Source organism: Pholcus phalangioides, unplaced genomic scaffold, assembly GCF_987345545.1.
Source record: "Pholcus phalangioides strain wild (caught in Gottingen) unplaced genomic scaffold, Ppha-v1.0 ptg000017l_1, whole genome shotgun sequence".
Classification (NCBI taxonomy): Eukaryota; Metazoa; Arthropoda; class Arachnida; order Araneae; family Pholcidae; genus Pholcus; species Pholcus phalangioides.
The window spans coordinates 20,247,436-20,391,614 of NW_028301610.1; the positions used below are offsets into that span (position 1 = coordinate 20,247,436).

The following is a 144,179-nucleotide window of genomic DNA, read 5'->3' on the forward strand; positions in this document are numbered from 1 at the left end:
AAGGCCTGGGACGAAATTCCAAGTTATATGCGGAAGAAACCCGAAGTGGAATCCCCAGATGCCGAAATGCCCACAGTACAGAAATCCCAGGATATAGACACGACTGCTACAGGAAAAACTGACCTCCCGAAAGCTACGTCCGTGGTGATCCCGGAAGAGCCCAACTTGTTCGAAGCCCCGGAAGAGCGGCCCGAGAAGGGAACGGATGACCCACCGGTGGAGCGGACGGAGGACCACGAAACAGGATCCCCATCACAAACGCCTCTGGTCCAGGAGGAAAATCCGGAAATACTGGAAAAGAATCTCCCAAGCCAGGGTGAAAAGTACCAAGATGGCGAAGCCACCGAAACTGCCGCACCAGGAAGCCCTGCCCCCCTGAACGAGTCGGCACCCAGGAGCGAATCGCGCGTGAGTAGCGATGACCCGGCCACGCCCTCGCCAGACCAAGCCGACGGCACTCCAATAGGGGAACATCCGGCAGTGGTGATCCCAGCGGCGGAAACATCGGTGAGGATGACACTCAAGATGGCTACGCCCCCTCTGACGTTAAATGTTTTCGGGGTGGAATTGACAGGGCCATGGCTGAAGCGAGCCTTCTCGGAGCCCCGGTGTATAATTTTTCATGTGGGCGCGGGGGAAGGGGGGGGGGCTCCCTTAAGGATTATGCTAATTTATTTCCCGTTTGAAGCGGTTCTCGCTTACAACGTTTTCCATGACACTTTTTTGGTAAACGTTATAAGCGGGATCCATTGTGTTATTTAATATATTTATGCATTCATATAATAGGTTTTCTATTAAAAAAATCTGAGTTTTGAGCATAATGAATCGAAATGATAGATACCAAGTGATCTTCATGTGTGCTTAATGGATTCAGAATTGAAATTCTACAAGTGTGTTTATGAAGGATGGGACGAATAGTGATTTGAGCGAATAACCGAATACTCGACGGCCGAATATGTATTTTCTTAAAATTCAACACAACCATAAATTGGTGTTTTTAATTGAAAATAAAATTATTTGTAATATCAAATGATTGACATTGAATTTTAATTATGCAATTTATCAAAAAAAATATTGAAAAACTGGTTATTGAAAGATTTTTTATTGCCAAGATACTTACAATCAAATTTAACGACTTATTATATTTCAATATTTCTTATGGAATCAATTTTCTTTTCAACACTTGTTACCAATTTTAAGTGTAATCAAGAAAATGACTCAGCCATTATTTACTCCCAACTACAGTATATAGTAATGCATCAAGAAATTTATTTCAAAGGCGTTATGCTCCAGAGGAGTATGGACCGGAGATTGGACAAGTGAGATGCCGAATTTCTCCTTTGCTTATATTCAATCGTTGGAGAAAAATTACTGGGGTACCATAATGCACGCTTGCCTGTTGTCACACAGTATACTCTTGTTTCTGGTATTATAGTCCCAGACCCTGCCTGTCCGTTCCTCATCTTCGTCGTTAAGACATGGCTCAAAAGCGTCATGTCTTGTGTGGGAATTTTACTTTTGAAAAATTTGGTGTCTAACTACAGCCCCTTATCACTTGCCGCCAGGGTGTACCACACCACTTGCACCGTCGCTTAAGCTGCCCTGTTTGAGGGTTAACATTACACTATAGGCATTTCCTAACAACACTTGAAAAGCGTCGTTGTAGCGGGTTTCACGGTATATTCAACATCAAACAAAAAATTTAAAATAATTATGCGAGTTACGCAGTTGTTATAAGAAATATAAAAAAAAAAACATTGTGGTCGCAAAAGGGAATAGAATAAGCAATTCATGTTAATTTGTTTGTGCAAATATGTCTGAAAACCGTTTGGACTTGACATAGCTTCGTATCACATTGTACAAACGGCCCTCCATTGGCAGAACCAGCTCCTGTAGCAGTGCCGGTACTAGTGAATGAACCACGAACCTTATATTACCACCTTTAAGCCATTCACTGTGGAGCATTGCATCTCAAGGGATTCAGACGCTATGATGACCAATCAATTAGAGTCATGTCTTTCTTCTGCGTCTTTTTTTTTTCAAAACTTTTATCCGAGAGGAGTAAAGATGTACCTAAAAATGTGATTGAACTTTTCAGGACACCCTGTATATTATGAAAATATTTCAAATCTGTTTGATTTCGTTGAAGTGCCTCATACAGGAATGAGTCTAGGGCTGTGAGACTATTGTGGCCTCATGAGGCACCGCTATCAAGGAGTCGATAAATAAGGAATATTTCATCAGTAAAATTCGAACTATCAATATACTGTATTTGATCGAGTAATTTCCATAGAAAACCATAATTTTTTATGCTAACGCATGGCATATCTTCCAGTTTTCTGGGTTATTTCAGTTATGCGGCTTATATGTCAAAAGGTGTCTGCGTAAAAGGATGTTCCGCATACGTAAGATATCGGTTTCACGCCACCCCTGGCCACATAGTGTTTTGCGGAACAGCCTCATAACCATTAAGGGTTCCGTGAGAGCTTTTATATTGGACACCTCTGCAGCAGAGTCGAAAATTCGGGGTGAATGGCACCGAGACTACAAATTTACCGAGGACTAAGATCAGGAGCTTCGGAAGTGTTTCGAACCCGTGGGCACTCATCTTTGTTTTAAACAAATTTGCTTTCTGAATCGATTCTGCAGGTGTCGGATGCATGATAAAAATTACAATGGGTGCTCAGCGCCCACAGCAACACTGGTTCCTACGCTACTGACTCGGATTATTCGAAAAACGATAGAAAACGACTCTCGGGGGGGGGGGGCTATATTGATTTTATGGTAGATATAATAAAAAAATATTAAGAAAATACTAGGTTCATCCTGGGCCACCAAGCTGGAGCCCCATCGGCGTCCTACTTGTGTAGCGGCATTTGAGACATGCGCAGTCTAAATGAAGTTAACGGCCATAAGGAACTTACTTCCATTTGATGACATACTGTATAATAATTACATTAAAACTATTGTTCTAGTTTCTTTTCTTTTGGACCTGCCAATTCAGACCCAATCTCCCCTGCTTTGTTATTAATTCAATAACTTAATTCGTTACAGATTAGGACTGCGAAGACCCATCCCATGACATCTTTATAAGGGAGACTGAAATGAGTTCCGGATCTATGAATGCTATGTTTGATTGCACAATAAATTAACTATAAAGATGCTTGTGAAAAATTTTAGCTAATCATTATAGGTACACGGAAGACCCCAGTTCAGGAGAAGACTCCTTCTGTCCCAGTCCAGTTCAAACGGGAACTGTAAGTACATTGTGTGTGCAGCGAATTCCATTCAGTAGTGTGCGGAAGATTTTCTCCTGAGAGCGGGGGTTAAACATTTTCTTCGCCGAAGGAGAATGGTACGATACGATGGGAATTTCTGGCAGTACCTGTCGTCTTCGACATTAGCTGCCCTCATAACAGGTCCGCTTAGGACCGATGTGAAGGAAAGGCAAGGGAGCAGTGTATGTGAAAATGCGTGTAAGTTAGTCAGAAGGTGGGAGCACTGTCTAAGTGGGGGACCCACTGTTAATTAATGAAGATTAATTAACCAGGAATTTAAAATTAAACATGTCTGGACGAGCTTGTTAGTTATATTACTTGTTAATATTTCGGAGGAAAAGTGATCAACTCCTTTGACGTCGTCATCTCTGCGCCATGGTCGCACCTCATTCGTCGGTTGCGTTCCTGTATTTGATTGGAAGAAAAAGGTCACATGACAAACAATTTGTTAAGTAAAAAAAAAAATATATTAGTTTTAAGGTGAAGAAAAAAGAGGAATAGTATTAGTCTTTTTAAAAAGAAACGAAAAATAGCGAGAGGATATTTTTATATATTTTTCAGAGTAATTTCTGAATAAATTCAGGAATGCCTCAATTTTTTGTTTTTTATATGATTTTTTGGAGAACATATTTTGGAAAGGTGGGTAAAGGAAAACGAAGAAAAAGATAGATAATTTCCGGAATTTAAATATTCCAGATAATTACGAGCTTTTAAACGCTCTTTAGTCGCTCGCTACTACTTCGCGAGCTGCTCTGGTTGTTTCTTAATGAGCAAGATGTTGCCCGGCTTCCTTCGAAAATTTTTGCATTAATGCTCGTTTTTCTTTCCGCGAGCTTGTTTTAATTATGTTGGTCATAAATATTTTTGCAAGTTCGAAGATTTCTATCGCTGGGTTGTCACTATCGCTAGAAGTTTCGGAGTCCGGAATTGACGCTACTTCGTCAATTTCACGTGGTCCGGGTGTTCTGGTGACTTCCACCGAGGTTTGGGCGATCATGTTGCCGGCTTTACTCATGGTGGCTTGCGGGCTTGACTTCTGCCTAGGCTTGTCGTTACTCTGTCGGGGCTGCTTCCTAGCCTCGTCGCAACTCCTGACTCGAACTTGACGCTTTTCGTCTAAGTTTTGCAGGAAGTCCGTAGAGTGGGACTTTATTATTTATAACTTCTCTTAAAAATTCATTTTTATTCGAAAATTCTTTAGAAATAAGCCAGAAAAAAAACAAACCAAGAACAATACGTAGATTAATTTTGAGAATTATGTTATGAAGCAAAGTGTTATGAAGCAAAGAAAGCTATGTTCAAGATAATAAAATATGAACCCGATGATATTTATAGGCTGGGGGAGAAAAATTCTATCCAATGTTTTTCACTACACAAGAAATAAAACTTGCCAGCTGAATTGAAAAACAATCTTTAATTGAACATTTGCATTAAACATGAATTCAACATCATTTTTCAGTTTCTCAGTCATAATGTAATTATATAGAACGAAACTAACAACTACAGGAATTTGACACGACAAACACCCTTTAACCACATTTCGTATGATTATGAAACTTCCATCGTTTAAACACATTTATTTTTCAATAGTTAGATACTACTTCCACTTTGAGCATTTAAGTTTTTTCATCAAAGCATGTGAGCAAAATATATATTCAGAACTTGATGCCGATTTTCTGTGAAAGACTAAAATCATAACCACCATCATTTATGTACAACTTTTTAAGAAGGGGGGTGTAAATATACCAGTAATGAGACACTTATTTCAAAGATTTAAAGATAAAAAGGGAATTTAAGGGAAATTTGAAATTTTGAGCTGATAATAATGATGGATAAATGTTTGACTGATATTGAAAAGTAATTGAGTAAATATTAAGCTAACTAATCAAATGTTTTAAGTGACCCATTACTTATACATTTACCGAACTTGATCAAAACACTCAAGTTTCCTCTTTGCACATTTTTCATTCCGAATTTCCCCTTTTTTCTTTGTCACCAAATCATTTTTACTCATACACAGATTTTTAAGTAAAATATTAGATGAAATCCATAAAATTTGTTGAGGAATATCAGCTTCCCTGTGACCATTACAACATTCATATACATTTCCTAAAATTTGAAACTCTTCCAAGGTGGTAAAAGCTGTGTTTACAAGAACTTCTCTATGCTTACTCTGATTATTATTACTATTATTGATATTATTGATATTGATATTATTGATATTGATATTATTGATATTGATATTATTGATATTGATATTATTGATATTGATATTATTGATATTGATATTATTGATATTGATATTATTGATATTGATATTATTGATATTGATATTATTGATATTGATATTATTGATATTGATATTATTGATATTGATATTATTGATATTGATATTACTATATGATTATTACTCCGATTATGATTATCTGATTACTTTGATAAATTCAGCAGTATCAATAAAATGAGGGATATTTCTATCTGGACCCAATATATTTAAAGCCTCGCAAACAATCTTATTGAAGACTGAGTACAAGTTTGACGTTTTGTCTCTCTAAATTAGAAGGTCTGAGAGATTTCCATGTTAGCCCTCATATGAGACACCCTGCATATGAGACAACATTTGCAGAGTCTATGTCATACAGTTGTCTCAATGACGCAAAAGATGCTGTACAAAAATTGTCAACTGAAACATCAACGTACGGGTAAAAATAGCACTTGAGATCATTTCTTTGATGCAACCAATTATTTCTGATATTTTTTTAACAAATGCACCCTATTTATAACAAAAAATAGTGGTATGGATGGACACTGAGGATGGGGATACACATAAATTCTTATGTGGCTTTGTGAACAAGCTCATTGCTTTTTCTATTGATAACATTGTTATCAGTGACAACACCAATAAATGTGAAACCAATATTTTCTAAACCTTAAAATAACTTAGGATAACATTATGTAGCAATACATGATTTATCTTAAACACAGGTAAAATATGCACAACTTCTTTCAAAGGGGACATTAGGCTGGAAACCGTAAACACAAAAGCACTCTTCGCAGCTTCTTCTGTGTTGAAGGCCATGCCAATAACAGAACCTCCCTTATAATCAAAATAAGGTTTTATGTAAATTTCGTCAACAAGAATAACAACTTTTTTATCTGCATCAAATATATTTTGCTCTGGCTTTTACGTACATCAAGAAATTTTGACTCATCTCGGTTCGGTAGTCAGTGACTAATTTTCCTCAAAGTTGATGGATGAGGCAGTATCATTTTATGGCTAGATCTTATAAATTTGTACGCATGTGGCGAAATTGAATGTAACAGAGTAGCAAATACTATGATGTCATTAGAGTATTTCAAGTTGTTTTTTGCACAAAGACCAATCTTAATTAGTTCCTCTACAAAATTTATCAGTAATTCATTTTCATCAGTATTCAAAGACAGAACATCATTGAAGAAGTCTATTTTAGAGGAATTTTCCTCACACATAGGATTCATACTTTTAAGTGTGTCTAATATATCAATTAAATCATTGAAATTTGTCAACTTATATGGGAGGGTAAATTTTGAAATTTTTTCCAATGCGATACTACTTATATAAACAGAAACATCAAGATTACTTACAACCACTGAATGTGAAATCTGTGGGTATGGTTGTATATCCAAATGATAAACAAAATTTGTCACTGATTCGACACTTCATAAAAATTGTCAATACCAAATTTTCCGCCCTGTGCTGCGAAGTACTGTGGGTGCTCGAGCACCTACAGCACTTCCGACGCCACTGCATGGAACTGTGCCGTGGTCATACCAGCAAATAATCTACTATGTGGTATTTTGCGCAAAATTCGCTGTGGAAAGACTATTGCAAGTTTGTAGAGCGCCATCTTTCGAAGCGTATAGTATAGTAACCAAACGGGATTAAAAAGACCGATTTTTCAAATTTCAATTAAAAAAACCGAAAAAAAATTGTAATTTACCATCAAATTAACAATTACTCGAAACTGAAATTAGTTTAATACAACGTCACTTTAGTAAGAAGAAGTTTTATGTTATGAATTAGTATGTTATGTAAATTAGTCAACTTTTCCAACACCGGATTACGTGCACGAGTCTAAGCCTTAGAATTTAATGGCTTGGATCAAATTTCCGAGTAAATTCGTAGTTTCTAACATTTGTTTGACCGTGAACAAGTGATACAGAGCGCCAGATCAAATAATATTTAAATTTTAGATCTACATCTCCTTCATCGTGGGTTTTCACTACTAACGTGAAAAATTTTAATAAGACCTCATGTTATATTCTGATTTAATTTTACCCATCTAACCCCACCCTTTCTTTTTTTTCCCCCCTAGATAATTGCAGCCCTTACATTTTCAATCTCCTTCCAGCGAGCCCTTCAGCCATTACGCAGGATCGGTCAATCATTATTGCAGCATCAATCATAAACAATCGTGGTTGTTTTTTTTTTCTTCCTCTAGACAGACAATGTTTTCAATCAAAATCTGCCCTTATTTTCTTATCAAAATCTATGATAACATATGTATTTTTTGATTTGATAATTTTTCTATATGTGAAAATAAAATATACTTAGATAATATAGTAATTAACTTTCTTACCACTAAAGAAAAGAATACATGTTCTCTATATATGAAAAATAAGACACAACATTCCATAGTAATTAATCTCATACTTCTGAATGATTACCTCCGGATTCCTTTGTGTCTTCATGACCCAGGACCGTGGCAAGAAGTTACTTTCAAAGATGACGTACAAAGCAGACATAATAGTAAACTTAATCGTGTGATACCATACGACCCACGGCTGGACAAACCTATACAATAGATCACATGATGATCTGTAAATATGCCAACGGTTCTCTGGGTGATACGGAACGGTGCCAAGACCGTAAAACCCGTCATACGAATGACCTGTAAATACGACGCGGGTCCCCTGGGTGATATGGAACTGTTCACGACATCCAATAGGTCATACGAGTGATCTGTAAATGCGCCGCGGGTCTTCTGGGCAAATATAGAACTATGCCGCGACCGTGAAACCCGTGATACGAATGACCAGGAGATGGATATGGAATTGTTTTCAACGTACATTAGGTCATACGAATGATCTGTAAATACGCCGCGTGTAACTTGGGGGATATGGAACTGCTCATGACGTGCAATAGGTCATACGAGTGATCTGTAAGAGTACAAACTGAGGTTTTTTTGAGGTGGGGGGGGGGGATATCTACCTCGAACAACCGGACCAAGTGCATTGGTTTCCTAGTATATTTTTTAAGAGAAAAATATTATAAAATGAGGTTGCGATTATCGGGCCTTTCAGACCCTTGATTTTTCAAATCATGTGTGATCACGGTTTCCCACAAGGGAAGACGCAGTGGCGTAGCCGGGGAGCAGAGGGATCGATTGCTTCCCCCAACCGAATGTTTCTTTTTAATTGACAAAACAGAAGACGTTACAAAATACAAAAGAAAGATCAGATAAGACAAAAATACATAAAAAATAAACAAAAATGGACATGCATATACACCCACTCTGTGACCCTCAAGGGACTACTTGTCCTTCCACAGAAGGTCGAATAATTTGTAATAATATATTTCTATTTTTAAAGCAATCTACATTATTATTCTATTATCATAAACAGTAATAAGCTCGTTTGCACGCACAATGATTGATTTTTTTTATAATGTCACAAGAACATGTCGAAAAAAATTTCAAATTAAAACAATAATTATATCTTGTTCATAGTATTATCTCTTCGAATTTTGATTAGTGTTCATGCAAATTGTTGAAAGTATTGATATTTATTATAGATAACTATGCACAAATATTAAACACATGTATTGTAAAAGTTAGAAAAAAATATTTTTCAATGTAAATATTTCTATTGTATTAGTGTTTCAAATACAATGCTCTTCGCAAAATCAAAAATATTGTAATTCAATCTTTTATTAGTATGATTAGCATATTTTTGGAGCAGTGTAACTAAAACTTTTTTTGAATAGAGTTTTATTTGTTTTTGGCACTTGATATTCCATACATAATCTATTTGAAGATCTTTTTCGATTCTTTATTAACCATTCATTTGCTATAACAAATTTCATTATTCTGTATATATAGTTTTGTCTTATGGATAATGCATGGCACTCAGTTTTGTTTTGGTTAGTGGAATTAGTTTTTATTGTGAATCTGATTTTATTATATATATTATCTAATTTATTTATGTTAGTATAATATGCACCTCCCCAGGCACAGATTCCATACGTTACAATTGAATATATCCATGCATAAAATATATCTTTAAAAAATTTTTCATCTATTGCATTTTTAAGTCTATATAATACCGCTGCAAAAGTTCGAATTCTTTTAGTTATTTTTCCACAATGCAAATTCCATTTTAGGTCGTCCTGTATTATTATGCCCAGATAATTGTAGTCGAAAACTCTGTTTATTTCTTGGCAGTTACAGTATGATATACTATGACTAGGGGAATGGTTATGAATTTTTATATGTATATTATTAAAATTATTTATGTTTTTTGTCTTTAAGCAAAAATATTTAGTTTTTTGAATATTTATCTGCAGTTTGTTTTTACTTAGCCAACTATTTATTTTGAAAAGGTCTTCTCTACTTTTTTAAATAATTTTACCTACATTGGCGCCTATTTTTCTAAATGAATTTTGATCTTTAAAGAAACTTGAAAAATATTGACTTTTTCATTTTTTTTTACCTTCGTTGACTAAAATGATGAGTAAGGGGGAAAAAAAATCTACATTCATATTTGCGCCTCTTGCAGTTTCACAGTAATTGGGTTTGTTCCAACAGGGCCGTCTTAAGAGTATCATGTGCCCCCGGGCTAAGTGATTTTTCGGAGGCTCTACCTGGTAAATCCTAGAAAATTTCTACCGGAACTCATTTTTGTGAGGCCCCTCTTCTCTTGAGGTGCCCGGATGGATTGCTCTCAAGCTCTTCACCTGGAAGCGTGTTCAGATCTCAGCCCCTGTTCCACCTTTATTAAAGGGCAGAATCTCTCTTGCCCGCTTCTAGCTGTAACTTTTTCTCTTGCGTCGTTCTCGGTAGAGCTGCTCGAAATACCTTTCATAGGTATATGAGGCAGTGATGGTAACCCCGTCACGCCAGGTCATTTTATAAGGAATTTTCACTGATGGGGCACTTGTGAAAAAAGGCACTCAAAGAGGAATCAACTATAGGTCAGAGACGTATTGGAGGGGGGGGGGGCATAGGGTACCGTCCCCCCTCCCCAAACCAAGACGATCAAAAATTAAAATATTCTTGAATGTTTAAATTGATTGAAAAAAAAAATATATCAAATGAAAATATTTTTATGCTACCTTAACTAATTTTTGTTAATTTAATGCTGCTTTTTAGAAACTCAAATTATTTAAACGAGATTCTGTGTGGCCCCCCTCTCTTCCGGATGCCCCCCTCCAAAAGATGAATCCTGCGTACACCCTAACTCCAAAATGTAAGTAAAAATGTGAATATCGGGCTGAAATGTCAACTTTTACGAATATAACTCATTTTTTCAGCACTTACGTATTTAAGTAAATGCTATCGCTGTGCGATACCAATGTCCAAAAAAAAACAATTTACATTATTTGTTGAATCTCTGTACCCCCCGAAGCTAGAAGATACCCATCAGCATGGCCAGAGCCACAACTGGGGAGGGGGAAGGCGAGATTGGTGCCTCTCGCGCTTGACCGGGGGGTTGCAAATTTCACCCTTTAACCTCACCTTCAACATTACAAGGGGACGACAAAATGCAAGGCTCCAAGCCAGACTATTCACAGGTCCTTGTATAGTGAATTTATAGCATGGAAAAACGAAAAGTGATGGTAATTGTCTCGGGCTAGAGCCTAATCAGCCCCACCCTTGTGGGGGCCATGCCAAACTCCTGCTGACTAAGCATGTAGTTGCGGCCTTAGCATGGGTCAAAAAACAGTTTCAAATCAGTCACTCTTTTATTTTTTATTTTATTTTATTGAACAAACAGCACAATTGACAAAACAGACAAAAAAAAAAAAATTAAACAAACACTTTTCGACCCAAAGGGATATAAGAAACCTTCCATGGGTCGTATTGATACATTACATAAAGAATTTCTGGCAACATACATAGATATATTTTACTACAATTGCTGCATTCAAGTCACACCAACTATATTACCTTAAAAGTTAAACTATAGTCTGATATGTCGAAATACAGATATATTTTCTTACACAACAAAAATATAAACAAATTTTATTCCTTATATCATTTGCAATTGCATTAACTATCGAACGAAACGAACCGCTCCATATCTGCTATTTCCAGTATACGATCCTTTATAGTCTTTTTAAACATATAAAATGATTGCTGTTGTCTAATAATATCATCAAATTCTCTACATATTCTTGGAGCAAGAAAACATATTGATTTTTTGAAAATTGTTTTTTTAGGTAATGGTATTTGATATAAATATTGTGATCTCATAGTTCTTTGTATATTCACTCTGGGATACCAATCAGGATTCTTATAGATGTATACTAAAACTTTATACAGATAAAGTTGCCGTATATTAAATTGGATCAATGATACTTTATTTTGTGCAGAACTGTTAGTTTGTATAATGTCACGTCGCAAACAGTCATAAAGATTATCAATAGTATGGATTGAATTTTTATATGTTCCCCCCCAAACTTGTAGTCCATATAAAATATGTGGGAACACCCATGCAAAAAATACTTCTTTCAAACTTTGGTGTGAGATGATAGCCTTTAATTTATACGTCATTGCTGTGATTGCTCGTAATTTATTAACAACTTGATCAGTATGATCTTTCCATTTTAGGTTAGATGAAATAATGATTCCAAGATATTTATAATGCTGTACTCTTTCAATGTATGAACAGTTACATATAGTATTTGAAAGAAAGTCGTTACATTCATGAAATTTCATTAAATCTGTCTGTGTGCTTAAGTTAGTTAAATTAAAAAGAACCCATTTAGTTTTGCTAGCATTTAGCCTAAGTCGAAGGTTTCGAATTCTTTTATTTATTGCATGAATGTCTTTTTCCAAATTTTTTATCAGTTCTTCAGTTGTTTCAGCGGAGGAAACTAGAACTGTATCATCTGCGAATGAAACAAGTTGACCGGAAATATTGATATTATGAATTTCATTAATGTAAATAGAAAAAAGTATTGGGCCAAGAACCGATCCCTGAGGTACGCCTGTATCTATTGCCTTTACCTGACTTATCGCATTGCCTACTTTAACTGTCTGTTTCCTATTTGTTATAAAAGATCTGAACCAATCGAGTGGGAGCCCTCTTACTCCAATATTTTTTAGTTTTTCCAATAAGATATCCCAGTTTACTGTATCAAACGCTTTACTGATATCTATAAATACAGCTGCTACTTTTTTGTTATTATTAATTTTATTTTGTATATAATCCATTAATCTAATCATAGCCATTTCAGTATTCCTTTTTTCCCTGAAACCAAATTGATGATGTGAGTAGTAGGCAATGGCGTGTAAATAACTATTAAGTTGTCGTTTTACCCATTTCTCTAATAATTTTGACATAATAGGTAAAATCGAAATTGGTCTGTAATTGTTCATGTCATCTTTATTACCTTTCTTGTATATGGGCGTAACAATCGACTTTTTTAGTTCATTATAAAATATTCCAGTATCTAGAGATTTATTAATCAGATGGGTTATTAGTGATGGGTGGTGACGATAGATAATTTTAATCATTCTTGGTGTCAGACCATCACTTCCTGCTGGCTTATTAATATTAATTGAGTTAACCAAGCTTTCAGTTTGTGGCAAGTCAATTTCGTGAAGAACAATTGAATTGAGTTGAGAACTTTCGTTGTTTACAAAGTCATTTGTTTGATTGTTTACTTCAGTGTCCCTTACTCGATTTATAAAGTTATCATTAAAATCGTTAGCTAGTTTATTTTGATCATCACAATTGGGTAATTTCCTAATTTTTTTGTTGTTTACAAAATGGTTTATAAATTTCCACTGACTTCTTTTATTTGATCCCAAATTGATAAACTTTTCCCTAAAATAATTATCTTTCTGTTTTTTGATTGCTTTCTTTAAATTAGTATTATATTGTTTATATTTGATTTCATAATCATGTCTGAATGGATTTTTACGATGCTTCATATATAGTTTCTCCTTAATATTTATCATTTTAATTAGGTCATCCGTAATCCATTCATTAAGCTTTGCCCTATTTCTATCTTTAACATATTTTTTTTTTGTAAATAAGCTTGAATTCAATCTAAGGATGTCAATAAAACGTATATAAGCCTGATTTGTATCGATTTCATCAAACACCCGCGTGAAATCAACACCCCTAATAAATCGTTCAAATAATTCATAATTTATCCAAGTTTTTTCTATATAATTTGAATTGTTATCGCTATTATATGGTGAACATTTTCTTATGTAACCAATTAGTAGATGATGATCAGTGATTCCCGCATCATATACGCCCATTTTACACTGAAAATTATTTTTTAGCGAACGGTAAAACACATGGTCAACATCAGTTGAATCAGTAAATCCGATTCTTGTAACACATTTTTCAAATGAAGAAAAACCATTTAAACAGAATAAATTCAAATAGTCATTAATATTCATGTCATTATCATTGAATAGGTTCACATTCATGTCACCCATAATTACCATATCCGAGTTTTTAAATTTGTTCAAATATATTCTAAGTTCATTATTAAATTGTTCAATGGTATAATTATGAGATCTATAAAATAGTGAAAATATAATATTGAAATCACAAATTTTTAATGTTAAAATTTCTGCTGTCCGAAATTGACTAGAGAGCGAATTGACTTTTATACCTTCTCTAATGTATATGTAAACCCCTCCTGATTTATTATATTCACGACAATTATAAAAACTATAATAACCTGGGATTGTGTACATATTCACTTCACATTCCTTAATCCAGATTTCAGTTAGACATATCACATCAAAATCTTCATTAGTATATTTTAAAAATACCATAAAATTATCAAAGTTTTTCCTCATACTCCTCACATTACAGACAATATATTTCAGTGTCGTATTACAAGCTGTTTCATCGGTATTTAGAAACTCTTTTATAGAATTAGGCGAATTCAAGACAGGCACTCTATCGTTGTTCAATTCTATATAGTTTTCAGTTTCCAAGTCAAACATTGTTTACAAGTATTTTTTCCAATTCTTTGGTGTTTCTTATCCTTAATACCGTGGATGTCTCCGTCTGTCTTAAAAACACCTTCCCATTTTTAGTCCAGGCAAACTGGTAGTTTTGTTCATACTTGAATTTCCTTACAGCATAAAACAGTTGCTTGATGTGTCGAGTCAAATGTTCGTTGATGTAAATTCTCTGAGGAGTAAAATTCTTATTGATGATATCAGTATCTAAGGATGGGTGCTTTTTAACAGCATCAATCCAAGTCGTCTTTGATGATTCCTCCTTGAATCTGACAATAATTGGATTAGGTTTCCCCTTTGTGAATGATGGTACCCTATGTGTTTTCTCAATTTTGGTATCTTGGGTGATGTTGAGCACATCCTTTATGTTGTTCAACATTTCAATTATGTTTTCATTTTTCTCCTCAGGAATACCATTTATTTCGATGTTATTTGCTTTACTCCTATATTCTATATCTGAAAGTGATTCTTTTAGTTCAAATATGTCTCTATGCAGTTGAATATTTTCGTTCTTTAATTGCAAGTTTTCATCACGCAAATGGGTTATTTCATTGGATAAATTTTGCACCTTGTTGTCAACCTCTTTTAATAGTTCCATATGAAACTCTAAGCTTTTAGTAATGTCACCTATATCTTTTTTGTATTCCTTCATGGTATCCTGAATTGAAGCCAGGTTATTTTGGATCATTGCTTTCATCTCTTGCTTGAATTGATCCAAGACATGTTTAACATTTTGATGACTACCCTCAGACCCCTCACTGGGCTCAACACAATTTTTGCATACATAATTTTTTTTCGACTCTTTGTTCATTTTGCGGAAAGCAGCTTCAGTTTTCCCTATACAGGTTGGATGGAATAATTTTGAACAGCACTTGCATTTCAGCACCTCATTAATATCATATATCGTGGCAGAGCAAACGTTGCAGTTCATCTTGCAATAATTTTTTTTCAAGTGTTTATTTTTTTATAATATAGATGGCGACTTAATCGTTTGTCATTTAACTTTAGGGTTAAATCCAATTTTATTTATTTCATTTGCATCTTAATTAACGCAGCTAATTGCATAAACGATGTTAATTTTCAATTATTGGCATAGTTAAACATATTCTGCGTCACTCACCGTATTTAGAAATCGAAGAATCGAACAGAAAACAAAATTTTTTTTCAACAGCGTTACACGGGCGTGTTTGTAACGTGTGTTGTTCTTTAACGACATATTTTTTAGCACACACCTAAAAATTGATAGAATCATTAAGTTTGTGCCTAGTTGGGCAGTTGAAGGAAACATTAAATTTCCATAGATTGATTTGGTTGCCATACATTTAAAAACAATTGATGATAAAGAATAATATGGAACCGTTTCGAAACATTTGATTTAGAGCTCCATCTGACTCATCTGTCATTTTTGAGCTAAAGTGAGACGACAGTATTATCACTATTCTTTCCCTATAACACTTACAACAGCAAACCTGGTTTTTGCTCTAATTTGGATGACACGTTCATTATATGGGGTCTTAAGACGCCTTAATGTACTTGATATATCAAGGGGTTCTATGGGGGCATCAATTTGCTTTGGATATGGTGACGTAAAAACGAAATAGAATTAGTGTACATCGTAGTGATTCACATGTTGAAAATCGAATTGTTATGAACGTCGTCGGTACCCGTGTTTCCGATAGTGGGCAGTATCAAAGGCACTGATATGAAGAAAACATTGAGGGGAAGCTGAAAGTCGTTCCGTGTAAATGGGACTCGAGCACCTACGCAAGAAGGGGAGGGGGTGCATTCATTTTGTATTCATTCATTCATTATTGGGAGGGCAGCAAAGCAGTGGTTCTCAGTTTTGCTCTCTTGTTATAACGTTTATCCACGGCTTCCCAGAATAATTCAAAAACAATCAATTCAGGCTTACTGAACACGCACACATAAATGTAGCCAGCTCACTACGACACTCTTGTGACAAATATTACGAATTTAACTTTAATTGTTGGCAAAAATGTTTTTAGAAAGGATGGTTAGTAGAACCAATACGTTTCGAACACTGTAATCTAGTTTCGATTCTTTAGAGCAATGTTTCTCAATCACCGGGCCGTGAGTGATTCGTCTTTTAATTCTTCCTCATTTATTTCCCATAGTCGTGTTTATGACCGGGCCTTCCACTCGAAAAAAATACTTAACCGGGCCTCGGGCTTCCCAAGGTTGAGAACCACTGCTTTAGAGGCACTGGAATATTCTAAGGGGCCTGATGGGTAAAAACCAAGTAGAAGTTACGGCAAATGATCAAGGGGTCCTCAGAGACTTGTGAAAAAGCCCAAATGTGAGTTGGGCTTTTAAGTTGAAATATAAAGAGGGAAAGTATGACTAATTTTTTATAATTTCACGCAAGAGGGAAGTTGATGGACCCCTGGAGGTTCAGGGATCCACCCTTACATATAGAATTTTTGTACACTATGTGTTTATTCAAAAATCGAGTCAATGAGTAGGAAAGTTCCTTGCTCCTGGATATGGAGGGCAACAAACAATTAACCATGCTTCCCTGGAACGCCTCTGAAATTTCCCGATAAATAAAAAGAAAAGCCCTCTAATTAGCCTTTATTTACTATACCTTGATAAATAGATTTATCAAGATCTTCACGCAGAGCTTGCAGAAAAGCGAGACAAAATTTTGAGCCACGGCTGAATAGACATAAAAAGCATAATCAGACTGATGGCTATTGGTAATAACATGAAATTAATTTAGTCTCTGACCATTACTTGGTCTCCATAAGAGATGGGACAAATAATCTACTGCTAAATTATATATAACATACTACTATTACAGCTAGTTAAATACTAGTTCATAAATTACATGGTGCATTACTAGTTAGGAGTAAATAATGATTTACATTTCCTTGATTGGATACGAAATTGTAATTAATTAAAAACAAAAATCATTGAGTAGTATTAACGTACTATGCGTCATTGTCAAATTTTACTGTTAGTATCATGGCAATAAATATCTCTCAATTACCAGTTTTTCCATATCTATTGAAATAAAAAAATTCCATTCTCAAAATTCAATATCATTTAAAATTACCAATAATTTCATTTTTTAATTAAAAACACTAATTTCATTTACAATTGTGATGAATTTTAAGGAAATTAATATTCGGCCACGGAATATTTGATATCTGGCCAAAACATTAGCCGAATATTTGGTACTCGGTAACTCCGCCGAATCACTGTTTGTCCCATCTCTATTCTTAATACGTTACTCAATCGGACCGACCTGAAGAGAAGCCACGGAATGGTTTCCCTAATTTCAAAAACTAAAAGTTTCGTTAATTCGGTATATTTCTTTAAATAAGAATTTTCAGATTAAAATTAGACCGATGGGTCGCGAATGCATTTGATAATGTTTTTGATTTTGGGTCGCGGCTGAAAAAAAACGCCAAGAATCCTTGAAATTACACAGAAATGTAATTAAACAATGAGTCAATTGAGATGGATGTTTTTTTGTGATATATGCTATTATATTGGGTTATTTTAGTTATATTTGGCATCCATATTTTTTGTGGGCATAATTTTTTCAGCCACTCCGTCGGGCAATTTGCCTGTTGTGGCCTTTGTATTTGTACTTTTTTTTTCTTGGCCGACAGCACATCAAATCAAGAGACTTTCTCGATATTAAGCCAAGGTGAACTACGGAATGAAAAGTTGTTTGTCTCCGATGGGAATCGAGCTGTCACCTCCTTGAGGCCAATCGCTGAACTTAAGAGAGGTTGCGATGTCTCTACTCAAGCTACTTTGCGTGTTATAAGGAAAGGGGAGTCTGCGATAGAATGGTCTGTGTGCTAGAGCGGATGGAAAGAAGTTTGGCGTTCGATTCCCGGTCAAACAACTTTTCTTTCAGAAATTCACCTCGACACAATATCCAGAAAGTCTTTTGATTTTAATGAGTCGATTGTTTTCTCATTCAAGCTCAAGGACCTCTGAAATCTCTCCAGAGACCCCTAAGAGTCGCGTGAAACCCCTGTTGAATGACCTATTCTCTGCGGAGAGAAAACCAGTCCAATCAAGATCAAAATTCACGTTTGTTACTTCAAAGCCGATAATTTGCCGATTTGTTGCTACCAAATTAGAAAGACAGGTGGCAGCACTTTTCGAACACTATACATGTGTTTCAAAAATAATGATCATTAAATACACGTCACTTTTCGATGCCGCTGTGGTGGTCGAGTGGTCATAGTGGCAGACTCGCATCGCGAGGACCCGGGTTAGAACCCCGCCGTCGCCATAGTGGTGGTCGGCTAAAGTTATTTTCTGTGGTTCCCAACTTCGAGGCTCGCATGTGAGCCGATTTCCCCATAAAAAAAAAGTGTCGCTGCAGAGAGCAACAGGCCTAGAACAATATACTGTTCAATCATTACACTTCATGCATAGTTGAAAAAACTGATGGCAGATGGCAGCACTACGCATAACAAGCATTACACAGAAACAAACTTCACGGAAGGTTCACTACACTCACACACGCATTCCAACATGTACTAATTCGCTAGAAGTTCCGCAGAGGAATATGGAGGAGGTGCATATCTGGTTTAGTAGTAGTACTTTTCGATGAGCTCCAATCAGTTCGTTAGAAATTACTCGGAGAATGGTAATTGAATGAAGTAAAAATTAAGGTTCTTCCAAACCTTTCTTGGGTCGTGAGCACTTTTTATAGCGCTCATGAAAGGAAGAGCAGCTCCAGGGCAACTACGAAATACGCTAAAATTCAAATCGGAATAATTATTCTAATCTTTGAATGTGACTTGATTGGAGGTTATTGAGCAATTGTTTGGGAGTATAAAATCATGCCCCCCCCCCCCCATGAATCGAGAACACTTAAATGCTTCATATATGGTTTCAGGGGCGTTTTATCATATGGGCCTACCCGGTGTTTGTCTTTGCTCTCACTATTATTAGTACGTCGTGCCTAGTCTCAGTGATATCTGGACAGCTGAGATCATATCAGCTCCATTCCTGTCTCTACTGAAGATGTAACGTTCGAAAGCCCAGATTCTTCTGGACAACGGGCGTTAAGCTCAATATTTTACTTTGAGATGCCTAGTCTACTCTTCTAATGCAACCTATGCAGGATTTCTTCTTGCTCGAGTAGGGTCCGACTGCCTTTAATTTGTCCTTCCAAAGACATCCTCGTGACATTCCCGTGAACTCTCATCCTGTCGGTTTCAAGAACATTAATCTGACTGAGATCTGCTTCTCAATCTCTTTACGAACACGGACGAAATATTTTGTCCACAGGCCAGTGGGATAAATTTAATCTAGTTCTCTGCGTTTTTTCCCCTCTTCCCTCATCATCGCTAAGCTTTATTGTAACCCTATGCTCCGAAGGTTAGTGATTTCCCCCCCCCCCACATATAATGTATCTTTCTACTATATACATGTAGGAGAGAAAGAGAACACGTAGAGTGTGGGTGAAAAGAGAAATCTACCCTCTTAGCTATTTCTCTATATTATACTGTTTTTTCCTTTTCTATTTATTTTTAGCGTGTGGTTAGGAGTTAATTGTGAGCTTTGGATTAGGTCTGGTTGTCCAGCTCATTATCAAATGATCATACACGAGGCCGTGCCCTGACGGTCTCGTGCTGAAACATGGCCTACGTTGTAGGCTGTTGTAGGGCATTCTTTCTCTCTCTCAGACACCAATATTTTTGGAGGAAGATGTCCGGAGGAACGGAACGTTACACATAAGTTTCTATTAGCATGGAAGCCAAATGGCAAAGTCAGATCCCCGCCAACTTTTCTAGCTGTATGAATGTAATGCGGCTCAGTTTTTCATAGTAAATATTTTTTATCTTGATGTTTCTATTTGTACTCACATATATTTACCAAAGAATTACGGTCACCTGGTATCGATCATTTAGCTTCAGTGATGAGCGATCGAAAGCGATTAAACGATCATAATGAAGGAGAATTGACTAATTACCCTGTACTGCTATGTTAATTAGACCAATTAATGGCTTTCGTTTGTTTTCCTTCCTTGTAATTAAAACTGATGTGTCGGGGTTGATTTAATGCGGGGATAGGCATATACAGTCAGGGGAAAACAATGTCCTTCATACGAAGGACGTGTCTGTGATCTGGGGGAATTCAACATGAAGTAGTGGTTCTAAAATATTCCTGAGGAGTAACTTTTTATTATTATTCTGCTCTTTTTGGCTATTCGTTATTATTTTCGTATGATTAAATGGGCGGTTAATGCCTTCAGTGGAAGAAAATAAGATATCGCCGATATATATATTTTTTAATTTTTTTAATGGTGGATGCTGATAATGTTCATCAGTGCGGGTGAAAAATTCATCGCCAACAATTCACCACCACGCAATTCTCTCTCACCATGACAATTCACTGATAGGGAAACTTCACCGATAAGCAATTCATCGACAAAGTGACATAGGGAGTGAGTGGATAAGCAAATGAGTGAGCCAGTGATCAAGTGATTCAGGTAGTTAGTCAGTGAGCAGATGAACTAGTGAGTGAGTGTAGTGACTGAGGAAGTTAGGGAGCAAGTTAACAAATGCCCGAGTGAGTAAGCAGGTGAGGAAACGAGTAAGCGAATGAGCATATCGGAAAGTGAGTGAGTAAGTGAGCAGGAGATGAGCGAATGAGTCATTCACACTATGTCGCTAATACATTTGATCATTTTTGTTACACCACGGTCATTTTCTGCACACGAAGACTAATTAGCCCGGGACCTTCAATTTGTTGCCGAATCCGAACGGCAGGCTTGTTTTTTTAAGCTCATCGAGAGGTTGACACGCTGACCCCTCGATGGGGGGGGGACTCCCTGCGGTTGCAGTTTTTTCTGCGGTCGTCGCCGTTTCTGTTGTACCCTTATGTCAGAAAGTTTTCAGACAAGGACGAACCGGGTATTGAACTCGCGATACCTCTAAACATCCGTTGGTACTTTAGGCGAGTATCTTATCGACCTGGGCTACCGCGCCCCTTTCACTGATACAATCACTCACTCACTCACTAGTTTATTCGTTAGCTCATTCGCCAATTCATTCGGCAGCTCGTTCGCCAATTCATTCGGCAGCTCGTTCGCTCACACGTTTACTAATGTGCTCAATCACTCGGTCACTGGTGACGACCTTCCGTCGGGGAATTTTCGTAAATCACTCATCAGTAACCGTTTCACAATACCTGAAAGTGCAGCTGATAGTAACTTATTGTTTCTTTATTATGTGCTGTATATTATTCTCTGAAAGGGTCTGTACCTTCATCTTACTGGCAGGATAAGGGGTCACTGGCCTTCATTTTTATTGGCACAAAGGGTCAGTAAAATACAAAAAGTTAAGAGCCCCCTCCGATACTGTATGACACTTCCTTGATCTCGATATATTGCAAAGCAGCACAGCAATAATTGGCCGAAAAATTCGGGGGAATCTTATATAATCACCCAAAGGCCATATGTGGTCCTCGGAGCTTTTTATCCTGGCCCTTCGACCGTCTCTATAGAATACATAAAAACATTTAAAAGACGGTCAAATTAAAAAAAATAATAGTTTGATCGCAGACTTGAGAGTTATACTGCATTTCATTATTGAAAGAAATAATTTAAAGATTTATTGTAAGAAATAATGCCAAAAGACTTATTGGTAAGGTAATGAAGGAATAATTTCAGAATTACCGAAATAATTACGCAATCATTGGAAGTAATTTCAGAACAAAAGAAGTAATCAATCAAAGTTTTTCAGAATGGGTGGAAAAAAATTATTTCACTATAATAGAAATTTATAATTAATGAAAAAATAATTTTAGAATAAATAAGTCTTCAATTGTTTTGTTTCTGTCTAACTCGGGGCATGGGAGGGAAGGAGGGGCACCTCCCTTCCTTCCCCAGCGTCATAGGTGGAGTCGACTGATCTAATGCATGTGTGTATATATGAATTGACATCATCGTGCCCCTCCCCCAGCAATAATGGCCCTACTTCCCCCCAGACTTTCAAGTCTATATCCGCCTATGACACGGGGCCCCGTTGACCATCTGTTGAGGTGAATCAAATGAAAACGGAATGTCATAATTTGGTTTACTTTTGTATGAGTGTGGCAAAACTTTTTCTTTTTTTGTGTAGAGGTAGAGCGGGAGGTAAGGAGGGTAAACCCCCTACTGCGGAATGGACTTGTCATAGGTAATCGCGCAGAATCAGGTGATGTCGGACAGTACCGTCCGACGGGCAATCTGTTGTTTTTACATCTGCATCTGCGGAATGTTTGCGAGTACAGAAGCAACGTGGAGTTATTCGTTTTCTAATGGTGCACGCGAAGTGCATCGGCGAATGAAGGCAGTGTATGGTTAACATGCACTGTCATTATAAGCGGATACAGGCTCTTCGAACGAGGGGCCGGTTTGTATAGTGAACGGGAAGAGCGGATTTCCGACGTCTACCCCCTTCCGCCTATGCTAGTAATACAAATTTTTTGGGCAACGGAGGAGTGACCACACTATCCCTGTACCCGCCTACGACTATCATTGACAGTCGTATGCAGGACTGACACAAAAGTTTTTATTGTGCACTAACTTCCTGTTGTGAAGTTTCTCTGTAATGATGACATGAACGGAACGAAGGGCGCAGTAGCCCAGGTCGATAAGATACTCGTCTAAAGTACTTTTCCTAAGGATGATTAGAGTCGTCCTTGTCAGAAAACTTTCCTGTCACAGGGGTACAACAGAAACGGTGACATGACCGCAGAAAAAATTGCTACCGCAAGGAGTCCCTCATCGAGGGGTTAGCGCACCAACCTCTCGATGAGTATTAAAAGGTATAAGTCACCTCGTGATGACGAGGTGACTTATACCGGGTCGCGTATCATCATTCAGATTCCCGTCCCTCGTGTAAACGCTTATGCCAGTCCTGCATGCGAAATGAATGCATTTCGTTTCGTCGTTTTTTTTTTTAATTTTTCGCAAAGAATAAAATATACGAAATGAGCACTTGCACTAGTGCGATCATTAGGTACGAAGTCCTTTCTTTGGAGGGCATTCAACCCCTTCCTCTTCAGTTCTTTACACTTTGGAAATGAAAATACAGATACTTTTGGACCCGACACATAATTTCCTCTGCAATATGGTACGCAGCACTTGTCAGGCATATTGCAGGTAAAATATCTCTAAATGACCACGTGCGTTCGTTACGAACTGATGTTTCAATGCCGATTACTTGGGAGAAGTAGCGTCGGACGGGGGAGAATGCCGAGAAGAAAACCGTTTAGGCCGAGTGTGATGACGTCACAGCATCGAAAATATCGCGGGCGAAGGCTTTCTGCTCTAGACGGTATTGGTTGAAGTCAACTCCTTGTTTTTCCCTAGGAAAAAACCCCACGAATGTTGAGATAAGGCAGTTCCACAGTATTTTATGGTTTGTGTGGACTACATACGGTTGTGCATATACAGTACAACCTTCCGTTAGTTGAACATAATGTATTACAAGAAAAAACGGAAAAGTTCCAGTTCCTCGTGATTCCGCCCAGTTTCCTGACAGAGAAAGTAAGCAATATATTAAATATAGTTAGACATTTTTGATAAATTCATGCATTTTAAGCATTTTCTTCTATGATAATTTATTCAAAATCTTCAAAAAAACAATCTAGATACAGTATTTTGCAACCCTCTGATACTTATAGTGGATAAAGCGTAGTAAAAGAATTTTGTTTTCTGTTAGACATATCAATTAAATTAATAAAACTTACCACGTTTTATTTTTTTCAATCGTATTTAAAATTTATTTAAGAAAAATTTAAACTCCATTTCACTTGTGTACTTGAAAAAGTGACAATATTTAAATCGAGTTTTTTTTATTAGGAAATTTATGCAACTAAAAAAAGTATTTTTTTTTCTAATTTAAAACCTGATATGACTCAATATATGAGAGGAAAATTAATCTTAAATATGTGAAATGTAATTTGATTTTGCGAGAAATATACACTTTGTATGATAAAATATAAATAAACGCAAGGTTGGATAAATCAGAAAAAAATTTAGGCGCCAACTAAATTCCGTAGGAGCCAAGTATGGTTTCTTTTGCAAGAAAAATGTCTCAAGGTCGAAAAATTTCTGGGAATTGATGACCCCCTTCACAAGGCTGCAACTAGATACTTTGTCACCTGGGGCAAGCCGGAATTTTGGCTGCCCTTGCATGTAGAAGAAGCAGTTAGAGGGTGAATTTGACTCCCAATCTGGTCCAGCGTAAGGAGCACCAGACCCGCTTGCCATCCCTCGTTGCGGTCCAGCTCCTTCCTATGTTCGAAGACAATTATGAAATCAGAAAATTTTTGAGACATCCCTAAATTCTGATTTAGCAGTCACACATACTAAATTTTAGGCACTAATACATATACAAATTTTTTGGCGTCAATACTTTTCTAGTCGGAAAGTGACCTGACACTTGTCCAGCCATGGAATAAATAAAGATGTATATACTGTATATATTTTTACTTCATTTTCTTTTTCTCTCTCTCTCTCTCACCCCGCCCAGGGATTTCGGGATTCGTAAGATCTGGGGGACCCAGGGGATTCGGGGGGGATATACTCAGATTCACGGCACAACTCGATCTATAATATGTAAATTGCCTATGGCGATAGACCGGAGTTGTACTCGGTTTTAATGTGAGAGAGAAATAGGAAGGGAGAATGAATGTTTATTTTTACTTGAACTGTGATCAAACTAGAATGGGGCTCAAGGGCAGAGGCGTACGCCATCAACAATTAAATACATTTTTGTTAATTAAATGCTTTTGGAAAACTGGCACCAACTCAAAATTTCTCTGGAAAAATTCCGTGCTCCCCCATAGATTGGTCTTGGGTACGCTCCTGCTCAGGGGCAGTCCCATTCACTTTGGTAACAATACATGAAATGAGATTGTAATAATTAGAGCCCGAATTTTCCACTAAAAAATGACAAAATATGAACTAAAACTGAGAAAATACATGTTAAAGAACAAATAACCACGCAAATAACGTTTTGTAAATGTATCTTTTCTATTTGACTCGGTGCATATTCATTTGCAAAAAAATATTCTCATGCAAATGACTTCTACATTTATTTTATTTCGGAATTTCTAGTTACTAGTACTGTAGCTGCTCACTAATAGAAAGAAAAAGTTGTTCGACAAAGAACCAAACTACACGTGCACACAAGTAACAAAACATGAATAATGTCAAAAAATGGGCGGATTTTTCTCCTGGGAGATTTTACTTCTTACTTGAAAAAAAAGGGAAAAAAATGACAAACAAATAAAACACCCAGGCTTCAGGTATGGTCCATTGTAGCTAGAAGTTCCTTGGTGTTGAGCAGCCAAACATCAAACTATTTTAAAATGTCGAATTTCCGATTCCATGGAAAATGTTGACAGATCCATATGTCCATGGAAGTGAGCGTGAATGCAGTAGTTCAGACTTTTAATTGTTCAGTTGGTCGTCTAAACTGCTTTGATGATACGAAATTCTATGAAAAACGTTTTATACTCTTAGGCCGAACACATACTGGGGAGACGACAAAGAGAGCGATTTCAAAAGAGAAAATACATCGATGCTTATCTCGATGTCCCCTCACATACTGACGAGGCGGAGAGAGCGAAAATGACCGCAGGCGTTCCGAAGGGTAAAGGAGAGAAGCCTTTGAGCGGGAAAAGTGACATCTCGCCAACTAGTAACCCTACCAGCCTGTTCATGCCAAATCAATCAGTTTGACAATATTGGAGGATTCCAATAAACCAGCGGTTCTCAACCAGTGCTCCGTAGAGCCCTTATGGCCCCGTGTGAACTCCCAGGGGCTCCGTGGCCACTCGAGGAAAATAAATAAAAAAAAACAGTAAATTTGAAAAAAATAATTAATATTTTTGAATAATAAAAATAAGTCAGAAACTTTGATGAATAAATACAAAAAATAGGCGTTGGGGCTCCGCCATAGAAATTACATACCGGAAAAGGGCTCCGTGGGTCAAAAAAGGTTGAGAAGCGCTGCAATAAACCCATTAATCCTCAAAAGACTACAAGTCCTGTTTATATATGTTTTTAATGACTTCTTGTATCAAACCGTTGTTTCGAATATTATTATTGCATAATGTTATTATATTATAATATTATTGCATAACGATTTAAATAATTACACTTCAATCAAGATAGAGACAACAGAATTAGTTAGACACTGAATAAAAATACATGCCTATAATCCGCAGAAGATAATTTCGATACTTTCTAAACAAAATATCACCGTTAATGAGATGGAGTGAGAAGTTATCCATACACCCCTCGATGATGAAACCGTAATTTTTTTATGGCCACCGTATCATTATGAAAATGATTGTTATTAGCGATAAATGTATACCTGGTCGTTAAGCACAAATTATCAGAGTGGATCCATTATTTATGACATCCCAGAATTATAGATTCCTCCTATATGCAGGGCCGTCTTAAGAGCATTATGGGCCCAAGGGCCAAATGATTTTTCTGAGGCCCTACCAGGCAAATTCCCGAAAATCTCAACCACATCTCACTTTTGTGAAGCCCTTTTTATCTTTAGGTCCCACGGTCCTTGCCCTGGTGGGCTCATGCCTTACGACGGCACTGCTTATAACCGCCATGTTCTGTGCATAACCAATTTCAATGAACGCACGGATGCTGCAATCAACTGGTTTCGATTTTTTAAGAAATACAGAAATATGTATTGCGTGTGAGATGTTCATTATTTGCATCAGAAAAAATCTTGTGCCTCTTTCATAACACACGACATTCCAATTCAAATCCACGGAAATGACAGATATTCAGTACAATAAAATAAAAGAGAAAAAACAGAAACCGTGTTTCGACAATGCGATGAGCAATCATCACGGTGTTTATCCGTTTTCCTAAAAAACGGGTTCTCAATCTCAAACATTTTCCACCCGCGCCGCCCATTTCTCTTATGAAGAGCCATTGGCGTACGCAAAGGGGGGATTTGGGGTTCAAACACTCCCCCCCCCCCAAGCCAAGATTATAGTGTTATTTTGCCGGAAAAAACGTAAACCCCCAGAAGGAAAAAAAAATCTGAACCCCCACCCCCCAAGAAAATTCTGCGTACGTCTATGTGAAGAGCAGTTCTTTGAAAAACCTTTGTCCAGACCACTGCGAAACTGCACCCCTGACAAAGGTTGGCGCGCACAGTTTGAGAACCCCTGCTAATCCATCAACGTGTTGACAAATACAGGGCCGTCATTCGAGGGAGGGGGTGGGGCTTTTGAAAATACACTAAAAATGGTATATATACATACAAATATATATATATATACTAGGGGGCTCTGCCCTCCCTGTCACCTTTGGCAACCAACCCCCACCCCCCTTTTCTCATCACAACATATCTTGTTTATTTCGTCCCACTTCATCAGCGTACTATGGAAAGGGACATGTGAAAGCACCAGCTTACTGAAGAAGCGAATTTTATAATAAGAAAACAACAAAAAACAAATGTGATTCATCAAGTACCCCCAGAAAACTTGCCCATGGGGGTCCCCAGACTCCAATTCGCTGAATTTTAGTGGGGCCCAGACTGGATTTATCTCGAGCTACCGATGTGTTGCAAATTTTACATTGTTAAACAACAAAAATCAATGAGATTCATCAAGGGACACCCAAAATGAAACCTGTCAACATTTCCATGGGGCCCCGACCTGGAGACTTGTCGGATATCTCCCCGGTGAGGAGCTACGAAAATTTTAAATTTTTATCAATTTTACAACGAATGAAATCCGGGGCCCCCATTCAGCAGCAGGGATCCAATATCCGACATCCCCCCTGTGAGTGCCACGGCAAATGTTCATTTGTTCATCGTATTCATTTTACCAACGAATAAATTCCAGCCCCCCCCCCCCAATTACCCGTGACCGAATTCGCAAATTTTATGGGGTCCCCAGACTGGATATAGCTTGAGCTTCCGCTATCGCAAATTTTTCAATGTTAAAGCAGCAAGAAAACAACCAGATCCATCAAGGGCCCTGGAAATCAAACCTTTTAACTTCCCCATTAAGGTATATGTGCAATCCCCCCGGGTACCCCGACCCTGTGTGTTGGGAGCACTGGTGTTATATGTATATGATACATATACATACCTCTCAGCATGACCCCCCCCTTCCCCCACAAGGGCAGGGCTGACAGGGGCCGGAACGATTCTTATCACTTTTTGATTTTTCACACTATAAATTAACCACAGAGGGCCCCCGAAAAGCTGGTTTGGGGGCTCGCCATCTATTCCAGTCTAGGGGCCCGTCAGTACATGCACGTAACTTGGTCCCGATGGGTTAAATGGGTCCCGAATATGCTAGAGTTAAATGAATACTTGACCTAAAATCGTAACCGATTTCCATCACTCAAAAAACGTCACTCACTTCCGTAACATAAAATCGTCACTAATTTCGGTTGCTTAGAAACAGGCCCTTTTCGAGTTTGTGATTTTATATTATAGAGTAGATATACATAAATTGAGTTCATGTTCTTTGCCTGCCTCCTTCCCTGGAAAACGTTGAAATGACGTTCCTGGAAAAATCTCTACAAATTTTCGTTGAAATTCTAAGAACATGTTCAGTATTGAGTAGAAAATTAATGTCGACCAGCAATTCTCAACCTTTTTTCTGCGTCACGGAGCCCTTTTTAGAATATAATTTCTACGACGGAGCCCCGTACGCCACGTTTTTTTTTTTTCATTTGGTCATAAAATTTACTGATTCACTTTACTTTAATTGAGTGAACGTGGAGCACCCACACCCAGTGCACGTGGAGCACTGGTTGAGAACCGCTGGTGTAGACAGTACATAGATAAAGTTTTCTTTCTAAAAGATTTTTGATGTGTTTGTGGGGAGGACAGGTTTTTTCCGCCCCAGCGACTGCATAATGATGTATAGTGATATATAACTTATGATTTTATAGTGGTTTTCCAGTTTCCGACAGAAATTTGCCACCCTTTACATTTTGCAGCCCAGAGCAAAGGCGTGGGCATGAAAAAACATTGAGAGGGCTGAAAGTTTCCAGTCGTCCCGTGACGAGCCTCGAGCCCGTATGTAGAAGGATGCAGTGCCCCGCTTTATTTATTCATTAATTGGGGAAGGGGGTTCTCAGCCCCCCAACACAAAATTTATTGGGGGGGGGGGTTGAAATAGCCTCCCCCCCCCGCCATGTTTTGGTGCCTACGTCCCATGGCAGTACGGCAGTACGTTTCTTATTAAAAGCTATTCAGAGACAATTGAAAAGATGAAATTTGAAGGATGGAATTTGCGCCCCTCCTGATACTACGCCCAGGAAACCAGACCAACCCCACCCCCTAGTTGCAGCACTGTCCGTTCATCAGAGGGAAGTTAGTTCTCTTGCACATATTGTAGTTTTCCATGCAAAAAGCGCAATGGGATGGGCGGAAATTTGAGAAATATCTATCTCGTTAGTCCCAGTAAAATTTTGAAAAATATTCACGTCTAAATAAATGACGGGGGGGAATTGATCCGTAAAATGCTACCACAACAATCGTCAAACTTTTAAATTAGGATACAAAATTAAGGATCAAAATTAAGGATCAAAATTAAGGACAAAATTAATTAGGATTTAAATTAATCACAAAAAATGGGAATCGAAAAGAAGAGAGAGCGCCAAAAGTGAAAAAAAATCCGAAGCACTCCCCCCAAAACCAAATGGTGTGATGATGATGATCCCCCCTCAGAAGTTCTCTTTTTTTCCAAGAGAGTGAGGAAAAAAAAAGGCAGCTGCTCCAATGCAGATAAAGCAGCAATTTACAGTAATTTTATGTCCTTACAAACTAAAAAGTCAAAATTCGTTTATAATGAGAATTACGTTACAACGAAAATTTTTCTCGTGGTTGTGAGCTGAATGAATGAATGAACGCCAGGGTCTCTGCCACCGGACTTATCCCGTTGCCGAGATCTCTTCCAGCCCAGCTTCGCGGCAGAGTCTGTGAGTGCACGTAACAGTCTGAGTGTGTAGCTATTGTTGTGTATGATATTTCAGTGCTGCCATCTATACTTCAAATTGTGAATGAAGTGTAGTGATTGAATATTTGTAACGTTGTAGGCTTGTTGCTCTCTGTGGCGAGACTTTTTAATAGGGACATCGGCTCGCATTCGCGCCTTGAAGTAGGGAACCACAGCAAACCAACTTCAGCCGACCACCACAGCGGCCGTGGTTGTGAGCTGTCGTTATAAAGAACTTTTTATTGTGTTATGAGCAATATTAATTTTCTTAAGTCGGCCACCTCGTTGGGCAATTTGCCTGTTGTGGCGTTGTATTTGTATAATTGTATTGTATATAATTTGAAAGATTATAAAAATGTAATTAATCTTCCGCACAACTTGAAAATATGCACTTATTCTGAAAATTTTTCAATTACATACATTTATACACACATGAATTCTAAAAAGAGATTAAAATATGTAAATACAAAAAACAGGACTAATAACAAAATTTCTAAAGAGTGCAAAAAAAATCAAAAATAAAAAGGTCAATTTCCCGTCCCCCGCTGAGTGACCAAGAATGGCCACTAAAGCAGTGTTTTCCAAGGTGCGAAATATCACTCCCTGGGGGAAGGGGACGATGCAATAGTCCAGAGGGTCGGTAGAAGCTACGGGTTTAGTATAGGATCCTATGGGTGGGCTTGAGTTAGGAAAAAAGAAGGGCTATATGAAACATTGAGTTTGGGAAACTTTTCACTGAAGCAGCAGTTCTCAACCGGTGCTCCGTGTGTACTTCCCGGGAACTCCGCAGCCACTCGAAGAAAATAAATCGGTAAATTTTTGGTAAATAAGTAAAAGAGGAGCCTACGGTGCTCCGCCATAGAAATTTTACGCCAAATAGAGGCGACCACTGAAGCATATTTGTGTTTGAGTACAGGTGATCATCTGTGGAGATTTTACTGCAAAAACGTAATGGAATCCTTTCTATACGTCTCCCTATTACGTTTCTGACCTTACTCATTTGTACGACGTTTGGCTTCAGTTGCGATACATTCCTATACATTATCCCTGTATACAGGGCCTAATTTCTGCATGGGCAAATGAAGCCTTCATAACTTTGAGCCTCCGAAATTCAAACAACATACATTCACTGACCAATTAACTCCCAAGTCTTTGGAAAACACCATTTGTATCAATCGAATCACAATTTTTCAATGGTAAAAACGCGTCACTGAAATTTGGGTTTTTCCCGGTTTTCAAAAACACATCATGAAGAAACGTTGTTAGCGGAAAAACTAGCGGGATCGACTGTAGTTTGTCATGCATATTTTTTACTGAAAAAGCCATAAAATCTAAGATGATTGACTGGTTCAATGGCTTTTGACAGGTACTGAAATAATTATTGAACGGGCTATGGTATGCGCTGATAGCAAGGGCCGTAACTAGGATTTTTGCCGACCGGGGCAAACATGATTTTGCTCCGTGTGTACGTCCCAGGGGCTCCGCGGCCACTCGAAAATAATATAATAAATCAATAAATTTGATAAACAAACAAAAAAAGAGTCCTAAAGGGTCCCGCCATATAAAAAATACATTAAAAAGGGCTCCGTTGTAGAAATTATACACTGAAAAGGGCTCCCAAGTCAAAAGTTGAGAATTAATGATCCAAGCCATTCTCTTAGGCTCGAATTCGTTCACGTAATCTGATGACGAAAAAGTAGACCAAGTCTTAAACGTATTAGTTATTAACAAAAATTTCTATATTATAAAAGTGACGTTTTATCAAACTAATTTTAATTTTGAGTAATTGTTAATTTGATGGCAAATTACAATTTGTTTTTAGTTTTTTTCATTGAATTGTAAAAAATCGGTCTTTTTTAATCCCATTTGGTTACTATACTATACGCTCCGAAAGATGGCGCTCTGCAAACTTGAAACAGTCTTTCCACAGCGAATTTTGAGCAAAATACCACACAGTAGATTATTTGCGGGTATGACCACGGCACAGTTCCATGTCACACAGGGGACCCGCGGCACATTTACAGATCATCGGTATCACATGATTAAGTTTACTAATACATGTATGCTTGCCTCCCCCAACTCTCCGAAAGTAATTTCTGGCTACGGCCCTGGGTTATGGGGACAGATAGCTGGGGAAAAAGCATTCAAGTTAATATTGTGGGAAGAAGAGAATACTTTTATAATCCAGCCAGAACCATAGGCGTAAAGTTATTGAAAATGTTGGGGGGGGGGGGGGGGGGTGCTCAGGTCTCATACAAAAAACTTCATTTATACGACGCGTCATATAAACGAGGTTTCAATCACGCCGCCGAAACAGCGGGTCAACGCGTCGTATAAACGCAAAAATCGTATAACTGAAAACTTATTGAAAATGCCGGAGGGGCCCCCCCCCTTCCTCTTCCGTAAACTTTCCCTTGGGAAATCAAAAATTAAAAACTATTGTAATTTAAAATCGTATTTCATAAAATTAAAATCAAGAAAAAAATTTGATTACAAAGAAATTGCACCGAACACACAGATTGACATAACATTACTGTTTCTTAAATCTCAAACATTCTTATGATATTTTTGATCAGTTTTGAACATGTTTTGATAAAAATTTAAAATTTAAAAAATGCGTTATTTAAAAGCTCCAACAAAAAACCGTGTGTTTTGCGGTTTCTATATCCAAGCAAAACAGTCAATAAAGCATTGAACTCAGCTCTATTGAAAAAAAAATCAGTTTTTTCAGAAAGAACGTTAAATGCTGCTGAATAGTTTTTTCCGCATTTAACGCTGTTCCTTCCGAAGTTTCCTCCGTTTTTTGCATTCGAATATTTCTGTGAATATTGCGCTTAGAAAAAAATGGGATTTTTTGGCATCGGGAGAGACAGGGCAACAACTTTTTTACTGGAAGTTAGAAGATAAGGGGACCGTATAAAAATTTAGATTTTTTTATTTTGTATTTTAGCTCTCGAAACTAAATGATCGATATAGAAAGCAAAACAAACAAGTATAGGATGTTTTACATAAGGTTTAAATAACTTTTTTTTCCTGTTAAATCTTGAAATGAATACCGTAAAATATATTGCTTGAGACTTTAGCAACAGTAATGTTATGGTAGTATAATATTTCTTCTCAAGCATAAGATTTTGAATCAAAACTACAGATTTTTTTACAATTTTTTTTTTGGGAAACGTCTGTAGAAAAAGGGGGGGGGGGTAATTTTCGAAAAAAGTTCGTTATACGGTTTTCGCATTTATACGACGTGTCCTATAAACGAGGCTCCATTATTTGACCCAGGCGCCCCCCCCCCCCACATTTTCGATAAGTTTACGCCTGTGGCTTCTTTGTGCCTTGAATTGCATGATAGGTAATGACATGATTATCATAATGTAACATCATTTCATGTCATCAGATTTGTCTTTGGCATAGCTGACAGACGATACCAATGTTTTCTATTTGCGTTGCGAACTTCTCGAGATATAGCGTAAAACGATTTCGTTACGAACGCGGGCCGCGAGCCTGGTGTCCAGACTGGAAGAGGTACTAAAACCAGAGTAACATCGGATTTGTCTCAAAAATACCTATCCACCATTGGCTTTTATTTGCGTTGCGAACTTCCTGAGATACAGCATAAAACAATTTCGTTAGATGCCGGATTACTGGACGACCCCGGACTAGCACACGGCCGGATTATTGAGAGTCTAGTGCAGTGTTTCCCAAAGTGGGCGACGAAATGGTCCAAGGGGGTGATAGAACCTACTTATTCACCATAGGATCCTATGGGCTTACTTAAGTTGGGGGGCGATGAGAGGAAAAAATTTCTGAAGGGGGCGATGGTCTAGTGTATTAAAACAAAACTGGTACCATTCAATTTGTTCTAATGAGATCTACCCGTAGACATAAAAAAACACTGATAAATTCTGAATACTTCCTGAGATATGAGCACTTGAATGATTTTGTTACGAAACTATTTGCGAATGCACCCAGTATGGTTTCAAAGACGTATTCCCTCCCAGGTCAAAAAATATTCCCGTTTGAACAAACCCTGTTGCATAATCCGGCAGAGCTCATCCCAAAAAATTCAGAAACCGTTAAAAAGTTCATTTAAAAAAGTGGAAAAATGTTCTGTTTTGAAAAATAAGCTACTCAAATATAAAATTCGTAAATAATATTGTACCGCCCCCCCCCCGCCCGTTTCACTCGGACCCCTAAACCCAGCTGGACCCACCACTAGAATTATCGAGCGGTCATTCTGACCACTTTTTGAACTTTGATTACCCACTACATCTTTATTTTTTCAAAATTTACAATTTCGCTCCTAATTTGTCAAAAGGAATCTTTTGGCGTTAAAAGAACATTTCAGTCATTGCATTGATTTTACCGAGCGATCATTTTGACCGCAGTTGGGAATTTTGTTGTTTTTGACCAGATTTTAAACATGCACTATTTACGCATTTTTTAGAAAATGAAACCATTAATTTTCGCTTCTAAAAAAGAATCGTTCATGTTTCGTTACATTTCAGATGTAAGCAAATACACAGGGTGTTTCAAAAAAGTCTGGATAATTTTTCTAAAAGGTGGGAGAACGCATTGAAATCTATTTTTTTCGTACAAATACTTTGTCGAAATGTGTATAACCCTATATAAATTCTCCTAGAAAGTGTGGGACTCGCGTGACTATGAGTGACCAAAAGAACGGCGTACAGAATTTGCAAGCACGTGAGTGACCAAAAAAATGACAAAGCATGTGTAAACCGGTAAACGATCAAAAGAGTGACCTATGAAGAAAAGGAACCATGTCAGTGAGCAACGAAAAGAGTGACCTAACGCTTGTGTAAGCATGTGAATGATTAAAAGAGTAACTTAGAGACAGAGGTGCATTTTCAGGAGTGAGGAGAGACCAGTGGCGAGTCGAAGAAAGAGTAGTCAAGAAAATTAGACGAGAATAGAACCAAAATTCGTGTATCGTGCAGGTTGCAAGACCATATAAATGTGCCTCCTCAATATTTGAGATGTCCTAATATTTTCAATAATTTTACGCCCTTTTCTCAGAGGAATCGGAAAGGGGTCATTTTTTACTGAACAAAAGAAAGAAAGGAAACTTCTCACACAAACCTTGCACGGCCCAGGTTCTATCAACATTTGTCAGTTTTAGCCAGTGCCCAGGGGCAAGACCGTGCAAAAACACTGAAATTTCGGCTCAAGGAGGCCTCATCTTAAGCACGCCAGTTGATGTTTCAGACTCTGCTACGATGTCGGAGTGGAAGATGTCTCGGCATAGACTAAGGATAAACTTTAGAATATTTATTCTTTGTCTATGGGTATTACAGCTCCAGCGTTTGTTATGAGAGGCTTACGCAGAGACGTATTTACAGGGGGGCTAAGCGGGCTACTCTAATCTGTGATTAAGCCACGCATGCAGCTCGATCATATTCTTCTGCGGAACTTCTAACGAATTGGTGCATGTTGGAATGTGCGTGTACGTGTTGTGAACCTACGGTGAAGTTTGTTTCTGAGTGATGCTTGTTATGTATAGTTCTGCCACTGAAATCAAATTTTCTAGCTATGCATGACTGTAGTGTAATGATTGAATAATTGTACCGTTGAAGATCTGTTGGGGCTAAGTGGGCTATAGCCCAGGGAGGAAAATTCAAAGGGGCAGCAAATTTGAGGAATGGGTGGTTAAGAGAATTAGAATAGAATAAAAAAAAGGCGGAAAAACCATAAATCCGCTTCTAACGGGAGATCGAAGGACTGGTTAGTGAGTGACTACAAGAATGACCTGGAGAGTGCAAACATGTGAGTAACCCTATGCCGCGCACACTCCGGGCGCCTAAGGAGAAGAGGGCCTCACAAAAATGAGATATGGTTGATATTTCCGAAAGACTGTAAACTTGCCAGGTAAAGCCTCAGAAAAATCACTTTGCTCGGGACCGCATGATACTCTAAAAAGACCCTGGAATGACCACAAGATTCACCTAGAGAGTGTGCAAGTATGGGAGAGACAAAAAGAGTCACCCAGAGAGTGCAAGCATATGTGTGACCTAGAAAGTGTGCAAGCATATGTGTGACCTAGAAAGTGTGCAAGCATATGTGTGACCTAGAAAGTGTGCAAGCATGTAAGCGACCTAGAGACTATATGAACATGGGAGTGACCTATATAGAGAGAATGTGTGAGCATGGGAGTCACGTAGAGAGCAAGTAACCACATCAGTGAGCGACCAAAAGAGTGAACTGGAGAGTGAAAATATGTGAGCGACTACGAGAGTGACTTAGAGACAGTGCCATATTTACGGATGGTCAAGAAAATTAGAGTAGAATGAGTAAAGGGCGACAAAACCCTAAACCTGCCTCTGGGCATACGCGGAAGGGGTGTGGCGGGGCACAGAAGGCTCATGCCCCCCCCCCTCCTAAGACGATTGAAAATTAAAAACATCTTTAAATATTTTTATTAATTGAAAGAGAAAATACCCTTTTATATGCTATTTTAAACGGCGAGCACTCGCGCCCGACTTCAGAGATCAGGTCGCTTCGAAATATCGCCATGAAAAACAAGGAAAAATTGGATCCTCGGGTCACTCATAGTGCTAACCCGAGTATCCGTGTTTCATTTTAGTATATTTTGGGATTATTGCCTGTGCAGTCAAAATGGTCCATAATTTAACTTATAAACAAGAAATTAAACGTTTACAGAAATTACACTGAAAGAAGTATCCATTGATGAAGAACTGATTAATGAAGGTGGTGAAGAATTTTTCGTCATTAAACAGATTAGTGATAACGACTCGTCATCTGGTGTCGAAATGGAATTTGGTCACGGTAATCTGACTTGATCTGGAGTTTTTTTGGAAAAGATGGGTTGTCTATTTCCCCTCCCCCCGTATTTTTCTGAACATTAAAGCTTTGGTTGACGTTTTTGTAACCTACAATCACCAACCCTTCGAAATACAGGAGTTTCGATGATTCGAAGTGCACGAGACCGAAATCACCTCGGATTACTGAAAACTCGGATAATCCAAAAGTAATAGAATGCGACTTTTCAGAGGGGGGTGTTTTTACTCCCATGGGGTCGTAACTAGGACTTCTGTGAGGGTGGAAAACATGATTCTGCCGCCCCCATCCCACTGCAAAATTTAATGATATTATAATGTCATTTTTGTACCCTCTTAAAATTTGTTACTCCTAAAACTTTGCAGCGTGGGGAATTTTCCCTCCACCCGTTGGAACCTGCCAACCCCCTACTTGTTTTGCCCTTAATTCAATACGCAACCGGCAATGGGGACTGCATAAGGGATCATTCAAGTATTACGTCAGCGTCGATGGAGGGGAAAGGAATTTCCGATTCGCTGACTTTTGATGACAAGGGGGAAGGGGGGGGTCTGGATGATGCTTACGTCATCAACCACCCTTTATAAAATTATAAACTATTCTTATGGCATCTTACTCGGTGCGCCAGAGACGAGAAAAACTTTTAGCGTATTTTCGAGTGTGGGCACCTGAACTATCCTTCTCCCTATTAATAAGTTCCCTACAGAGCCATTTTAGTGATCTCTAAATGTTTCGCGAATCCCCAAGTGAAATGTTTCCGGGCCGCTTAAGTGCTCTGGAACTGTGTCACGCATTTTAAGGGATCCGTAATTATGTCGCGGATCACTTAAGTAATCTGGGAATGTGACGCGGGTAACTTGAGCGATGTAAAACCGCACTTGGGGCCACTTGAGTGCTCTAAAACTGTGCCACATGTCACTCAACGGGTTTCTAAATCTGCCAAGACCCGCTTAAGCGATCTGTAAATGTGCCGCTTAGTTCATTTTTACAAAATTAAGTTTGAGGAAGCAGACCACATTAGATAACGCCCAGGGCCACATTTGGCCGTGGGTCAAGGGTTTACCATATGTGGCTTATAGGGTGGGCCGCAATGAATTTCTTAAAAAAATATATATTTGAGTTTTTAGCCTTCAAATAGCATTGAAATTAAGAGAAATTGTAATTATAATAACAAATAAAGGTTTTTCTTCCGAAATTTTAATTTGTTTAAAAAATATTTTTTGCGTTAAAAAGAAATTCTTGATCGTCTGGGGGAAAGCTCGAGCCCTCTATGCCCCCCACACGTAAGTCTCTGAGCCCACCAATATGAGTTAGGAGGTAGGGTTCAGAGCGGACCAAATTTTGCTGACAAGGGGGAGGGGGGTCAGTTTTGCTGACTTGTGTTGGCAGGGGGAATCAAAAATGGCTAAAAATTTGCTGACGTAATACTTGAACGGCCCCTAAAACCCATGGATTGTGCATAAAGGTAGTTGACTGGGCCTCCAGGCTACGGCGCCCGGTATGAATGTTATTTCAGTTTTTATTTTCTACTCTACGATAACTCCAGGACAATTATGGCCTGGAGATCCAAGTCTAGGGATCAAGACCTTCTCCTAACTGGAATTACTCGCGTTCGTGGGAAAATGACACAAATTGAAACATAACAAAACTCGACCCCACCCCAATATTTTAAATAACTTTATGCAACCTCTCTAATTGCTTAATTTTTTTTCTTTATCATAATACTTTTATTTGTTAGTTTCCAATTCGACACTGAACTGGAAAACCGTGTACAAGATCAACACCATCTGTAGGGTAGATATAATTATTTATAGTGGGTGTTGCACAATCCCAGGCGTTACAGTGGAACCTTCCCTAACGGACACTTTTCTGATCCCCGGTCCCGTATTTTACTACCCGTTAGCGGACACCTCCAAAAGCGGACAGTAAAATCAGGCAAACTAATTGTTTTTCAAACTCTAATTTATTAATTTTTGCTCATAAATCGAGAATTTGTATTCAACTAAGATTATATGTTTAATCCCAAGCTCGTATTAGTAAACAGAGGCGTAACCAGAAATTTCGTTCGGGAGGGGGGGATCAATTTCATTTCGGCGGGACCAAAGTGATAGAACAATAGATTTGGCCATCTTTTTCCCTTTTTTCGGTCATTTCTCACATTTCGGGAGGGGGGGGGGATCAGACCCCTAAGTGCCCCCGCTAGGCCTTGTTAGTAAATATGATAAATCGTCAATTTTTTTAATTATTTAATTAACTAGACATAACTATGGTCCAGGATGGTGAATTCGAATAGTAATTTTGGTTTTGTTGATGTGTGTGAAGAAAGACAGCAATACAAGACTGATAGTTATTATTAATGTGTTTTCATCATCTTCACTTATTGTAATTAAATTTATTTTTTGTTGCAAAATATGTGTGGTGCATATATCATGTACGGGCGAAAATAACTAATTAGTTTAATGAAGATTTTACTTTCCGATTTTATTTGAGAATTATGCATAATCTCGCCGGGGGGGGGGGGGGTAAAAGTGGTAAAATGTAATGAAATTTAATCAAACTTTCTTTATTAAGACGATTGGTGATTTTGCATAACCACATATTAAAATGTATATGAACTAATTGCGACCGAAGCCAAACATCGTACAAATGTGAATGTCGTATAAACGAGGTTCCACATTTATTTGCCTCTCCATTAGCAGACATTCCCCGTAAGCGGACAAAAACTTGGTGTCCGTTATCAAGAAGTTCTGCTGTATTACTAACAGGTAATTTTGGCTATTGCTGTGCAGTTCGTCACTGTAACGCTGTCTGAGAAATATTTTTCAAGATATTCCGGGGTTTTTATCAAAGAATTTGCATTATGTCCCGGTTTTTATTGAGTTTTGTCCCGGGTTTTTGATTGCATTATCTGGTCAACAAACTTTTAATGGACTGCGCTGCCAGCTTTGTGTAAACATTCTATTTTTCGTGTGGCAACAGAACATCTCTTTTATGGTTATAGCCGTCCTGCTACAGTTTTTGTTGTCGCGTTATTTTTTGTGCTGTAGGGCAGTGGTTCTCAACCTTTGAAAGCCCGCGGCCCGGTTTCATTTATTTTTGTAAGTGGAAGGCCCGGTCAAACACGTGATTAACGGAACATGAATGGGGGAAAAGGAAACGGCAGATCAGTCGCGGCCCAATATGAATGATGTCACGGCCCGGCGGTTGAGAAACTGCTGTAGGGGGACCCCCCCCCCCCGGATAAATAATGTTACGAAGGGTAGAATTTGAAAAGGCTTGGTTAACGCATGCAAGGTTCGCGAGGCACGCGATTGTGATAATAGAAGAACGAGATTCAAGATGGACTCGAAAAGTAGAACGCGAAGGGAGAAGACGTTCGGAAGGCTGCTCTAGTTTAGCAGCTCATGTAAATAAAAGCGAGTATTTGTTCTCGAATCCTCGTTCGTGTGATTGTCTACCCATGTTCAATTCCTCGGCGAAGAACCCTGGCGAGATCCGCGCGACGGGACGGGTCTGGTGAGAAGAGGTTCGACGAGTGACCCAGCAGCGCGACGTAACAAAACTGGTGTCAGAAGTGGGATGCTGTAAGGACTTGAATGGTCAAGACAAGAGCATGGAGAAGAACGAGACGGGAGAACAGTTCAAGCAGCTGATGGTCCAGATGAAAGTTAGCATGGAGTCCAATATCGCCGCCGTCAACACATCCATCGCTGCTGTCAAGGAGGATATTGTCAGCGGTGTGAGGCAAACCATCGCCGCTGCTTGTGAAGGAAACGCCCTAAGTCGAGTGTACCATGGCTCACAGTGGCATGGTGGGGAGCGTAGACTGTGCAAGGAAATTGAGTTTCTGTGCCAGATGGACATCGACCCTGGAGTCAACGTCAGAATCGTTTGGAGAGACCTGGATCGAAGATTCCAGCGACGAATTCTGTACGTGGCACCGTCGTTGACCCTACAGACAGTCATGGGAGAGAAGGTGACTGTGCATGGAAATTTGGAAGTCTCAGCGAGGTTGGTGTCAGTCACCTATCGTCATGCCGTCTTCGCAGCCGACATCCAGGACACGGGCATTCTCGGACTGGACTTCCTGAAGAAGCATGAACTCTCTTTGGACATTCGGAGTGACCAGTTGTCTACAATGAAAAATTAAAACGTCGTCCTACTTGGAGGTTGTCACAACGAAGTCCTTCAGCGGAAAGTGATGGCTGTTCCAGAAGCAGGAATCCCAGATGGGAGCATGGACGATGGTGGAATCGGAGCCGTTCTCTTGAGAAGGCCGGGTAGCCGTAAGAGAAGGATCCAGTATCGTGAGGGAGCATCGCGGAGAGATGCAGTTGCCATATCGAGGAAACCATGCCTATGGAACTGCCTTCATTGTCTCAAGGTAGAAAGAAACTACAGGATTGCAGAACCTATTGTGAGGCAGCTACAGTCTTAGAACTTAAGTGACGATCCTTGGAGTAACGAGCACACTCGAAAGGCACAACTGGAAGATCCGGACGTACGAGTGGTCATACACTGGAAGGAATCCACTGAGAACAGACCAGGGTGGCAAGACGTCGTTTCTTCCAGTCCAACTACAAAGAGATATTGGGCTCTCTGGGACTCCTTGGTGATGAGGAACTGCATGCTCTACTGCCGTTGGGAGTCAGAGGTTGGAAACACTTTCAGATGGCAACTCATCATACCCGGAGGCCGTGTGGAAGAAGTTTTGAAAGAGTCTCACGGAAGTGCGAGTAATGGACATTTGGACATCATCAGGATGCTACGGAGGATTCGTGTGTGATTCTATTGGGACAAGCTCGGGACCGATGTAGAGAAGGGGTGTGAGAACTGTGACACATGTGCTGCCCGAAAAAGACCTCCGAAGTGGGCTTGTGGCCGACTTCAACGCTACAACGTTGGTGTGCCATTCAAGAGAGTTGTCTTAGACATCTTAGGACCGCTACCTGAAACCCACGATGGTAACAAGTCTATACTTGTGGTGATGGACTGTTTCACCAATTGGACGGAAGCATTTCCTGTTCCCGATGAGGAGGCAGAGACTCTAGCACAAGTGTTGGTGCGGAATTGGGTGTCTCGATTCGGAGTCCCCATGATGATCTATTCCGATCAGGAACGAAACTTTACGTCAGCGGTGTTCCTTGAGATGTGCAAACTTCTGGGAATGGAAAAGATGCGTTCTACACCGCTCCATCCGGAATCCGATGGGATGGTGGAGAGATTCAACAGGACCCTTCTGAATCACCTCTCGTTGTTCGTGTCGAAATACAAACAAGATTGGGACTCGAAGTTACTGCTGCTTTTGCTGACCTATAGGAGTGCCGTCAACGAGGGCAGTGGATTCTCACCGTCACAGATGATCATAGGATGAGATCTTTGGCTGTCGAGTGACCTGCTGTTTGGGCGACCGCAAGACTCTTCTTTTCGTATGGAAGAATACGTCGAAGAATTCCGGGAGCACCTTGAGGATGTGCATCGAATCGCCAGAGACAGGATCGACATCGGCCCCGAGAAGATGAGAGTTTGCTACGATGCGAAGGCCCCATCTCACGACTTCAAGGAGAGAGACCTTGTCTGGCTTTGGAATCCGAAACGCAGGAAAGAGGGACGTCCGAAACGATGGATAAAAAGGCGTCCGAAACGACAGGAAGGGTGGTGCCCGAAGCTCTGGAAAGGTGGGTGTCCAAAACGATGGAAAGGAGGATGTCAGAAACTCCACATTTCATGGAAAGGACGTCACCGTGTCAGGAAGAAACGGTGTCCGAAACTTTACTGGCATTCATAAGGTTATCTGTAATTACCCTTAGGAATTTTTCGACTCACTGTTTGTTTCTTTGCACTCGTATGGATTGCCCAACCATGTATTTACAACACATAAACCTATGAATTTCACAAAATATGGGTAAATCTATTTCATTTACATGACTTGCATCAAAATATCACCTGAAGTATTGCAGAGCTGTTTTGTCTTCACTGAAACAAAATTTTGTACAAGTTGGTCAGATTGGATGAAATGTCTTGCTTCACCCAATCAAATATTCTGGTGTTCTTCTGCTTTGCTTTTGTGCTGTTTGTCAGTGCATGTGTCTGTAAGGAAATAATTTCTGAGAGTTCATCGCTTTCTGAACTAAAAGTATTTATTAGCTTCCTTGATGAAAAAACTTTTTCACAGCCAGTTTTTTTTTTTTTAATAGCCTCATCCAAGTCTAGACTAATCTTTTTTCTCTCGTTTTACTCTTCATTCTTCTATGAGACTATCAGACTTGTCAAGGCAGAAACTTGGGAAACAAGATCTTTTATTTTCTTCCTCTTTTTCACAAATCCAAAACATACCCATACTCCCTATCTGGGCCGTCTTCGGGTGTTTTGGACTTTATATAGTTAAATTTGTCTGGCCCTGGTTTAGAAATACACATGAATATTTCTCCTACACATTTTATATTTCATTCTGAAATCTTAGTTTAACAGCAGTCCTCACTTGACATATCCAAAATTAGGAGATAGGTGTATTTTTGAGCCATCTACTATAGATTGTAGAAACTTTGGGTGCAATTCACAAGTGAAAATCAATCAAATCGCCAATGCCGAAAACTAGCTCAAAATATAAAATCTCTTTACTTCAAAAACATTAGAAAACTATGTTGCTTGAGAGCAACACGGCCACAAATAAAGGGTTAAAATCTTTTCAATCATCTTTGGGTTGACCCACATGATTTTCCTGAATTTTCATCCATCTGGGTCAGCCCTGTTTTTGTTGCATAAAATATTAGGTGGGAAACAAAGTTCTTGCTAGAAATTTGTTTGGGAAAAAGGATTGAGAAATAATCTTCATTATCCATAACATTCAACCATCTCTGTTTGATTTTTTGGAAAAGTCGTTCAAAAAAATGAGGAGTTTTCAAGTTCAGAAAAATAGAGATTTCCTTATTTTCTTTTTCAGAATTATTTGGTTTGCTCTTGTTCAAGTGATTCTGTATACACAAAAATACGGTCACAACCAGAGGGGAGCAGGTGGGTCTGGTGCCCCGGGCCAGATTGGGCACAGAATTAACCCTCTACTACTTCTACATTCAAGGGGCGTCAAAATTCTGGCTTCCTTCAGATGACAAAGTATTTAGTTGCTGCCCTGGGTGGAAGTTAGTGGGAGCAAGGTCTGGAGAATATGGAGGGTGGTCCAGAAGCCAGAAGTTGCCAACTCAAGTCCTGAATCGTTATCTTCGTGGCTTTCACGGTGTGCGGCCCATCGTTGTCTTGGAGTTAAAGAACGCCCTTGCAGTTCACACGAGCAATATGCTTTTCTGCTTCAAAATTTCATGAATATCGTCTGAATAGCCACAATGTATTCTGGTACTGATTGTTCCTCCACTGGAAGAAAAGTAATAGAAGATTATATCACTTTGAGATTCCACCAGACAAGACAATAGTACCTTCTTGTGTGTAATTGTGCATGTGGCCACTTTTTTTGCCCTTGCACCAGCTGGGTTGTTGAGGACAATGTCCATAGTGTTTGACTGTTGTGGGAAGACAGAATTTATTACGATTGCAGCCCTAAAACACAAAGTTTCAATTTCCAGTGTAACCAAATGATGTGACGAATTTTCGATTTTTCTACAAACAATTTACACATCCTGCATTACACCTGAAAGTTGCAAACAACTAACAAAATTTTGTGTACCACTAAAACACACTTTAATGTTTCTAAAACAGTCGTAATTATGTGAATTAGACTGTGTGTGAACACGACTATTGTAGCTCATCTGCTGCCACCTATCATTTCTGACAAGAACTTTGTTTCTCAGCTAATAGAAATTTACAAAACTCCACTTATTGCTGAGTATGTAAAGAGACATTAAATCTGAGAAATGTGGGAAAATTAGCTTCATTATCTCATTGCAGGGTATCATCGTGCATTAAGGTTTCACAGATTGTTAGAAAAATAACATTGTAACTTTTTCGTATATTGAAAAGTCCCACTTTAAAAATGAAATTTTGTCTTCAAAAGTAGCTGTGCAATGTTATGCTTCAAAGTAGTTCTCATATTAATTTGAATAACTTTGTTATGTAATGAAGAATGTGTTGCACAAAAGCAGAAATGTGTTGTCTTAAGGAATGTATCTGATTCTATGAGGCCCCAAAGCAGAATATGGCAAAAAAAAACTGACGTACATCGTCGAACAATCTAAATTAATTTTAAGAAAAGTGCAACACTATTGTGGGAATTTTTACCGCGGAACATTTCCAATCAGCTTTGCGCTCACCACACAATACAAATATTCTGTTTTGAAACTTTGAGTTCCAAGGCCAGAGGGAGTCCACACTTCCTACCATCAAGTCAGTGATTATACTTCCCAGTGGTGGACCTTGTTAACTCAGTGTTCAAGCTGGAGGCTGTGTGGAGCTTTCTCTTGGACAATGAAACAGATACATTCCTGTTCAATGTTTCACTAAATTCTGCTACCCTCCCGAACGACTGGAAAATCAATAAAATTATTCCTATCCACAAAACGGGTTCACTTTCCAATCCCCTTAACTTCAGGCCAATAGCAATCACTTCCTCCTGCTGTAAAATCTTCGATCATATTGTAGCAAAAGAAATCCGTATCCACTTAGACTCCATCAGCTTCTTTTTCCCCAACCAACACGGCTTTAGACAATCTCTCTCTACTACCTCTCAACTGGCCCTCTTCATCCACGACCTCTCTGAAGCCATTGATAAAAACCTACAAACTGATATCGTATTCCTAGATTTCTCTAAAGCCTTTGATAAAGTTCCCCACGATAAACTTCTTCTCAAACTCTCCCGCCTTGGCCTTAACGTTCAATTACTTAATTGGGTGGAGGCTTTCCTAAAACACCGTAAACAGTTTGTTCATTTTAATGATCATAACTCGTCATCCGCCTCCGTAAAGTCTGGGACCCCTCAAGGATCGGTCCTCTCCCCGTTACTTTTCCTAATTTATATCAATGACCTTCCCCAATCCCTCAACTGCACCACTAGACTTTTTGCTGATGACTGTGTAATTTACCGTATCATTCACCATCAATCTGATCAAGAACTTCTCCAACATAACCTGGCTTCCATCGCCGACTGGTGTTCCCTATGGCAAATGCCAATGAATATCTCAAAAACGGTTCACATGAAAGTTACCCGTAAACTTCTTCCTCTTGAATACTCCTACTCCATCAATCATTTACCGTTATCCCGGGTTTCACATATCAAATACCTTGGTGTCATTATTTCAGCCGACCTACGTTGGAACAAACACATCGACTACATTTACCAGAAGTGTCTTAACAAACTTTTCTTCCTCCGCCGCAATCTTAAACACTCTACTCGGGATATCAGACTTCTCTGTTACCAAACTTATATATCCCCCGTCCTCTCCTACGCCGCTGAAATCTGGGACCCTTACACCTCCAGTAATATAGACAAACTTGAATCTATTCAAAATAAATCCGCCCGATTTGTTCACGACTGCTGGTCATCTTTCATTTCTGTGTCCGAACTTAAAAATGAACTTCATCTCCTCCCTCTCTCTACTCTTCGTCTCATCTCTCGATTAACATTGCTTTATAAAATTTTCCATGGTCAGTTCAACATGGATACTTCTGGTATCTTAGCCAAACCATCCTACATCTCTAGAAGACTCGACCATTCCCTTAAAATATAACCTATTTTTGCTTCCACTGACTGCTTTAAATACAGCTTCTTTCCTCATACCATTGGTGAATGGAACAAACTCCCAAGCTCTATTGTTGAATCTCCCTCTATCACTAGTTTTTTATCCAACATCAAACAATATCTTTGTCATTCTCAATCGCATCCTCTTGTATAGGCCCAAGGGCCAACAATATTGTATAAATAAAATAAATAATGACTCAGGCACTCGAGGCTAAAGCACCGATTAACAAACGTGGGTTAAAATTTAATCCTCAGATCACGAGTAAGGTAGTGAGTAGGCTACATCAAACTGTCTTCACATACAGTCAAGCGACTGCCAACTGCATATCTTAATTTTTTTTAATCCATTATATTATTTCGTTATCTCCATTTTTTTAATACATTATATTTTCGTGTTTGGTATCATTCAAAAAGAGGAAAAATGTGGCTTTGTATTAAATATCATATGACTGTTATCTACTAATCTCTCATAACTATTATATTATTTTCAATTATCATATTTTATTGTAAATGTTTTAATGACACAAAATTTTTGAAACTTTTCTTTCACATTCTTTGAATGTTTGCTGCTTAACATTTGTTCCTGAGAAATGATCATATCCACCATTCTTTCCATGGAGGAAGTGTTGCTGTGCCAGAGCTTTTAGAGGACCACACTAGCTCATGAAATCTTTCAACAACTTCTGTTTCTCTTTTTCGTATCTTCTCTTCACCTTCCATGTGTGTTAAAGGAAGAAGGGGACCAGTTGCCACCCTCTCTCAATACCGGCTTGTTTTATCTCGGGCCTTAGTCTGGTTTTTATCTCTATCAACACTTCATTGTCATAATTATAAGAAGGATCTTTAGGTCTTCATTTCATTTATTTGTGTACAATATCTTTCATTATGAAGTTATATATGTGTTTGGAAGGTTGGTCATGACTGAGTTGGAGTTGATTGCTTAAGAGAAGTATTCTTTTCAATACTCAAAATTTTCTTTAAGTCTAAAAGAAACCTTTCTTGAGTGTGGTATCTCTCGCAGAAGTTTTTCTTTTCTGTGTCCACAATTTTGAATTTAAAATATCTGTAATTTTAAATCATGGTATCGACAAGCAGAAAGACTTTCAGTACTGGAAGAAGAAATTGAGGAGGAACTCTTACCGGAATATGATTTGGAAGAGCTTGGGAGATATGAAAGTGATAGTGACGAAGTGATTGGTGATCATTCTAAATTGGATACGATAAATAAAAATAGCGATGATTTGAAGGATATACCAGAAGAAAGCTTTTTTGGGAGGACGTGAAATTACGTGGGAGAAAGAGAAAAGTTTGTTGATAGGTTGATGGCTCTGGATAGGTCAAGGAAAAGCTTCATTGGTGAATGATATTTTAGATGCCTTTAAACTAGAATATCATTTTGAACTGTGAATATCAGCAGATTCCCAATCCTTTAGTATCCATCTAATAAATTTTTCATCTTTTCTATCTGGGGCAAAAACATGGATAGTTTCTTTTCCCTCTTATTCCAGAGGGTGCATACAGTCCATCCCAGAGTTTTTGTCTTGGAAGCTTTGATGCTTGAAAATGCCTCGTTTTTTTGCTCAATATGTTAAAAAAATAAAAATATATGTGCATTTAATGAAGATACATATTTTTTAATTATTTCTTAATTGATGTTGCCGTTTGAATATTGGCAAACCATTCAGTAGATATCTTCCTAAAAGCAAACATCCTTGGCCGAATTTTTTCTCAAAATGTAATTGAAATATAATGTAAAATATGAAATGTGTTGAAATGTAAAAGAAATGTCTTTTTTTTTAAAGCCTCCTTATAAGAAGGAAAGAAATCCCTTATACACCCCCAAAAAATTTTGCCTTTGGTGAAAATCCGTGTTTGGATCTTATGATTGCGCAATGGTAATTGGCTAAAAATGTGATTTTCTAAGTTTTTCCAACTTTTTAGTTGCTATTCCTTGGAAACTTCTGGTTGCCACTGTGATCACAAGGACCTATAACACATATGTATATATTAAACTTCAAATGCACGCATTGCTAGTTTTGAGGATAGATGCAGGGTTGCAACTGGGAGGGACAGGCAAGTCCTGGCCTGGACTAGAAGGGGGCACCAAATTCACCCTTTATGATTGCTTCTACATTACATGGGTGTGCCAAAATGTGTGCTTGCTCTGTTTGAGAAAGTATCTAGTTGTGGCGCTAGATAGCACCATCTACTGAACACAAAACATGCCAATTGCTGGGCGCACACACATAAAGCCCCCTGTTAAGTTTCTCCAGCACAAATCTGACAGCTCCTATATTCAGGTGTAAAAATATGTGCCACTTAAATGGCGACAGATCAGAGTGGTGGACCATCAGGGAGGGAAAAAAAAATCATTATTTATTTATTCAATATTGATTGGCCGAGGCCTATACAAGAGGATGCGGAATTTATATATGGTGAAAGTGACGATTGATGGTACGAGAGAGTTCTGAAATCGTGGTGCAATCTACAATATTTGATGGTAGGTTGTTCAAGTCGATAATAGTTCTTGGGGAAAAAGCTAAATTTGTGACAATCTGAAGAGGCAAAGATATGCTGTAATTTTTGGGAATGATTAGGTGTAACAGAGAAATGTGAAGGTTTGATTAGAATATTGGAAGTGTCAATATTAAAAAGCCCATGGAGGATTTGAAAGAAAACCAAAGTATGAATAGGGAATCGGAAGATAGTGTCTGAGAGAGGGAATATAATTTGCTTTAAATTTGATCAGAAGATATTGAAAGTGCTAAGATTTTTTTTAAAGAAATAAAAAATCAATCGGAAGGGAATTTATATATAGATTTATTAGTAAATATAAATAAATGTGTGCTTCCTGTTAATTAAAGTGGATCGTGCTTATAATGTTTTTTGAAAAACTGCCATAAAAAACGTAAACAGAAAAACACTTTGAACGAGAAATCTTAATGTGGATTACTTATTGTTGCGACCACGGAAATAAGTTGTACTAAGTGAAAAAAACATTCTAAATGGGAGGAACGTGTTATAAGGGGATCAACTGTATATTTGTTTTAGATTTATTACATGCGCGGAAATTCCATATGTTAAATTCTCAGTGCTAATGAGCTATTTTGCAAGTTTTCCTTACTAGTAGACAATGAAAGTAAATGAACCTTTGGATAGAACACATGTTTTTAGAAATGAATTATACTTGATTCACACATATCTTCTTTTACCCAGAACATGACCCACCGCTTGGTCTCAAAGAAGAAATATAAGTAGATGATCAAAGACGGCATGCTGGAAGAAAATTCATAGATACCAGTGAATTATGGGGGGCATAATTTTTTTGAAGATACTTTTTTTTTTTTTAGGAGAACCCACTTTCACTCAAAAAGGACCCAGATTTTTCAAATAACCTGGGCCCTGAGGTAAATTAAAAGTACAGCGGCATCTCTGGTCATTATCATTACAGAATGTGTAATGGTGAGGTGGCCTTTCGTGCATTTGAACCTATACTGTATGTAACACCTAGTATTTTACATTAAAATGTTAAATTTCAAAAATTTTATATTACTACCTAAAAAGCAAATGTGTGATATGCAAGAGTTGCTTTGCATTAAATATTCGAAAGAAATCTGATTTTTGGCAGCAGTAGAAGAGAAAAAAAGTTTTACCAAAAAACTCAAGTAATACTTATGTATTTTCTCTGTTCCAGTCTAGTAATGTTGAGGTGCAAGTGCCATAGTGGTAAGAAGTCTACCACCATGAAGGCAACTATCAGGGGCTGGATTCTCCCCTTGTCCTTAGCAAGGTTTTTTTCCTTAAGCCCTGCTGTTTGTCCTTAATAAAGGAAAGGAGAAAAAAATCTGTATTCTCCGCTCGCTTTTCTTTAAATAAGGAAAACTTTACTTCCTTACTCAAGGACAAAGAGGGCGCTAGTGAAAGAGTGAGGAGACTCTCTCCTTAAGCTTGAAGACAACTACATTTCCCGTAATGGCGGCGGCAATGCGTGCTCTAATGGAAGATATATTCACATTCAAACAATTGTTTTCGTGTTTTTCGATGCTATTAATGCTTGATACATGGATTTAAGATGATGCAAGGAATTTAGGTTAACGAAAAATACAGTAAGGCGGCTATGTGGGGAGTTGCAGCAAGAGATGACAAGACATGCTGTTGAGCAAAAGAGAAGTTAACGTGATGAAACCGAATATTTTTTATTTTTCGTAATATTTTTCGCCATGACATATCACTCACTTTGCATGTTAATATACATTAAATTAGTCAAAATTTTTGGGAAAAAAATCCTGACTGACCTCGTTATAAAATGTGCTGATCGCAAGATGATCTATGTGTGTGTAAGAGAGATATATTCATAAATAATAAATTCACTTCATAAATAGGAATAGCATGTATTATAGTAATATATTATGTTTGGCCTACCGATAATGCCGCATCTTATGTTTGTCTCATTAATGCTCATTTTCGGGCCGTCTTAATGACGTGAAACAGTTCAAGGCTCTCTAAACCTTATCATGAAAATGCCAATCGTATATTTTGGATGTAAAAGTTGACATGCAAACATGATACACACACTCGCTATGTGCAAAAGCGCTTAAAAATTCCTGCATAAAAATGTAATGCATCCTAAAAAAACTACATGCCACCCAGTCAGACCCCACTATATATTTTGTTGAAAATTTATTTAATTCAATGCAAAATGAGTGCCAAATTCTATATTTAATTTGCATACTTTCCTTAATTGCTGCAGGTTCTATATGTATCATGATTTTGAATTTTTTTAATGGTTGCATGTATAACACAGCTTATTAAGCACTTTATTAATGTATTGCATGAGTAATTCTGTGGTGTTTGGTCAGAACATAACTCCAATATCGCATTTTTGAGATATGAGCATTTTCATTGCGATTTGAAAATCAAAAATAAATCATACACAGAAATAAAAATATCATACATCAGCATGTTTAGCAGTACGCGCATGTTTGCTCATTTATCTCACTTCTAATTAGTTATAATTCTCAAGACTCTTTTAGATCAAAAAAACCATTTTTTAGAGATATATGTTCTGACCAAACACCACAGAATTAATTTCTATAAGTGAAACTTCAGTTTGAGTGGTATTAATGTTAATATTTTGTACTACAGAGCATGGAGAGTCTGGTGTATTCTAAAAGAAATGACAGGCAGATCTTGTATGATTTTTAAAATTTCTTTAAAGGTAAGTCTAATTTTTCTACATTTTGTTTGACATTTTTCTGTATCTGACCATTTATAATTTTGTAACATTAAACTCACATAGGAAATAGCATTATAAAGTTGATTGTAATTTAGTTCTTGAAATAATGTGTATTTTATGTTTGAGAAGCATGCATTAAGGCGACTGACTACGTGTGAGGTAATTTTCCAAAAACGTAATTTTGGATGAAATGCTTGTTTTCAATTTGAATGTGGAATAAAACTAAAAGACATGTTTTTTAACATATCAGGGTTCCCAGCGACCTGGAAAGTCAGGGAATCAGAAAACGGTCAGGGGAAATATGAAATATTTGTCAAAAGTCAGGGAAAATTCTAAATATTTGGGAAAGGTCAGTTAAAATCTGAAGGGGAAAAAGTCAGAGGATAAATCTACATTCAAGTGGTTTACCTTCACTTTTTTCCATGGAGGATCATTTTTCAGATCCCCAGGGAGAGGGAAAAAAATCCTTATAAGAATTTTCCTCCAAATCCCCTACTGAGAGAAATGTCTTATCAGTTGAAGGGTGGGATTTTACATACTGGAAAACAATGTTGACCAAGAAACAATCTGCTCTCTGAGTAAATAGATGAAGGGATCTAAAGTGGAGAGACCCTCCTTTTTCCATTGTTGAAAACAAAGCCAATATACCAGCTCTTAACTTCTTTTCTATTTCTTTTGAAAAAACATTGTATTTTCTTGTTTTTTTTTTTTTCCTGCCTGTGGGTGGAGAACCTTTAGGCCCCTTTCACACGGAGCGGACGCGGGTTCGGATCCGCATGCCCTTTCACACGAGCACTAAAGTTATAAAAAATCTTTAGTTTGAAATTTGTGCATAAAACTTTTCCCCCAATTTTTGTAATTATTTTTCTCCTTCACCCCTGATTCAGTGCTCATAGGCAGCCTAGAGCCATTCTTTGGTGGTTTAATCTAGAGCCCCATAGAATAATCTTAATAGTTTAATCTTAACATAATGATGCCTTCAGTTCGATCGTCGCAATTAGTCGTCTATTCTGTCTTTGTCTATCTGTCTTTTTGGAAAATATGAAAGAAAAATTCCAAAAACATCCAATGATGTTTTAAAAAAAAAAAATTCAGGAGATATCACAGACTTTGCAAGTAGAAAAGGGGGAGGGGTTGGAGACTTCCAAAATGTCTGTGCTTATAAAGAATTATACAAATGCAACGCCATAACGGGCAAAATGCCCCACGAGGTGGCTGAGAAATTTAATTGAATTTTAAAAAAATGTGAGCTTTCGCGGCAAACCTTCATGTGTCTCTTTGAGCACCATAACTCATGCCATGTATGTAGAGGCCACTTGTGAACTGGGTCAAGGAAACACAAAAGGAACTGCAGATTGAAACAAGTTGTCACTATGGAAGCATATGCTGTGACAATGTGACAGATGATGAATTTAAATAGGGATTCGTCCCGATGTGTACATTTCATCTCAGCATCTACAAAAACCATACAAAATTATAATCACAAAACAATGCAACAGTATAATGCAGTTAGGGCCCTGCTGAACTAATTGTAATTTTTTTTCAAAATGTCAGACAGCCAAGAAGAAATGTATATTATTTAGTCTGTATAGAAGATAGAACTCTGTAGCTTTTAATGAATGCAAAAATGCTCAGAGCAAAATCCACAATAACATAATGGGGAAAAGGAATTTGTTGTAGTGCAACAAAAAAAGGCCACAATACGACAGCAGAAATTTATGAGGCCATGTACAGTGATTGTCAAACTTTAATTTGTTTTTGTTTCATTCACTACAATCAATATATATATATAATATGCCAACGATACATATAAATTGTGACTAAGAAATTACACTTTTTTTCACCTCCAACTTTTGGAGCATTGGGCTGGAAAATGAAACCTCCCCCTCCCTCCCTATATATCAACAGACTTTTCATGAGCTACTACAAGACAGTATGTCTACATAGCCAGAACTACAGAATTCAACTACAAGAATGTGATGCAAATGAGTCGATGATGAAAAGCTTAAAGACTTGGTTTAATCTTGATATAATTAAATTAGAAATATTCCTATCACAATTCTGTCTTAAGCCTGGATTATAATATAAAAATTTTATAATTCTTTTACAAATGTAATCAATAAGCTGATCGGTTGCATTTGCTCGAATGTAACCGAGAAATTTATTGGTTGCATTTTTCAAGTTTTATAAAATAACTTTCATAAACTTTTTAGAGTGAAGTCCCATCCGTAGATTATTCACTTCTGAATTATAAAATTGCACTTTTTTTTAAAGTTTATAGACTCAATATTGTGTAAAATATATATGTAAGTATCGGGTGGGGGACACACACACACACCAAAACTATTCAAGTGCTTAGGGCCTTCAAACGTGTTAATCCAGCCCTGAGTGAACGCTGTACATAGATAAAATTATTTAATAAAAGTATTTAGTTTTAAAAATTAAAAAATAAATAATAAAAATAATTTTAAATATTGATCGTTTTTAAATAATTTTTGAAAATTTAAAAAGAAAATTAAAAATTTGTAATTAAATTTAAAAGTTATTAAAGTATTCAGTCAATTATATTTGTAATGAATTGCAGAACGGCTTATAATTTTGGTCCCGTCAGTGTCTGTTGTTGGCAGGTTTTATTATATAAAATTGTAAAGTATAGACAAAAGACAATTAAAGTTGCTATATCTCCTTCATCTTAGAAGGAAAGGGAAGGATAGACGTATGTGGGTACATCCTATTGATGAACAGGGACCTTCATATGGTGTTTTTAAGGGTATTTATGTCAAATAATTAAAAAAATTCTGTGCAAAATCATCTTGAAAATGTAGCCAAAGATGTGGATGAATTCGACCAGCATCAACGTTGTGTGAATAGCTCCGAATAACCTAATGTACAAAATTTGTATGTGCGGATGCGGAGCCAGCACTTATGTTTTGACATATGCTGATGCCATCCGGACCCACATGAACACTTCAAAGGTGCAGGTGCACCTTTGAAGTGCGTCCGTATATGCCAATTGTTAAAAGTTCTTCCAGACCCGCGTCCACATCCGCTCCGTGTGAAAGAGCCCTTAACCTTTATATGTTGAAGAATGATTTGAATTCAATTATCTCTGTGTGAAATTTCCAAAGAAACTAGTGTTGTGTGCAAGATCATATACACACTTTGATTTTGTAAAGAGTGGTGGTGGCAAAATATTAGCATTCTGTCTCTAATGTGTTTTTCAATGGTATATTACCGCAAAATGATATACAGTCGCCACACCCTGTATTCGCATTTCCAGTATTTGTGGTTTTTTTTTTCCTTCATTGGATGTTTTTTCAGCAATCGTCGTTTGCGTGTTTTGTTTGCAAAATTTGAGTTGTGCTTGTTTAGGATGGCTTATTTGTCTAGTGCTAATGATAATGCTCAGAAAACACAAAAAAAAGGGAAAAGTTTACAAAAAAAATTGGATATATTGACTATGCTTGGCAAAAGTAAGTCAATTGCTGCTGTGGCTCACCACCAAATTATTTTCATGATATAGATCCCTCTATTGTACGTTCTTCACATGTAAAAAAATTGATAGAGGAAGTCTTGTCAACATACTTGATATGAAGAAGAAACGGCAAACAGAAATCACAATGTTCTTTCAGAAAAATCACCAACAATCAATCGCTGTGCCCTCTTTTACATTCCCTTATACTTTTGCGTCACCCTGCTCTTTTCATGATGTTCAATAAACAAGATAAACAAAAAAAAAAACTATGGTTTCAGTTATTTGCAGATTTCCCATATTTTTCCCAACCCCAGAATGTAATCCCCATGAATACGGGGGGGAGGGGATGTAATTTAGAGCATAGTTTCCCAACCTTTATTTTTTGTCCCATCGCCCCCCCCCCCCTTCAGAAATTTTTTCTCCCATCGTCCCCCCCCCCCCCAATGCAATCTAACCCATAGTATCCTAAGTTAGGTTAGTATAGCTATACCCGTAGCTTATACCGCCCCGCTGGAACATTCCATCGACCCCAAGGGGGCGTTAATGTCCACGTTGGGAATCACTGATTTAGAGTGATATTAGATGGTTTAGAATTATATATGCTCGTGACAGTGTACGTGGATTTGGTCAGGGAAATTTTTTAATTTGGTCAGGGAGAGTCAGGGAAATGATCCAACAGATTTTGCTGGGAACCCTGCATATGTAAACATAAGAAAATGTTTTTTCATTAATATTTTGAAAAAAAAAATTGTATATTGCCTAGAGTAATTATACGTCTAAAATTAGCATCATTTCAGTATTTATGCAAAACATTGTTTGTGAAATACTACTACTTATATCAACTTGTTCTTCACACAGTATGTTGCTATAATATTGTTCTGTTCAATGAACTAAAAGTTTTGAAATATAAAAAAATGAAAAAATTTTGGGATATGGTTGTTTACGTGAAAAAAACTTTCTTTAAAAAAAGTCAATATTTTTTAAATTCAAAATCATGTAAATCAAAAAGTTTCAAAGATATTGCTTATATCCTAGTTCATTGCATACTCGTAGCTATACAGAACCTCCGGAAAAAATTTATATCTTATAAAGTTTTGTAGGCATCAGGTTTGCAGCAGACAAGGATGATGTAAATCAGTAAATGCATTAACAAAAATGTTTCACATACACTCCTAACATTCAGAATTCTCCATGTTTGTATGATAGAACTTCCTTTGCTTCAAATATCTCTAATTTAGACTTTCTTGCTCTTTTTTTTTTATTCTGGTCATTTTTGCCAGTGTTGCATGATATCTCGAACATGTCACACGCGCATCGCCTAACCCAGAGTAAATAAACACTAGTTCATCAACTAGGATTCCTAGGTTTCAAGTACAGACAGTATGTCTACATAGCCAGAATTAAAACCCAGAACTGCAGTAGTCCCCAAAAGCATTGTTTGCAGTTCGATAAAAGTGCCCCTAGAGGCAAAATTGTCCAAATCACACTGTTCTGCAACGTACCATGCAAGCACTTTGAAACAGGGATTGTGCACAAGGACTCATGTATGTTGGCTTTATTACATTTATGCTCCTTATTAGAGAGGCCAGCAGGAGATTTCAGTAATTTTATGTCATTCACATGCAGCTTTCTGATGCTTACACTAACTGTCAGGTCCTATTGGACATTGTCCACGCGTGCTCTTTATCACTGGAGGAACAATGAAAAAATACAGCTGTAACTGTAGACTACTAATAAACCACACATGTACCTCGTCCATGTTCCTTTGCGGATCTTATAAAGAACTGGTACATGTTGGAATATACGTGTAGTGAAACCTGATGTGGAGTTTGTTTCGTGTTTATGCTTAGTGCTGCTATCTGTCCCTAGTTTTTCTAACTATGATTGAAGTGTAATGATTAAGTAATGGTATCATTGTAGGCCTGTTGCTCTGTGGCGTGACTTTTTTAATGAGGAGATTTGCTCACATTTGCACCTTAAAGTTAGGAGCCACAAGAAACCAACTTCAGCCGGCCACCACTGTGGCAATGGTGGGGTTCGAACCCGGGTGCTCATGATACGAGTTCGTCACTATGGCCACTCGACCACCACAGACACTGTAACTGCATATTTTTTAAATTTCCCACATTGCTACGAATAGCAACACCATAGTAATTTTGTAGTTTATCACTAAGTTTATCGGTTAATTTACCTTTACTACACAATCCTTTCATGGTTTTCTTCAGTTAACTCAAACATGCACCAACCATCTTCTGAACATGGCCAATGCATTCCAATTTAGGAATGTTAGTTTTGTGTTAAGGAAGGAAACTATTCATCCTTTTTCCAACCAGGGTTGTTTGGTTTAAACCAAGTGGTTTTTTTCAAAAAATCAAATAAAAGTTGCCTAAATATCATTTTTTTCCTTGAAAAATATCATATTGGTTCATTATTAGCCAAAATGTTTCATTTTTACCACATTTTATATCCTTGGGGTACATCCTGATGGTATATCTTTAAATGACATAAGATTTTATAAGTGGTTTTTCCAAAAAGTCTCATAAAAGTGGCCAGATTATATATATATATATTTTTCATATGAAGTATCTTAGTTATTTAAAGTTATATATAAAAGCCAAAATTTCTCATTCCTACAACATTTTCTAACCTTTGGCTACATTCTGATGCTCTCTCTATCTTAAGCAAATTCATGAATAAGGATTGCATCACACATCTAAATGTAGTGGTGTATTATCTCACAGGGTTTCTTTTTCCCTTCACAAAGAAGCAGCTACAGTAGTGACACCATCATGCTAGGGGCAGGTGGTCCTATAATCCAATAAAGACACCAGCTGTCCTTAAAGGACAAAGACTAGTGTACTGGTTGTTACATTACCTCACATACATTTTCATTTTCTTTCCCATAAGAAGTAGCACATCTCCTACTGTATATCTCCCAGTCTTAATATTCAATAGTAGTTTTTTTTATACTTTCACACTGTTAAGCCCAGTTAATCAGGGTTCTACTGAGTAGTAATAACAGATTTATAAAAAATAATCAGCTATATACAGGGTGATTATAATTTGAAGTTTTGATTCCATAACTATTCAATAAGAACTACTGGTCAGAATGACTTGAAAATTTGCATGAATATTCCTGAAGCAATGGAAGTTTCTTTCGCAAAAGGAAAAAAAAATGTAAGTAGTGCAAAATGTGCAAGTAGATGATGCTGTACTTAACCAGCAGTATAATCCATTTTGTGCAACCACATCATTTTGGCACTTCCACAGCATCAGTGTGTGGATAGAACTTCTATCAAGATGCACATTGCAATACCAGCAAAGCAGCTGCTGAAAACCCATTTTGACAGGATGCACCCCTTAACCCTTTTAACTTCTGGCTGTGAGGGATACCTCAAAATGTCATAAACAGTGGTCAGTTTGCAAAATTTGGTGAATTGCAATCTCCAGCGCATCCCCTATATGTTAGAAGTTCCTCAGGAATATTAACATGGGTGCTCGTTTGGTTTAATAAAGCTGAATTACAAGCACCTCCACATCATGACCATGGCATACTCCGATTCTGTTGTTGTCAACCTGAGGTTGGACAACATATTTAACATTTCTTAATTAAGTTGTAGTGTTCAATTACTTCGTTTTTTGTGATGTTTCCATGAATTATGAAATCGTGGAATGCTATAATTAAGGTATCATTTTGCCATGACTGGCTATCGTTTCCATTCTGCGAGCAAATTTCCCACATGTTGGATGATGTCATTAATTTTACATTTTTAAGTATTTTTTCCCCTATACCAAATAAAATTGAATTTTTTCAGGAATATTCATGTCAATTTTCAAGTCATTCTGACAATCGTTCTTTTTTTACAGTGTTTTGAAATCAGAACCTTAGTTATAATCATCCCGTATATCGTAAATCATTGCTAATTAATCTGCATTATTTATGCTTAATTAAATACATTATATTCACCTAATTTTTATTACTTTTTGCAAAATAGCTTCCTAATTAAGCATACTGAAAGTAACTGGAGAAAAACCTTTATATACTATATGATTAATAGTAACATTGAAAGAATTTTCAAACACACAGTAATCCATTGAGTTGAGCAAAAAATAATTAAATTGCAAAAGTGTTGGTTTTTGTTAAAATGTAAGAAATATTTATTGATTAATTAGTATGGGAATAGTGTTAATTACATTAATTTTATTTTTAGTTAATTATATTTTATTTTAGTTAATTATAAGTACCTGTTTATAATTATTGTGAATAGGCATCTTTAATTAAGCAGAAAAATCATTATTTTCACATATTTTGATTGTCTGAAGATCTTTTATCTCTGAATGAGCAGTGCAATTGTCTAAAACAGCAGTTCTCAACCGGGGCTCCGTGGCCAGTCAAGAATAATAAAATAAATCAATAAATTTGATAAACAAACAAAAAAAGGTGTCCTAAACGGTACCGCCATATAAATAATATACTAAAAAGGGCACCTCGGGGGCTCCGCCATAGAAATTATACTCTGAAAACGACTCCGCGATTCAGAAAAGTTTGAGAACCGCTGGTCTAAAATAAACAAAAACTTGCTCTTTCTCATTTAAAGTGAGTTTGGTCTAGCTTTCCCAAACATCTGCTGCTCAAAAAGTTTCAGAAATCATTCACCCTACCCAAAGATGTGAGAGAATCTGACACATAATCAATTGTTGAATGAAAAAAAAGTTATTTAAACACACAAGTGAGCAATTTTGTAAAATTTTTCAAACTGATCAACAAATGAACAATTTCTAGAAACTACGCTGAAGGAAAATATGAGAGGAATCTGTGTGAAGTGCATGTATGGTTTTTGTATTGTTCCATCACTATGGATACATAGTAGCATACATACAGTGTGACCGAGCTGCTTTTGTTGCACTACCAGGAAGGTCTAGGGTGTCAAAGTGCGGGGAAACAGTAGGAAAAAAAGGGCAATGAATTGATATTTCCTCTATTATTTTATTTTTCACAGAACAGCAAAAGAAAAAGGTTGCTGTCCAATATCTTCCGGAGGAAGTAAACAAGAAAAGTTTTCATGTGTGTGTATTTTTATCTGACTGAAATCAATATATAATTGCTCTATGTATATATATGCTCATAGTTGATTTTTTTTAGGAACAGAACCTATGTGCTCGATTTTATTTTATATATAATTTCAAATTTATTTTACAGTTAGTGTGAATACATGTTATATGATATTGGCAACCAAGGAGACAAATGTCCCATACTGGTTGTTGCAATGAATAGGTTTAAAAAATACGGTAGAGATATTAGTTTCAGATATATGATGGGAAAAAAATACAAAAAAGATAATAGTTACAGATAAAAATAGAATAATTAACAAAAAATAAATGTGTTAAAAATTGCAATATAAATAAAGGATATTCTCATGCGACGGGGCGGAGGTGCTATAAAAATTACATATGAGTAATATCAGCGAGTTCTTAATATTGACCCGTAATACACAAAAAAAATATGAACAACATATTAACGATATACATAATAAATATGGAGCCAACATATTAATTTGTACAGGATTATGGAAGGTGATTTAAAGATATGATTTAATTAAGCATAATGTTAAAGGATGTAATCAGAAATTTGACTCAATGTTAATGAGTTCGAGCAGGTAAAGTTTGAGGCGTTTTTTAAAGGAAGTAAATGTAGTAGTGTCAGTGATTTCTCTGGGTAGATTTTGTGTTATAGAATTTCGGAATCTCTCAGAAAGCAAAAGTGCATTTTAAGAATATTTTTATGAACTAATGGCAGTGAGTAGATGGCATTTAGACGTGCAGGAGTACGTGATACGTTAAGAGGTAAGGAGTATTGGTGTTTTTTTATTATTATTAAGGATTTATAAAAGTAGAGGTAGAGTTTTTATTCAATCTGTCATTTTTTATGTATATTTTGTACGATAATTGTTTTTAAATACCCTGAAGATTATTTTCTAGTAATGTGCAGTAAAACTTGTATAAAACTGTGGTGTATCTAGGGTGACCATATTTCCTCGAGAGAAATACGGGAAATTGGGATTCCAAATACGGGAAAATACGGGACATTGCCAAATCCGAACAAAGTTGCCAAATATTGTTGAAATTACGGAAAAATCACAATGGTGGGAAATGAAGCATTACTACAAATTGCAGTGGATTAAAATGAATTCCACGATGGGGGAGATTAATTTTCTCATTTATAGTTGTAATTATCATAATATAATTTATGAGTTGAAAAATAATTTCAATCTTTGACTTCAATAAAGAATAATTCAAGTTGACTTCGTGTAAAATACGGGAAAAAACGGGACTGTCCCGGGAAATACGAGACATATGGTCACTTTAGATGTATCTATTATTATGTATCGATTTAGTTGCGAGTGTGTGTGGCAACACAATGTTTTGTTTACGTTTTGTGGATGTTCAGTTAAAAAAAAGGACGCCGCACGTCTTTAGTCTGTCTCATTGTCCATATATTTGTCGTTATTGTTTCCAAATCTAAATATACCACAAATGGCGCAGTCAGTTCTCGCTCTACGCGGCATCGTATAACGGAGCTCGGTTTACAGTCTACGCAGGGTCGTGATACGGTGATCGTCTCGGTTTCTGTTCCTTCCTATCACTGGCTGACGGGAAAGCATCTCCAGTTACATTTCAGCATTACGGCGTCTTGCCATTCCATGTAATTACCCAGAAGCTCAGCTGAAGGTGATGCTCAGAGACGTCTTCGTTAGTGGATTATTAGATGAAATCATGCTCGCGCGACCGAATGTTCGAAGATGATCCCGATCTGGATCAAGCACAGTCAAGTAGTACTCAAGATATTCTTCATTCAAAGAACACTGCTTTCAAGTCCATGAATGAACTCAAGCCATCTACGATGCAAAGCTACGGCCAAATTACCAAATGCTAAAGCTCCTTTTACAATGAAAATACAATGCTGCTGTTGTGGTGATGAAAATTACAAGGCTCCTTGCAGGAAAAAAAAATCTTCACTGTGAACTGTGTGGAAAAAAGGTCATGTTCAACAAGTGTGTCGAAGAAATCTAAGCTACACAAATTAGAGGATGTCGATGAGACTTTTTCGTTGAATCACATCAAAAGTGATCATCCTCTGTTTACTGCAGTATTGATTGGAGGTCATCCAGTTGCAATGGAAGTTGACACGTGTAGTTCAGCTATTCTACATTTCGGACAAGCCTCTCGGCAAGACCAACATTAAATTTCACACATACAGTCAGAATGTTATTGTTCCCATGGGAGTTGTCAAAGTCGCTGTGTTGCATACGAAAATCAGTAAGTGGAACTGCCTGTTTATATTATGGAATAAGACTTTTGTTCAATACTTGGATGTGAATGGATAGGTTCTGTGTCGTTGAAGTGGGGTCGCATCCACCAAGTAAAAACACAAAGTGTCAAAGCTACAAAAGAAGCTGTTTTAGATCTAGTTAACTAGTACAGAGATATTTTTGCTGAAACTTTGGGAAAGTATCTAATTACACTGTTAAATTAGTTCTCAAAGAGCATTCGCAGCCAGTCTTCCAGAAGGCTCGACTGTTCCTTATGCATTACAGCGCCTTGAAGTAGAAGGTATTTTGCAAAAAGTAGGTACTTCTGACTTTGCTACACCAGTTCCAGTCAAAAAACCAGATGGTTCCCTTAGACCTTGTGCTGACTATTCTCATACAGTCAATCCTCAATTACAAGTGCCACAATATCCTGTACCAAGAACAGAAGATCTCTTTGCCAAGTTGTCCAAAAGAAAAATTTTTGTAAAAATGGACATTCGCACCGCATATCACAGCATACCTGTTGATGAAGCTACATTGAAGCTGCTCACATTAAATACACATAAAGGTCTGTGTCAACGGAAAAGATTGATGTTTGGAATCAATGCTGTCCCTGCTGGATTGATTCAATTTTACTCAGTGTCCACATTGAAGGACTGTGTATTTTATTTGACATTCTGTTAGCTGCAGAAAATGAGCACGAGTTACTCTGCAAGTTGAGAACTGTTTTCCAATGTTTACAGGGAAATGGGTTACCTCTCAATAATCTGAAAATAATGCAAATCTGAAACAAACGGAAATGCAGATTGTCATGATTTCGACTAGCTTGTGAAGAACTGTTTTCAATGGACATTGTTTCATTGCATCACCTGGAACACACTTCAAAACTTCCTATGAGCTACAAAGAAATAGCTATCATTTTTTCTCAAGACCCTGAATTGAGGCAGACATTGGAAAAATTACCCCAAGATATCACTTTAGGTTCAAGAGATAGAAAATTTTCCTTACAAAGTGGGTGCATCATGAATGGGCTTGGAGTCCACATATTCAAGAAATTTCAAAATTCAATCTTGGAAGAGCTACATGTGGGTCACCTGGGAATTGTAAAAATGAAAGCGTTAGCAAGATCATGTGTGTACTGACCAAAAATTGTCACCGATATTGAAAGACTTTGCAGAAATTGTCGTAGTTGTGTTCAGTTTAAAGGTTCTCCACCTAAAAACGACATTCATTACTAGGAATATCCTTCAAAACCGTGGGAAAGAGTTCATATAGATTATGCCATGTATGGGAACAAGACATACTTACTTATTGTGGATGCTCATTCCAAATGGCCAGAAATTTACATTGTTCCTAACATGAACTCGAAGACATTGATCAGTATTCTGGACTCTTTGTTTGCACATTATGGAATGCCAGGTACCGTAGTCTCTGACAATCAAAGTACATTTGTGGGGGAAGAGATGCAACAGTTTTTGAAGTCATGTGGAATATGACAACTCACTTCACCACCTTATCATGCAGCTTCTACAGTATACTGTATCGGTACAAAATCAGCTATGGAGAAGACGGTGACCAGATTCGTCCAGTTGGGCCAAGCATAGCGTTAACTCCAGCGATAATACCAACACCATCACATGAAAGAACTGAATCAGTGCAAGCACCATCACTTCAAGACACTGATGTTCCATCACCAGAGGTGGGAAGTTCAACCACAACACAACCAACTCCTAAAGGACATGATCCTGGGGCTGGATTCTCCCCTTGTCCTTAGCGAGATTTTTTTCCTTAAGCCCGCTGTTTGTCCTTAATAAAGGGAAGGAGAAAAAATTCTGTATTCTCCTCTCGCTTTTCTTTAAATAAGGAGAACTTTACTTCCTTACTCAAGGACAAAGATGGCGCTAGTGAAGGAGTGAGGAGACGCTCTCCTTAAGCTTGAGGACAACTACATTTCCCGTAATGGCGGCGGCTTAATGATGTGAAACAGTTCAAGGCTCTCTAAACCCTATTATGAAATCGTATATTTTAGGGGATAAAAGTTGACATGCAAACGTGATCCACACACTCGCTATGTGGCAACAGCGCTTAAAAATACCTGCATAAAAATATAATGCATCCTAAAAAAACTACATGCCACCCAGTTAGACCCCACTGTATATTTTGTTAAAAATTTATTTTTTAATTCAATGCAAAATGAGTGCCGAATTCTATATTTAATTCGCATACTTTCCTTAATTGCTGCAGGTTCTACTTGTATCATGATTTTGAATTTTTTTAATGGTTGCATGTATTACATGTATTAAGCACTTTATTGACTTGCATGAGTAATTAGTTTTTATGTGTGAAACTTCAGTTTGAGTGGTATTAATGATAATATTTTGTACTACAGAGCATGGAGAGTCTGGTGTATTCTAAAGGAAATGACAGGCAGATCTTGTATGATTCTAACTGAAATTTCTTTAAAGGTAAGTCTAATTTTTCTACATTTTGTTTGAAATTTTTCTGTATCTGACCATTTATAATTTTGTAACATTGAACTTACATAGGAAATAGCATTATAAAGTTAAGTGTAATTCAGTTATTGAAATAATGTGTATTTTATTTGAGAAGCATGCATTAAGGCAAGAGGCAACTGACTACATGTGAGGTACTTTTTCAAAAACGTAATTTTGGATGAAATGTTTGTTTTCAATTTGAATGTGAAATAAAACTAAAAGACATGTTTTTTAACATATGTAAACATAAGAAAATGTCTTTTCATTAATATTTTGAAAAAAAAATGTATATTGCCTGTGGTGAAATAAAGTTAAAAGGTGATGTTAACTACAAATGTAGATTTGTCATCAGAGCGAAGAATACCTGAAGAGGGGGAAGAGGTATAAAATGGCAAGGAATGACAAAAGTACAAAAAAAAAAACAATAATTTTTGGCCGCAAGCTTAGTGGGATTAACAAGATTATAAAAATCACATTTATTAGTTCATTGCATAAGGGAGATTCTCATATGGTAAAAAGCTTGCAATTGACAACAAAAATCAAATCGCTAAATGGTCATGTCACAATTTTTTTATGGCGGAATTGACATTTAACAAAAAAAATGTTGGCTCTGCATTAAATTAAAAATTTGCACATAAAAAAATATTTTTAAAAAAAACCCAATGAGGTACCTCATAAATTGTGCGGTCTTGTGAAAGTCATTTCTTCTGCATGATGAGCCGGTGATCCTGGTTGTCAGTTCGTACGTCGGATAGCACTTCGATGAACACCATTGGACTATACGTGAGAGGTTTTATGTATCGGGCATTATACTTTTATGATTTGATAAACACTCTTATATTTGAATGTCATGATTTATTCGATTTTTAGGAGGCCTCACAAGGAGCACCTCGACGGTACAGCGTCATCTCTTGAATCCTGTCACGCTAGGTGCCCGGCTTCTCTCAGCATATTTACACCTTGGCGATGACGAGCTCGCCAAGTGTACAAGAGTGAGTTCGCCGCTGGTGTACGTGCCTGTCCACAGTAGTGGTCACTGTAATCAGTGCTTTCTGGTTCTTACCGTGTCTGTACGAAGGACCTGGCATTGAATTAGCGACGATAGTGCGCCCTGAGTTGGTAGACGGTTGGCAACCCCTATTTGCTGCGATGACATGCCGTTTCATGGATTGTTGAACGTTTGAGAGTGATGCATACAGTTGAATGATGTTTTGTGCCGACAAAAGATGCCCGTTGGTTCTCTGTAGCGACCACACACATATTCTTGGGGGAGGTATACGAGTCAATTTTGCAATCGTGGCCGAGTACAAAAATAAAAATGCAAATTCATGCCTGTGATGGCATGACATTGCCTAGAGTAATTATACGTCTAAAATTAGCATAATTTCAGTATTTATGCAAGACATTGTTTGTGAAATACTACTACTTATATCAACCACCACAGACGCTGTAACTGCATATTTTTTAAATTTCCCACATTGTTACTAATAGCAATACCATAGTAATTTTGTAGTTTATCAATAAGTTTAACGGTTAATTGATAACTCAACACTCTTATAGGATCAAGAAAATTGCCCACTTAAGCAGGTGTCAAATTAGCAAGGTTTCCATTTTATCTCACTTTCAATGATTTTTAAAAACTGTTTATGTATGTACCTGTTTATAATTATTGTGAATAGGCATCTTTAATTAGGTAGAGAAATCATATTTTGATTGTCTGAAGATCTTTTATCTCTGAATGAGCAGTGCAATTGTCTAAAATAAGCAAAAACTTGCTCTTTCTCATTTAAAGTGAGTTTGGTCTAGCTTTCCCAAACATCATCTGCTCAAAAAGTTTCAGAAATCATTCACCCTACCCAAAGATGTGAGAGAATCTGACACATAATCTATTGTTGAATGACCATTGAAAAAAAATTTCTCGAAACTAATCAACAAATGAGCAATTTCTAGAAACTACGCAGAAAGAAAATATGAGAGGAATGTGTGTGAAGTGCATGTATGGTTGTTAGTAGTGTTCCCTCACTATGGATACATTGAAATATTATTTGCAACTATTTAAAATGTTTTTAGGTTTTTGACTTTGCTGAAGTGAGGGAGTTGTCAACAGAAATGTAATTTCTTCATTGTTATGACGTAGAACTCAGTGCTCATGAAGTGTGCTGATGGATTTAATCCATGAATTTCTCAAGTAAGTTGAACCTTCATTTTTAACTCTGTCATTTTTATGACACACACACAAAGCTTACAATATTCATTAATTTATCGATTTACCCACTTCCTCCATTCAAGAATGAAATGACCTTTCAGTGCTGACTTGGAAGTTGATCATCATGTATATTCATATGTAGCATGATCATATATGTGCATGTGAAATGCTTTTGATGATACTGTGTACAAGTGTATCTAATAAATTTATTCATGAGTAGTAAATAGGTATTTTCTGTTTGTGATTGCAATTTTTAATTCTAAAAAATCTATGGATGTTACATTATTGCAGTGAATTTAACGCAACAATCAGTTGCATAGGAAATTCAAGTGTATTTTTAACAACTGGATGGAATAAATGTCAAGTTAATTTATCCAAATTAGAGTTACAATTTATTTTTTGATTAGATGCAGCTGAAAAAACAAAATGAACAGTTCTAAATAACCTTATTCTAATAACTTGTGTGTAAATAGATCATAACGAATGTAATTACATAGTTGATAACTTTCTTGTTATGTTGCAGTACAGTGAGGATCCTACCTAAGAAACCTCTGGTGAATACATTTCCCTGAGTGAGAGATCACACTTCTCTCGAGAATATAGTTTTTCCAACTGACCCGCTGATATTGCAAGGGCGCAATTGTACGTAGCGTTTGTTCAGGAATATGAGACGTAAATCCAAATGGCTTTAACATTGACATTAAATTCATAGACTTGGAAAATGTTCAACATCCCACCCTGATGATTGAACATAACTGCTGTGTCAACCTCTAAGTGGTTATGCTATGCAGCATGCGTTAAATTTTTTTTATGAATATAATTTAGGTGTCTGATTCCCTTGGGTTTTTACCTAAGAGGATATATACCTCCCTTATTAATATATATACCCTCTTATTAATTTCCTCATACTTCCTCTAAGGTTTTTATATCATAAATGAAACTCAAAATTCTGAGTTTTAAAAAGAGCAGAGTAAAACTAACAATCATGAAGTAAAAAATTGAATCTAAAAATTTAGACACTTTCATGGATATTTAATTTTTTGGTTACGTAATCATTTAAGGCCAGGAAATTTTTGAAAATGAATGTTTGCTAAGTATCTCACCCGCAAGGGTTAAAGAGATAAGCTGGTTAAAATTTAATGGAAATAAAAAAATATACATAATTTTCATGAAAAAAATATACATAATTTTCATGAAAAAAACTAATATAAGATATCTAATGAAAAAACTCTCTGAAAGAAACTACTTATTGAAATGAAACCTAAAAATTAACACGTAAGAGCAAATGCGCATGCCAATGTAAAAAAAAATATAAATGAGGGAGGAGAAATATACGCGCAAAATTAATGTAAATAAAGCAATTGTTGCCACTAATGTAGAAAAAACATTGATTTCCGATACGTATAATAGTAGTTGTAAAATTTTTGCTTTACGTTGATTGGTCAAACGATGAGCTGAGCCGAACTGAATGAACCGAAAGACCCGTTTTTTTCTCCGCAACCAGTCACTTGATCCTAAGGAGAAGGGGAGAATGCATCTCTGGGAATTCTCCTTGAAGCTCTCTGTTGAGCAGCTCCTTAAGTTAAGTACAAGCGCTGAGCGAGCGTTTTCTAAGGACAAGGGGAGAATCCAGCTCGTGTTGAAGTCCCCAGACACACCATTAGCTTTGCGACGAACCCGAAGAAGTATAAATCCTCCAGATAGGCTCAGTTTATAAAAGGGGGAGGAATATGATGTATCTCTATTATGATATATCTATTGTATTGATTATGTTGTCATCATTATTATTTACTATCATTTAGTTGCAAGTGTGTGGCAATACAATGTTTTGTTTACATTTTGTGGAGGAAAGATGTTCAGTTAAAAAACTGACGCGGCACGTCTTGATTCTGTCTCGTCCATATATTTGTCATTCTTTGTTTCTAAATCCAAATATACCACAAAAATGAAAAATCAAAAGATTGAAATTATTTTCTGTTATTGACAGGTTTCCATTTTATAGAGATGCACATAAAAATATATGCAGTGATTTATTTCTATCGTTTGCAAACTTGTTTTGAGAACATCACCCTAATTTCTATAACAAATTAGTATTAAACAAGAGACAGGCATATTATTTGAATTTTTCATATTTGTGGTTCCAAATAACTATACCTTCAAAATTTCATATTTAATGTGCTAATAGTTGAACTTCAATATAAAACATTCTCCTGAATAGCAATAGAATGAACTTTTGTCAAAAATGGAATTTTTTTAATGCAGTGAAATCTCTCAATATAACGCTATTCTGCAGACCAAGAAAAAATATAGTTGTAGAGGGATTATCGTTATCAGGTTATCCCCCAAATGAGAATTCCTGCCCGCCTATTCTCTGGAAAGTTTTATGATTTCCCGTTCACGAAATCCCAACAATTCAGGAAAAATACTGTTGCAACACAGTATTACTCTTGCAATGGAATATAATTTTTTTTTAATCAATGAGAAATATTGTTGAAAAATGAATTGATTTTTTCTAGGATTGCTTGGAAAAGAAATAGAGGGAAGAAAGATACATGGGGGAGCTTCCAGTTTCCAATTCTTAAAACTGTACAAGTGTTGTGCCTACTATAACATCCCAATACTGAAAGAACTATGCAAAGAGCCTGACCTAAAGTCACTTTTTCCTTTCCTCTTCCATTTTATGACCCTGTTTGGGGAATGCCACAGATGAATACAAGGTAAGATCTGAAAAGCATTATTGCATATATATGATTGCTGTCTTTGATGATTTCTTTGATTAATTTTACTTTCCTGTCCACACCACAATGACAGACTATTTCACAATTGTAAGTAGAGGCCAAAAATGTGAAGAAAATGGGGATTCCTTATTTCCCTGATATAACATTACCTTGTTTTTTAAGCAATCATCCTGACAGAAAAATCAGTACGGAATGAAAATAGGCACAGCTTTGGTCAAAGATCTGTAGCAACATACCCACTTTAGGGAAGAAAGAGTGATTCAGGTATTTTTCATTTACTTTTAAGTGGGGTGATCCTTGTCGGCTTTTTAAATGCCGAAAACACTATCATACAAATGGGAGAATAATTTACAACTCTCAAATGTTTGTAGAGGGGGAGGGAGAAGAGTGCTGTCTTTGAGTATATTTTAGAGAGAACTACACTTTTTAAAGGGGGTTAACCAATAGTCTTTAAAAGGCCAAAAATCAACATTGTTAAAATTTTTTATCACGACTTGAGATTGCATGGAACAACAAGTCAAAGCCTTTGAGGAGGGGCTTAATATTCCAGGAGTGAATATGATGCAAGGTGAAAATTAAGGGAATTGAATATTCAAAAACAAAATCTGGAGTAAATTCTCTAATTGTTATTTTGTGCAAAAAACAATTAGTTTTATCAAAGAGGTGTGTGTAACAATTTTATCAGCATACTTATTGAAATTATTGCTGCGGAAAGCAAATGTGAAATTAAAGCTATAAAGAAGGTAGGATATATATGTATTTTTTCTTTGCTCAGTCTGAATTTCTATATGGCAAAGGCACCATGTCACAAAAGTGAAATTTTACAGAACAGGTGTTTAAAGATCTCTTTTAGTACAGTATGCCTCTCTATGAAGCTCGTTTGTTTTAATATATGTTATTTATTGAAAGAGGATTGTGTCCCTATACTATGTGTAGTGACATGAAAACACCACAAATTAATAGCGTTGTTTTAATATTGATGAAAGCAGACATATATAGTGCCCTTTATTTCTGGTGTACAGGTTTAGAATATTCAAATAAGAAAAAAAGGTAAAATGTCATTTTTGATAATTTTAAGAAAATTAGAAAAAATTCTCCCCCAAAGAAATTTTAAATTGCTAACCTTGAAAAAACATTTTAAATCAATAGAAGAGGTATTTATATCAACGTATCCAACTACGTTTAAAATCTCATTTTGGAAGAAGAAAATTATTTTTTTTTTTTTTTTGAAGGCCAATTTTTTGTGATTCTAAATCAGACTTTGTGTTTTGTTTCAATGACGCTTAGAACCAAAGTTGCGTGCATTTTAGAGTTTAGCGTTTTTACATCAAGTAATCTGTAAAGGGAAATTTTAAAGGCTTTTATGAAGAATGTTATTTCTGACATTTTAATTGAATTTGAAACACGATTGAAAACACATTTGAAAGACCTGTTTACTGTATCATTGCAAAATTTTAATATTATACTTTGGTTTATAACCGTTAACAATAAATAGCAAAATCTAAGGTGTATTAAATATATTTGTCTAATTGCAATGTTTTATATACATGATAAGTGGCAATTAAAAAAAATTCCCACATCAATTGAGGGAAATGAAACTTTCCTTGGACGGATCATGCTGATCCCTCGGGAATACGTGAGAAGAAAAAAAAAACTTTTGCCAAAATTTGTGATTCGAGTTGGAAAATGAAAACTGCGTGTAATTGAAGTTATAGGGTGCATAAATGAAATATTTTAACATTAAAAAGTATAGAGAATAATTGAGGTCACACCTCAATGTGGTTTAAATGAGAAAGTTTTATAAATTTAGAGTCGTGTAAAAACCAGGGTTGTCAAATTTGCTCCCCAGGTAGATACCCATTTTTCCCTTGAACTGGGTTTTTTTAAACCTAAAACAGTTTTTTTTGGGGGAAATTGTTTTCGAAATGTTGCTTTCAGTTAAAACTTTATTCTAAGGTTGGGCGTGGTAGCCCGGTCGATAAGATGCTCGCCTAAAGTACCAAAGGATGTTTAGAGGTGTCGCAAGTTTGATACCCGGTTCATCCTTGTCAGGAAACTTTCCTGACACAGGGGTGCAACAAAAAACGGCGACTTGACCGCAGCAAAAAATTGCTACCGCAGGGATTCCCCCATTGAGGGGTTAGCGCGCCAACCTCTCGATGAGTATAAAAACAAGCCTGCCGTTCGGAATCGACAATAAATTGTAGGTCCCGGTCTAATTAGCCCTCGTGTGCAGAAAATGACCGTGGTGCGGCAAAAATGATCAATGATTATTCTAAGGTTAGTTTATATATTCCAAAAAATTGCTGTATAGTGCAGTGTTTAGAATATGTATATTTTGAGGTATTTTTAAAAGATTTTAATCAAAATAATTTCTTGGAATCACAAACACCCTTTTTTTTAATTCCACCTTTTTTATGTACACATTTAGATGCGAGATTCACATATTAAAATGTTACAAGAAACCACAAACAAAGTGTAACCGTGAAGATATGTAATATATGTATTATACCTAATATGTAATATACATATTCAAAGAAATTATTACTTATTTATAATACACAATAGTTTTTCACACACACAAATCCTTGTATAAATAAATTGAAGCCTCTGTGAAGAAATAAACCAATGTATGTAAACTGAATTTTCATTCAAAAAATATTTACATGTTTGCGTTACATTTTTATGTTTTATATAGGTGCATCAGACTTTCATAACTGAAATGTCAAGAGACAAAAATAGCATTATCTCATAACGAAAGGAAAATAACTTTGTGAGATTCTTGAATTGAACATTGGTAATGAACACCTTCAAGTGAAACAGAACAAAAAGTATAGTTTTTTCCGAAAATAAGACTTAACCCAAAAATAAGCCTTAGCTTGATTTTTCAAGATGCTCATAATATGAGCCCGACCTGAAAATTGGCCTGTTAAAATTGTCAGGTAGATGAAGGCATTCTGTAGGTCTGTTGCTCTACATGACGGGTTGTCTTGTATAAAGTGATATTAATATACAACAATGTTATTGACGAGTTATTTGGTAGTTTAAGTTCCCAAAAATGGCTAATTTGGACAAGTGAAAAACATCTCCATTATTCTGAATCCTCTGAATGACTGTTATCTCCTCCTCTTAACCAGATCATTTTTTAATTATTACTGCTCCTTTAAAACTATTTCAGAATTTAATTTAATGAAGTAGGGATATTCTTTAAAAGTGGGGAATTCAAGAAAAAGAGAAGCATGTGACTTCAGCTCCTGAAAGTTTGGGTTCGATTTTAAAAAAAAACTTGATGGTTTTGGTTGCATAGCTAAAGGTTTTATTTTTGGCGGATCAGGACACTTTTGAATACATTTTCTGCAGGGTTTGAAAAATTTGGAGAAACAAAAATTCGAGCACCATTTTCATTTCTCAGAATTTTCATTATCCGAATTCATTTATTTTACCACAATCTTCTTGCTGCAGTTCTGCATACAACTCAAGGTTCAGATATAATTATGCAGAAGTGAGTGTGTTTGTGTGTGAACAATTATTCCTTTGTTGTATGATCAATTTTATTAATCAAATACATAATTTAACGTGCACCAAAAATGTGTATTTAGACATATAAGATGTGCACATGAAGGGGGTACATACATGTTTAAATTAGATATTTTGAGGTTTTGGGAAATAGTTCAATTTTTTTCAAAAAAGCCTGGTTTCTTACAGCCCTGGTATAAATGGGGTTCTAATGTAAATAAAGTGATTTCCTGTTGCTGATTCCCAAAGGCTCAGAAACGTCGGGAATTTGGAAACCCTAATCGTTATATTGAGAGGCAAAATTATCCTTACGTGTGATTACATTTATGCTGCTGTCATCATCTTTTCTACATCAACACTGTTAATACCATCAGAAAATGTGTTTTTATGCATTTATTTGTCACAAATAATCGTATAATTGATTAATTTATTTTAAAAATTTACCAAGATGCATTGTTGACCCTGTAAAAAAGTTTACCGCATTGCACTTCTGTGTCTTACACAGAAAGTAGCCATACCAGTTTCAGTGTATTTGAAATAAAAATTTAGAAATTGCGTACTTTTTTAACATTGTAACACTTAAATTTTGTTTTTTTACGTCTATGAACTCCATTTTCATGTTTAAATTCAATATGCATTTCTTGTTGCTGTGGTGGTCATCTTTACACTGAATGAAAATCTCTGCAGTAGCCAAAACAGTGTCGCTAAATTGCAAACCAAGTCCAGTCTCCCTTGCATATTACCAAAGCCTCCTAGAAGTACAAGCCGTAATGCATCACTCTGCCGAGGCTGTGACATCACAATCCGGGTTCTTAGTGTGGCTATTTTGGATGTTTTTAATGAAGCACACCACGTGCAGTTATCGTCATATTTTATTTGAATTCTTCAAGTTTTTAATGTTTATTTTACTATTTACTTATTGTTATTAAGCACTACACATAACAAGCACTACACAGAAACAAAAACTTTATGTCAGGTTGCACTACACGTACACGCACATTCCCGCAGGCACCGGCTCGTTGGGGGGTTCCGCAGGGGGTGGGGGGTGCATGTGTGGTGTAGCAGTAGTAGGTGGGGCCTCCAAAAAATGGCTCGGGGATCCATGATGTTCTTAAGTCAGCCACCTCGTTGGGCAATTTGCCTGTTGTGGCGTTGTATTGTATTGTATTTAACTATTTATAACTGCTTTTTTATTTGTTGAACACATTAGCAGGAGAAATTTTGTTTTAATAGTTGTAAAAAGGAGCCAAGAACTTTGATAATCATCTGACGACGGGCAAAGAAAAAGGTATGTAGCTATTTGTACACAATTCAGTCAATACATTTGAAATATTTATTTTTTCTGACTTTATTTTGCGTAATTAATTTGAAAGTAGATTTGTTCGCTGCTATTTTGTGTCAAATTTTATTTCCTCCTGCATTGAGAGCAGTTTTTATCCTCTTGTTTAATCGTTGGAGCACATTTTTCAGATCTAATATATATAACCTTTTTTTTAATATTGAGTAAATCACATTTCTCAGGTCTGTAATTAAAAATACAAATATTAATGTGCCTAGTGATGTGAAATTTAATGAAGGGATAGGCTACTTCTTAAATAAATAATAAAATAGTTTGCAAATTCAACTTGACATTTAAATTTAATGGTTTAAAATGCATCTCCCTGTGAAAGCATTCTTGCACTATTCAGAATATTTTATAATTCAATAATTTTGTTTTGCCTATATGCTGTATATTATAAAAATATAAAATTACTACACCTATAACATTTTTTACATTTTCTTGTAGGTGTCTCGGTGCTCCTGTGTTTGCAGCAGTAGGTCAAACTGCAAGGGGAAGCGAAAGACCGAATGGAACCCTTGTCGTACTGAGGAAGGCACGACAAAGTTACCAATTAAACGAAAGTCGCCAGAGGAAAGAAATAGTGAAATCAGTCTCGTGTCACTGTCTCACTCAATAATCATCTTGTAACTGAGTTTTATGAATGGTTCCTAGGAAAAAACTCGGTGTACTTCATGGTAAAATAAGTGAATTTATCATTTGTGTGCATGAATAGTTGGAACTGAGTTTTATCAAAGCTGCTCGCTAATCTCCGGAAATGATACTATGGACACCAGTATTTTATTTCACCAATCCAGCTTCATATCGCTTTGTGAGGAATTCAAATAAACTGGTACTACCCCATGAATATTACTTCAAGTATTGCTGCAAAAAGTAGGTGTCCTAGCGTAGCGTACAGAATTCAAACGTGAAACATCTAACAGGAAAAGTGTTGAAATTGTGAACTTCTTGAAATTGAGAAGTTAGTCTGTTTGATAATGGCCAAAATTTGTGTAATTATTATTTTATGCTTGGAACATTTTAAAAGAAAGCTTCAATTAAAAGTTTGACATTAATACATTCACAAAGGTAAAATATCGTACCTTTCAACATGGTGAAAACTATGCTCTAATAGAAATATTATTTAAAATACTATTTAACCATCGATTTATTCCAAACGTTTTACACATGTTCTTGATTGTATGTGCTATCCTATGCTGGTATAAAATTTTACATATCTTAGATAATTTTTTGTAAATTTTCAAAAAAAAATTTGCATTAAAGCAGCGTGCATACATGATAAATTACCATGACATCAATGTAATTGAATAGAAATTGATTAAAAATTTCTTTAAAAATAAAGGAAACTGTTCAGTTCATGAAATGAAGCAAAAGGTTGAGATTTCATTAACTCAATCTTATTTAAAATTAAATTTTAACTGTAAAAATTTTTGAAATTTAAAATTTAATCTTAAATAAGATTGAGTCAATGAAATCTCAACCTTTTGCTTCATTTCATGAATTGAACAGTTTCCTTTATCTTTATTCAATTACATTGATGTCATGGTATTTTATCATGCACGCAAGCTGTTTTAATGCATTTTTTTTCTGAAAATTCACAAAACAAAGTTTTACATATCTTACATACTTAATACCAGCATAGGATAGCACATACAATCAAGAACAAGTGTAAAAAATTTCGAATAAATCGATGGTTAAATAGTATTTATAATGATATTTCTATTAGAGTATAGTTTTTCGCCATGTTAAAAGGTATAACACCTCTTAAAAGAACTCTGCTTCCATAAAACAAGTTTCTTTTAATTGAAATCTTAATTGCATTGAATAGTTTATTTTTTAAATTCGCAGTATTTTCAAAAAAGTAATAAAAGTGTGTGTGTGTGTGTGTATTTTGATTAGATGTATGATGAATGTTTGCATTTTTCAGGAAATGTCTTTTCAATTTTGAAACTTAATATTTAAAAAAATAATTGATCCCATATTAACATTTTATTTTCAGAATTTTAATTGAAAGTATTTATTTCTAAGTGTTCATAATTGACCATTTATAATTAAAAACTAAAATTTATTTTATAAATGAAATGAGTGCAACAAGAGTAAGACTTTTCATAATGTGAAATCCAATCAGAATTTTGAAATGTTGCTTTTTCGAAGTTCCTCTCATAGATTAATAAACTTGAACATTTACAAAAATTTTATAATGTTTAGAGCAGCAACTAATAATTTCCCCTTGAATAAGAATTGATAATATGAATGTAGTTCAGTGAATAAAAAATATTTTAATGACATTGTTGTCCTTTTCATTTTTGTACATTGCGTGTATCCTTTTATTTTTGATACAAATTCTAATAAGTCATATTATATAAATAAAAAAAATGAAAAATTGCTGAGCAGTCGAATATATTGCCTGATTTTTCAAAAATATTTGCTTGGGAACAAAAAACATTTAGAAATATGTGTTGGCCGAGAATTTGTGAAACCTATTTTTTTTATAATTATTAAATTACCTCTTTTTTATTATTCATTAATTTAACATTGTGTTCTCCGTATATCATACTAGGTAATAATTGTAATAAAAAAATTTAAATTCGTCAATTTTTCCTTTCAATTGTCAAAAAATACATGTTGGTTGCGAGTTTCAAATGCAAAGCATGTACGCGGTAGGACCCAGGTTGTGACATCACGAAAACATGTTTGAGGCTTGTAGTATCTAGGAGGCTTTGGTATTACTCTCCTAAAATTATGAAACTTTTTCCAAGAAATAGTGTTTTGGAACTAACTCAAACGGGCGGTGGTCTTCGAACCCGAAAAAACAATTTTCATCAAATAGTGTTTTCCAAAAAAACGTCACCATTACCATCATAAATAAAATGCCAAGCAAGCTTTTACTAAATTTCGAATAGTAAATCAGCTTCCTCTCAAGCTCGACCCTCAAAACCAGGTCAGATAGATAATAAACATTCATCGTTTTTCCAAGATGTGAAAGAGTTTGCATAACAAGAAAAAGATCAGAATGACTTAACTTTCCTACTATTCAAAGGACATCCTCAGCTTGCACTTGGCCCAAAATTCTTTCCATTTTAGCAGGTTTTGTATCTACAAATAGACTAAATATGCCTTCCGTCTCTGCTTTAGACAGTTCCTGTTTTAAGAAACCTCTTTATGATTGAAAAAGCATTAATTATTCACAAGACTATATATTTGTTCCGTTTAAGACAGGTTTCATTGTATATATAACTTTTTTTGGCGCCTCTAATTATTTGGCACCGGTCGCACAGCCCTAAGACTGCCACTGTTCGCACCTTTTATTATTTGACACTCAGTGCAATTGTACAGGTTGCGCTGCTCTAAGACCGCCACTGCACACATCCTTTGCATCAATGTACCAGCTTCACCTGACAACAAAATAAGATAATTATTCAAGTCTTGAATCTCTCTCAAACTTAGCATTTCTTTTGTTTGCCTGTGATGTTAACATATGCATAAAGTATGTTTGTAAGAACATTGATTGCTGTTACTCAATTCTGTCCACTTCTATGTTTTATTAGTTGGCATCAAGGAGACCAGAACTTCCTGCTTCTGTCTGCAGTGAGCTTCGATGATACAATGCTGGATGATAAGAAGTAGTGAAATGAAGCATCTGATAACAGTCATCACCGTAAGCCACACTGATGTATGCAAATTATAAATTTATCTATAATTTTTTTATCACAAAAAATGAGAAACTTTGCCTGGTTTTAATTTATACAAAAATTGCCACGTTTTTAAGACAAATTCAATTGGTCGAATGACCATTCGACCAATTGAATTTATTTGTCTTAAAAACGTGGCAATTTTTGTATAAATATAATTTTTTTCATAGAAAAGTTTGCTTATTTTATACAAATCTTTAGCTGTGATAATTAAGATTTTTCTGATTCTTCCGTTTTTATTTAGTTTCTGACTTTTATCCCTCTTGATTATCATATAATATTTGTACTCTGATATTTCTATTTATGACTAGAAAGTCCTGAACCTTGGAAAAGATCATAAGAGGACATGAGCAACAAAGAAAGCAATTTGATGTCTAATGCCAAGGCACATCATCCACTGACAGGGCATCCTCAGAAATATTGTAATGTCTGTGGAATGAGTAAGTTCTTATGTAGATTCAATGTCTCATGATTTTGTCAATGAATATGATGGTGCTTTCAATTGTTAATTCTGGGAATATGTGAGAAGACAAATTTCCTTGCTGTGTGGCGATTACCTGTTTTTATATTGACTGCCTGTCATTATTTGATGGTGTAGCAAAATTCTCATAATGTGTGGATCTCCTCTGTTGTACCGTTTGCAGTACATTCCCGGTTATTTTTTGTTACCCAACATAGAATTAACATTTGCGAATGGCAACAATGAAATAGTTTTCTTTCCACTAATAAGATTTACAACATTAAGTTTTTACATTTTTTTAGAACTTTTAACCTGTTAAAGGAGTAAACATAAATACAACAATTTGTTTAGAGTTCTTAACTTCAGTAAATATTACACATTAATTGATTATCTCTCACTGATCTGTCAGTTTCTCATCGTTTCCAGAGACGTTTCCATCTCAATGTCTCTTTTCTTTAACGGCACGAGTATCACCAGTGCATATCCCAGCTTTATGGCGACATCAGCTCAGACCTACAGTCATGAGCGATATTTCCTTTCTTCATGTGAAATGTATACAACCAGATTTTCGGACAGGTGATGGGTCTGTGTCCCAGTAAGACGTCTAGCACTCCATCAGGCTCATGCTATTTGAATATGGCTGACAGGAACAAGAGCCCGAGGTGGCCCTAAGCCACTATATCTGAACTCGATTAGATGGTGATATGACAAAAACATGGAGACGGAAGGGTGCTACCCAGCACACTCCGGGCGAAACACCTTAATGACTAGATTGTTTTGTGTGTAATTTTTGTCTTTCTCAGCACACTGGCGAACTTTAAAGGGAATCTTCCCATACCAAGATCCAATCAGACAGCAGGATCAGTAACCTGTAAAAACTCAGCCTATTTGAACAGTAAAACTCATTGCATATCATACGGAATAAAACACTATTTCAACTTTCGACATGGAAATTGGCAACATAGAAGGAATAAACATTGAAGACCTGGCCAGAGTCTGTAACACTAAGCCTATTGCACATTGATTTTTATCATGAAGCTATTAACCCTAAAGTGTGGTCAGCGGCCCACAGATGGCATGAAGATAAAAACATTGCACATTTTTCTTGTGTAATTATATTGCAAAACATTTATCACAATTTAATATTGCACAATAATATTTTCATATTCTTTATACAGAGTTAGATGACAACTCTGCGAGATCCCCACCAGCGATACGCTGGACCCTAAGATTGGGAGAGGAATGCAATACGACAAGCTCCAGGATCCTCCACATGGGTGTAAGTGGAATTTATGTGGAGCATCGGTAGCCCGACCACTGGTACCGTTCTCATCTGACAGCCAGGAGACCCTACCCCCTGACTGCCAGACTTAGCAAACATAACTGGCCCGAGCTGCAATGCCAGCGGGTACCTCGGGTGGTTTCTGGTAACTGAGGGACCTAACTAACTCCTGGGGCCTAAACTAGAATTAAATTTAAATTAAAGACTTTGTGAAGGATCCTAGGTCATCATGTCACACTGTGTCCAATTTCATTCCAGCGCCAAGCTTTGCTTTGTATTTTTCAATACTTCTATCATGTTTGTACTTCCACTTTAGTACCTGCTTACAGCCAATCAGCTTTTTGTTTCTTGGTCTTTCAATGATTTGCCATACTTTTTCTAGAATTAAGGCATTCCATTGTTCATGTCACATTTCCATTGCGGCCAACGTGGGCCCATTAAATCTTCAGAAACAGTAGGATTATTCTCGGCGTCATCAACCAGCTGCACTGCTTCATTATCTCGAAGAGTTTTTGTTTGGTATTCTTTTTCATAGCCTTCCTCTTTTCGCCATTCCACCATACCTTGGACGACCCAGTGCTCATTTGGGATGCTGACTATGTTGGTTGATAACGCATATCTGACTCCACAGTCATAATATATGACTTGTCAACAATCGCACAACATAAATTCATTTACAAAATTCACACAACGCACAAAACTACATCAACATGTATACACTGACTCGCAACAACTATATCTCTATTTTTCCTTCTTCCGGTCGTTTGGCGCACGTAATCTGCATAGAATTTTTTTCATTCATATTATCAACACACTAAAATGTTGACGATAATTTGAAAGCTAACTTAATGTTGCGTGTTTTTGTCATGATTTGTCATTCAAAACTGGGTAAGTTTTCATTTCAAGTCAGTAATATAAATTATCTCAATTATTTTAAAATGTATGGTAAATGTAGAAGAATCTACACAGAAAATTTTCTATCACCGGTTTGCAAACTGTTATCAACTAAATAAGAAAATTTATACTATCAAATAATAGGACGGCTGGAGAAATTGCAAAAAAATCTAGGCTCCGCCAACAATTTTTAGTTGCGTTATACAACAATATCTTTTGTAAAAGAACAAATCCATTTGATTAAATATACTTGAACTCTATGTAACTGCTCTACATATTTTATAATTTTGTGTGTGTTCTCTTCTTCACTCAATATGTTCCCATGCATACAGATATTTATTAGTCGTTAACCTATAGTAATGACTTGCAACCGGTTTCCGGGTTATTAGGCCATGGTCTAGGAGATTTTCTTCCTGACGTTTCGCCCACATCTGTGGCAGGCATCATCTGAGGTTAATTCGACGTAAGTCTCCGCGGCAAGCGAGAAAGGCTTCGTACATCTACTGTCATCGACTTGTTCTCTATATGCATTTCTGAGACTTGATCGGCCGCAGAAGAACCGCATTGGTTGGCTTGTGTGGATGTGTTGTGCGCCGATTGGCTGCAAGTGGTGCCTGGCGACGATTGGCTGTCGAGGTCATTTTCTCTCTGGCATTCATCGGGGGCACATCTCAACTCTCTGCGGCGCTGAAGTACCGGGACCCAAGTGGGATGCACCTTCATCGTCTCCTCCTTTCGATTGCAGAGCCATTGAAATATTCAAGCACCACAACATGAATCGAAAGGAGGAGACGATGAAGGTGCATCCCACTTGGGTCCCGGTACTTCAGCGCCGCAGAGAGTTGAGATGTGCCCCCGATGAATGCCAGAGAGAAAATGACCTCGACAGCCAATCGTCGCCAGACACCACTTGCAGCCAATCGGCGCAAAACACATCCACACAAGCCAACCAATGCGGTTCTTCTGCGGCCGATCAAGTCTCAGAAATGCATATAGAGAACAAGTCGATGACAGTAGATGTACGAAGCCTTTCTCGCTTGCCGCGGAGACTTACGTCGAATTAACCTCAGATGATGCCTGCCACAGATGTGGGCGAAACGTCAGGAAGAAAATCTCCTAGACCATGGCCTAATAACCCGGAAACCGGTTGCAAGTCATTTAACGCCGGCCATGAAAGCCTCAGACAATATTCCAACCTATAGTAATGTCTCATGCACAAATTATTTGAACAATAATTTCTGATAATATTGTCAATCCTAGTGCAGAGCTATCTGATGATCAATCACTACTGTATGTAGAAGTTTATTACTTGAATGAATCAGACAAAAATTGAAGCTTCTAATAGATGAAATTAATCTCAAACTATTCCTTGATTTTAAGGGGGAGGTGCTACGAGAGTGCCACATGTTTTGAATTGTGTCTGAAATAACTGAATCAACCAGAAAAATTGTGAAATTTCTTTATATTATCCCTATTTTGAAGAGGGGGAATTGAAGAATCTCAAATGTGTTTCAGTTGCAACGTTGAGAAAATCGTATGATGAATCAAGAAACACAAATATTGCCATACACTAACTTCCATACATTGAATGGGAATTTTTTTATAAGTTTTACTACTTTCTGTGCGAAAATTATTTCTAACATAATGTGTTTGTGGCAAATTTTATCAATTTTTTTGAGTAAATATTGAAATTTTTGTAATTTAAAGTTGAGTGTTGTGTTCTTTGCTTCTTTGTTTTATTTTGAAGTTATCAGTTCAACTATAAGAGCTGTTGAAAAAGTGATGTTAATATAAATCAGCATAAGATGAAATATAAATTTTTGTCTAGCTTTGCAAATAATTATTTTGTATGTATTTTTTAAATATTTTTCTGAACAGAATAAGAGAGGGGAAGATATTGCAAAATTTAATTTTTCTTTTTTCATGATTAAGGTAATAAGTTGGAATTAAGAGCAAATACTTTTTTTAATTAAAAAAAAAAACATCAGTGCAAGCAACCGATTTCATCGTTTGTTTATATCATGAACTTCAGAAATCTGTAAAAGAAAATTGATTCAGTTGGCTTGAAAAGTAAGATATTATGAAGGAAGAAAAATGATCGTCCTCGCGATCAGCCTCCACTCCGTGACGTCATGACTCCAGTGTGGAGGCTTTCTTATCTATAGGGGGTGTTGTTTATATACCGTAAAATATAAGACATTGCTGGTTGTGGGCGAAATTCCTTTTTGCAGATGGAAAGGAAAATTGAGAGGGCTATATAAAATCTGTTAATTGAAGCGATTTCACGGGGAAGTGGGGGGGAGGGATAACATTTAACATGAACGAAAATGTCCAGTAAGTATCATTCAGGGAAGCTTAGTTCTTTTTTTATTATGGCCATAAAAAATTTGTATATAAAAATGTTTAATGGATTTTTTTACCCTTAAGTGGTTTTTAAAATTTTCCTAATCACGTAACTGCCACAGTGGAAATTGCTAAACCTAGAAATTGCTACCTATTTTTGAAAAGAATATTTTTTTCCTGATCTCGTTTGCTAAAAAATACTTTCTCCCAACAATAATAAAACAAGGGGGAAAAACTGTTTTGTTATTTATGCTGTATAAAAATAATTGTATATAACCTCAAAGGGAAAGAGGAAAACATCCTTTCTCTCTACATTCTGTTATCAGACTTTGAACAGAAGCTGACTCCGCCCGCTGGCAGTTGATTGACTGGATGAGGGGGAAGAAAAACGTGTTACCAGGAGAAAAAACTTACAATAGTGTTTGGACTCTGGGTTGCCGTTTTGAGAGAGTTTTAAGAAACAGACCTTGGGATTGTCGCTGTAAGGGTTGAGTAAATTGCAGGGTTTTTGTAAGAAAGTTACACACACACAGGGTTTTTATTTTCTTTAGGGTAAGCAGGTCTGTTGTAAGTAAGAAGTCCTGTCAGTCAGCCAATCTTCTAGTGGTGAGGACACGCAGCAAGCTTGCTGTTGAAGCAATACCAGATATAGACTTTTGTTGTCATCCATCTTGAACTTCTGGATCAAGCTCTGAAAATCTTTGCACGGGATCTTGCTGCTAATGGCCTGATCATTCTGATTCCTTCTGACTCTAGCTTCAATTCTCAGCTTCTCAAGCTTATGGTTCATCTTGTGTCTTTTATGCTGAGCTTCCATCTTGTTCTTCCAATACTGTGCTTTTATTTTTTTTCTTCATTGGTCTTTCTCCTTTCTAGTGATGATCATGTTCAACATTTCCTTGTAAACTTCTTTATCGTAGCACTTGCTCCCCAGAGTAGGTGCCAGAACCTGGCGACTGAGGCCATTTGAGCTCCCTCCCCAGAAAATTCATGAATATACAGTGGAGCACGCCATTCCACCTCGTATGGGCTTGAGTCCTGTATATACGAGATGGGTGGCAATTTTCAACCCCCTCTAATGTTTTCTTCATGTTGGCACCTTAGCTCCTGATTATCATTCTTTTCAAGTGTTATGACCTTGTGCTCCACCTGCACATCCAGACCCAACTCCTCCCCTAACAACTTCAAGTCCTCTTTGAGTTGAGTCTCATCTTCAAATATGGCATTGTACTTGATGTACTGTAAGTTTGACTGCAACCACACAATTACTCTCTGCTTTTCTTCATGTCAGGGCAACACACAGCTTGAATTTCTATGAAGGACCCTCCTCTCACAACTCGATGTACCAAACGACTTGTTTTCCTTGAAGCTTGGAATAGTGTAACTGATCTTGTCAACTGCACCAGTAATATCACCTCTTCCCCTTTCATACAAAGGTCCCTTACAATAATATGATTTTATAGCAAAATCAATCGGTAATACACACCTTCCAAAAAGAACAACACTTTATTCATTCACAAGACAATCCATCATGCATATGCTGGACTGTAACTGTGATTTTTTTTTTTTTTTTTAAATATGGGCAGATATCGTGTCGTGTGTATCGATACTTTTCTACCAAAACACCCTTTGGCGGGCCATAGGTTGTGGATCCCTGCTACATGGGCTCTTGTCGTTTGACCTGGACGACTTTTGTTCTTGTTTTTAGCTATATTGTTTTTCTGTTCTGTTTCATAAATCTGCGGCACTGTGGCTAAGCTGGTCAAAGCGCCTGTTTAGTAAATAGGAGGTCGTGGGTTCGAATCCCACCAGTGCCTTGAATATGCAACAGAACATACTTTAGTTTCCCTTGTCTCTTGTTTAGTCCTCATTTGTGTAACTTTTTTTTATGGTTTTCATAGGAGCATCATGATAGGGTTGATTTATAGGGAAGTTCACCCACAAGAATCTCCATAATTTATTTTGTTTAGTCTAAAGTTATTCAAGACACATTATATATATAACCACTGTTTTAACCAAGACCACCCACTAGAAGTTTTAAACAGACATAGCTATCCATCTTGTTGTTCTTGTTAACAAGAAAAAACATACACACTTGATAATATCTGAATTGATGTTGTAATTACATAAAAATAAGAATATTTTTTCCAACATGACTTCAGCGAACCATGTTATAAACAACAGCACACATGCAGGGCTAGTTTTACTATTAGGGTATAATTTAAGGGCTTTTGTCAATCATACGAAAGTGGCATTAGTTTGTTGGAGTTCTGTTATGTAATTATCTATTTATAAGGTCGTGTAAATTTTCCTGTGCTCAAAAACAGGCTGCCTACCAAGCCACTGAGTCATCTGCATTGCTTGTCCAATAACTTGCAATCCTATCTATGTATATTATTTGCAAGCTCAATAAATCAAATGAGTGCAAGCCCATTCCAATCTTGTTCATTCTAGTTAGAGCCATCCAAAAGAATACACAGGATTTTCTGTGTTTGTACTGTACACTTTTTTTTTTCCGGGGTGAGGGGTGTCTAATTTTTTACTGTAAAAAAACACTAAAATCTCAACCCAGTGCCCCCCACTTTGTCTACGCCATTGGTGCCATCACACTTCACATTCTTGAGCTCATATTCTGAAACACCTGTGTCTCGAATTTCATCTGCATTTGTTGATTTTTTGCTGCCGCTAGGGGCTTGTATACTGCCCAAGTTATTTTATGACCATCCTGTGTATAATCCATACACATGGGAAGACTAGCAAGACTTGTACCAGCCATGGGGGTCGAATTCATTTTTTTTTATTTATGAAATATGGAATTTATTAGAAAAGTAATGCAAGGAGCTTTTTTGAAAAGTTCTTGCTAAAGAACCTTCCCTTTCCCTCAACACAACCACCAACAGCCTAATTTATGTTCTAGTATCTAAATCGCTTGTTTTCTGTCTGAATCAAAATTGCTAGCTTGAGGTAAGCCATAAGTGTAAATAAGTACAAAGTATACAAATGGATGGATACCAAGCGAAGATAATTGGAAAGAAATGTCACATTCCTCTGTGAGGAATCAAAATACCAACCTTGCACTTTCTGGGCGCATGTTCTACCATTAAACTACAGAGGACTGGCATTTTCTTTCCTAAGAACACTGTTTCTTTTGGCTGAACGGGACTGTGCAGTAGACAGTATATTAACTCAGCAGCAGCTCATAATGAAATTAGCCTCCAGGTGGCGACATAGGGCAAAATGATGAACCTCTCTACTAATTGTGCCGAATGTACATTGTATCCTCTATGTTCTCTATCGCTTCTAACATGCCACCTTTCCTTGAAATAGAATACCCGACACACTAAAAAAAAATCATTATTGCTATGAATTGGTCTTGAACTGTTTCATAATTCAACCTTTTCAATCTATTTTGTTTCTACTTCATGGTTTCTCCCTCCTGTCCTTTCACCGATAATTCTATTAAGTAATTCTTTTATGAATTCTGGCTGAAGTTACAGATGGGACGAATATGGTTAATTTTGGGGTGGAATATCAATTATTATTTTTTTAAAGCATTAAGATTATTAATAAAATTGGTTTTAGGTCCTTGCGCCACAAAAATCAAAATCCAATCCAGTCCAATCGGTTTTAAAAGAAAATTAAGGATAGTTTTAAATGATTGAAATTGATCTAACATTAAAAACTGGCACACTGATTTAATATGATATTGGTCCACCAAATATTTTGTGGCTAAATACTGGCGTTTATTGAAATTCATTACAGTTTAAATAAAATTGGTACTTTTAGTTTTCAAGTCAAAATAACATTAAGATAAGTTAAAACTATTGAAATTCAAACTATTGACTTTTATCAAACCATTTATTTTTTAATTAAATAATTAAAAACATTTCTGTGTCATGATATTGATAATCAAATTTAATAAATTGTATAGTACATCATACCTATTCTTTCTGATTCATGGTTTCTCACTGTTCTTTCACTCAGCGATGTCTCTTGGGTATCACCGAAAGCAGGTTGAGAAGCTGGGGGGGGGGGGGGAGAGAGGTTATGATTAAATTATTGTTGGAACGGGGTTGGAAATAAAATATTTATCGAAAGGGGGTCGTGCTTAAATAGGTTTCAGGACTACTGCTCTAAGGGAAAAAAAAAGTTAGCTGTTTCTTTAGCATAGTGTTGTAATGCATTTGTCTAGATTACTAGGGGATGGTGGATCAATTCCCTTGCAGATAGGCATCAGTAATGTTTTAGACCTGTGGGTGCATGTCTTAGGTCCTTTGCACATGGAGCGATTACTGGGTGAGCGAGTCAAGCGATGAGTCACGAGCGATCGCGGCAAATTTCCAACGATATGGGCGATTATACGATTCATACGATTGGCATCTGCTAATGGGCTAATTTTTTGCGCCAGCAAACTGGATGATTTTTCACCTTTGCACCCGTGCTCTTCCTACTTTCTCACCACTTCTTCCACCTGTTCTCTGCCTTGTAATTTTCTTATTTTGTGCACTAAATAAAAGTATCATTTCCTCACATATATTCTATTTTTCATTGTTAAATTATGGAAAGTTCTAGCGACGAGGAGGCTATCCTCATGTTCTATTTCCACAAAAGAAAAAAGAAAGCATTGGGTTCATTCCTACATAGAAAGGAACTTGCATAGCAGGCTGTTTGTGGCAGCAAGAGAACTGCAGGAAAGTGATGCTAAGTTTATGGCATTTTATAGAATGTCCAAACAGACATGTGATGAGCTGGTGACAATTATTTCGCCAACTATAAAGAAACAAAACGCCAACATGCGAGAATGTTGAGGTCCAGAAGAACGACTTCTGATCACATTGAGGTAAGTTTTTTTTTTCATATTACTTCATGTATCAAAATTTGAACAATGAATAGACACCCCAATTTATTTAAAAATGAATTTATATTAATTTAGGAAATTATATAAAAACCTTGACACATAAAAAGTCAATATTTCTCCAAGGGGCACATAAATACCATGTTGGAAAATTAAAAGACACATAAATCATATTACACAAGTGGGGAAAAAATATTGATGCATAAAAAGTTAATTATATATATAATATATATAAAATTCACAAATAGATATGAAATTTCTCCAAGATCCAGCTAGATACCTGCATTATGAAATTGTGAAACAAGTAAACAAAAATGCACCATCTGATATTACTCATACAAAATGCAAGAGGTATATGGGTCAGTAGCCCAAAATGGGACAGAGACTTATTAAAAATGAATCATCGTCATAAACTAATAAACATGTCTAAACGCATCATTTTGTAACCAAAGTAAACATTCCAAAAGATATAGAGGTCCACGAACCATTTTATCCAACCTCTAACCACTCCAACATTTCTTTTGCCAAACTTTTACAGTAGCCTATCATTAAAGTCTGGCATAAAATTGTAGATTTGTTTAGAGAACACACACAGCAGATAAAAAAATCAATGATACACACAGATCATACTACTTCCTAACAGAATATGGCAATTTAAATTAGCTTCATTTTAATAATGAATAAAATAGCCAATAGTATATTCAAATCTATTTTTTAAAATTTAAACATCACACATTTATCGGAGGACGATATCACTCTCGACTATGGATCGACGGTTTTTAATAGCTGGTTGATGCAAAGACATATTTAGGAAAGAGAGAAAATTCAACTGCCCCAAAGAGCGCAAACCATCCCAAGATGGTCTCTCTGGGCGGTCATGTCTGTCTGTCTGTCTGTCTGTGCCCTTGTGGGGAATTGAACCCATGTCCTCTCACTTGTCGGGTGAGTGCCCTACACCACAAAGGCAACGAATATCTTGATCTTTCCGTGGAGCTAGTGTGCACTGAACGGGACCTTACATGGATGGTTGGATCTAGTTAAGTAGCCATCTGGTGGCAATGTCAGCAATTGCAAGCTTTGGCCTAAATTTGGTCCGACAGTTCATGTACGGTCCTGTTCAGTGCATATGAGCTCCAAGGAAAGATCAAGATTTTCATTGCCTTTGTAGTCTAGTGGTCAAGGGTGCTCACCCTGCAAGTGAGAGGATGTGGGTTCGATTCCCCGCAATGGCAGTTGAATTTTCTCTTTCCTATATATATCTTCCCTTCAGCCAGCTGTTATAACCTTCGTATTATACATTTAAATTAGAAAATTCAAACGTCAATAACCTAATAATGTGGTTGTCATAAAAGAAATAATATATCTGAAGAAAACAAATTTTAGAATAGGTAAATATCAGACTGGAACCATATCCCTAGATACAATGCAGAAAGTATACAATTATATTAAGTAGTATATAATCAATATTAAGTAGGCAAAAAAAAAACAATTTGGGTTTTGTGATTTAAATCAGGTGATTGCATTGATGAACCCTGTCAGTGCATTTATTTTAAACCACACTATAAAAACACGGCAAATTCTTTGTCACAAGATGAATAAAAGCAGTGAAATAAACATATTTCTTGATAAAATCAAATGATGAGATAAAACTCATCCTTTGATAACGAAATCCATAATTTTAAAATGATAATGAAGTTTTATCTCATTTGATTTGAATTTGTTGAGAAATGCATTTTGATTTCACCGATTTTATTATTTCATTTTATTCAGTCAAACTTGTATCAGCCTGTTCATATGGTGAATCGAAGCTAATATCTGGGCATTGCTGTATCAATTCCACTGGTTGGACAACAGCTTGTGTTGTCTCAAAGGGACTGGTTCCAAGAATTTTGTCTATCAATAGGATAGACTTCCTCTTAAATAATCTGAGCTGTGCGCTAGTCATCAACCTGAGATCGGGTAAAAGGCATCTGTAGGAGGAGGTGCAGCAGAAACAGCAGTCATTTTTGCCGCCTTTATGCTGAAATATTCGGCAAAGGCGGCATCTGCGTTGTTGGTGCTGCAGGTCTTTCGCTTTCGGGATATCCCACTGCTGCTCTGAGATTGTGTGTCAGGAAGTGATGCTGCAGCTGATGTTAATGGAGGAGGAGTGGTTGGTTTGGGTGGCGAGTCTGGGATATGTATGTCATAAAGTTCCAAAGAATTGTCACCAGTTGACACCTGAGAGCTTTCGGATTGATCAATGATTTGGGAATGTTCCATTGGAACAGGCAACAAATTCCCACTCAGCACCCCCGCAGTCTTCACAAAAGGTAGGGCAAACTGCATGGCTTCATTCAAATAATAAGGTTTTTTGACTTGTGTTCCCGAACTGCTTGGAAGAGGTCGCAGTTTCCTCACAAGAGTCAAGAGTAGTTCTCAAATTTCTCCATTTATCTTTGCCATCGTGCACTGCAAAATAAAAACCCAAAAATTTAACGCAGAAGGCTTAGAATGAAATACATATTCAATGACCAAGTTATAAAGTACATATAGTCAAACTCTGTTGTAGCGCCAACCCCGCTTAGTTTCCCACAAAATTTTCCAGTGAACAAATCTTCCACATAAAAGGAATTAAATGTGTTAATTTGTGTGATTTGATATGATGCCAAACTCATTATAGCGCCAGAAACCTGCAAGACAAATGATGGTGTTACATCAGGGTTAGACTGTATATATTAAAAGTGAGGTGAAATAAAATTTTCAGTTTTTTAAAAAAATTCAACCAAATAAAAATTTTTGGTTCGAATTTTGATATATTTCTGTTGTCTCCAACCCCCATGTAATTGATATAAATTATTTTGCAGGTATCTGGCTACAGGATGTACCTTTGTCTCCCTTGGTCTGTACTTTGCCCGAGGGGACACCACAGTTGGGCAGATTGTAGCTGAGACTACAAAGATATTGTGGGACGAGCTACACACTCAATATTTGGCAAAACCTGACACACAGCAACGATGGAGACAAATTGCAGAACGTTTTCTGTCATTGTGGAGCCTGCCAAACTGCATAGGTGCAGTAGACGGAAAACATATTCGTATAGAAAAACTTCCAAAAACAGGTTCTACCAACTTCAACTACAAATCGTACCACTCCATCATGCTGTTAGCATGCTGTGATGCAGATGGTGTATTCACGATGGTAGAAGCCGGGTATGCAGGTAGGAATAGTGATGGCGCCATATTTCGAGCGTCTGCTATGAAATATTGGTTGACACATTCGCAACTAGAGATTCCTGCTCCCTCCAGAGTGCCCTGCCATGAACATGACAGTGCTTTCCCCCATTACTTTGTGGCAGATGAGGCATTCCCCTTTTCACAAAATTTAATGCGTCCCTATTGTAAAGGAATCCTCAACAATTCGAAGAGAGTCTTCAATTATAGATTGAGCAGGGGAAGGAAAGCAATTGAATGCACCTGTGGCATGATGACTGAAAAGTTCCAAGTGCTAAGTGTGCCAATACGGTGCCGCAACAAAAGCAAAGTAGTGGATATAGTGAAGAGTGTGTGTGCTACACAATGTCATCCGGAAAAAAGAGGGATATACATATACCCCGAAGCAATTTGAAGAAGCAACCGAGGCACACGCCATCTTTACCTCTTCATCGCCACCAAGTATTCTGCACCATAATTCTACTGCAAATACTGTCAGGAATTACTTGGCACATTATTTTTTGAGTCCTCAGGGGTCAGTGCCTTGGCAATGGAATTATTGTACATAATTCTTTTTATGATTCCCATGGCATAATATGCATAAAATATTGTAAATACTGTACATATAGTGTGATTTATATATTTTCACACACACATCAATGTCTATATTTTCCTGTGCACCTTGCAAATTAATGATAAAAGTTTTTGAAATACCAACTGCACACTGCTTATAAAGGTGGCTCCGCCTTTGACACTGGGGGGAATTCTGCCTCCTCTTCCCCCCAGATCTCTGTCCATGCTGATTTATAACAAATAATTCTTATAGGGGTGTATTGCTACAGGGTGCACTTCAATGAAAGTACAGTAGTTGGCTGTAAACTGTTTATTATGCAGGGTGTTTCAAAGTTAATGTTTTTGTGCAATTTCTCGGAGAAAGGTGCGTGCCCCCTTTTTTTCATAGAGACCACTGTTACAGGAATCGCATATCTTGATATGCTTGAAAACACTTTTCCCACAGTTAGAAACCGATTTGGATGACTTCATTTTCCAGTAAAATTTTGAAACAAATTTGACTACTGTATAGACATGCCGCGCATCCCAAGGTGGACATATTGAACATCTTTAATGTGATTTGTAGGAAACTATGACTAGCCATGTAATATAAAATTAATCTTAATTAGCACGGCAATGTTCAATATTTTTCGTAATATACACATTTCAAATCGAGTGATTCTTTTTTAAACACTCTGTATACCAAATAAAAAGCTTTCAACATAGGTTGAAGTTAGAAACGATGTGTACATTCACATCTATCAATTTAAATTTTTCTAGCTGGCCCTACAGCAGAATGTTTTGCAACAAGCCCTCAGCTGACAAAGAAATGTTCTGCAGTCAAAATTACACGATAGTGTTTCATGTGCAGAAGAGAGTTCTTTTCTTAAAGTTTTACAGACATTGTTTTGCAACAACACAATGTTCTGCAACATACGTTGCAGCTTCTAGTATATTCTGCCACAACCTTCCCTCAGGCATATTATCAAGGCATTGTTAAGATTTGAGCATGTTTACACCTTGTTTGGAAATGTTTTTAATCAAAATAAACACTACAGAAGCATGTACTTGATGTCTAAAAAGCAATGGTGTGTTTTTTTCTCATCTCAGTTTCAATCATCTGTCACAGTGTTAAATTTTTTTAAAGTAATTAGGCCTTCATGTCAGTAAATAGTGGAACCTCCATAACTCGGGAGTGTCCATGTTGACTCAAAGCAGATGTTATGTTCGTGAAGTTTTGTGTGATCGAACTTTCACAATGGTTTTCTATCATTGTTGTATTCATGCATATTCATATATGTGAACAATTCTGTATCTCAAATAAACAAAATTACCTAATGTTTTTTTGCAAAAAGTTTCCGAATCTCATATTAGAGTGCAAAAAAGTGTATCATTTCGCGATAGCTGTGTTTAAAAAACGGCTGATTATTTATTTGGCTCGTAGCCCGTAGGTTTAATTTTCAATTTCCAATCAGTGGGAAATGACCCGAGGTGTGAATAATATCTACAAACATGGGCGTCAGAAGTGTTTCACACCTGTGAATGACCGTCTTGAGCTGTATGAAGGAAGGTTTTATTTTTGAATAAAATGTGTGGGTGACGCTTGCCACAATACTGTGGGTGCTCGAGCACACTCCCGGCTCTGACACCACTACGTGTAAAAACAATGAAATGAGGAAATTTTAAATGTGAGTGAGCAATGTTTTGAAACTTCATGGACTTGGCCAATGCACGGGTAATTTGAAAAATTAATGGTCACAGCACAAATTTCAGTTGACTTAAACAGGGTTTAAACATCTTGGAGGTTTCTCCCATTGAATTTAGTAATATGCCAAACATGAGAATAATATTTGTCAGGGTAGTCACTTATCGAGGTTCCTCAGCATTTATTTTTAAACACAATGTAATAAAAGGGCTAAGATTTCTAAAAATATTTTCGCAAAATGTAACAAAGAAACTGGGGTTTTTTTTCTTTGAGCTTAGGTTTTTTAGGGCATAAATGCATTTGTTTAGTAATTCCCAGATCATAAAAAAAACCTTTTATAATGACCATAATATAATGAACAGTAATTATAAAGATCTGACGCTTATTTTTTTCACAACTAAAAAAATTATCACGAGCCTCGTAATAAATAAGCAGAACCTAATTCATTTATTAAATTATTAAGTTTTTAAAACAAAGTTTACGATAACATTGCATACCCGGCTGAAAGCACGTGGGATATAACGTGCTTTTGCCCCCCCCCCCCCACACAGGCTGGAATTTTACACGGACCCCCCATTAAAAGCAAATCCTACTGTATTAAGCCAAAAAATAAACAAAATTTTTCCCGTAACGGCTGAATGCCATGAAAATATGTTCAGTTTTCATGTTCAAGTATGTAAACAATGAAAAAATAGTTACACTGCGATGAAAAGTTTACTTCCTTCCCTATTTCACTCCAGGCTTTCTCAACATCCTTCCTGGAGTAACTGGGCCTCGTGTAGTCGTACAATTCCGGATATTTCTCAACGAAAATGACAAATTTTAGATTGAAGCCCTCCATTTTTTCCTGACAATTTGATTAGGATCGCACTTCTTTTCAGATCGCTAGAAACACCAATCACTCGCTCGGCAATCGTGATGCGTAGAAATCGCCAAGCAATCACGCTGTTGGCGGTCTCCAACTCATTTAGTTGAGAAGTGAGGGAGAGGGAAAAAAGAATCGTAGCTCGGCCGCCACGGAATTGCTCCATGTGCGGACGGCCTTTGGGAGTTTTTGGAGCCATGCTGGAAAATTCTGTTTGTGTTCAAGCATTTCTGGCTCTGACACCATTACCTGCAGAGAGGCAGTCAAATTTTCTTTCCTGAATTCATCTTTATGTAAGTTATTTGACTTAACCCTTTTAAATAATTACGGCTGTGTGTTAATTCTGAACTGGTTGATAATTTAAACATGGACTATTTTGTAATTTGACCCCGGACTGCTTCATAATTCAACCCTGGACAGTTTCGTAATTTGATCCTTTCATTCTGTTTTATTCTTGCTACTTCTGATTCATTATTCACTCCTGATTTTTACTCGCTGTTCTTTCACTCAGCGATGTCTCTTGGGTCATATGACCCATGCCGCTGCAGGAGGGATGCCAAATCATGTTAAAAGAGTGAAAAAAAATTATTGATGAAAAAAATTAGGTAAATTTTTTCATTTTGCAATCCATTCTAAAAGGAATACCAGGGGGAAAACATTTCCTTCTCGCACGTACAGAAAAACATAATTCCCACTATATTTGTGCTGACAAAAGGTTAAATCTTTCCGAATAGTTTTTAAATCTATTTCATCTATTCTGCAGGGGTCTTTTCAATTTTTCAGACATCGCGGGGCGAAATTTAAACTTCCCGCGAAGCCTGCGGGTCACCAACTCAATTGTACCTCAACTTATAATAGTAAGAATCCAGATTTAAAGAACTTCTCATCTAATTTACAGTGATATCTTAATAGATGGCCAACGCGAGTTTCCAAGTTAAACAAGGACAAAAATAATTGGAGAGTTTTATTTAGTCTTGAAATTATTTCTTTCATTCATTACAAATTTTTATATATTACTGTAAATGCGGGCTGCTTTGACTCATTTTTAAGAAATTTCAAATGAAATCGAATAATTCTATGCATTGTATGCCTGTTGCTCTCTGTGGCGAGACTTTTTAATAGATATATCAGCTCTCGCATTTTTATACCTTGAAGTTTGGAACCACAGGAAACCAACTTCGGCCGACCACCACTGTGGCGATGGTCGGGTTTGAACCCAGGTCCATCACTTTGACCACTCGACCACCATAGCAACTCCTTGCTTAGTGCTGCTACTTAGCAAAAACTACAAAAAATAAAAATAGTTCCAATAATTTTTTATACAGTAATTAGAGTATGTTTTATTATTTTACCGTTTTGGGCCAAAGAAAGGTTCCAGAGCTAAAGTAGCCTGCGTTTATGGTAGTTCCAAAATAATTTTTTTCACCAATTCTGATTAATTACTTCTTTTAATCTGAAATCACTTTAAATGATTCTAATTATTTCATTAATTCTGAAATTATTTCTTAGTACTGCACTTATTTCCTTTTCAATATATCTTAGCATTTCTTTGAGTACAAAGGCTAAGCTTGAAATTATTTCTTTCATAAAGTCAAAGTTATTTCTTAAAATAAATCTTGAAATTATTTATTTCGATAATGCTGCAGTATAACTAAGTGGTCTGCAGGCTCAATCAAATTATTTTTTTTCTTATTTGATCAGCTATAAATGTTTGTAGCCATTGCCTAAAAATGGTCAGTAGGCCATGCGTTAAAGACCCTTTCATTAACTGCAGTCCCCAAAAGTTAGTGGCCAAAATTTTAGGTCCCATGATGGTCCATTTTGGAGAGGTTCACTTTCATTTCCTTGGACAGTGTTCACCATATTATGGCAAAAATCCTTGCTGGTTCTTGCCAAACATCAAACTGAAACTGTTTAAAAAAAATTAAGGACTTGTTGGGAAGGGGATAAATTGTGAGTGTGGTGGTATGGACTGGGGGTTGCCAAAATTAGATCCAGCACAAGTAGAGATTTTTTTCTTGAACTGCCTTTCTGCTTTCATTTATAATCCTATTAAGTAATTCTTTTACAAATTCTGGCTCAAATGAGTAATTACTTTAAATCTGTTATCCTTGCATTTTCAGGTACCTCCACCTGTGTAAGGCTGAAAACATAATGAAACAGAGAGCAAAGTGGGGCGAGCGGAGAAGAGATTGACGCAGAGAAATCAAACACACCGATTCCAATATGCCTGCGTATAGTGGCGCGCACAGAGCGGGAATTCCGTGACAAGCTATAACAGCAGCGCATTCAAGATATTTGGTTTTCGCCACTCTGCTCGCTTGTGTGTAGCTTCAAGATGGCCGTCGAAGGGCTTGCTTTTGCTGTTAAAAAGCGGTAGTGAGGTCAAAAATTTCACCAGAATGATTGATGTTAAGTTCTCGACGTACTTCAAAATGATGTGGACGATCAAATGAAAACAGCAAGTAGAAAATATAATTTTTATATATTTCCTGTCAAAATGTTTTTGTGTGCACATGCTTAACCAAACCGAAAATGATTTATATATTGAGTTAATAATATTTATATTTTGAGTTTTAAGCTAATTTATCGTGCACCGTGTATGGGTAAATGTATTTGAGTAGTCTGAATTAAAAATCATGTATATTTCTGTGGAAAAATTGACAAGTTTTATTTGTTTGTTTGTTTTCTGTGCACAGTCAATATTTCGGAAGCGTACCGAATGATTTTTAATGCTGGATTTTTTTGTGTCAATTACGTTTCTTGTGTAAAAAAAAAAAGTGAAACCAACAAATATTTATACAAATAACGCTATTTGGGGGGGGGAGAGATTTTCCACTTCTACCCTCCCGCCTATGCTAATAATACAAATTTAAATGGTGGGGGGGGGGGGGCTTTGATAAACTTGATATTTTTCTCAATTTTTACTTAAATTTAGTAGAAAATATTGATCTTTTGAGAAGTGATTGCACTCAAGTGCTACGATAAAAGATGTGTTGGGAGGAAAGCGACCAAAATATGAGGAATATTTCCATAGTTATATTTAAAAATAGTGATATTCACACAATACTATTACGTATTTCTAAACTATTGTCTGAGCAATGATTTTTATAATTATTAAATTTTTAAGCATTCTTTAATTTAAAAAAACCAAGCTGATTGCGAGTTTCTATTTGATACTCTCTGCTATATCAAATGCCCCCACTATGTGTACTATGTTTCTTGCTCGCAGCTATATTCTCATCTCGCTTCTCCTTCGTCGCTTTACTCGCCGCTTCCACTATGTTCTTAGCCTAAAATGAGCAGTCTTCTTTTTGTCCCTTGACAAAGGCCATTTTTAACGCTGTTTCTTTTTCAAATTGATACCCAGTACAATGTAGTCACATTAAATAAAATAGTCTGGTTTTGCCTATCGTACAAAAACATGACCACTCATCTTTTCGGTATAGATGAAAGTTTGATGCTCGCCAGATACAGCCGGTGGTCAAGCTTTCCATTTCCATTCTGAAGCCTTGTTGTAGACATTGTGGAAACATTTTTGCTGTGCATCAAACTCAAAATCATGAAATATACCATAGGTGGATAGGACATATTGTCCTTTTGCACACAGAAGAAGCAGGTCTATGCATGGGGAAAAAGTAAAGGGAATGTTGTTAAAATGATTATCCAATCCATGATCAATTATGCCAAGGGCCCAGTCCTGATCCTTCTGTGCTGTGACATTTTATGTTGGTGTGGGCTGGTGTAAAGATTTATGTGGAACAGACTAGTTTTTCTAATATGGATAAATTTAACAATAAATATGGAACTTTAACACATTCCTGTTGCTTAAACCTGCGAGTTTTGAAACTACCTGGCAAGTTACAAGACTACCAGTGAAACAATCTATATTGGACTGCCCGGTTCATACTGAGTTTAAAGACATCATTCTCGAAATTGAATATAAAAGTTGACCAAGCATGATCATTTTGTCCAGGGGGCCAACTCACATTACACTAATTTAAAGTCCACAAGACATATTTTCCCTCTTCCACAGAGCCTTCCTTCCCTCTCTCCTCCTTTTCAATCCCATCACTTATCTTGCTGAATGACTAGAATCTTACGTTTCTCATGTCACTAACAATCCCAATCCAGTTTATTGATAAAAAGTGAAAAAGAAATGGCACCTAGAAGGCTCCACTGGTGACTCCCATCTAATCAGAAAATTCCCAGTTTACCATGACCCAATATTACTTATCCTGTAACCAAGAATCCCTTAAACAAGTTGTTCCCCAATCCCAACCTCATGTAAATGCTTCAAGATTTTACCATGTTGGACCTGATTGAATGTTTTGTGAAAATCCTTGGAGAGCTCAAAAGACACCTGAGCGTCCTTTAGTATAATAATAATAATAAATTTTATTGATTTGACCAGTAGGTCCTTCAATGAGTGGCAATTCATTGTTGCTACATTTTAGTCATATTTACAAAATATACCATGCATTGGGAATATAATGAAGCTTGAATATGTTGGTGTCAGAACAGTTAATATAAGGCAAGGGGAAATAATGAATGAATGATAAGCAGACACAGAATAAACATTATAATATACCGACAAATAATAATAGGTAATATACATACAGAGCGGACAAAAAGCAAGTAATAAAAGAAAAAGTAAATTAATAACAATAGAAAAATATGGACTTCAGTCCAAACAGAGCGAGCATAGGCGAATACATGATAAGATAAATAGATATATTGAGTATAAGTTATCAGTGATCGAAAGTAATTGAGCAATATTAGCGGGACCTGAAGAGAGATTTAAATATTTGGATCTGGGGTTAGAGTAAAAAGGGCAGTGAAAAATTACATGATTCCAATCCTCAAATACCAAAAGGTTGCAATATGTACAATTGCTGATGGGATCTATAGAAAAGTTTTTACCATTAACAAAAATTGATGTCTGATTAAATCTGAGTTGGGCAAAAACCCTTTTGACTGAGATATGAAAAGGGAGGAAAAAATAATCTTCCATCAGGAAAGTTGTTTTTATATCTTTATAGTGAGAAAAAATTTTACTATTTACAATACGGGAGAAATCAGTTTGGATACTCTGGTTTTTTATGCTCTCGATAATCAGTGGAAGATAAGCTTTTACAAGACTTGGATTTTGTTGAACCCAAATAAAACCGAAGCCAGCATTGTCAAGAATATTTTTAACGTGAAATGCCCAATTATTTTTTTTATTAATGGACGAATTACAAGATTGAAATAGTTGGTCATAACTTATTCTTGTCAAATGGGATTGTTTCATTTCAAGCAAACGTATCCAGAATTTTAAAATATATTTTTTAAACGAAACACTGAGGCTTGGGCGGCCAAGTTCAGCTCTCAGAGCGTACCCAGGGATATTTCTAGAAACTATCAATAGCCTCTTAGCGAAAATACTAAATATTTGATCCATTTTATCAATAAATTGTAATACCCAAATGGGAGATGCATACGAGGCTGTTGAAAGCAAAAGGGAATCAAAAAGTTTTAAAGCCGTGACCAAAGAATTATTATGAGCTCCTCTAAGTATATTTATTACTGGTAGTATAGCTGTTTTGGACTTTGCCAAAAAGTGTAAGTATGCTGTAAAGCATACGTAAGTAAGCGTCCTTTAGTAGAGTAGGCGAGCATCTTATCAACTAGGGCCATCTTGACACATAGCCCCAAGCATGTAAAAGTAAAGTTTACATTCCTTAATATACTGGATATAATATGAGCAGTTTAGTGCCTCACATGGTTGGTCGCTATGAGCCAATACATCGCTTGTAGAAAATTACTTGGTGAATTTTACATTCTGCGAAGTTAAATGGTGTTTTTTTAGTTCAACAATTGATGGATTCCTTTTGTAATTAAATGCAATATCATTTCCGGTGGGGTCAATAGAGCATAGGACTTTCAGTAGGAAGGTTGATGGTTCGAACCCCCGCTGTAAGCATTGAGATTTTTTTTCCTCCCTTTCATCTTTGTTTTTTGATGATATTTGATTTAGTTTTGGTTTTACGTGGAAAAGTGCTTTCAAAATTGCCAGAAAGGATAGTTTTTGAGAGTTTATCAGGCAATGTTTGAGTGTGTTTTGATGTAAAAAAATTTTCTTTGAGAAACTAATTCCCCTAATTTTTTTCTGAAGTGGTCAGTGCTGACAGTGTTGTATGACTTCAATTTTAATAGAAATGGTAATTTACTGTGAATAATCTGTGGCTGCATTAAGTTTGGAGATACAAATTTTGCCACTTTGAAAAAAACTTGTTCATCATATAGCCTGCACGTGTAAATATCATTCACCAGCAATGAAATTTTTGGGAATTAAAGAAGTTTTTGTCATGTTTATACAGAAAAAAAAATGTTTATTTTTTACTGGAATGTGAATTTTTTAATTATTCAGAAATCATTGATAATTACTTTAAACTTTTTTAATACAATTTTTCCATTTCAATCTCTTGGTGAAAAAAATCACAGAAAACAGGCTAGCATGGTATTTAATCTGCATAAGAAATTCGTATTTCTCTAATGTATTAAAAATTTATTAAAGTGAAGAATATTTATTGCCTTAGTATTTTAAATAAATTGTTTCACTTATACGCAAGATTTTTCAGTTTCACAGTATCAAAGTTAGCAAAAAGCTCCATCCCTCGTGACCCATCTTACTATCTTCTTTACTGATGGCACCAATTGCTTGCGTGCTAATTCCTCTGATGCAACTAAGAATGTAACATTGCACTCTCAGGGAATGGTCTGGCTTGACCTAAAGTGCATAGGGAGGGATGTAGCTAAATATGACGGAATGATTCAATGAAAATGATTCTAAATTGGGCGTTAAGTGGTACTTAGGGCTGCAAGAGGCCCTCAGAGCACCTCTATGCTCTTGGAGACCATGACACTGTGGAGATGCTTCTTCCTGGGTTATTGCGGCAACGATCAAAAGTAACATTGCATACATTCATGGTAAATTTTATTTGGACCATGTCCCTAAGAGCCTGAGATATATTGGATATTGCACATCCCAGGTATGAATGAAGTTGAATCAAAATTAAATGCCCTGCAACAACATAGGTGAACTACAGGTTGTAAAATGCTGTAACATAATATCTTAACAGTATGATGAGACAATTTGGGCCTATGTAAATAGTATGTGATGCATAGGTAGATATAATTTTCATTTTAGTCATAATATCTCCATAATACTAACAGATGTCGGGCACCCTAAGATACCACGAAACCCCATTTGGGAATCATTATTAATAAACAAGATAAAAGGGGTGCAGAAATTAGATCTTGCACAGGATGCTACTTTGTTTAAAGCCAGCCCTGAGCTTGGGTCTGGTTCGATGATGTTTGTAGGGGAGTTCAAAATTCTGTCGAGACAGCATCAGACATGCCATTGCAATGAATTTCTATAGCAATGCAAACATCATGCAATATGCACATTTATTACTGAATAATATTGCATAAATACAGGTGTGATATAAACTGAGGTGTTATACAGTGGTTAACTCCTCAACTAGATGCAAGTAGAACAATAGGCTTAGTTCAAAACACCTGGATATGCAAGTAGGACAAGAAAAGTAAAAGGTTTCTTATGAGTCAATGGACTCGTCACTGTCCCCGACGACCGCCGGGATGATTTCAGTGTCGTTGATGACATAGTCCCATTTCAAGTTGCCCCGGAATATGACCTGCGAACAGTTTTCTGGGGCGAAGAGCAGAACCTGGACGAAGAATCCGTCGATCACTAAGTCGTTGAATGTCGCTGGCTGCCTACAGATCGGGCACGTCCAATTCGGAATAACCTCGTTCATCTGCAGGTACTCCATCGCGTCAAAGCACTTGGCGTGAGAGCAGGTCTTAGCCTTGCATGGCACGCGTATCTGCATCTTTCCGATGGGGCACAACAGTGATTTCACGAGTCCTCTACTTCGCGACATCGTAGACGTACCTTCGGTTAAGCGCAGCTTCTTTTCGATGATGGCATTCGAGTACTGGGGACCCCAGATTTCCCTCAACTTCAGTTTCGCCAGAAGGATCGTGGGGTTCAGGCGGCGCACAAGGAACACCGCCACGGAGTATTCTAACTTTTCTCTTTCGATAGTCCAAGACAAGCGAAGCTGGTTCGACGACGAGTTACCCCCTCGCGCGGACAGGTGGCACAAGCTCGTGATATCGACGGGCTTGTTGGATCTCTTGTTGCATAATCTCTGGGCGTAACCGTTCACCCACACCTGCAGGTTCTCTGGGTACTTATCGTCGTTCTGATGCTCCAGATTGGACACGCAGAACCTCAGCTGCACCATCAAACCGTATGAATCCTTGACCTTGGAGGACAAGATTTCATTCATTTGGCCTGCCGTCAAGTTGAAGTGGAACTCATTTGTTTGGACCTTGCAGGTCTCGGATGACAGCAGCAACTTTGGCTCCATCGGAGTCGACATGACGTCGTAGAACGGCTGGTCTTTGAAATTCACTTGCGTCTTGAATTCACCGGTACGTTTTCTTTTCGGTCTGGAAAGACTCGGGCCTTCATTTTTATCCGGAGCACAACTCACGCCCGTACTGATAGGAGTGATCTTAGAAGTAGAAGGGGTAGGTAGAGGTATAGTTAGTGTCTGCTGTGTAACTTGACCCGTTGCCTCTGTCGTCGATGGCCGATTTGGACCGACATCAGCAGCATTTGAATTCCTGATGGAGAATCGCCTTTTATGGAGCTCCATGACTTTACTTTCGATCATAGGATTCTTCAATTTCAGCAAGTCCAAGGCTCGAGCGACAAGTTCCGTGTTCCGGGTTATACCATTCCAATCTGCGAAATCCAGCAGATTTTTCAAGTCGGATCTTGGCAAGTCTTGCACCATAAGCTTTAGTTGCTCCTGATTTGACATCTTGTGCGGAAATACAAAACGTTCTAATCTATTTCAATAGATAGAGAATATAAAATGTTCCAACTCTCTTTGAAAAAAAATTGTCTCCCGAACGAGAAGCTTTTCACAGCGCAAAAAATATAACTGGCCGCAGTAAGAGAAAAAAACGACTTCCGTATCGTCTAGCGTATACAAGGCGACTGATACTCCAGTGGCTCCAGCGCGTAGACGTCTATTGGATTTTGCTGTGACGTTAATGGCTACTAGAGACGGTTATAACCTTGAATTAAGATTGCTCTGACCACATGAACTTTTTTACGGGACTAATTCTTATTTTTTTGCTCGAATATTTTGTACAAAGAAGTTCCGTTTCCCCATTAAAAACCCACTCCTGGCTTTTTTAATAGGTTTGAGGGCATTTGCTCAGGGCATCAGAATTCAAACACCGTGTATCTACTGATTATATCCTTCCATATACAGTAGAGTCTCTATAATCCGAGTCTTGAAAGTTCGAGGTTCCAGATAATCTGAGGTGATGGAATTTTTCAAAATTCTTTCTCAAAACTTCAGTCTTTCTGGAGTATTGCCTCGGGCTTTCATCGCCGGTGTTTAGTGAGCTACATACGTTTTTCGGGTTGTTAGGCCACGGTCTAAAAAATCACCAAAGGTTAGACACGCGTAGGTCTCTGAGACTTTTCACACAGCCAATCAGACTCCGACGGCACACTTCGAGATCACTTGAATTGCTTGTAACATTTACAGAACATTTTAACGTAGCCGATCAATTTGTCGCACTGAACTCGTCGTGGTACAAATTCGTCGCGATACAAGTTTGTCGCACTGTCAATTCGTCGTGCTGTCAATTTATCGCAGTCGATTCGTTGAAACGCCGATTCTTGTCCGACAGTGGAGCCTCTCTTTAACTGTAAATTTGTATCCACCCCCATGGCAGTGCCGTCTTAACGCATGGGCCTGCCCGGGCCCGGCCCGGGGGCCTCGAGAGAAGAGGGGCCTCGCAAAAATTAGATTTGGCTGAAATTTTCTGTAATTTACCTGGTAGGTCCTCAGAAAAACCACTTGGCCCGGGGGCCCATGATGCTCTTAAGACGGCCCTGCCCCATGGGCTCGAGAGTCGTCCTCCCACCATCGTTTACTACTACAGTATCTTCATAAAACCTGAAATACATAATTTCATTTAATTAATTTTTAATTTTGTAAGCCTCACTCTGCACTTTCTGTCGGGATTTCCATTTCTCACAGCGATGGGAGTTGTTGCTCTCCAATAAATTGCAATCAAATAAATTTTCAAAATTCAAGTTTCACCGTATAAGCTGCACTTTCGCTTTCTGTCGAGATTTCCATTTCTCACAGCGAAGAAAGTTGGACTCGTCGAGATAATAAATTGCGAGCAAATAAATTTTCAAAATTTGATTTTCACCGTATAAGCCGCGCTTCCTATGAATGACGATTCAATGATGCTTTCATAATGCCCACAAGATGAGCACCGACGAAGACCATATTCGTCTTTCTTATTGGCGATTATATAAGGTGTCTCATATCTTTGCCTGGTCCCCATATCCTGGAGCAGGGCCCCTAGGCTGGGATGTTTTGCCCCCCCCCCCCCGTCCAGACTTTCACGGGCCCCTTTATAATGAATTTATGTGAAAAAAATTGTAAAAATCGTTCCGGGCCCCAGGGCTGGAGCGTTGTCAGCCCACCCCTTGTGGGGGCCATGCCTATCTTGTATGAATATCTTCAGATAGTTTTCATTATATAGCATCTAAGTTTTTGGTATTAAAGGTGTGTGTGTGTGTATATATATATATTGATTTTGCTGAATGGAAACTAAGAAGAAAGTACCTCTCCAGGGCTATCTTACGAGCATAATAATGGACCCGGGCAAAGTGATTTTTTGAAGCCCCTACCTGGATAAAAATTTCCGGCCTACCGCTTTACATGATTACTTACGAAAATTTTAACCAGATTTCTCTTATTTTCATGAAGCTCCCCTCTGTCTCTCAACACCAATCTATATACAAGATTCATTGAAAGACTGGTTATTTGTGGAGATGAAGATTACAAGGAAGAAAATTCATCACTTCCCCTACGGGGACTCGAATCCCAGTCTCTCGCTCGCCGGACGAGTGCTCTATCATCAAAGCTATGAAAGCAGGTAGAATATTTCAACCTTGGAGCGTATATATATATGTTGAAATGCTCCATACGTGGACGACGGTAGCAATCAAGTAATAGCTCGTGAATGACATAGGCCACCAGATGGCCACACTGAATATAGAAATGTGTAGGTTTATACTGTGCGCATCAATGCGCCGCCTTGCGAGTTTTTTGTCGCGAAAATTCACATTTTCTTCGCGGCGAAAGCTTTTGTAACCTATTGAAAGGTCTATTGCGCGTTTCCCCAACTCATTGCGTGTCATTTTCTACTTCAAAGGAATTGCTCTTCCAAGGTTGCAAGAAAAAGAAGGGCTGGAAGGGAAAATCAAGACAACTTCGCGCTATATTACTATATTTTCAAACTAGATGTCGGATATTTTTTACGGCGAAAAAGTATCAACCTGTTTCCGAAACAAACTAAGCTATATAATTAAAATAATTACTGGCAAAAATTTTCTTGTTCTTTAAGTTCAGCTTGTTCTTTATTTCAAAATTTCTAGTTTGATTTTCTTGCTATGCCCCCCCCCCCCCCCACCAGAGTCTGCTGCAGAGCCCCCTAGGCATGGACCCTTGCATTCTGAAGCGGGGGGCCATTCCAGATCTGTTTCGGGCCCCAGGTTAGATTTTTGACGGGCCCTCACAAATGAATTTATAGTGTGGAAAGCAAGGACCGTCTTAATAGCGTCATGGACCTCCGGCCAAGTGATTTTTCTGAGGCTGTACACAGCAAATTCTTGAAAATTTCAACCGGCTCTCATTTTTGTGAGCCCCCGGGCCGTGCCCGCGTGGGCCCATGCATTAAGACAGCAATGGTGGAAAGACAAAAAGTGAGAATTGCCCTGGAACCCTGTAGCGTCACCCTTGGGGAAGGGGGAACATGACTGCAAATATACGAGTGCGTTTTCACAAACTTGATCACATTTAGTCAAACTTGATCATGACATCCTTCATGAAATTATGTTGTTTCGCTCGTTGAAACTGAGAAGGAGGGTCGTCTTAATATACGAGCTGTGCCCCAAATGCATGAGGAAATTCTCGTGTTAAACAGAAGTGAAAAAAAAATATAAATAAGATTCGGAATCGAGGAGTATCGCAATACAGGGGAGCAGGCGGGTCTGATGCTCCGGGCGCTGGACGTGAAGGGGCGCCGAATACAACCTGCTTCTACACGCAAGGGGTGCCAAAATTCCGGCTTAGGCCGTAACTAAGATTTTCGGTTTCTGGGGCAAGTAGGATTTTGTCCCTCCCCCCCACAACTTCAAAATTCGATTATTTTATAACAGTGTTTCTTTATTCTCGCCTAAAACTTCCACCTCCTGAATTTTGGTGACCTGAACTGTTGCTCTCCAATCCCGTCTGAACTAATTTCATACGTGAAATATTGTATTAGAAATTGAGATCATTTTACCACTTGAAAATGTTTTGCATTATCTAACGCTGTTTGCGAAAACTCTAATTAGCACGCTAACCAGACGCAGCTCCGATTTGGCACCAAATAACTCAGCCAACCTCGGGATGTCACGTGGCATTTCACAAAAAAAAATAATAGCGTTGGTTGTGCGACACGAAATTCTCTATCTCGCGGCAGATCGACGAGCGGCGAAAAACTGGTGGAATCTCAGCCTAAGAGGGTTTTTTTTTTTTTCAAATACGGCCTCTCTCTAAAGTGGTCACGAGGGGACTCAAAGGTTGTTTTATTTATTTAGCGAAAGAGATGTGCAACATACATACACAAACAGACAACTTTTCATCCAAGGGCACGGTAGCCCAGGTCGATAAGATACTCGCCTAAAATACCAAAGGATGTTTAGAGGTGTCGCGAGTTCGATACCCGGTTCGTCCTTGTCAAAAAACTTTCCTGACACAGGGGTACACAGCAGAAACGGCGACGTGACGACAGAAAAAATTGCTACCGCAGGGAGTCTCCCATCGAGGGGTTAGCGCACCAACCTCTCGATGAGTATAAAAAAGGTCCATAAAATTGGTTTCATAAGGTATAAAATTGTAGGTTCCGGTCTTTAGGTACTTTTTGTAGGTGTAAAGAGATAACCTACTCCTTTTCGAAAGGGGGGACAATCACCGCTGAGCCGAAATCGCTGAAGCTATAAATATGAGATTGGGTCTAGTAGTTTTATTTCTTGACGTAATAAAAGACTCGCGAAGAGGATTTTTTCGAAATTCGGCCCCTAAAGTGAGCCATCAAAGGTTATATGGGTAAATTATTGCTGAGCCGAAATCGCCGAAGCTTTAAATATGAAATTTGGTAAGTAGTTTTATTTTGTAATGTTAAAATCCATCGTTAGTGAGTTTTTCAAAATTCATACTGTAATGGGGGGGGGGGGGTGTTCAAAAGTTATATTGGGCAATCATCGCTGCGCCCAAACCGCTGGAAGCTATATTTTATAATATAGACTCGCCAAGACGGGATATCTGGAAATGCAACACCCAAGGGGTTATGAGGGATTCAAATATTAATATAAGGAAACATCGCCAAGCAATTTTCAGATTACCAAATCCACGCGAGTGAAGCCGCAGGGAACAGCTAGTTACGTGATATTTTCAGTGATACAGTAGGCCTATAGCCCGCGAAGAAATAATATAACTCTTATATGTCCACTTGCATGGTGCCCACAAGGGTGAGCCCGGGACGATTCTCATCATTTTTGTTCTTTCACACTATCAATTTACAATGGGGGGGGGGCTGCCAAAGATCGCAGCCCAGGGGCCGTGCTGCAGGATGTGGAAGCCATGAAGCAACACCCAGTGCCGTCTCAACATCATGGGTCCTCAGGCAAAGAGGGTTTTTCCGAGACCCCTTCCTAGCTGAAAATACGTGCTTAGCAGTTTACTACTTACTATTTATAACTACAGTTTTCAAAATTATAACCAGATCTAATAATCAAGAGGCCCCCACGAGGCCCTCGGTCAGTGCCTGATGAGCTCATGCGTTGAGACGGCACTGGCACCTCGTATACCTAGCTATAGATAGTGTTGACCACGGCCGCCAGTGAAAGTTGTGCTAGCAAGGATTAATCGCGAACAAATATACAGTCAAATCCCGTTTTAACGAATACCGTTATAGCGAAAATCTTGTTTTAACGAACACTTTTTTTTAATCCCCCAAATAAGTTTACATAGCCACAATGCTAGGTAACCTGGAATTCCTTTATAACGAAATTTCGTTGTAACGAAGTGATTCCTCCTGTCTCTTGACATTCGTTGTAACGGGATTCGACTGTATAAATGAAAAAATTCATGCTAATTTTCCTGCTAATATATTACAAATTTTTATCACAAAAATGAGCATTCAACATGATTGGCATTTTTTGGCAGTCAATCCCCAGGACCTGTTCCCCCCGTTTCGTAGTTTAGGCATGGCCTACACGCGCCCCTCCCTTTGCGTATATATATATATATATATATATATATATATATATATATATATATATATTAAATATATATTTTATATATATATATTAATATATTAAATATATATTTTATATATATATATATATATTAGGGGCCCCAAAAATTCATATTTACCTTTGGCCCTGTCAATCTCCCGGCATAAATTAAGTCTGGAAAGAGGGTTGAAGAGATTTTGAATTATACATATATTTTTCCTAAAGCGCCATCTAGTGAGCTGTTCTATAAACTTCAATATGATTATAATTGCTTTTTAAATCATCAAACAATTAAACTAATTTTCTCTTTTTATATAAAAAATGAAAAAATGAAATGATTTTTGTTCTTATATACTGAAAACATTTTATGCATTATTAGTTTTAATTAACTTTTATTTTTCAACAAGGTATTGATTATCTACACGAAATAGTTTTCTTAAATGTACTAATAATTTTCTTAAATGTATGTAATAGTTTACGGCAGAGCGTATTAAAGACTATTGATACGCTTTGATTTACGGTCTCTACCACTCATACGGGACTTGGAACGTCAAGCTCGAGATAAATCTTTTTTCAATGTTAAAGCCGGGTTTTCCTATTCTCTGTTCACTCTAACTTGGGTCCTGATGTAAAAAGCACGTGTGCGATGCCCAAAATGATTGGTTGAAGAACATTTCACCTTTCTTACAGTACAACACGGCCAAAAATACAGTCGTTTGGCCCCCCCCCCCCCATATCATAAAATACCTCATAGTTTTTGTTTTTAAATATTTATTCCATATTATTTCAAAGTTATCTGGAAGACGGGAAAAAATATTTTTTAAAGATCGGTCAAAGCATTTTTGTTGCTATGGCCGGTATTACACTATAAAAGTTTGATAAAATCTCTTTTATAAAACTTTGAAAATCCAACCAATAAAGCTCAGATTACATTCGAGCAAATGCAACCAATGAGTTTATTGGCTGTATTTTTCAAGTTTTATTCAAGCACGTTTACAAAACTTTTATAGTGTAATCCCGGCCTAAGTCTTCAGGGTGGGTGTTGACAGGATACGCCTTTCTCACTCAAATATTACCGTCCCCTTTTTAAAGGGAAGTTTCATTTTATTATTATTCCTATTCGCAAAAACAGATTTGATATACACTTGTATACGCTTCTTCGAGAGATCTTGCAAGAAAAAGAGCTTTCTTCTTTATCGTTTGATGACATAAATGAAATATGCGTGTCTATCTTGTTTGGCGCAGAGCCATTTGAAAATTCATTTCTTTGCAGCTGCTCTGGACTCCTATAAACAAAGTTGCTGTCAAGATTTTTTTTCTCGCCCACACGCTTTGACGTACACTGGATACGGGTAGGGGGGGGGGATGAACTTATCGTGGTGAATATACGCATTTCCAAAGAATTCGCACTTCTGCTTGAGCAGCTTGTTGGGAAGAAGTAATATTTGTTTCGTCGAGGGCGGCGAGCCGAAAAAGTCTGAGGATTATCACGAAGACATGAAGGTAAAGTTTTGATAATCTGGTTCCAAAGAGTACTGCTCATTTTTGATTCAGTTAGCCTCATTATGACAGACAGTAAAGATCCCGTGAGAAAGCCTGGTCCGGGGGCTCCTACGGCTGGATGTTGGGGTCATGGCTCGCAACCTACGCACAAATGCGTCGGGCACCGCGCGTTTTGCCGATGTCCTCTTCACTCTTGCGTGTTTTCTTTCCCTTCCCTTCAAACCGGAGCATGCAGACGACAGAGTAGCTGATGCCAAGGCCATATACTATAATATAGCCGCCCTGATCTGATGCGCCACGCTAGGAAAACACAAACACGTGGCGTAATTATGTAACACGTTTCTGCTGGCGCAAAATGGTCTAATTCGGTACACGCGGCGCAAAATACCTATTCCTAGAAAAACCCGGATCAAGCCAGGTTTTCCTAGAAGCAGGTTTCTGCAATGCGTACAGCGTGAAAACGCTGATTGGTAAAAAAAAACCTGAATTTCAAGTTTTTAACCAATCAGCGTTTTCACCCTGTACACGGCGCAGAAATTCTACTCATAAGAAAACCCGGCTTTAGGTTTATAAATCAAGGGTGCTCAATCTTTAGGAGAGAGAGTGGGCCACTTCGTTGGTTTTAAAAACATATGTCTGTATGTACGTAATGTATGTAAAAACGATATCTGTTGGTCGCTCAATGATCTTTAAATGTTCCGCGGGTCGCTTATGTGATCTGTAAATATGCCACGACTCCTTAAGTGATCTGGAGATGTGCCGTCTTAATTCATTTGTACAGAACTAGGTTTAGGTCACGCGCCACATGCAGAGCCGCCCTTAGGGGTGTGTGACAGGTGCGGTCGCACTGGACCCTGCACTTACGGTAACAATAATTACTTTCAAAAATTCTGAATTCTCATTAATTCCAGAATTCTGCATCTAGAAAGAAATAATTTTGGAATAATTTCAAATTTCCACCAATTCTGTAATTGTTTTTTAAAATAAATTTTGAATTTTAATCAATTCTGAATTATTTAAACTTACTATTATTACTCTCAAATTTTCTTTCATTTACTATGATTTTTCATCAATTCTGAAATTATTTCTTTCATTTATTCTGAATTTTCATCGGTGCTGGAATTATTTTATTCTCATTTTCTGAATTTTCTTTTCTCCTCCGTGAACTCTCCCACACTATATATAAAATCGTCGGTAAGGGGCACACCGAAATTATTTTCGCACCGCTTCTGGTTAAGGCGGCCCTGGCCACATAAGATGACTTTTCCCCATTCGGCCCATGTATATCACCTATTGCTGCTGAATTTCTATCCACCCACTATTTTACTGCTGCCTGCTTCTGCCTGCTTACCTGTTACCTGCTGCTGCTGCTGCCGAGTTCCAGTTCATTCATCGCCTGCTGCCCATGCTCATCACCTGCCATTCCGAAATGCCAGTCTACAAATGCAGTCCATTAAAGAACTTTTCACCTGACGTTGCCACGACGTGAAGAAAGATTAAATGAAACAGGGAAAGATGGAGGTGCGAGAGGTGTAAATACAGATATATTCACTTGGTGTGTGTGCTAACATAGCGCATAATACTAAATATATTTTTTGAGAATTTTTCATATATAAAAAAAATTTCAAGAGGTAGGCGAAAACAGTCCGACCCGGAGAATGCCTAAACAGTTAGAAATTTCTCCACTCATTGGAATGGTGCCCCCACAGTCGAAAATTCGACTAAAATTCAATTCGATCCTAGTATAGGAATGAAAATATCGAACTTTTTCTCATATTATGTAAAAGTAGAAACAACTCATAGGGACAGAGTGGAGAAATTTCCACAGTATTTGAAAAATGAGGCACTTTTACGGTTTATGTGAATAATTGCCTCGAGATCAGTGACTATTCTTCCTTGAAAAATATTTTCATTGAGAAGTTGTCCCCAGAAACAGTGACGTTCACTGATTTTAATTCTTGTACAATGGCTAAATGTGTCAATCTAAAAGAATACTTCCAGAAAAAGGTCGACATCGGTAGGAAGTTATAGCTGACAGACAGCTTGATTATTTCTGGATTAACTGACGGACTACCAGAAAATTGGAGGCCCTTTCTAGTCATAACACCACCGACAAGCACATGTGAGTGGCTTGTAAATGCCTCCAAATTGAGCATACATAATCCACCACAACAACAAAGAGTAGCTGATACCTCTGGTATAGTACGACCCCAAATCAGACAAACCTATCAACCCAGAGGAATTCAAAATTTTCGACCTCAATTTCAACAACCTTTCAGACAATGAACACCACGTCCTCAACCACCTTACCCCCAGGGTCCTAGAGCTTATTTTGCGACGCAAATAAACAGACTTCCTACCAGCATGGTAGGAAGGGTCAAGGTTTTGTCAAAATCATGGCATTATAAATGCGTTTCACTGGGCACGCACATGCCATTTCAACCTGAACTACGTCCCACAGCAGATTATTTCAGATCAAGGGATGGTTCCTTACCCTGGCCAGGTCATCGAACCAATTGTCTCAAGACCTGAGAGCTCTAGTTGACTATTTCAATTGCGCGCGCATACTAACAACAACAAATCTTTCCCAATTATAGCGCATTCCGGATCCACGATATCTCTAATCTATAATTAATGAATATTATTGACACTTTACATCTTCGAGACAAACTTGAAAATTGCTCACCTATAGACGTTAGCCAAACTGATGGTACCATTTCATTGATAAATAAAATTGCTCTGACTATAACTATTGATGAGATAACGAAATACGTCAAATTTTATGTGATTAATAATAATTTGCCATATGGTATTCTTGGACTTTCTCATCTCCATGATTTCAAAATAGTCATAAACTGTGCCAACAGGTAACTGTATCAAAACAACAGAGAACTGTTTACGAAACCAGTTGGAGATGAGGTTATATCATTGCATATTAATCAGGAATTGTATTCGAATGAAGTATTGAATAAGTGTAATAATGAATCGAAGTTGGAAAAACTATTGTATAACTATAATCATATTTTTTTCTCAAAATAAATATGATGTTGGGTGCGTGAGAATGGAACCCCAGCGAGTGTTCTTGACCTCTGGCGTTCCAGTCTCTCTACGACCATATAGAGTATCTATATTAGATGAGCAAGAGATCAATTCTCAGATAAGTGAACTTCTAAAACACAATATTATAAAAGAAGGCTGTAGTCCATATTCTGCACCTGTCACATTAGCACACAAACGTGGGGAAGGTAAAACGCGTTTTTGTGTCGACTTCAGAAAGTTAAACGAAAGAACAAAATCAGACGCTGAACCTCTGCCTCGAATTGATTGATTCCTTGTTTGACAAATTGAGCTATGCAAAGATATTCTCCACTTTGGATTTAGCATCGGGTTACTGGCACATTCCAATACACCCTGATGACACTGAAAAATTGGCATTCACTACAAATTCAGGTCTATATGAGTGGTGTAGATTACTTTTTGGATGGAAAAATGAACCTAGCATTTTCCAACGCACCATTCGAAGAATTTTGGCTAAACATAAAATTAATTTTGTCATAAATTACTTTGATGACATAATCATATTTTCTTCCTCAGTAGAAGAACATTTGAGCCACCTTAAAATGTCGATGATAAAAAATATAACATCAATGATGTAATAATTTGTAAGAGAAAGGGTTTTAGTAAAATTGTAGTCCTCTTTTCATTACGAAAAACCCTTCTGGAAAATGTGCATGAACAATTCGGCCATCCAGGCGTTCAGAAAATGTTAAATTTAATCAGCCCCATCTACTATTATCCTAACATCACTATTGACGTTCACAATTTTGTAAAACATGTCAGCACAACAAGAAATGTCATCAGAAAAGATTTGGTTTATTAGCTTCAGTACCCCCAGATGAGAACCCGTTTGACATTGTCTCCATCAACACTGTTGGAGATTTTAAGAATTGAATGGTGATGAACGATATAAAAACTTGCAAGTAACGAAGAAGTTAAAACTATATAGTATAGGCGAATCGGCCCAGCCGATGGAATGTGTCGACACAACAATAGCTTCTCGTTTTTATACAAGATGATCGAGACATGCGCAATAACATATATAATTTACATACAGAATATAGTCCTGACGTCACGGATCATAACAGGAGGTTTTGGCCATTATAATTCCTCAAAGAGATATTTGCATATCGCTATCGACCATGCAACTAGATATATATTTGGACCTTTGCTTCAAAAAAATGGAAATACCGAAACTTATATAAATTGCTTGAATCAAATATTTCAGGTACAAGTACCAAAAAAGATACTCAATGATCGAAATGGTGTTTTCCCCTCTCAACAAGATTCAAGAAATTTTTACTACATCATAACGTGAAACAACTGTTAACATCGGCTTACCATCCACAGACAAATGGTGAAACGGAAAGAGTAAATTAGTTCATAGTAAACCGTCTCAAATGCAAAGTAAATACTTCAGCTTCAAATTATCCTTGGACGAGATATCTTGATCAAGTCACCCAAGACTACAATAACACTCCACATTCGGTTACTCAATTTTCTCCAGCTTACCTGCTATATGGAATAGTCCCCTATGATCCTCCATTAGAGGAAGCTAGGAAATTAGCCATGACTAGAACTTTGGAGTTTCATAAGAAAAACAAAATAAGATGTGTGTGTGTGTGTGTGTGATATGCTCGTTTTCAACCAGGCGATATTGTGAAATACGAAGAGAGAGAGAGAGTTCCAGTATCCTAATACTCGTAAGCTTTCTCCACCCTTTTCAGGTCCATACACTATAGTATATGGACCTTTTCTCAGTATAGAAAAGTACCTGATGTCAATTTTTTTTTTAAATTGATCGTCCAAACGCTCCTACTAAAAAATCATCTGAAATTGTACATTCCAGTAAGTTTAGATACTTTTTCCCTTCACGTAATCTCAAAATTATCACATGAATAGAATAACATTACAATATTTATGTCCTTTGTGTGCATAGATAAATTCTGAGACTCTGTGTGCTACACATTACAAACGGATTCACTTATGTGATATGCGTAGTCATAATTGATATTGTTTATATTTTTGATGTATGATGTTCACACATTCATTTTTGACGTATTATTACATTTTGTATATAACTGATTGCAGAAATATTTTTATCCAAGTAATATATATATTTTTTCAATTTATTTTATTTTATTTGTTTTCAAAGTTAAATAATACATGAAACAATCAAATCTCAATGTTTGTCGTCTAGAGGCCTGAGCCTGTACAGAGCAACTAATTGAAGGTAAAGACGAAAGAAACAAAAAATAACACAAAACTTATAATTAAAAATAAAGTTAAATAATGCAATGAATTTGGATAAATTTTTGTAACAATTATACTGAAATACATGTACACATAACATTAGATATAATAACAATTGATACGAGGCAACTACAGGCGTATTGATAATAATATAATTCGCTTCTATAATTGAAAATATACATCAATATCGTCTATTGCTATTAGAAATTCAAAAAGTGATTTTTTTAAATGATGCAAACCTAGATATATTCTGTATTACTAACGGTAAAGCATTAAATAGTTTAGGAGCAAGGTAGTAAACATGTTTACGAAATATTTCTTTTCTAAATGAGGGTATGCATTAAATTTCGTTTGGTCTTCTCAGTGATATGGACTCTCTTTGAGTCATATTGATTTATTACGATATATGTAGAGTATGATTCGGAGATGGCGTGTTATGTCTTATGGGGAGTAGATTTAAATTTCTATAAATTGAGATTTGAGAACGGGCACTGTAAATAGTCTTGAAACACCTGTTTTGAATAGAACAAATAGGCTGTAGGTTTGTCTTGTAATCGCCACCCCAGATGATGATACCATAATTGACAATTGAATAAAACCAGGCATAGTAAATTTCTCTCAGAAATTCTGCCGTTGCCTTTTGTTTCAGATAATAGAATTTATATACAATAAAACGTAGTTTTTTCGCTATTTCCAGTGCATGAAGTTTCCATTTTAGATTGCTACTAATATTAAGTCCAAGATATTTGATATTTTGTACCTGCTGAATTTTTTGGAAGGAGCAGTCAAGGTTCATCAGACATATTTGGCTGTGGAATTTTAGATTAAAATCAATTTCGTAGTAAATTAAGTTGAAATGAATGGCTTTAGTCTTTGAAATATTTAGGGTTAAATCATTGGCTAGGAACCACTTTCTGATTAAGCACAGGTCTCGATTTATTTTAGTTGTTAGTGCATTAAGATCGTTGGAAGAATATAACAGAACTGAATCATCGGCGTAAGTAATCATAGTACCATGAATATTTAGTTTACATAAGTCGTTTATGAATATTATAAAAAGTAAGGGGGGTAAATTTGATCCCTGGGGGGGGGGACTCCTCTCTGTATAGTGATATAGTCACTTACAGTGTTTTTAATTTTAACTCTTTGTTTACGATTGGTTAGATATGAAGTGAACCAGTTCAATGTATTACCTCTGATTCCAGCAGAACTGAGTTTCTTTATGAGAATTGAGTGATTTACATTGTCATAAGCTTTTGAGATGTCTAAAAATATGGCCAGGGTAAATTTACAGCTGTCAATACTGTTATAAACAAATTTAGAGAAGTTTAATAGAGCGTTTTCGGTACCACGTCCTTTTATGTAACCATATTGATTTACAGCAAAGAAATTTGTTAGGTTAAGGAATTTATAAATTCTAGATGATAAAATTTTTTCTATAACTCTAGAAAAAATTGGGAGAATCGATATATAAGTCTGTAATTAAAAAGGGAATTTTTCTCTCCAGATTTGTAGATCGGAGTGATGGTTGCTCGCTTTAAGGAATCAGGAAATGTGGCTGAATAAAAAGAAGTGTTAATAAATTTTGTTAGCAATTCACACACACACAACATTATTTCGTGCAAATTCTTTAATAAGATATATACTGTTACCATCGTAGTCAGGTGTAAATTTCTTGTAGAAGCTGTTTAGATTATTTAGGACTTCAGTATTATCTACATCAAACAAAACAAAAGAATTTACAGTTGGATATAAATAATTTTTGAATTCATTAGTATCGTTAAAAGCTACATTACCATTGTTGATATCTTTAAAATGGGCGTTGAATTGATTTGCAAGTTCCAAGCTGTTAGAAAAAATTGGAAAAATTGTATTTTGGTTTTTATGATTGATGGTATTATTAATGAATTTCCATTTGTGATGGTTTGAATTACATTTAATAAATTGTTTTCTATAATATTCGTTTTTAGTGTTTATGATTTTCAATTTCAGTTCCCTAGCTACACAATTATAAGCAGTTTTAAATAATAGAATATTCCTTAATCTAGTATATAATTTTTCTTTTCTCTTGATCAGACATAGATTTCAGACGTCATCCAATTTTTTTTAAATTTGTTGTTACGATATGTTACAAACTTAAAGTTATTGTTAATAGAGTTCAGAGTGGATGTAAAATACTGATATTGTAAATTTAAGTCGATATTATTCAACCAGAGGTATTTATAATTGTTAAAATAAGTTGAAAGTTTTTTTTAATCTAATAATATGAGAGGGGGATTTTCATTAGATTTGGAAATTGGAATTGTCATAATATAATTTTAGAAAAACGGGATAGTGATCGGTTAAATCGTCGATATATATTCCAGAGGAAAATGATATTCTATGATTTTGATTTTTTATAAAAATATGATCGATACAAGTCGAAGTATCTTTAACTCTGATTGGTTCATTTATTAAGGATTGAAATCCGACCTGAAATAGATTGTTTTGATAATCAAGTACGTCGGAATTATTTGTCAGTAAATCTATATTCATATCTCCTATTATTATGATGTTTCCATAATTTAAACTTTTTAAGACAGAATCCAGTTCCGTGTTGAAATTTGAAATAGTAAAACTGTGAGAGCGATATAGTGATATTAATGCAATTTTCAATTTTTTGCTGTATGATAATATCATTTCTGCAGTTGACATTTCAAATTCGATTTGATTGAAATTTAGAAAATTTCGTGTATAAACTACAATGCCTCCCGATCGATTACTATCTCTGTATTTAAAAACGAATCAAAGCCTTCAATTTCATATAAATCCATTTCATTACTGCAGATCCAAATTTAGGAAAGCATTAATATTGAAATATGATTCATATACTCTGAAAGTTATCAAAGTGAGTGCGTAAGCTCTGTATATTTACATGAAAAATATTGCAATATGACTTAGTTTTTGTGGTCTGCACGAACAAATTGTGATTTAATTCATCCAGGTTTGTTAGTCATACAGTTGGATTGGAAATCATTGTTTATTTCAATCAATTGATCTGAGAATGTAGGTCGTCTTCAGATTTTATACGAAAGATCCTGGATAAATCGTCTTCACGTAAGAATATTTTGCCGTCAACAGTACTTATAGTTGTGTTCCACTTTAGAATTTCGCGCGTTAAAGAACAGTGATTTTAGTTCGGGTGTGAGATGTGTTCACTGAAATAAACAGAGACGTCCATAAATCTTGGAATTATTTCGGAAGTCTTGATTCGGCAATCCTTTAATGACATGACACTTTATTTTACGTCCTTTATACCTACAAGGGCTTTAGGACCGCTTTAAAACAAAAATTTACACTATGTAATATACATGTCAATATGTGAGTGCATATACGTAATGTGAATACATGAATGCAAAATTTACATTAAAGATGGTAGAATTTGCACAAACCTTACATGATCGGGATGGGGGAAAAAATCACTTTTGGAAATTCTAACCAAAATACACACAGAAAACAAAATATAAAATTTTAGAGAGATTAAAAACATCAAAGCCCACACATAAACAAGAACAACGAATTTTCTTTTCCATTCAAATGCTTTTCATATTCTAAAAAATAAATAACTGCGCTGTACATAACATAAGAAATATCTCATTTCACATCTGATGTGAATAAAGAAACAGAAAAAATCAAAATTAAACGCAAATTAAAATCTGTTACATGAGCATATTTTTCAAAAGCATGAACAAATTGTTCAGCGCATTCGCGCCTTTAATAAATTCATCCAAGACAAACGCGTGGGCAATCCTTTAATTCTCTCAAGATGTTGTCACGGATAGTTTTTGATGTGAACTGTAAGATAATGGGTTTTGGCGTTTAAGTTCCAAAAACACTACGGGAAAAGATGTGTGATTAAATTCATTACTTTTGAATATGTGTATTAGTTAATCGGAGCTTATTTTGAATTGTATGATATTGTTTTTAGTAGAATAATATTGTATTTTGTACACACCATGTGTGAATATACTATTAGTATTACTGATTGGCTGACCAAACTCGAATTTTTAAAAAACTTAATTCTCAAGGTTAATATGTTTCCTACTTCCATACTCTCAAGTTCTGCGTTTGGGTACGCCGGCCCCGAACACTGATCTTGAGAGGGGGATATGTGTGTGATAATATTCTTAAATTTAATATTTCACATTTAAAATTGCCCTTTGTTCTTGGCTACTTGTCTCGGAGCAGGTGTTCGACGACCCCGTCCCCACGGTCTTGCTCCTCTCCGATGCATATCTCTCCAAGTTGCAGCTGCCCCTCTTTTAGCCAATCACAATTAATTAATCCACCTGCCTCTCGTACGCCTACACTTTCACATCTATCCTTTATCGAAATATGTACGTTATGTAATTCACTTTTACTACAGTCACCATGAAATAAAGTCATCCACCGCTTGCTGCTCCTGATATCGCTTTCTTTTGCTTCAACTTACTGCAATTAAATTATCAAATGTGTGAATGTGACATATATATAAATAAGTCGGTAACTCTCTTTGATGAATAAATAAAAAGTAGGCCTACGGGGCTCCGCCATAGAAATTACATACCAGAAAGGGCTCCGTGGGTCAAAAAAAGGTTGAGAACCGCTGCGTTAGAGGTTCCTGTTGGAATGTTAACGTGGGAGTGTGTGTGTGCGGTTCTCTCTCTCTCTCAACCTTTAGATGTGAGCATCGACGAGCCTCCCAAAGACTATTTGAGGAATTTGTGGATCGAATGGGTGAGTTCCGATGATAAACTACAAAAAGTGGTGCGTTGAAGAAACCTGACATTGGCCTAGTGCAGTGTGCCAATGGGTACATGAGGCGTGGAATTCTGTTTCCGCCGAAATTATCATCCGATCCTTCAAAGTGTTGCATCAGAAATGCGATGTACGGAACTAAAGATGATATCCTCTTTGAAAGTGACAATGGCCCAGATGAGAATAAAAACGAAGATGCTGCACCCCCTCTGATGGATTATGATGAGCTTGGAGACAGGAGAAATGGATTAAAAAGTTTGAATCATTTTCTATTGTAAATTTCCGCAAGTCAATTTATTTTGCATGAAAATATAAGAATTTCTTTCCTCTGAAATGCACGGATTTTTCGGAGTCGACTTTAACACGGGGTTTCAGTTTATTGCGATTTTGGTGGTCCTGAAGTAAGGGGGGGGGGGGGGGTCGGCTTATACAAGAGTATATACGGTATATAAATTGTTAGGTGGGTACTTCTAGCATTGGAGGGGGGCGTAGGAAAAATATCTTTGCTCGGGGGCCTATGATACTCTTAAGACGGCCCTGTTCTCTTTTCCCCCACTACAAAGCTATCATAGAGGGGGGGGGGGGCCCGTGAAAAATCTGATCTGGGGACCCTGCTGCAGAATGTGGAAGCTATGAGAACACGCCTATATTTAGCTATAGATTGTGTTGGCCATGGCCGCCCATAAAATTTGCGATAGCGCGGGTTAATCGTAAGAAATATTAACAAAAATTCATGTTAGTTATTCCTACTAATATGTTGAAAAATATTTGATCATAAAAATAAGCATTCAACATGATTGGCATTTTTTGACAGGCAATCTCCGATTGGTTTTTCCCCGTATGGGCTAACAAATTTACTGGGCTTCAAAATTAGTTTCCAGTTATTCCAAAATTAGTTTTTGGAATGGCCACACTACCCCTACGTACGTCTCTGTATCAAAGAACAGTATATATTGGGGACCCCAAAAATTCGTATTTGCCCAGGGCCCCGAACTTACTTATCAGGCCTTGTTGATTCCGGCATAAATTAAGTCTGGAGAGAGTTGAAGAAATTTTTAATTATACATATATTTTTCCTTAAAGCGCCATCTAGTGAGCTGCTGCATGAACTTGAATATGGTAATTGTTTCAAATCATCAAACTAGTGATTTTCAACATTTAGAATCCCGCGGAATTCTTATTTGATTGGAAAGCCCGAACATATAAACACGACTAATGGGGGGAAATGAAACGATAAATTACGATAAATTAAAATGTCAGGGTCCGGTACCAGGCCGTGGCGCGGCGGTTGAGAAACACTGATTTAAGAGGGTCCAACGGCATATTCACAAATCACTAGAGTGACCCATGGCATAATTCCAAAGCACTTGAGCTGCCCGTGTGGTGCAGTTCCACCTCACTCAAGTCACCGCGACACTGTTTCAGATCACTCAAGCAGCTGGCGACACATTTACAGGTCAATTAAGTGACCTGCGGCTCAGTTTCAGAACATTTATGCCACCCTCAGTTCAATTGCACATCACTTGGGTAACTCGTGGCACACTTCCATATCATTTAAGTGATCCACGGCACATTTGCAGATTACGTAAGTGACCTGTGGTGCTCTTTCAGGTTACTTACGTTGCCTGCGACACGTTTTCAAACCAATGAAGAGGCCCGTACTCTCCAGAAGGTTGAGCACCCTGTTGCTTCCAGCATATTGCCCGGAGAACGTGGCCGTGTCTAGAGGTTGTGATTTATGGTTTTGCCGCCCTCCTCCCATTTCAGTCCAATTTTTTTGGCCGCTCATTCCTCGAATTTGCCACCCTGCGCTATAGCCTGTTAATTCCCCCCCCCCCCCCCCCAGTAAATATGCTTATGCCCATCAGGCCAAGGATACTGATGAGCGGTCTGGAATTAAAATTAACCCCACCATTTGCACAAGTTAGTGAGAGAGCGTTGTGTGCAGGGTCGCAACCGGGGGGGGGGGGAGATAGCAGGTGGGTCTAGTGCCCCGAGCGCCTTACCAGGAGCGCAATTTTCACCCTTTAACCTCTCCAAAATTACAAGAGGGGGCTTCAAAATAGGAGCTCGCTTTGACTGACCAAGCATCTAGTTGCGACCCTGGTCGCGAGTGTATATGACCATTAGGGACAAGGGTATATGTAGTTAATATAACTTATGTTTCTTAGGCATGGCTCCAGTTGGAGGCCCGAGAGATCATTTCTATCATTTTTTATTTTTTCCCACCGTAAATTCACTACGGAAAGGGCCCGCCAAAGATCCCAGCTTATAAGCCCTTGCTGCAGGATATGGGGCCATGTCCCGAAGATAAAAGGGACCCTCGGGTATACGACTATTAGCGGTTAAGATAGCTGCGAATGCATGACCATTCGGGCAAAGGACTCGAGGGTTTATGACCAGTACGGAAAGAACTGTATATACAAAAACCCTGGGTATATAGAGCAAGGGATGCGCGAGTGAATAGTAGACTAGGGCAGTGTTTCTCAAGTGTGCGTCGCAGCTCTTAGGGGCGTTGCGGCAAGCTGGAGATAATGATTTGCGAGCCTCTTTATGCTTTTATATGGCAAAAATAGCTACCAAACTATTCTGGGGAGCTGCATATGAAGCATGAATTACGTAAGGGAGCCACGGGTGAAAAAAAAAGTTTGAGAACCAATATACTAGGGGCATAGGCGTACGCAGAATTTTCTCGAGGGGATTTCAGATTTTTTTCCTTCTGTGGGGGGATAAGTTTTCTCCTGCAAAATAACACTAATCTTGGCTCGAGGGGGTTCTAGCCCCCCTTTGCATACGCCAATGCTAGGGGCAAGGGAAACACGCAGGGGGCCGCTACTGGAAACAAATATTTATTGTGTCGTCCGGGGCTAGTGTCAATTTTGGCGACCTTCTCCCCATAATTTTCAACGAAAGAAACTCAGCGCTATTCGTGTTCCAGCGCCAGGGGCACAAGACCCCCTGCTCGCTTTTACTTGCACGATTTTATGGTCGTTAGGGCGAAAGGAATCGTGGGTAAATACAGACAAGGCCGGCCCGTATCCGAATTTCGGGCTTTCGCCGGACCTCTATATATTAATCTCGATGATTCGGGGTCATAATTTTTTAGTGACAATTATGGGCATTTATAATTTGGATTAGCTATGGCAACCCTAACAATCAGAGGAATCGGAATATCGTTATCGTAGAGATCAATGTATGAGGACCTCGCCCCCCCCCCCCCGAAAGCCCGAAGTTCGGACTTTGGCTGAGTCAAGTGTAGTGCCAGACATGACCCAGGTTTTGTCCCATGAGGGATATAAGCGCATTGCCCCGAGGGGTTGAGCCGCGGCTGAGTCAACTGGCCGATTTCGAGCTTTGGCATTAACACATGCGTAAATATGAATTAGCATCATCACATCATGCCCCTCATCCTTTCATGTCTATCTTCACCTATGGGTACTAATAATTGCAGGCCAGGGTGAGTAAGAGCCGTTGGTAAACTATTTCTCGATCAAAGGAGCTGTGGATGGAAAAAGTTTTAAAACCATTGATTTATGTATCCGCCAACGCCACATGGGAATGGGTGCTGCTGGAAGGACTCAAGCCCGGTAATTGTATTAATTTAAAATATAAATTTACTCTAGAGCGAGACCAGTGGAAAATCTTAGCCTAACCTAACAGCTCACCAAATCTCCCAGCATATAGGCCCTACGGTCGGATGGATTGCGGGCCATTTCACTAGCTTAAAAAAGGTGTCGCGGACCACTTAAGTGATCAATAAATGGATCGTGCAATGCCGTAGGGAGGGGGGAGACTTGGTAGGCCTGCCCCCCCCCCCAAAAAATGCAAGTGGTTCCCCTCCGAACGAAATTTCTTGCTACGGGGTTGGTATCGCGGATCACCTAAATGATCTGGGAATATGTAGCGGGCCACTTAAATCATGTGGAAATGTGGCTAGTCTGCTTGAGTGAAGTGGAACTGTATTTCGGACTGCTTAAGTGCTCTGGAACTTTGCCGCAGGTCACTCAAGTATCAGTAAATATGCTGCTGGTCGCTTGAGATAACTGAAGTGATCTGTGGCGTATTTATGGGAATTTATCTGGGAATGTGTTACGGGTCTACTGTGGAAATGTGGCGTGGGGCGCTTCAGGGTGACCACGAGGTACAGAAGCGCATAACAGCGAGTAGCGACGAAAACAATTGTATTGTTTTGTTCCACTCCTCGCACACTCGAGAGGAAGAGAAAGAGGCAATTAACGTGCGGGATTCGAACAACGGTGTTTTTCACCTCGAGGTCGGTATTTTGGCTATCTGCTGATTGGTCCATTTCTCCCCTTTTCTCTCTTCTGCTGAGGTATCATCATCACACCCTTACATTTTCAGAACCCCTCCGGCTGTATTTCTCTATCCTTTTTTACTATTTTTTTCTTCCTAGTCGCAATTCTTTTAACTTGTATTGCTTCGCTCATCACTATAACTGCAGCCTGAGGGCGGTATTCACCGACATGGTTTAAGCTATAGTCACAATTTTTTGATAAGAGATCGACACGGATTGGTTAAATTCAGGGTTTTAACCAATCTATGTTGATCTCTTATCCAAAAATTGTAACTACAGGTTTAAACCATGTCGGTGAATACGGCCCTGAGTGATGTAGAACTGTGCAACAATTAACTCAAGTGATGTCGAAACTGTTCCACGAGTCTTTCAAGTGATCTGTGAATATGCCGTGGGTCACTTAAGTGACTGTAAATGTGTCACCTAGTTCAGGGTTTCTTAAACTTTTTTGCCCGTGGCCCCCTTTAAACCATTTTTTCTTCTCGTGGTTCGTCTTCGACCCTCATCTAGAAACAAGATCCTTTATAGGTAGGTATTGAATTTTTCAGTGAATTTTCTCTCTCATACTGAACGAAAATTTTGCAAATAAAATTGTCCCCCAGACCACTGGTCTAGAATTTATTGAGCTCCCCGCTAGTCCAAGTTCTATTCAGGGCCGTCTCAACATCATTCCCCCCCCCCCGCCCCTAGGCAAAGCGATGCTATGGTAGTCCCATACTTAGCTGGAAATAAACAGCCTACATATTCCCTACTTATTTTCGAAATTTATTGTACTATATAAAATATCGTGAGGTGGGGTCACTTATGGACATGAGAATCCCGGACATGACCCCTCACAAGAGTGGGACTGGCAGAGCTGCAGCCTGGGGGCCTAATTATGGTTTTCATCATTTTTTGTTTTTTCCACATTATAAATTTATTATAGAGGGTCTGTGAAAAATCTAGCCGGGGGCCTGCTGCAAAATGTAGGCGGTGAAGGGCCCGGGTGGATCCATGCCCTAAGGCGGCCCTGGTTTTATGGGTGGTTTTGTTGGATTCTGTAAGTGTATAGTCACTAATATAAAAGCTTTAGTTCTTCAATTTATTTCTTCCCAGCGCTCTGCAGCCCTCCAAACCATCTGCCATGACCCCCTTTCTCAATTTTATTGCGTGACCCCCTTGAAGTATCCCAATACCACCAGGGGAGGCCATATGGCCTCCGGTTGAGAACCACTGATTTAGTTCATGGATTTTTTAAACTGCGGCGCGGTGCTCTAGTAACCTTTGTGTGTAACGTATCGATGGTCCCCGGCGTAAAAGTCGTCAACACTGAAATAAAACACAAATGTTACTTCTGTCGTTGGCAATCAGCAGCGGTGGTCGTGTGGCGACGATCAAGGCCGATCGTGATGCTGCTGGCCTGCGATCATGATGTGTAAATGAAATGGCCTTTGACGCCGACTGGCTTGTTTAGACACGTGCGGCCGGGAATTTTTCCCCCAAATACCGATCGTACGCTGTCACGATCGCTTTTCTTTGCTCCGCAATCATTCAATTTCTTCTTGCTTTTACTACTTGAGTAGCTAAAACTAGTTGATCTCGGCTTCGGTCGTGAAATCTTGACAGAATGTTACAACTAGAGCCCGGATTATATGCGCTAAAAAAAGGGCATCCCTTGGGGTCACACAAAGGGTCTGTATCATCTTAATGTTACTTTTTGTGAAGTTCATTGTTTTGTGTTTTTCTCTGTTTGATTTGTATGTTTTATGTGTTGTGTCAGTCCAATTAAAAAAAAAATATTTTTAATCAATGTAAACTCTGCGCTTGAAATAGGTTCATGCCCTACTATGAATTTAAAAAAAAAACTAAAATGCGTGTGAAAATTTTTTTGAATATTTGTTTGAACCATTCATTAAAGAGAAATCGTACGCAGTGACAAAACTGTTCGTGTGAACATGATTCATTAACAGGATTTTAAGCCCATCGGAAAATATAAATAATCAGATTTTCAAATGCGAAAATTATCAGTTTGTTGACTTCAATTTCGATACGGTGAAAATCTGACATTTCGTTCGATAACATCAGCCTTCAAGTGGCTTTTTGGTTCATAATGTGACCGCTCTCTCGCAGGCGAACGAAGCAACATGCGTGCTGGCTTAAACACAACACAATATTTCACATAACAGTCCGTACTATATTTAATATACAGGGCACATAGGTAACGGGGCATATGGCATTTTACTGGCGAACCATTGGTCCTAGAGGCATACTTCCAGTTGGAAAAAGTACCCGAATAATGTGTAGTACTCAGATATTTGATTCATGTTGCCAAGGGTTATGTAGTTATTAAAATAAAAATATTAACTTTTTATGCGGACACCTTGTGCCCCAAAACCCAACTGGAAAGTTGTTTCCTGGTCTCCGACAAAAAAATTCAACGTGTCTAAGTTTAAATTTTCACTGAGATATTCGAAGAAAGTTGGGAAAAAAACAGCATTAAATGAGGGGAAACCATTTTACCTAATGCGCTTTTTTCCCAAATTTCTTCAAGTTTTTGAATTCGCTTATCTCGGTGAATATTGCACTTAGAAACGTGAAAATTTATACGAAGCACAATTTCAATTATTTGACATTTTCATTTTGATTCGAACTCCAAATCTTTGGCATTTAGACATCATTTCCAACTATCAAATCCAAGCAGTTTTTTCAGATTGTGAAAACGCGTCGCTGAATTGGTTTTGCATGCGTATTATTAACACTAAAAACCATAAATTTTAGGTTGACAGATGCAAAGAGACGCATTGAGCCGGTTGTGGACATTTCAAAGTGAAGACTTTATTGCACTTTTTTGAGAAATCAGCAGACGCAGTGAGTCTCTAATAAACGGATTTAAATCGCTTTAAATGTAGTCATACGCCTTTTTAGAATTTTTTTTCTAATGTCCACAACATTGTTCTTGCAGGATAGGAAAATTGCATTGAAATTATTAAGGATGCAGCAGGCCAGTAGTAGGGCAGTTAAAACGAAGCATTACAGTATGGATTAAAAAAAGATGTGGTGTCAATGTTTGGAGGTCACCAATTTAAAGATGTGGTGTCAATCTTGGAGGAAGTCCCAATACAGGGGCGGCTCGAGCTTACCTGTCGCCCGGGTGCGAAGCCTCATGTGCCGCCCCTACTGGTGACCCTGCCAGGAGGCTGATAGGGATTCGGTGAAGGGCACCCCGAGATAAACCTGATTTTTTTTTTTTCAGAAGAAAGCCGCACATAATTGTTTACCGTGTAAAATGTGCGTGACCATACGTCCCGCTTTCGAAGTAGAAATTTTTTTGTTCTAGAATCATTTTACCATTCTTAATAAATGCCAGATAACTTAATCCTTGAAAGAGCACTTATTTTTGTGAGCCATCATCACTTATCCTGTGAAGATGATATTTACCGGGGTAATTTTTATTAAGAAAATTTTTTCAAAGGTGTTTCTGGTATTCCAGGGCCGGACAAGTGAAAAACCAAAATTTTCCTTTGCCTTCATTTGACTATTGTGGATCAAATTTTGAGTGAGAGTATGGGCCCCTAGGCTGGGATCTTTCGCAGGCCCCCTCCCAGTCAGATTTCTCACGGCCCCTTCTATAGTTAATTTATAGCCTGAAAAAGCCAAAAATTTATGAGAATTATCCCGGGCTCTTGTGAGGGCCATGGGTGAGGGAACCAATACGGCCCTTGTAATAGACTACAGGGGTGGCGCTTGGCCACGCGACCCATTGCGGCCACATGGGGCACCGCTTGCTAAATCCGGGGTGAATGGGTAAAAAAAAATTCAATTTGCCAAAAAAAACCAAACTGTCGGCTCTGATGTGGGGCGCAAAATCGGAAATGAAGGGCCGAAAAAATGTTTTGTTAGGAATTTTTCGGATAAATTGTGAGGGAGGGGCATGACACCTTCTAAGGGTAGGACTGACAGGGCTACAGCTTGAGGCCCGGGACAAAATCCTCATAACTTTTCTTTTTTCACTCTATAAATTAACTGTAGAAGGGGCCCCGTGGAAAATCGGGCATGGACCCTACGAAAGATTCCCTGACGCATGAGGTAGGGGCTATGGAGGGAACAATAGGTAGGAGGTGCAAAAAATAAGTCCCACACGGGTACAGATTTAGTCTCGAGCCGCCAAGATAGCTTCCATTCTTGTTTCTGGTATTACGATCAGAGGCCTTGTCTATTTTCTCAACGTTTCCGTTGTCGAGGTATAGTATGACTCAAAAGCGTGATGTCGTGAATTTTTACTGTGTTAAATTTTGTTGTCTTAAGTAAAGTCTACGCTGCCGCCCGGGTGCGCCGCACCCCTTGCACCCTCGCTTAAGCCGCCCTTGTCCCAATACATTATCACAGCAATGTTGTTTTAAAAAATTTTAAATTTCGCGGGAATTTTTCCCCATGTATGATTTGATCTCTTGGAGTTCGTTATAACTGAATTCAACTTTATTTCTTTTCAGCAGAGGCAATGGATTGGCACTCCCTTTCAAAATTCATAAAAAAATACCCCAGAGCAATCATTCTCTATTCGATTTTTATAAATATATTCCCCATCAGACCACTCAGTGATGGCTGAAGATAGCTTTGTGCAAAACTAGATGGCTATCCGTCTGTAATTGCATGAAAACGATGGGTTTTTTACAAGCTTTCATTTTTCACCCACCTACTTCTTGGATTACATTTACTACCGACAGACCAGACACGACCCAGGCTCTGTCCCTCCCGGGATATAAGCCTTTTACCCTTGCGGGTTGGGTCGCGCTGGGGAGTACATTTACTACCAGCACTCAAAAGAATGCCAATAAATGGTCAACAAAGCTTTGTCTGTTTTCTTCATGGCAGCCCTATTTGAATGAAAAGTCTGAACACACACAATTTTCTGTCTTTACAGTTATTCCATTTTGCTTAAACCTCTTCTATAGTTTGTGTCAGGGCCTACTATCACCCCCAAGTCGTAAAACCGCCGAGATTACATGAACCACTTTTTTTTATTTCCTTCTTCCTCATGTTAATGTTACTTGAATGGGGAAAAGTTACGAAAAATATATTCTATGCACTTTGTTTGAAATTAAATTTTTTAGTCACTCTGACTAAAAAAATTTAATGTCACAAATTTCTTCGTGGCCCGCGTATCAGCAGCCATGGCTCCCCTTTTGCAAGATTTTCATCCGTGGCCCCCCTGGAATATCCTAGGGCCCCCCTGGGGCCATACGGCCCCCGGTTGAGAACCACTGGTTTAGTTTGTAGAAAGGAATGTTTCCTACCAGAGCATTGCATAAATCCATTGTAAATTCGTTTTTCCCTTCACTCTGCGAAGTTGAAACGGTGGTCAACAGTGCCTGCATAGAATGTTGTTCACTCTTTCCTTTCCTAGCAGTATGCAGGGCCGCCTTAACGCATGGGCCCACCCGGCCATAGCCTGCAATATATTATTTGCCCATCTGTCGTCAAATCTTTAGGGGGTTTTCGGAAATCCATTTTCTTAACAAATCGCTTCTACATCCTTTCGTTTTAGGCATTTCCAAGTGCAACAAGCATTTCACTAACGAGAAAAAAAACGGGAGTAAAAAAAACGGGAAATAAAAGAAGAGGAAAACACGGCTTGCTTACGTCAGTAGACTAAAGAAAAATTGAAGTGAACAAATATGTTTACCTCGCTTTTTTTAAAAATCCTGCTAAAAATAAGTGAATGAAGAACCTAGGTTCTTAGTTAAGAAATAGTGGGAGTGGTGATATATAATCCGCCATCAGAAAAATGTCGCCAGATTTTTTTTTTCATTTATACTGTTAAAATATTTTTAGAATAGCAAATATTCTGTTTTCCTTTACCGAGAAACATCAAAAGATGATTATGGTGAGCTGAAATGTCTCTTTTCATGAAAGTTTGAACAATTATCCTGTGCGTCTATTGCCCTCTGCCGCCTAACATGTATTTGCTAATCGTCGGCTTTTTTTCCGGGTTCGCTGGAAATGCTCGAGTTCCTCAGGGAACGGGGGGGGGGGGGGGCAAAGTGCTTCCAGGTACAGAACCTGGGCGTGTCTTTCTAGGGTCCAGTCAATACCTCCTATAGATACGTATCTCCTCGTGTAGGTATTGGTATATGTATATATATATATGAGGAATTGGTCCAGTCGGCGTTTCTTTAACGAGTGAAGAAAAAATTCATTTATTCGTCTATGACATTTACTTAATCATCACCCCCTGAAGTCAAAACGACCGTTTCGGAACATAAAACTATGTCCCACGAGAGTGGGCTAGGGGACCCTTGGCAAGATAATTAAAGCTAATAAAAGTCTCTGTCAGGATCCGCGGTCGCCTCGGGGAAGCAATAATTTTTATGGCTTTCAATACAAAGGCACGAGCGTCTTCCTTTGAAAATGACCGGACTAGTATGGATTACTTCACGCCGGCTGTGTTTTTTGCGGTTTATGTCCAGCAAACACCTTTTTTATTTATCTTTATACTTTTATTAACTTTAATAAATTATCTTACCCACAGCGCCCCCCAAGCAAGCTCTCGTGGGACATCGTAAACCAAACGTCATGTGAATGGCTTGTAGCGGAAATCCCCGTTACCCGGATGCTTTATTGTATCTACGAACAGTCGCAACTACCGAAAGTTGCGCGAGTATGCACGGATGAGAAAACCCTATGAATGTTTAAGGAAAATAAGTATTTTTATCTATACTTTATTACCTTTTGAAAAAAAGTCAAAAACGTCCTAGAATCTAGTTTCAAAAGACAAATAATCAAATTCTGTAAGATTTTAATTTCATCGAAAAAAATTGCCAAATGTGTCATTTCTCACAACTCCCACGTAATTATCACTTTTTGTTGTTTTATTTCACTAGATGGCGCTTTATGATCTTCGTTAACGAAAAACGTTTGAAACGTCATTTTTTGGAAAAAAAACATCGATTTCCATTCTTTTTTTTTATGAAAAATCCCCTTTTTTCGAGATTGCAAAACAGGCCTTGTTTTGTTTGCAAGCATCAAGCTTTATGCTGCCACATAATTTAAGTGTATTGGGGTGCTGAGGGTGCTCGAGCACCCACACTCTCTTTTAGAACGGGGCAGAGCGCACCCACAGAATTGATTCAGGAATAAAAACCTCCTATATAGAGTTCTGATTTTTTTTCCCGTAAATATCGAACACGAAAAAAAAATAGGAGTCTCAGATAGAGCGCCGATACAGCAAACATTTTATTGTAGTGCTCCCAGCGCCGTCTTAAGGCATGGGCCCACTTGGGCACGGCCCGGGGCCCTCAATCAAAGAGGGGCCTCACAAAAATGAGATCAGGTTGAAATTTTCGAGAATTTGCTTGATAGGGCCACAGAAAAATCAATTGGCCCGGGGGCCCATGATACTCTTAAGATGGTCCTGAGTGCTCCCCCGCTTTCTCACATTTTTGCTTAATGCCCCTCTTCCCTGTTTTGCATAAGGGATGGAGGGTATCCAGATACATATGTTTTGGTGTGGCTTCAGAACCGAGGGGTGCTGCTGCTACTTGAGCACCCACAGTGTTTTGCAGTAAACAAAAACCTAACAAAAATGGAAATCTATTTTTCTTCATCCTATATATTTTGTTCTGTCGTGTTGCTCTACTTATCCAGTGGTTATTTGTACAGCTTCAGGCACCTACGGTGGGTGTTTTTGGAGCCCACACTTGCTTTTTATTACCGTTTCTGTCCACGCAGGCAGGGGCGCAACTGGGGGGGGGGGGAGCAGGCGGGTCTGGCGCACCGGGCACTGAACTAGGAGGGACGCCGAATTCATTCTTTAACTGCTTCCTCTACATGCAAGGGGCGCCCAAATTCCGGTTACCCCGGGTGACAAAGTATCTAGTTGCGGACCTGCACGCAGGCGTCTTTCGTTTACCTCAGGGTAAAAGTATTTTACAATAAATGAAATTCTGCATTGATGATGGTGATGCAGACACACGTTTCAGTCGAATAAATGAATGCCTGCAAAGATTTTTTAAGGAAAATTTGTCTCCTTGTTTATGACTGACACTGGCAGACATTGGCGTACGTAAGGGCGGGGGCCCCCCGCCGAAGGAAAAAAAATCTGAACCTCCCTCGAGAAAAGTCAGCGTACGCCTATGTCGGCAGATATGGGGATAGTTTGCTTAAAAGGCTTTGAGAGATAGAGTGGTGCAGAGAGAAGCACTTCGCGGAGCACCGATTGAGAACCGCTGGTCTAAGAAAAAAATGCACGCACAATTGCACCATTTTTTTCTTAGACCAGCGGTTCTCAATCGGTGCTCCGCGAAGTCCTTCCTTCTGCGCACGCTTCTGGAGCCATGGTTCCATTTGGAGCAATATTCTTGTTTGGAAATCAAACAGTGCCGAGTACAGCCACGGTTCCTGCCTGAAAGGGGGGTGTGCCACGAGATCGGCCAAGACAGGGTGCCGCTGTATACAGTATTTCCAAGGTAGAATTGGCGGCTCGTGGAGGGAAATTTGGGGGGGGGGGGAAGTGCCAAAACAAATTTTCATTCTTGGTAGGAGCCCTGTTAGCCTCTCCCCCCCCCCCCCGATCAGTTAAGGGTATGATTTTTCGATCCCTAGTTCAAAGGTAGCCCTGCGCATGATCACGTGGGCTCGAACATTTTTTATTTCGGTCCTTCCGAAGGATTTCAGGAAGGTCAGTGATCTTGGATGAGGAAACGATTCACTTTGCATCTAGAACCATCACAAGGGTTCAGTGTGACAGAAAGAAGGCCCCCTTTCTCAAACCGATACTATAATCTCTTTGTTTTTTCACTTTCCATTTTGTTGAAGCAGATCAGACCTAGGCAGTTGCGAAAGGTGCGGTCGCACCTAGCCGCAAAATTTAGGGGGCCGCTATTTTCGTAAAAGAAATCCTTTTCTTCTGAAATGGGAAACTATTTTTTTCCCCTCCTGAAACTTTGCACTAATTGCCTTAGTGGTCGTCGTCTTTTCTTTTTAACATGTTAGATAGCGAGTAAAAGTACAGTACTACCTATGTTTAATGCTGGCCAGAATGATTGCCAATATAGCGGCATTGCCCCTTTCGCAGCTCCCCACAATAGTCTAACAAAGAATCGCTTCAAAGCACCGAAACGGCACACATCAATATCGACGGCTCAGCGCGGTACCCCTAGTAGCCGCGACGCGCACTTTGAGAACCATTGGTGTAAACAGTGAAGATGAAGTACAAACATAATTACTCTATCGAAGCTCTAGGCATTTCATATCTGGATTTTCCAACAGGCGAATTCACTCTTAGGCCGGTATTACACTATTTTATGGGCATCTTTTTATCAGCCACCTTGTTGGGCATTTTGTCTGTTGTGGCGTTGTATTTGTATATTTGTATAAAAGTTTGATAAAATCCCTTTTATAAAACTTGAAAAATCCAACCAATAAGATTATTGGTTACATCCTAGAAAATGCAACCGGTGACCTTATTGGCTGCATTTTTCAAGTTTTATAAAAGGACTTTTACCAAACTTTTATAGTGTAATACCGGCCTTAGATAGTGGTAAGATTCATATAATTCGTTGTTAAACGAAACTGTTATCAGCGATATCTTTGTAGAATTTTCGTACAGAAACTGTTTCTCATAGGATCTTGTTTCGAAACTTAACGGCAGAGTGTTATTTCTCTTAATTACCGGACTTAATAACCGACAGTTGAAACTGTCGTGCTCGATTGTGTAATAAAAGTTTTTCTTCGATGATAATACATCAGGGGTGAGTCTGTGTATTCTAATTTTAATTATTAATCCCATTATTTGAAAAATAAGCGGTGCGTAAGCTGACTCCAATGAAGATTGACGAGAAAAGGTTATGTAAAATGCAAAGAATTCTATATTAGGGGGGAACGAAAAAGGGTGTTTTTTCACTTGTTTTTGGAAATTGATGTTGCCTTAGTATCCAACCTTTCAGAGTTTTAAGAACTTATACCAAAAAATTTAGGAAAATATTTTAATATCTTCAGGTTCCTCACAGACCCTAAAGGTCGAGCAAAAAGACTTTTCTAAGTACCATAGGCGGAGATAAACTTGGAGGTCTGTGGGGGGAGGGGCACGATGATGATGTCAATTCATATATGCATATATACATTAGATCAGTCAACTTCACCTTTGACGCTGGGGGGGGGGGGCATTGCCTCCCCCCCCCCGTATCTCCGCCCATGCTAAGTACACATTATAAAAATCTTTTTAAACATAAACGAAATTGATGATTTTTAAAAAGCATTCTCTAAAACAAGAAAAACACTTAATTTAAAAGTTATTCAATACGTGAGGCAAAACTGAATATATATATATATATATATATAATAAGTAATAACAGACAAGCAGATATGCAACATGGCAGTTGAAAGGAGAATTTTTCAAGCACTCCGAATATAATGAGTGATAGAGAGAGATGAAAATAAACCCTTTTTTTGGAGGGGGGGGGGGTGGACAAAACTATAACCATGTTCCAAATTAAAGAAAAAAAAAGTTTGACGATATAGGTGTCAGGAGAATGCCTCTATTGCTTCCTCTGTTATTACACTTCACTTTTTTGCAAAATAGTCCGCTTTTTCATTTCAAGTTCAACATATTATTTATGAGATTAATCATTATTTCCAGAATAAAATCAGTACTCCTTGATTTTATTCTGGCTTGAATGAAGCCTTCACGACTCTCGGTTGTTGATACAGCAACAGATGCTTCAGTTACGAGTCCGTACGCACCGTTCAACTGCTTGTGCGTGACACGGAAAATTCGGTATAGATGGAAAAGCAGGTTCGGATCATTTTTGTGGGTTTATTTCCTGATTTTTTATAATAGGTGGTTCAGTGTCACTCGCACTTGATCCCATGAAATTAGTTCCGAATAGTGCTTAGCAGAAAAGTTTATTTTCGGAACATGGAATGTACGGATTTCTGCTTCTGATAATCCTTCATTTCTAATTTTCAGAATTCTTTTGATTCTCAGTTCTTTGTAAATGAGATTCTCATTTGAGAGTAATGAGAGCAATAAATTCTCTGAGTGGGCGTTCCTTTGAATAACTGGGTGAATTATGCATAATATTTTGTCTGGTTAAAACCTTGATAAATCCACTAAATTGAACAACTGTGTTGCTCAATCGGCACACGATGACTTTATGCACCAATGTGGTTCAACATTAAGATAAACTTTCGTTATTCACTCAGTCAAAATGCTGAGATTTTCATTGGGCTTTTCTGTTGCAGAGTATAACCTTAAAATAGCGTTAGCTTTCGTTAGCCACCTAGCATGCGAAAGTTTACCTGGATCACGGTGTGATAACGAAGCAGATAAGTCACCCATTTCTATTGCCCCCGTACCATTTCCACAAGATATCTCTGATCTGCACTTAAATCACTGTTGTCACTGTCCATTATCTGAAGGTTATTAGAGATTGGTTTAAATTTCACAATAGGTAATCTTTCACAACTTTCCAAACTTTGTCCGATATCACCTTGAAGCATGTGTGGACTGATGGAAATCCATCTAGATGTCTTAGAGATAACTCATTGAAGTGAAAAAGACAAATAAGCCAATGCAAGGGATGGCCTGTTTCTTTGATTACACCATTTTTATAACCAGTATTGGTAACAGTTCCGTCGCATCCGATCGCCATCAATTCGTTCGTATCAAAATCTTGCTAAAAACAGGCCTGCCGTTCGGAATCGGCAATAAATTGTAGGTCCTGGTCTAATTAGCCCTCGTGTGCAGAAAATGACCGTGGTGCGACAAAAATTATCAATGATCAAAATCTTGCTTCAAAAAGTCTAGGATTGATGACTTTATATCCCTTGCTCTACTACTCTCTTAGAGTTGTGTGACCGATACAAATTGATCCGGGTTCCTGCAATATGGTTATGTGTTCTTCAGATCACATTTCCATCACATTTTGTAGAAAAGCAGTCTGAATACCTTAAAAAGTGTCACCTCAGAGAGCAACGGGCCTACAAACGGTACAAATATTCACTCGTTACGCTTCACTCACTTTACTTTTGAAATATAGATGACAGCACCGAAAAGTCAGACCCGACACTAGATACGCACTCAGACTGTTAGCTTCGTACATTTCCGGCACAAATCATTAGGTAGTAAATCGCCCAGGGCGGTAGACCTGAGTTGTGCTCGGTCTGAAAGAAAGAAAGTCAGACACCTTAAAGAGCCCTACCTTTTAATATGGTGAAAACCATGCTCTAATAGAAATACAGTCGAACCCCGTTTTAATGAATAGGTTATAGCGAAAACGTTATAGCGAAAATCTCGTTTTAACGAACACTCTTTAATCTCCCAGATAAGTTTACAAGGGAACAATACAAAACCTGAAATTTCTTTATAACAAAATATCGTTTTGACGAAGTGATTTTCCCGTCTCTTGGAGTTCGTTATACCGGGATTCGACTGTATCATTAAAAATGTTATTTAACCCCTTCTTGGTCGGCGTCGCATGTCATACGTTCGGCTTTTTTGCGCCCGTATGGTCGGCGTCGCATGTCATGCGACGAAGAGAAAAATTGTAAAGTGGTAAAAAAAATGCATTTCTGAATATTGCTAAGAGATGGCGCAACTATAGTCCTACTATTTTTAGGTTGTGAAACTATTTTCCAGAACTTTTTCTACGTACTTTCAATAATTCTTTTTACGCAGATATTCATCTTAAATACCTCAAAGCAATAGATTTGATATAGTATTGGAGTAATTTTTTAAAATTCGGGTGCATTGCTGGAAAAACTGGAGCTCAGTGAATGGGATATTACATGGACCACCAGTATGACTATCAGTAGGTCGAGCAAAAAACTGCTTACTGACAAAAATATTTTGCATTATCGAATTCAGGATCGAACATGTATCGATTTTCAGTAATAAAAAAAAAATGCATTTTTTTGTACCGAGTCCAAACGAACTCGAGTGAAATGTCCTCGGGCTAAAATGGATTGCTCGTGTCCACCTTAAGTTTTAATTTGGCAACATAATTCCCGTTAATCCCAGTTGTTTTAATTTAATGACAATATTATATACATAGAGAGTTGATATTTATTGAGAGTTGCCGTGTGAATCGCAATATTCGATGAAGTGAGGGAAAGTTGCTAAACTTATTCGATCGAGAAGCGGAGAACTTCAACATTTTTTTCTACGGGAGGGATTTTGGTCGTTTAAGCGGGTCCAACTGTATTTTTTCCTTCGGTTTATATAGTTCTCGGAGTTGAGAGAGAAAGCACTATTTATCCAAACAAAATGGAAAAAATTTTACTCCACGAAAAAGGTGAGGCATTTTACAGAGAGTTGGGCAAATTAAAATGTGTGTTAATAAATGCCAGGAGCTTGGGTAATAAGAAAGATTTTTTTAGAAACTATGATAGTTGTGGAGGGCTTGGATCTTATAGCCATTACAGAATCTTGGGCAAACGATGGGGATGAATCTTTCTTACACATCTCAGGATACGATGCTTTTTTGAGAAATAGATCTGATAGGAAAGGGGGTGGAGTGTTGATATACGTGAAATCCTGTTTGAAGGCTAGAGAGTGTAACGTGCAGAGAAGTGATATTGAAACCATATGGGTTGAACGTGAGAACAAAAGACGTCATAAAATTATTGTTGGGGTTTGTTACAATCCACCGAATAGGGATCAAAACTACATCGCCAAATTGCATGATGAAATTTCCTACATATGTAAGCGTAAGAGGGTTCTCATACTAGGGGATTTCAGTTACCCAGGTATTGATTGGGAGAACCTTTCATCTAGAGGTCAGTATGAAAGAGACTTTCTTAAGTTGGTGCTCGAAAATTTTTTGTATCAGCAGCCACTAGGGGTACTGCTATTTTGGATTTAGTTCTTACTAGTTCTGAGGATCTAGTTGAACATGTTTCGGTGGGGGAAGAGTTTTCTTCCAGTGATCATCGTATAGTCAGATTTCACTAACCTTTCCTCGGGTAAGGTTGATAACAAAAGACTGGTTCCTTGTTTTCGGAGAACTAACTTTGATGTTTTGCGAAGAAGGTTAGCGGAAGTTTTCAAAGACAGGTTGGAATCAGTAGGGGTGGTAAGTCAATGGGAAGAATTTAGTACGAAACTGTCCTCTGTTTTGCACGACGTCATACCCTTTGTTCGAAAAAAGCGTGTTTGTAGATCGCACCCTCTATGGTTCACGGATAGCGTGCGGATCCTTTATCTTGAAAAGAAAGGAGCATTCAGAGTATAAAAGTGGACGAGGTGACCAATCATTGTTTATTGATAAAAGAAGAGTGTTGAAGAAAGCGATAAAGGATATTAAAAAAGAAGTTGAATCTAGGTTGGCAGATAACATTGGTTCTGACCCAAAATAATTTTTTCGATACGTCAATAATGGATGTAAGGGAACAGTTGGTCCCCCTCTCGATAGGAGGCTCTAAAGTAGAGAGCAATGTAGGCATGTGTACTGCTTTCAATGACTTTTTCGCGTCGGTTTTTAATGGAGATAATGATATTCGATATACGGGTGTTGCATGGGGTAATAAAACCCTCAACGATATTCAAGTAGAAGACGTGGAGGTCCTAAATCTTCAGGGAATGTGCTAATGAATTGTTGGGGCCAGTCACACAGATATACAGGAGTAGTTTTGCTGAGGGTATCGTCCCAAGGGATTGGAAACTTGCTAATGTTGTTCCGATATTTAAAAAGGGTACTAGAGAAGCTGTGTCCAATTATCGAATAAAAGAGGAAAACACGGTGAAAAATCAGAACAGAAGCGCAAAAAAGTTTACCAGAACCATAATTGGTCTATCGGGGTCCCAAGTATTGCTGTAATAGCAGTCCATACCCACCTTCATCCAATGTCGCGATCTGCAGGCGAATGTTGCTGAGCACTGTTCACTGAACTGAAACAATCTCCATTCAGCTCAGCTCAGTACAGCAAATGTTGCATAAACCATAGCCTTTGTGCAGATTTAGTAAAATATTTACTATTTTCGTTAAAAGTTAGTGCCATCTCGGGGCAAAGACTGCGATGCCCGTGCAAGTCTATAGTCGCAATATTTTCATAAGCGATCGACACGGATTGGTTAAATTCAAGTTTTTAACCAATCTACGTTGATCTCTTACCCAAAAATTGTGACTACAGTTTAAACCATGTCGGTGAATACGCCCCTAAGTGGGCAAACTGTATTTCTTTTTCTCGGAGTTGAGAGGGAAGCACTATTACCTACACAAAATCAAAGAAAAAATATTATCCACGAAAAACGTAAGACATTTTACAGACTTTAATGATTTTTTCTACCATAAAGCAGTTACTTTTTGAAAATTTAAAAACCACCTATAGAGACACTAACATGAAGACCAAGGTCTCAGTCGAGAAGAGCTGACACATTCTTTATGACCAACAATAAATGACATTAAAAAAGATCCTGTAAGTTATTACTTTTATTAAATATTTAAAGTCCAAACAATGAATAAATTTGGACTCTTTAAACACTTACATGACTTGTCCGTGTCAGACCATCATCTCCTAAAGATGTCTCCTAGAGATAGATCCTCTATCTCTAGGAGGTGATGGTCAGACACGGTAATCCGCTTCTTCCCGAAATCGACTTGAGCGTAGCACGGGCATCGTAATCTTTGCCCCTAAAGGGCGCTAACAAAAAGTAAATTTTAACCAAATCTGCACAGGCTATGGCTTCATGTAAGAGTAGTAATTATATCTAAATATACAATATCATCTTGCAATCTAATTACATAGATACATAATCTCACTCCGTTACATAATCTATCTGAAAAGTAGATTATTTATACATTGCATACAAAAAAAATTCAAATAAGGATTTCTGAAAAAAAAATTTAATTTGTCTCAAAAAAGGAAATAGGTAAGTGAATCGATATTTTAAAATTTTTAAATTAAAAAAAATTAATCATGATTTTCTCTGTAATAGTTTGTTATTCTTAGTTATAGACATACGAATAAATTGAAAAAAGAAACCCGACATTTCCCGTGCAGAGAAAATTAAAAACCCATGAGGCAAGTGGTTAGATAATAGAAAAATTATCCAAAAACTAGAAACTTTGCCCGATTTTAATCCACAGAAAATAATAAACTCGCTTTTAAGAGAAATGAAATTTTTCTTTTTACTGGTTGACGCGTTTCGGCTGTGCAATGGAGAGCCGTCAACACAACCTCGTGGTCAGAAACCACGCACAAGTGTTAAGTAAGTGGGTTATGCTACTTTCGTGTGGTTTCCTACCACGAGGTTCAAATGACGGTTCTCCATTACAGAGCGTAAACCAGTAAAAAAAATCATTTGTCTTAAAAACGTGTTTATTAGTTTCTGTGAATATAAGAATTGTTTGAAAATGAATGAATTATATAAAAAACTTTTCAGAATCATCATTTATAATTTGAAGATAGCATTTTGGGAGAGGAAGGCAATATATTACCTACACATAAATGGAAAAAACTATTTTCCACCAAAAAGGTGAAGCATTTCAGACATAATTTATTCCCCATACCAGTTAGTGACACGCGGTGAAATGCTAAAACTACGGAAAGGACTACAGCTTCTAGGCCACAGTCGATTTTAAGGCGAAAACACGCTCGAAAAGGTATCCTTAATTGGTATAAAAATAACCCCTGTAAGTTATTAAATATTGAAATTCAAAACAATGAATAAATTTGAATATTAGAAGAATCAATAAGAATAATTTGATAATGAATGAATAAGTATAAATACTTTTCGAAACCATCATATATAAGTTACCAATAAAATGTTTGTTAGTAAATTATTCATTTCTTGCAAGAGAATAGTTATCAAATAACACTTGAGGTAACGGCACATGACATGCCGATTTTATAGTAGCGATATGTCATCTGGCGATGAATGTTGTAGATGGCGGATAACACAATGGTCAGAAATTGAGTGCGACAGTCAAACTCGGTTTTAACGACATCGAAGACTTCACGAAACTTTTCATGAAAACCGAGATGTCGTTACCAACGAGGCAATCAAATGCTTTGCTTCAATTTTCATTTCTTAATGATTAGGGTGACCAATTTGGTCGAGGGAAGTTGAGATAAAATATGAATACGGAACATTCTCACCAAACATGTTGCCAAATGTCAACGATATTATCAAATATTGTGTATGAATATCCCTCGTCGAGAACAGAAAACGATACAGAAAAGTCTGCAAGAATATATTTTTTGAAACAAAAAACGAACTTGGGAGGGGGGAAATATGTTGGGCTGAATAGTTTTAGTCATATTCATCATAACACAATTTTCATAAGCTATGCAAATTACCTTCATTCCTGCTTCTAGTAGAGGCTGGGAATTAAAGCAGGCTTCGTTGAAAAAAAAGACATTTTATGGATATATATATATACGGGGGCAAAATACGGCAATGTCTCATGTAGTTTTCATGTGGATGATGCAAGTAGGGGGACGAATGTAAAACATGAATAAATCTTTTTTTTTCAACGTTAGGTATAAATAGAACAACAGACGAAAGTTCACTGCAAAAATGATCATCTTTAGTGATCATTTTTGCATACTCTTCTCTAGTGATCAGTGTTCTTTGCAAGTCCGGAAAAAAAAATGTATGAATTCGGGGGGAAAAAGACAACAAACTTAGAAAAAATTCAAAGAAATCCGCTGAAAAATTGAATAAGTATATGAAAATATGCACTTATTTGAAAATTATACGGTTTTATGCATTTATATTCTTTAACGACAAAAAATGCTAAAATATGCAATTGCATATAATCCGCGGGCTCTTGTTCTCGGTGGGTCCGGTGAAGATGTTTTATAAAATTTATATTCGATTTTCATTAAAACAAGTTTTCAGTTTGGTGACTGGCCGTTCTCACTTGGGTGATGAGACCCCGAGCGGTTTATTCTTGAAGAAGCTTCAAGAATAACGCTGAAGTTCCAAGCTTCTAACTTGGTGCTAATGGAGCTAACTTGGTGCTTTGGCCAAACTCCGATGGACTTTTATCTGTGATCGTGGAGAGATCGTCTGCCTGACATTGGCTGCTGGTGGCTTGTCTTTTGAAACATGGAACTCTACTCTTCGGTTGGTTCTAACGGAGTGAAAGGACCTGCACCGTGATCGTGACTAAACGATACCAACCTAGTCGGCGAGCGGATATTCGTCTAAATGGATATGGACTTTTCCAATGGTGAGACCCACACACTTCTATCGATACGAACCTTGAATTAAATGACTTCAACCTAGAAAATTCATTTAATTAAATTCATTTAATTCGAATGAATTGAATTTAATGTAATATACTCAATAATTAAATGTAATAAAGCAATTGGAAGTAATACAAAAAACTTGTTTTTGTTTCCTACTTGTCTGCCTTAACTCAGGATGTTTCGAACCGGGCATGTAACTCCCGAAGGATGTTACATGTGTCAATAAGCCGTCGCTCCTGATCCACATTACCCTGGATCCAGGTATTCGGGGCAATTGCCTCCTTGTTACAGTTGTGCATTGGGGTGCTTAACCCTTTTCAGCCGCGACCCAAAATCAACAAGATCAGCTTTGCGATCCATGATACTATTTGTTTTTCGAAATCGGTGAAGCTAGTGACGTAAAGTGCGTTTATAGGTGGATTAACAGGTGGTAAGTGGATTTGTACGACTCATTTGGGGAGCCCC

The 144,179-nt window shown here is 37.5% G+C and overlaps 1 protein-coding gene, 1 long non-coding RNA gene and 1 other non-coding gene across 5 annotated transcripts; 2 read left to right on the forward strand and 1 right to left on the reverse strand.

The window, feature by feature from the left end:
* The first annotated feature begins 40,348 nt into the window (after positions 1–40,348).
* Positions 40,349–97,827, forward strand: LOC149072513 (uncharacterized). Of its 3 annotated transcripts, XR_016194523.1 has the most exons (8): positions 40,349–40,434; positions 52,167–52,239; positions 65,432–65,507; positions 67,608–67,725; positions 70,260–70,460; positions 78,885–79,009; positions 79,340–79,468; positions 97,299–97,827. It is a non-coding gene; the product is annotated as an uncharacterized LOC149072513 (long non-coding RNA). The 3 variants fall into 3 exon arrangements; XR_016194522.1 differs by lacking the exons at positions 40,349–40,434; positions 52,167–52,239 and adding an exon at positions 62,181–64,741; XR_016194524.1 differs by lacking the exons at positions 40,349–40,434; positions 52,167–52,239 and adding an exon at positions 62,181–63,049 and having other exon boundaries at positions 97,299–97,826.
* Positions 85,751–85,824, forward strand: TRNAT-AGU (transfer RNA threonine (anticodon AGU)). The gene has a single exon. It is a non-coding gene; the product is annotated as a tRNA-Thr (tRNA).
* Positions 97,828–102,779: 4,952 nt separating the features above from the next.
* Positions 102,780–104,078, reverse strand: LOC149072515 (E3 SUMO-protein ligase PIAS1-like). The gene has a single exon (XM_089247222.1). It carries the CDS (start codon positions 104,076–104,078, stop codon positions 102,780–102,782), a length of 1,299 nt encoding a protein of 432 aa, XP_089103348.1.
* Between the last annotated feature and the right edge of the window lie 40,101 nt (positions 104,079–144,179).

Excerpts from the sequence above, each read along its gene's own strand:
- LOC149072515 (XM_089247222.1), bottom strand. The coding sequence starts at position 104,078 with ATGTCAAATCAGGAGCAACTAAAGCTTATGGTGCAAGACTTGCCAAGA.